The 117,942-nt window shown below is 41.1% G+C and overlaps 1 protein-coding gene across 1 annotated transcript; it reads right to left on the bottom strand.

Annotated features, from left to right (window-relative positions):
• Positions 1-4,096: 4,096 nt before the first annotated feature.
• Positions 4,097-74,448, bottom strand: STAC (SH3 and cysteine rich domain). The gene is made up of 11 exons (XM_026101359.2): positions 73,914-74,448; positions 49,713-49,989; positions 30,052-30,152; positions 27,636-27,717; positions 25,803-25,918; positions 21,501-21,582; positions 17,354-17,418; positions 16,256-16,344; positions 14,336-14,387; positions 14,072-14,209; positions 4,097-4,607 (listed from the first exon to the last, which is right to left on the bottom strand). The coding sequence occupies exons 1-11, from the start codon at positions 74,028-74,030 to the stop codon at positions 4,509-4,511; spliced, it is 1,218 nt and encodes a 405-aa protein (XP_025957144.2). The 5' UTR covers positions 74,031-74,448; the 3' UTR covers positions 4,097-4,508.
• Between the last annotated feature and the right edge of the window lie 43,494 nt (positions 74,449-117,942).

The raw sequence follows: 117,942 nt of genomic DNA, 5'->3' as shown, positions 1-117,942 counted from the left end.
ATTACTGTCATATTTGTATTTAAATGAAAAATATTTTATTTTGGAACCCATCCTTCTCCACCAGACAGTAAAGGAAATTTTATAAAATGAAAACAGGAAAGAAAAATATACCTCTTTTCTTGTCTCTAATAGTAAACACCATCAGAAACTTCAGAGACACAAACAGACACATGGTAGTCTGATGTGTGTGTTACATGTTTATCCAGAAAATAGGGCCTGGGATTCCTCTGCCCTGATATAGCAGAGGTCTCTGCTGACATCTAAATCTGACCCAGCTGTCCAAGGCTCCCATGATTGTTGATGTATGGAAAAGGCCCTTATAGGGCATAATGTAGCTTGTGCTAAAGCAGAAATCTTTAATAAGTCAGATGAACCACAGTACTGAAGTGCCCATTACTCTCTGTTTCCTGGGAAAGGGCAGGGAGGGAAATAGGGTTAATAGCTTCGTTGTACACATTTACAATTAGCTTAGATAAATTACATGGTAGATTTTTGGAGGAACATAACATTGACTAGCCTTTTCCAATATTATAGATGAACTTAGTCCCTGTTGCATTCTAGGATTCTTTATGTGGAGTTCAAATGAGTCAGGATTGATATCGTTAGCTGCAATTATCCAGTGGCCTTTAGGGAAAGAAAGAGGTAATATGAGTGCTCAATAAATGGGACATCTGCATATATTTAAAAGAAATGAGCTGGGTTCATTTTCTGAAGATACCCATATAGTGCCATTTTAGGCAATCTACATGGTCTCCAGTGGCTTCTTCAGAAGGTCACAGGTCTTCCAAACCTCCAGTGTCATTGCATGCCAGCCCTGTTCCGTGACGCCTCCAGTGTCCTAGGCTGTCTAAAATGGCACTAGGTGCTCTGTCATTTGAATCTCAGCCAATAATTACCGAGAAAAAGGCCTTTAAGTAATGCTAAAGAAACACAATGTTTATAAGGAATAATATAAGTTAATAAATAACTTTGTTCCCCTGTGTCAGTGAGCCCACAGGCTAACGGTGCACTGCAGCATCAGTCCCTGAAGGAAGTCACACAAGCAAAACAGTTGCTTGGGAAAAGATGTTATGCTTATACACTGAGATACTATGTTATTTATGGATGGGAGTAAATCATGATTCAGGCAGCTCATCCTCATCTTGTGTTGACCAACTCTCCTTAACGCTTGACTGTGTTCAACACATGAACATATTCTATAGCCAGTCTTATGCTGCAGTGAGATGTTGAAACAACAAACAGAATGGCTTAAAATACATTCTGGTTTGCTGGAAACAAATGTTTAAGATGGCTCCACCACAAAACTCAGCTCCAATTCTACACCTGCTGCATACGTTACAGGAGAACTATTTTAGAAACATTTGGCTAAAGACAGCAAAAGCGAGTGCTGTAGATTTTATATGAAAGTGCTCTGTAACATCTACTGCTGATGGTTCTAGTAAATGCTTTGAAGGTGGCTAACTGTAAAGGATAAAATGTCCAGTGCAAAGAAGCCAAGAAACATACACTTCTATTCTCCTTCCAACTGTTGCGTATTCTTTATTAAGCAGAATATTAAATTAAATGTGAACATCGTTTATCTTCCAAAATTCAATTTTTCTGAGCAAACGTCAGAGTCCAGTCGGTCTTCTGTCTGGCTTTTATCTGCTTGTTAATGCAATATCTGTTGTGAATCTCATATGGTAGGAAAAAAATGATGGGATACACATCTGGTTTCAGAGTAAGGCATCCAAAATTGATTTGAGAAAAATGACCTTAATTCAGCAAAGTCTTTCATCTTTAAGCATTCAAATAGCCAATGTATCACATGTTTAAGGTTAGAGTCACGTATGTGATTCTTGCTAAATTAGACATAAAATTACGTTTCCATATCAAACAACTGCAAAAACCCAGAAAAAAGACTAAACAAAAAACACAGAGAAAAAAATAACCATGAAAGCTTTGGTTCACAAGCAATGCTTGCTCAGATGTAATACAGTCCACATAGGGTTTGCTTCATTTTTTCTCAATCACTTTATTATTTATTGCTCAGTATCAAAAGGAATCAAACTGACATTGATTAAAGGCCATTGTGAGTTGTAGGTAATATTCATATCATTCTTTGAATAGTATGATGCACATTGTAGGGATAAATTGAAATCATAGAAGACTGAAATAGGAGGGAATCACAGTATGATGCAATCATGTAAACAGTAGCACATATGTATAGATTAATACAGAATTCCATTGTCCACAGGAAATGCCTGACAGGCCTGATCAAAAGTAGCAAATATTTTAGTTCTAACAAACACTTGAGTTTTTTCTTTGAACTGGTGAATATATATAAAAAATCTTATAAAGCAGGGTGGATTAACATGCCTCTGCTGCTTTTCCTCTTGATCTTTAAGGCTTATCAGAATCCTCTGTCCTCTCACTCAGTTTGCTGGCTACTTAGGAAAATAAGCTGAGCAAAAGTTCATTGTTTGCATTAAAAAAAGGGCCATTTATAAATTGCTGATATTCCCATAGATGAAGATATGAAATCAGATGCTTTTGATCAGCCAGGAGGACATCAATGATTGGTACAGATCGCATTCCTCACGAAGGACCAAGTTTCAGCAGTTGACACCCCTGCAACTTCCTCCTCTGCAATTAAATGATACATAAGAGCTGCAAAACGTGTCTTTGAGAGCTTGCAAACTGATTTGCTATATAGACCTCTCTGTCCAACTCTCTGACCATGTAGAGAGTTGCTTTGGCTTTCTTAAGGCTTTGCATAAGGTCAGCTATTCAAATAGGGCAACCCAGCTATGGACCTGGGCTATGCAACATAGATTCAAACTGTCTCATTGTATGGATGTAAAAGTATAAGCATTTCTTTAGAAATAGTGTCTATCTTGCAAAGGCCTCTACTAACCTGGCAGCATCTGAATTTCTCCTTGCAATATTGGGTTTTAGGACACCAATTTGAGGCCAGCTCCAGTAGTTAAGGACTGGGATTTGATCTCGAGCTGAGCAAATAGGCATGAATTCAGCAGGGATTTCTGGGATAGGACTTAAGCTCCATGTCATAATACATGATAAGCTGCTTAAGTGTATTTGGTCCAATTACATCCAATCAAATACTTGGCAATTAGGTTCCTTGTCTTTAAACATCATAAGGCCCCTGCCCTACAACAGGATTGGTGCTGGCTGACCTGTGTACTTTGGTCAAGCTCCACAGATCCCATGGGCTGCTCTCCAGGTACCAAAAGGTTTGTGTGCCCAAAATATATTTGAAGGTGGAGGCCTGCATGGGACAGACCATCGACAAGACAGACCTCCCTGTGCAGTCTCAATGGGATTGAGAGGACTGAGGGGAGGCTCATGGTGATACAAGCCAAGGAGGACCTCACATCAGCATATTTACTGCTGAATCTGCAAAACTTCTGTTTAGCAAATGAAGAAAAAGACTTTGGTGTGTCAACACAATGCTAAGATACCCAGTGCCTTTCAGTTGTGAATTCTGGATTTTGATAGTTACAGACTTCACTTCTATGAATAGTCTGTCCTTTCCTAGTGCTTTCAGTCTTTGGGGGGGATTAGTTAACCATCTGGTTTTTTTTATAAATAGGATCAATATATAAAATCTTTTAAGTGCAATAAACACAGAAAAATAGAAAACGTTTCAAGCCCGTGGCTCTCACAGGCCATTTTTCCCATTTCCTCTGGCGCCAGATAAAGGAACAGGGTACACAGAGGGACGTGTCCAAGCGGGCTTCTGAGTAGAAGATGGCTATTTCTGTGAGCAGCCATCACACCCAACTTATGCGAGGACCTTTTGTTTGCATACAGAGAAGACAAAGGACACAGACGTTCGCTACTCTTCTGTACGGTAGGGTGACACAGAAAGAGAAAGCTGCCGACTGCCAGGGCACAGTGCATGCCGCAGACTGACGTTAACACGGCATCTCCAAACTGCTGTGTTATAAGACTAAACACCAGGATTAAACGCTTTGGCTGGTCGGCTGATACTGGGGGGAAAACTGTAGGACTACAGCCGCACTTTACTACAAGCATTGGACTGTAGTACAAAGACAGTTTGAACAGTATTTCCCTCCCCTCCCCAACCCCCCCCCCCCAAAACATAATTCAAACAAGAAAGCAGTCCAACAGTTTTCTAAGACATGAGAACAGGACGTGAGTTTAGTCCTTCAGAACAGCTGTCTGTCTCCATCAGGGTTGTCATAGTCGTCTTGCACCGGGAATCAGTCCAGACTTTCTTTTCACCTCACCTTATTCTTATTACTTTTCAAGGGCCTCTCATTTTCCCCAGTGGTTTCTGACTATATTTTCTTTCAATCAATCCACTGTTCGTATTTCTTAGTGTTGCTGTGACAGTCTAAATGTCTTTTTCTTCTTGTAGTTGCAGTTTTCTCGCTGTTCCCTGAACATCTGCAAGACAGCCCATCTGGGTTGACACAGTGTGAGATGAGGCAGACAGGCATTGCCAACAAAGGGCTCCTACTGCAGCAAGCAGGCTGTTGAAATCAGATGTTTTCTAAGACATCTATGGGGACAAAGCCTTTCTTCTTCCCACTGTATACTTTGATGAAGCCATCTTGTTCCTTTTCAGAAGTCACACAGATCTGAATGCAAGGAAGGTATGACAATAATAAACTCTTTGCCACGATTGGGTGACACATTATTCCAGGCTATTTAGCAGGTGGGCCAGACGTCCTGCTAGTTACTCCCGTAAGCAGAACAATCCTTTTTAGGCTCTCACTGCTTTGATAAGAAACTCTAGCTCATTTATTTAGCGACAAACCTTTCCCCCACCTCCCCAAAGTGCCACATATGCATGAGACACATTAAAACCAGTAAGAACTTTGTTGTGGATCAAAGATTTTGAAGCTTGAATTATGACTTCGACCTGCTGTAACTACCATGGTTTAAGGTGGATGTCATTGTCTATGTGTGAGGGAGAAGTGGGTGATTCAGACCATGAGCTATCTGGCTCCCTTGACAGTCAGTGGTGAAAAGTAATTGTCATTCCAAGGTGAGTCACTTGTAGTGTCTGATCTGAACATGAGCATACTCTCTGCAGTGTGTTTAAGGAGCCCAGGCACTCCTCAGACAGACAGTAGGTTGTCTTATTCACTCATTCCTCTCACCAACAGATGCCCGTGCTGGTCTTGGGTGCCAAGTCTGAATACGCTGAGAACGTGTTTGCATAGCACCTACTCCAGATGGAGCCAATTACAGCCCAACCATATCATCTTTACAGTAATACAAATATTACGTCACAATAAAGGTCTGCATTTCCTAAAGACCTTGGTGATCTCCAGTAATGCCTTTTTAGGGCTCAGCTTGAGACACTTTTGGTAATGGCTGAGCACTTGTTGCCTGAATGCCTAGCAGCACAGGTGTTTCAGACTGGGCACTTGAGCACAGAGGCACTCAAGAGCTGCTTTCAAACATCTGTGCCAAGGAACTATGTATTTCCTCTTAATCAAGTAAAATTAAAAATTAAACAGAAAACCGATAGTCCTATTGAGACTAACTCACTGGTTTCTCGTGATGCAAGTGCCAGGCCCTTAATGTCCTCTGTTTGGACTAATGCTCAGAAAGGCTCCGTCTGATAGGTATTTGCAGTGTTTAATTATAGTATTTCAGGAGGTATGAAATGAACAAAAATGGCTCTAAAAATGTTCCCAACTAAATGCATTTCAGCAGGACTATTATTGATTTTACGGTGACACCTAAATGCCACATCTGCACTCTGGGCTGGTTTGTCCTCCTGCTGTTACACATGTAAAATTTACATGTGATACTGACACTGCCAGTAGGAAAGGAAAAGTCATAAGAAAGAGGTGAAGCTGCATCATATTTGCCACCAACAGTATTTTGAAATGCTCAGGTGCATCTCTATACTTGCAAACAAGGGTTTGGAAAGCAAATGGGCTCATTAGTTTTCTTACCTGAGCTACCTAGTTAGTACTAACTGAATTGGATCCCTGGGGTAGAATGACTGAGCACATCAATAATGCTGACATCCAACTAAAAAACATAATCTATTCTTGTTTGGGCTAAAGCACATGGAAAAAGTGGGAGAGGCATTTAATTTATGCCACTGAGTCAAGGTACTGTTGCAAAAAAGCCAAGCTATTTGTGGAACGAATCCCTAGCACAACAGCTGCCCCCCCTCCGGCCACGTCACCGCCAAAGCAAAGAGATGCGTAAAGCACACGTACACAGAAAGTTGTTTCTGACTATTGCTAGAGGTTGGTCTGTGGCTCAGAGAAACACTATGAAACCTTCAGTGATGTGAGAACAAGCCTGCAAAGAAGCACCAGACTAAGGATGACCAAGCATGGCAGAGAGTCCAAGAGTAGGAAAGAGCATCGTGGTTAAAAGACCCTCCTTGGTTGATCTGTGTGTGGGAAAATAAGCCTTTGCAACTTCTCTGTAAATGGACTTAGCTTTTCCAAAGGCACACCTGACTCCCTCTCTCTGCTCTCTTTCTAACTAAAGTCTGCAAGACATCTAGTTTTTTGCATGAGCAGAGGAAAAAAAACCCAAAATCTTCGGATGGGGCTCCTCAGCAGGTAGTCTGCACTGCTCACTAGCAACGCTGCCCCTCATACTTAGCCTGAGGCTTGGTGCTCAATGTGTTGCAAGAACAGAGTGATTTTCCCCAATGTCTTGTACAGTCAACAGCATGATTAGCTGGCAAAATAAAAAGCTGAACTTCCTGAACACTGCTTTTCTCCCTCCTTGGAGTGACAAAATGATGGCAGATTTGGCCTTTCAGAAGTTTTTTTGGTTCTGCCACTGGTCTGCTATTTGAGCTCTGCTGATGTCAGCGGGAACGCTCTGCTACAGTAATAGCTTTAGATCTTCATTGGGTATGAGGGGTACACAACCTTTCCGCAAGAATTTTGCTCATGCTACATACTAATACATAAATTGGAATTCTCCCAAATTCCAGCTGAAATGCTCTCACACTAATACACTAACCCTTGCATTCGCTGGCTCCCCGTTGGCAGAGCTTTTTCCACTCCCTCCCAAGGAAGGGAATGTACTGGGGGGGGGGGGGGGGGGCGGGGAATAGAGAGCATGGCCACAGGATGCCACACTTTGCTAATCCTGTGCCAATCAGGGATCCTCTGAGGCTGTGGCAGCTGCTGGAGATTTGTACAGCCCTGGAGAGGCTCCAAATGCTGCAGCTTCAGAAATGAGAGAACATGACATGGTCTTTAGCCACTTTTGTCCTCATCACCTTTTGTGAGCACTGCCCCGGAGCTCAGTTTGACCCAAGGATTTCCCCCACAAGTTGTAGCCTTGGGATCTGGCTCTTGGCTTTCTTAGGTGGGTGTAAACCAAGGGTAAGCCCAGGGATGTAAATAGTGGAACCCAGAGTTTTGGGCTTGGCCTGATGAAGCAGCTGCCACTGTGAACTAGCCCTGGTGACAGATGGCAAATGTGATGGCTGTGAAGGTACAAGGGTACTGCAGCTGCCAACAGGCACTAACAGCTTGCTGCAGCAAATTGGAAGCTGCTTAAAATGGCAACCACTCAGGCTGGCATGTTTTGGGGGAAGGCTGCTGGCCTGCCAACATAAATGAGCAGCAACTCCCCAGTGAATTTGGTAGCAACACAAATGGAGGAAGATTTTTTTTCTTCAAAAAACAAAAATAAAAAGGACCTTGTCTCAAGAGATTAGTAATGGGGTAAGCCATGGATTAAGCAACCATATCTCAGGCTGTTTCTGAGTCAAATGGCCTTCAGAAATAACTGAAAATGGGATGTAATATTAGAAAGTCATTTCCACATTCTTCCATCTCATTTTGATAGAAACCCTCCAACAAAAAACCCAAGTGTTGGATTCCTGACTGTTTTCTGAACTTATTAACATCTTCTGTTTTCAGGAGTTCATATCCATCAGGCAGCTCTGTGGCAGATGGGAAGATGAACAATTAGGAAATGATCCTTTAAGCTTCATGCTCACTAATACTCTCCTGTTCCTGTAAGTCTTGTGCTTTGAATTTGGGCTTAAATAGGAAATTCTCCTTGCCCAGGAGTAACTTTGAACTCTTGCTACTTTTTTTTGCTGCTGCCTTTTGCTCAGTCTTCTCTCCCCTGTATCTTTAATGTTTCTGTCAGCCACAGAGTGGTTCTGACCAAATAGGAATTTGGTTATGAGGACAAGGAATTTTCAAGAGATGTCCTGGAGCCTGCAGACGCTGAAAGCTCAAGTCTTCTATTTATCTGTAAGAATGACACAGCACAGTGGCACTGTGAGTTTCTGTATCTACTTCTGCCACTGCATTAAGGTCCTTGCCTTGGTGAGCTTTGTGGATGGAAATGGTAAGTAGTTCTGCTTTCATGCTCTGTCAATCATAGTGCCTGTGATCATGACAGGTTTTATATCAGCTGTTTCATTAGCTTTTGCACTGACAACACCAGCTTGTTTTACATGTGGCCCTTAGGGTTTTAAAGATGACCTGCACGAGACTGGATCAATAATGGGTTGCTCTCAGGTTCTGGGCTCTCCTAAATTTGTGTGCCAGAGCACCTCTGAATGAAGGGGGACAGATATCCCTGTTCACCAAACTGACATTAGTGGAAATCAGAGATAGCTGGAAAAAAAGCCCCTTTCTGCTTAAGCCTAGTTGTGGGATGCAGTATTTATTGCAGAGGAGCACATGAGGAACTGCAATATCACTTTCTGGGCTGGATTTGTGGCGTAAATGATTCAGTTTGGATGCGTAAGGCACTGTGATGCATCTGGTTTTCAAAGCCAGCTGAGACATGCTCTTAGAAGTCCAGCTCTTTTTGGACTATCTCAGGATGAAAAATGTGGGGACCTAAAGCCACAAAGCATCCAGACTAATCTGAAGAAGACCTGAGCCTGGTGGAGCCCCTGGGGCTGGTGACCCAGCTGCAACTCTGCCTTGTCGAGCTCAGTCTCCAGAGAGGCTGGGCTTGTGCTAAAGCCCATTCCTAGGATCTCCAGAGGTGGCTGTTTTTTGAGGGGTGCATTTGGGAGTTTCAGCATCAGTGGTGTTCAAGTCCAGCTTTGGGGGAGGATCAGAGCTGTACCTAGCTGCTAATGTACACGTGCCGAAAAGTCGCTCATTTTCAAATTCAGGTGAGGGGGTGTTGGGGCAGGAGCGAAGCGCATCCTCTAAGCTCCCGTGCTATGGGACAGCAAGGCTTAAAGCTCCACTTCGAAGGCTGTGATCGTTACAATAACAGTGGCCCATTTGCAGTCACTGCAGAAGCCAGTTGGAAGACTCCTTCTGTAGCAGAGCTAGTTTACATTAGTGACATTTGGAAAATATATGCATTGCAAACTGGATCTGTTGCATGGTCCTTTGTGTAAAATCAGAGTCCACTTTTGGAAGAAGCAGAGAGCTTCTGATTGCCAGCCTTGTAACAAATGTCATGGTTTAGGATTGTTTCTATTGCACAAGATCACTTGTGCAATTTAAAATCAGCTGTGTTGTTTAAACACAAAGGGCCCAACCCTGCAATGGTTTATATTAATGTGTCTATAGATGTCAGTGGGCCTGCAGTGAAGAGTGAAGGGGTTTTTTAGAGGTTATTTCCTTTAGTTTAAGTAGGATATGACGGGAGGAATAAAAACAGACATTCAAACAACAGATTATTATAACTTGCTTAAAAATAAGCACCATAAAAAATGTTAAAGGTATTTAAAAAGAGATGCTTTTCCAAACCTTGATGATACTTACATATACCTTTTCAAAATGGTGCCTTTGGTCAAATCGGAGTCTGTAGTCATGCAAAGAAGCATTTGTATAATGTGCGGTAATGAATTCAGGTAGGCTGGAGAAGAAGTTACAGGCTGCAGATAACTTTATATATCCAAGTGATGGTACAGTTATAGTTGGAAATTATGCAGTCAGCATTGTGTGTGAGATGGCTTAAAAAAAAGGGGAACACCAGCATAAATTGGCTGATTTTGGTTTCCCTCTTAAAAGTCTTGCTCTACAGGTATCAGGGGCTAAGTTTGCCTTCTCTCCTGCCGATTCCTGATTAAGCCTTGCGGTAACCAGTTACCTTCTGAATTGGCTTTGGGACCCACAAATCTGTCAGTGAACCCTAAACTGCAAAATGTTGATACCACCCAAGCAGAACACTTTTCCTGCCCTGGGCTGGGTTTTGTATTTCATAAAGAAATATTCAAGGGATCCTTTGTGAAGCCTAGCCTGTGCATATTGCATAAGATGTGTGAGCAAATTGTGTTGTTTTTCCCTCAGTCCTGCTCTCTCTCTCTGAGTATCGGCTTTGTATGAAGCTGAAACTTGAAATATTATTCACAGCGCTTGAAACTGCAAAGCAAACCCAGAGAAAGCCTCACCCACTGTGCTTCAAACTTTGAAAATGTCTCTGCTTGCCTAAAATGGCTCCTCTTAAGATACTTATGTGACTTTGTTGATGTCCATATACTGCACATATTGCATAAAAAATATCCACCCTTTTTTTTGCCTTTTGCCTTCAAGTGTAGCTGCCCAACCAGAGAACATTCATACAAGGCACAAACAAGAGAGAGACCTGCAGTATACACCATGGATGGTGTCAAGTAGTGTACTCAAAATTTGCACCACGGTCCTGGGTTAAGTTTTCCTGCTGGCATATCTTCCTCCCCCTCCTTTTTAGAAAAGACTCTGGACTCTTGTTAGACCCTGCAGATTTCAGCCTAGTGAATTAACAATATAAAATAGAGAGAATCTGCCCTACAACAGTAATAGGAACTTATTAGATCAGTTAAAGAGTTAAGTTCTTTTTCTATTGAGCTCTTTTAGCTAAAGTGAGGCCTGGCAGGAATTGGTAGCAATGAATAATCTCCCCTTCTTGCTAACCTGGAGGAAGCCGGTGCCTTGCATGTAGCACATACATTGCACTCACATTACTCTCCACGCTGTGCCCAGACACAGCCAAAACGGCTTGTTACATCCCACAGAAATCCCCAAATGGAATGAAAATGAAAAAAAAATCTATCAAACTTTTCCCAGGACCCCTATTCAAGTGATTGTTTTCTCTTTTCCTGCCCACCCTGTTTCTCAGGGAAAACAGCAGGGAAATTAAGGACAGAAAATAAGAGGAATGCTCAACAGAAAGAAGAAAGGAAATTTGACTCTGGAAATGTAAAATAATGTTTTAAAACCAAAAACTCCTGGCAACAATTAAAATGCGTCTCACAACAAAAGCTCTTGTTTTGTGGTGAAGGCAAAGGTGTTTGGCTAAAAACACAAAACGGAAGAGCAGCTACCCTTTCGTGCCGTTCAGGCAGCGAGTGCCGTGGCAGGCACACGGCTGGCAGCCTGGGCTGGGCATCCCTGTGCTCCTGGCCCCATGCTGCTGCTGCGCATTGGCCCATGCCGGCAGCCAGCTCCTGCTGTGGGCCATCATGAGGGGCTTGAACCCTGCCTGGGGGCACAGGGGCAAGCAGATGAGTGGCCATGGCCTCCCTGTGACTGTCCTGCCTAGAAATTATTCAAAGTAGTCCGGAAGTGCCTTGGCTGTCTGTTTTTTGCAAAACTTGTGTGAGGGTGGAGCTGGACCTGTTGGCTCTACTCCTTTCCTCTCTCCTCTCCGCACTCGCAGGTTTGATCTCAGCACTCTGGTTTATACCAAACATTAATTTCCTTTTCCTCTTCTGCAGTCTCTCCCAAGCAGTGCGAGAACTCAGCAACATTCACGCGCAGCCTCAGTGTTTGCGTGGGTCTGAGATGAAGAGGAATAAGTTTGCTTAAAAGTGAGGAAGAGGTAAACTGAAGAATGGCTTTGTGCCTTCGTTTACCTCCTGCCCTGAACAGAGACGGTGAAACGCTCCATAGCCAGCTCCACTGGGAGCCTGCTATGAAAGAAGGGCCATAGGATGTCCTCATGTTTCAATAGGGCTGACAGACCTGCCGCTTGCAAACTGTGGTCTTTTGGGGAACGAGACGGGAAAATTGGCTCTCACTGTTTGCAGCAGTAGTCGCATTCACTGACAGGATCTGACCTGCCCCCTGTTACAATGGGACTCAGACTGTGACCATTCCCTCGTGCTGGCTCACCCAGTTTCCACACTCCAGTTTCGCCAAGCTCTGTTCTTGTGCATAGCTTATACCAGAGCACGAACGGTGCACAAACCTCTTGTTCTGCTTTGGTAAAGTTTTTCCCTCTGTATGCACATATATAAACAACAAAAAGAGGTGCTGGTTAATGGCGTAATAGGGCTGTGGTGAAGAGTGTGCCTTGATTTGCTTCAGTGGGTAAAATTTTAAGTGCTTTATGTCATTCTAGCAACTTCAGGGCTGTCCAATGTACTATGTGCACAGTTAAAGTATATTCTGGTTGCTATATTGTTATGGCTTCCTTAAAGGGCTGGATATTCCCAAGGATCGTCAGCACACATACTTTTTTCTATGGCACAGGGCAGCAGCAAAAGGATGATTTAATGATACCCTCTGCCAGAGTGAAGTGCTACGTAAGTTCTCTCTTAAAAAAAAACCTATGGTGCTGAATTGAATGCCGATGCTGCCTTCTGCACTACCTTATTAAAATCAATGGTCTTCCAGGCGCTACAAGGCAAACACATCCTGGTGATGTGAAAGGAAAGGAAATGCCATTAGGGTGGAAGAAAATTAGACTTCATGAGTTTCAGTGGGAAAAAGACGCCTTTCTATTTCATCCAAGTTTTAGAGAAGCCAGACTATGCTCAGCCCTTCATCAGCCATCATGTTGTTTATATAAGCATATGCCACAAGCTTGACTGCCTTTTAATGCAGGTTTTGAGCCACATTTCTGCTCTCACTTTATCCCAGTGCAAGGCCCACAGAAATCCTTTAACAGCATCATCAGACTTGACACATGAAAGTATTAAAAGTCTGGTAAAACTTTTCTTAAAAATTACATTTAAAATCAGATCAAAACCACACCCCAAAATGGTGGCCATAGCTTTCACCTTGTGAAGCCATCTAATAACATTAAGTAGAAGGACTTGCTGGAAGTCCACCAGGGTGGATGGACCCTGCAAGGCTGCACTGTGGTTGGTGTACTGTAATTCACAGTGGCACTCTAGTTTAAAATAAAGTACAGCCCATGGAGAAAGCATGTAAGTGGCATCACAAACAGTTAATGATTACAGAAAGTTTACAACTGGTAAATGCGGGTTAAACATAACATTTACAAGTTTGTTCAGTGTTGTCTTAACTCTGCTTTTGCTGAAGTCAAAGCAATGAGCTTTGGCTACACTGAAGGTGAACTGAGGCTGATGCATTTGATAAATCCCTCCCTGAATGATTCTGAAATCTCTAGATTTTACTACTTCCTACAGATCAGGAGCAAGGACAGGGTGCAAGGGGCACCTAATAGGACCTGGCTCTCACCAGCTCCTGCTGCCAGTCTGAAAGGGGGGCTGGGAAGGAAGAAGATAAAGGAGGAGAGCTTGCTGAGGACTGATGGCAGGTAGCCGTGAGGAGGGGAAGTCTGAGGAGGGAATGAGGCATGCCTCATCTCCCCGAAACTGGAACCTGAATTCTCCATAATGGCTTTTCTATGGGTTGTTTCCCTGATTCTGTCTTCACTTTTCCTCTGTTACAGGTTATGCACAATCGCTGGAGCTTCCTCTTGAGTTTGACCTGCAAAGCTTATAGAATGTTTAGATATTTAGGTAAGGCAAGATCTGGGGAGACAGCTACTGTCTTTTATTAGATTAGCTCTAATAGAGGGAAGCAAAACAGACTATTTTTGTCACACAAGGTCTTTCTTTAAAACTGCATGTATGTCCTTCAAGCTGTCCCTCTGAAGTCAATATGCATAATATGTAAAGCTAAGCATCTTTATGAACGTCTGTGAGTCTAAAAATTCAGGCCGTGTGAGGCAAGCAGTATGTGTTTGCACAAGGCCACCACTGCTCCTAACTGGTTACTAGACACTATCATCATACAATTCATAAATCTTGAAGAAGAAATAAAATTGCAGTGAACAAGGTCTGCCTGTGCTCATCTTGCACAGCTTGCTTTCTGGCCATGTCAGTCAGACTCCTGGATGCTCAGGTCCTGTGGGAATCTGGTGCAGGGTAGGCTTGCTCACTTACTTGGTTCTCTTTCAGAGTTATCTGTCCCTGCTCCTTGCATCCGATGAACGTCCTGATACACCTGTAAATCTTTTCATCATGTTGTACTCTTTGAACAAAGTTAGCAGGAAAATATCCAGTTCTGTCTTCAATTTTCCCCTGTGGAGAAAATGCATGGGCAGAAGAATGATGTTAACACTAGTACCTTAAATACCAGTTCAGTACTGAAAAATAACATTCCTTTTCCTTTGAAAATGAGACATATATAAAATAAAGAACACATACTTTCCACCAGTCTTCGTTGGAGTCTTCCAGAAGAGTGATCATATCCCCTGGCCTGTAATTAATTGAAGAAAAATAGATTAAGATGACTCTTAATTGTTATGCTACATCACCATCCACATCTATATTCTAATAGGAAGGCAATCCTCCCTTGGTCATTTTATCTGAGCATTCACTACAGGTAGACTCAATGAGGCAACAAGGACATAAATCATACACAGTAATGTAGAAAGAGATTCTCTGTATATCAGCTGAAAATTAGCCAAGTTTTGCTCTCAGCTCTCAGTTACATAGATATAAAAGTTACTGAAGTCGAGGTGTTTGATTGCAAGCTTTTTCCCTTTGGGATTAATCAGGTATTGATACTAAGGCCTCTGCTGGTATTCCCCAAGTCTTGAATTTTTTCTTTATCCTGGTGCATTTTTTTACTAGTCCAAGTTATAATTCAGACTAGGAATAAAATCTGTGATGCTGAACTGATAAATAATACTTGTGAATTTGTCCATTTGTCCAAACTTGTGAGTTTTTGTCATTGTCTCCTGTTTGGAGCAGGATGTAAAGCACCGTACCAACATGTGGCTAGCTCAGAGCACACACAGTCTGTGTAGACGTGCCCACAGTGTGGCCCAATAAATTTCCCTTTCAGCCAGTCACATGTTCACTGCTACTCACTAATATTCCACTTTTATTCCCATTTCATCGAGCCTCTGTCAGTGAAACCTGGTTTCTGATCTTAGATAGTATGCTCAATCTTTTGCTTTCCTTTAGGGCTAGATCCTTACTATAAGACAACATCTCCTGTGAACTGGAATTTTTACTTCCTGTTTAATAAGAAACTGTTTAAAGTACAGTCCCTATTTGTTACAGGCATTACTCTGTTACTTGAAGACATTTCGTATTGTTGGGACACACCACTTTATCATCTGTATTTTCAAGCTGTGATTGCAGAAGGAAAGCAGCAGGAAAATAGTTTTATTTAACTGACAAATGCAATTAGTCAGCAGGGATATAATTTTGCTCAGGAATGTCTTTTTGACTTGAATGGGACATATTTACCTTTATAATGCGTGGTGCAGGGTTGTAATTGCTAAGTATCAGTATCCAGCTGACTGGCTCCAAAGTAGAGGTAGGAGAATAATTTGGCTGGGAATGCTAATAGCTAAACATGCTGAGCTGATTTTGTACAGGTAGTTGAGCAGTTGTGTGACCTCCTTCCCCCCATTGGTGGCACTTTATCAAGAATATTATGTAATTGCAATAACTCTGTGTTGCAGAAAGTATGTGACAGTCCATTTCCAAATGGATTCATCTAAGAAAGTTCTGTCTACTTGATTGAAACATATTTTTGTGGATAAGACCAATCTCTTTGATTTTATTAAAATTAATGGTGGACCCCTATTTATTCAGTTTTCCTTGCTTATGATGTGGGACTCAGTTTACAGTCGCAGAGGCAGCACAAGAGCTCCCAAACACATCTGGAGTACATGACAGACTGAAGAGTCCAACCTAGCGGGCCCTGGCAGAGCACACACAGAAGATATGAACCTGTCCAGGACACAGCTGGAGGTGGCGGCAGTGGGGACCTCTTTGCTTCAGTTGCCCAGCAGTTGTCATTGCTGCTGAGTGGAGAAACAACCACTCGGTCTTTTCTCTGATACTGTGGGATCTGAACCTGACTTTTCCACCTTGTGATGAGTTTTTGAAACATTTTACCTATTGTGCCCTTGATGAAAAGTTGGTCACTCGCTTTATATCTATGTGTCTACGAGAAGGTCTTTGTATCTATGACTTATGATTTATAAAAAACGTCTAGAAAAATATCAGAATGAAAAAAACCCCACCCACCATAAAACACTCATATACGGCTATACGATTCTTGGTTTGAATGGGTCAAATCAACCAATAAAAATGTTGGTGTTTTACCTCATCTCCAAGTCTTCATTTTCTTGTGGTACAAATTTGTACAAGGCAACATAGGTGTTCATTTGTAATGTGTTTTTATAAAATGGTCCCTTTAAGAAAAAAGATAAAGAGAAAATGTAAATATCTGTCCTGAACAGTGTTAGCAATGAGATATAACATATGATGCCACATCTGGAGCTTACTGAAATGTGGCAAACCCAAGAATTTGGTTCATTTTGTTACGGGCATAGGGACCAGGGCCTGATCTTCCAAGAGATGAGCTGGAACCTCATTGCTTTCACACCTTGGAAGACTGCAGCCCAGATACACTATGAGTCACTAAGGTAGTAAATGGCATCATTTAGAAATAAGATTCTTTGAACCCCAAGATCAAACTTCAGTCTTCTAAAGACAAAGAAATTGGCACAAGCTTGGTCTTTTGGGTGAGATCTTAAAGATGAATCTGCCTTTTGCTCTCTGTTAATGTCAGCATGGTACGAGCCCTATATTACTGACATTATATAATATGTCTATTACACAGTCGTCATTAAGGATGATATACAGCTATACAGCTGTATCTGCTCCAGAGAGGGAAAAATGTACTTTCTTAAACTCAAGGCTGTTTGCACTGTGCCTTCTACAGAGAAGACTGGTTACTCTCTCTCCTCCCCTTCTTCTTAATATTCACTCACACAGAGACCACTGGAAATCTGGAGCTGAAAAAGTACCTAAAACAAACCACAGATGATTTTCCAAATTATGTCAGATCTGTAGTATCTCTGTCACTGCAGTTCTATTGTAATGACATGGTCTTTCCACTGGATCTTTTGTGTTCACAGTGTCAATTTGTAATAAACAGATGAAAGAACATCAAAGTGACCATAATGGGTCTGGATCAATGTCTCAGTGAGCCATTGAATCCTGTATACTGTTTTCAGCCTTCGCCAATGGCCTAGAAATAGTATAAGAACTAGTAGTCAGGTATTGATCCTTCCCCAGAAGAGTTTCCCAGGAGTTCTACAATAATTTCACAGCTCAAGGACCTTTGCTATATATAAAAACAAGCCTTTTATATGCCTGCCCATTCCCACTGCATTGTCACTAAGATTTTGCCCATACCGGGGAATGTATACTTCTTGGTTCTTCTCCAAAGTGTTCTGTGCCATTTTCGGAGTATGTAAACACTGAAATAAAGCAGACACATGACATTTAAGCAGTAGTTTCACCTCAGCAGGATCACCTGCATTTTGTTAATCTCTTTCCTTTCCCCCTTACTTTCTTTCCATCCCTTGTTGTGCTCTCCTCTGAATGCTATTATATCCCCAAAACAAGCAGGTATCCCACTGAACTTGGAATATGGCACTAGACAATCCCTGTCCTGAAGAATAAAATAAATGGTTTTGGTCAGATGAAAATCCATAGATGAAATGACCAAGCTTGCACAGCACTGGGAATAAAACCTAGGTGCCCCAATTGCATTGCTATTGAAAGTCTAGCAGTCCTTTTCCATACTAAATGCTGTATTTTCATGTTTACGATCTGCAGGATTTCTGTTTAAAAGTAACTGCAAAACTTGGTAAACATACATGATCAACATGGGTGGAGGTTTGTCCCCCAAATCCCTTCTTCCCCCTCTTTGACCCTCTGTCTGTAATTTTTTGGTAGCCTGCTTTGCCCTCTCCAGTAACCTCTGCTTTGGATCATCCGAGATCTGTCCCAGCTACTGCACTGAATACTCTACCTCCACCTCGGCTTTTATAAAGGGTACCTGAAGTGTGGCTCACTGAGGACTTCTTTTCAACATTTAGTGCTTTTAAATGGGGATGGGATATCTGAGATACAGGCTTCTATGTGTGAAAATTTGGTACTAATTTACTAAATCAGAAACTCCACTAACTACTCAGGGAATAAGACAGCAGCCACAGTGGAGCAGGTTATCAGCATCCGAGAGTATCTGCTGTCTAACCAGTTACACTCTCCTAATTGCTTCATAAGCTAACTGATGCTTGTCCTCAGTTTCTTCCCAGAAACCCATGGTGGCTTTACTACATTGACTGAATTCCCCCTTCACTTTCTAAGAACTGCTTGGTGTTTTCTGCTTCTGGATAAAGTCTGAGTATGATTTTAATAGCTGGAGTGTTTGAGCAGCTAGAGCTATCAGTGTCTTCTCTCACTATTTACCTCTGCAGTTGTTTTGGACAGAAGCTGGATTTTGTGGTCTCTAGTAACAACTTGGAAATCTCCAAAGCCCTAATAAGAAGCTGACTGATTGTTCGAGTGTATTTTCCTTTTCTTTTCCTGTGATATAGTTTCATATATTCAGAGGAAAAAAAGGGGGTCGGGGAACTACCAAACTACTGAATTCCTCTCCACCTCTGCTCTTTCATTTTCACTTGCTCACCTGTCTTCCATGAACACACATTATTGTGGCTATTTTATATCATAAATGACAGCCAGGCAAATAGTTTTTGAAGTTTTCCTAGTTAGATAGTAAGACTCTTTGATAGTAGAGAGATTTGTACTTCGATGCTGAAAAATGTATTGCTCATGTAAAAGAGGGAAGATTTTGCCATTTTAGGCAGCCAGAGCATGCACAGGGAAGAGGAGGGTATAGTATGAAGTAACACACATCCATGAGCACACATAGGCTCTGATAAAATGTAAGACAATTCTGTAGTTGTAAAGTTCAAAGAGCTCTTAATACAAAGACATCATGTGATCTGATACCTGCTGAATTAAACCAGAAAATGACCTAGGTTGTGTCTAGGTGATTTGCCTGTGGGCTGAATCTGGCCCTTCAAATAGCAGTGAGCACCAGAGGGGAAGACCTTAAGAAAAAGACACTTTCCAGGATAGGGGTGTATATGTGTCTCATGACTGTATAAAGGGGTGTAAAATGCTGCTGGTCCAATCTGGCAGTGCTCAAGCTCAGCTTGAAACACCATGCATTGCTTCTTGGGTATAGGAAAGAAGGAGTTAGAGAGGCTAGTGAAAAAGTCCTCGTGAATGATGCCCTCAGTAACCATGAGCATTTTGGATGTGCAGAAAGTTATTCACCATAAGTGAAAGGAAACTTTTCGCTAGAGCAGCACATTTGGAGTAATTTCTAATTGGTGACAGAAATGCACAGCTGTATGCAGAGGACTTCTCACTAAACTGGGCTTTGCCAGGAGGGTTTTCCACATTTGACTCAAGGTGGCAAATGCCTGTTGAAAACAGGCTCATTCATGTCATTTAGAGTACATTTTGGCCTGCAGGACCTCTGTTACCGAAAGCAATCTGCAGCAATGAAGAAGTATAACTGGCTTAGAGGAGGCTGAGGGGGTGGAAATTAGGCAAGCCATCTTTGAGTTGTAAACTAAGCAGCTTTGCTACAGTATGTGTACCAGCGCCTGAATGAGAGCACGTTCCCTTGAAATTGCTGTCTTATATTTATAGGTGTGATTACACTGCCACACATGTGCTGAGTCCTTCCACCCTTTTGCATGCTATGTCTTTCTTGCTGTTTCCCTTTAAGCAAAGAGACTCAAGCATGCATTTTCCTAAAATCTTATTTGAAGGAGTCAGTTTTGTTGTGGAAAAAAATAAAAAAGAACTAGAACGGACCTGATTCATCAAGGTATTAGTGTGGCACTGCCTGCCAAAGAAGAGGTGGAAAACCGAAGAAAAAGGAGTGGTGAATCACCCTGTAACAACATTTTGAATTTGTTAAATTTTTAATCTCTGTTTAGCTCATGGTCTCTGGATATTACTAGGAGATGCATGAATCTGAAGGCCATAGAGCTATGTAGTTCATGTCTCCACACAACCGAAATCCATCTATTTTCATATTTGTTTGTCCTAGCAGTAGGAAAAAAAAATGTGGAAATTTTGACAGCCTGAAAAGGGTTTTACCATCGCCATGGCTTGTGCAAACAGTACAGGCAGTTTATTAAAAAACTACCAAGGGGAAATTTTTGGAGTGACTGATGCATAATTTATACCCTGAGCCTCTGAAGGATGGATTGTAAAAAAGCCAGTACTGATCAAAGGAATTGTTAATGTGTCGCGGAAGTTATTTGGAGGTTTGACACACACTGAGTTTTTAAACTAATCTCTTTGAGTAAGTTCCTTGAATGCCTTTCAGTGCATTCAGTAATGCAGATCTCACAGAAAAAAAGTTTCTTTGGGGTTCAGAAATGAAATTATTGAACGACAATGAGAAAAAGTTAGCTGAAAACTCAAACATGTCCAAATTAATCAGAGGTGGGCAGGACTGTACAATGTGAAGCAGATTGAAGTCTCGGCCTTTTAACCAGATCAGGTCAACTCACACTTTACAAATGGAAAAGCTAAACATATTGTCAGGAGAAGGCAGATAACACAGATGGGATGTTCACAAGATGACTGAACACGGTGAGAAGAAGTGATAGGGCCAGGAGGAAAGGGAGGGCATAAGAAGGAGGTGGCATAAAAGGGGAATGGACAACTGCAGCATACATCCCAGCTGAGAGCCAGCAAATCAGCCTCCATGTGCTGTTCAGGAAGGCACTGAGATGGTTTGGGCCTGAAGCTTTGGTGAGTGCTCCAGACTTCTTTTGTGCTTATTGCTTCCCTCACCATGACTGTATTTGAGACGAGGGTCATCAATACCATCTCTCAGTGGTTAAGATTTCATCACTTAGCTCTGGTCCTGAAATCCCATCATACCAATGCCATAAAAATATTACTGCAAAGCAGACAAAGGAATTGAGCTGTTAATATTACTGTGGCACACATTATAGCTGTACTGAGAGGCTGCAATTATGATCAAGATTCATTCTGCTGGATATTTTGCAGCCAAATGGTTATTATATGAATTAGTCCCTGTCCCAAAGAAATTATGGGACAAGTAGACAAGTGAGACATATGGCAAGAGAAAGGAAGTATTATTTTTGTTCCACTTCACCACTGTGGAACTGAAGCATGTTAAGTGGTTAGTCTTCACAAGTCATGCTTGTGAAGCAGAAAAGCTAGAGAACAGACTTGAGCCCTTGTCTAGTGTCAGGACACTGGACTGTCTGGACAAAACAAATTAAGAAAACCAGTGGCTTGGATCTCATCTGAAGGGCAAAGAGTGTTCCCCAGGTTCTTACACCAACTGCTAGCCCCAAATTCCCCCTGCCTTCTGTAACAAAAATACTGCTAAAACATGATCACGCCAGAAAAAACTCTGAACTAGATTGTACTCATGCCTAGCATGAGGCCAATACATCTGAAGGTGCTAGCCTGGCCTGGAGGCACTCACCACTGTTGCTCCGTTTCCTGTTGATGTCAAGGGTGCCTCCAGAGCTATCAGCTTCTTCAGGAACTTCTGCCAGGTCAGAAGTCTGTAGGGACAGAAAGAGAAAATAACATGGGATAAGCCAGAAGGTGAGGAAATGAAATAAAACTACATAAGAACCTTTAGGGGAATGCAGCATTTAGGTGCTTTCAGAGCAGAGCAGCAAGCAGTGAGAGACCAGAAACACCTCCAGACCAAGTTCCCAGTCCAGAGTGCAAAAGATTTCTGAAGAGTAAAGTGAAGTGAAAGTTAAGCACAAAGAGGATTACACTAAACAATGTGGTCATCTGTACAAAATAGAAGGGACTTGGGGAAATGTATAGATGCTGCATGTGCACTAGACAGCTGTCTAATGAGTTCACTAACCATTAGTTGAAACCATTGACTATTAATTTATTAACTCTGAATAAATTATTCAGTAAAATAACTCTAATATTTCCTTTAACACTCTGTGAAAAAAGGAGCTAGAGTGTGAAGGAGCTGGTGAAGTCAGTCTTGAAATATCTGCCCTCAATTTCTTTTTAAATAGTCGTCTGTCTGGTATAGTTAAGACAAATGAAATTCAAATAATTTTGTTATGATTACTATTATTTCTTATTTGTACCATATTAATGCCAACCATGATTAGGGACCCATTGTTTTAGAGGCCTAGGAAAACATGGAATGACATAATCCCAAGCCTCAGAAGTATACTCTGCATACGGCACCGGATTCCTCTGTTGGGTAGTTGGCTTCTTCACATATAGCCCGACAGGAACCAGGAGCTACTCCAAACAAGTCTGTCCGAACCTGACCTTAATGAGCTTCAATTTCTGAACACTTCGCCTGTGACTTTTTTGGGTAAAACATCTTTTAGAACCATAAAAAAAATCTTTAAACTCAAGAGTCAGATGATCTTTACAGTCTGAAAAACTCTAAGTCCTTGTATATGTCTAAGCTTTATTTATTTCTTGTTAACAAGATTTTAAGACACAGTGAAGTATTTAACTTAGTTATTCCATGACATCCTAGAATTATGCTGTATATACAGCTTTACTCACTGCTTTGCAGCTCTTTGCCTGCATTATGGGAAGAAAAGGCAAATCACAAACACTCACCACCTTTGTTCAGGGAGCACAAAATCTGGATTGCTTCACGGTTTTCTATACATTCTTTTCCTTTTACTAACGTTGATAACAAAGTTTTCTTTTTTTTTTAGAAAGCACTTTGAAATTTAAATGTCTTTCCTGACAAACTTATTTCCCTCATCTTGTACTTTTATAGAATAGCAATGGACTAAGAGGTTGGCAGTAGACTTATGCCACAGAAATCTTGTGATTATTTTGTTTCCCTCACTATTATCAGAGCCTTCTATTTTATTGCTCTGTTATGTCTTGTTTTTAGACTAAGCCTTTTGGACCAGGTCATACTTGTCTTGCATCTTGCATAAACAGGTCATTCTTGTATGAGAAGGCACTGCAGCAGAAATGCTACCAAGGAGACAGGGTAAAGCAGACCTTGGGATTCCTAGCTGATGGGTGGTGGGAAAAGAAAAGACTGACTTTGATGAAATAGTAGATCACAGCTATTTTTCAGCTATTTGCTGTGGCACAATCCTCAGTCTCCATAAAATAGCTTCATAATTGTTTATTAGCTTTGTACTTTGTTGGTATTATTGCATTTGGAAGTGCAATGACCATCTCTTCAGCATATGCCTGATCCAAAACCACCTGAAATAACCTCAGTTACCTTTAATAACTTTTCTGTCAGGCGCTGTATGACAAATAGTCTAACAGAAATGACAGACTTACAAAACTATGAGCTGATCCATCAGACACTAACAAGAACTGGTATCACATTTACATCACCTCAAGTGACTTGCTGTATAAATGTGGGTTGCAGAAGCACATTTCAAGGGAAGCAGTAGCTAGTAAAGTTGGAGCATATGGCTGCTTTCTTGTCTGAGAGATGCAGCATCCAGGCTGAAAAATCACAGTGGGTGCATCCACACTGCCCAGTTGTGTTAAAAATACCTTGGCTGGTTCAGAGCAACATCTTATCTCTACATGGTGCACGGACACAAGCTGCAATCCTGGAAGCTGCATGGCTGTAGGTGCAGAGCACAGCTCCTGAGCTAATCACCTATGCTTTTAATTAGCCTGACATCACATGCAGCTGAAGTAGCTACACTGCTCCCACCCAGGGCTAGCTTTTTGACAGCTCGGGCACCACCTGAGAGGTGCGGTAGGATCCCAGATGTCACTGGTGTCCCTGGTTTGGTCTCGATGGCAGATCCCAGAAGCACTCTCTGAGTCTCTGGGCTGGGGCATGGCCCAGCCAAAGAGATGTGCTGCTCTGTGTCAGCTCCCTGCTCCGGCCACCAGTCAGTTCCTGTTCCTGTGTCACATATCATGGTTGTGAAGCTCCATGGCACCATCATTTGGATCAGGGTTGTGTCTTCCCCTGGTTTTTATCCTTGTCTCAATGCACAGGCTTGCACTGGCAGAAGTTACAGTTTCACATATCTGTTTATTCAGTCCTCTAGTGTTTTCTATTTTCCATACACTGGCAAGTGTTACATTCTCTCTCAGTCTACATACCCTGGAGAAATTCCCATAATGAAATGGCATTCCTTCTTCTACACCCACACCCTACCTAGTTATGATCAACTCTCTAGGGCAAGCTGACACAGCGTTCGTGATTTCTACGCCTGAGTAGTCATTCATAATTCAACATAATGCTTTATTGATTTAGAAAGCAATAATTACATTTGTAGAACTTCTGTTTCAAAGTAAATTAAATAATTGAAAGAACGAACTGTAATCACTATGTGATAGGTGGTAGAGTCACTTTGGGTTTTTAAAAAAGAACAAAAATTACTAAGTTCTTTTTAAGGCAAAAAATAAGGCTGGATACAGGACATGTCCTGTAATAACTCCCTTGCAGATTTCACTTGGTCATTGTTTGAATTCGTATGTCTTCTTTTCCATCTGAGACAAACTAACATCTGTTTAGAGACCACCTGTACTATCTGAGGCCATACTTCAGCAATGTGAGAGAACATATGTTTTAAGTGCCAGTGAAACACTGTAGTGAACACAGATAGATTTTAGCTCAAGTTAAAATTAAACATATGAGTATTTGCTCTGAGGCCTGGAAACGAAGCCTCATAGCATCTCTGTGCCTGGAGTGAATTTCATTCTGAGATGAGTAGTGGAGCAGGAACTGCCACTCAGAGAGACTGTCAGATAACCTGGGTCTGATTTTCAGAAGGGACAATCAGCCTTTGTCTCCAGTGGATTCAGTTCTGATTTTATTTGTTTGAAGGATGTCTTGGAAAAACAAAGAGCTTCAAACGTAGGCTTAAGTGCCTGTTTATGCAAGTGAGAGGGTATGAGATGTTCTTTCAGTCCTGTGAATGAGCTGTTGACAGCGTGGGTCCCAATAGCATTGAAATGCTGATTTCCCTCTCACATGAATAGTTAAGCAGCATGGCTGAGTTAGGTATGGATTTAGCACAAACAGGTTTAAAGGATACTATCCCTTCCCTTGAAGAGATGCTTCTCCTTCATCTCCTGCCATGGTCTTGAGAAGAGTGACTTTCATGACAGGAGACAGCGAATGACAGGGACTGATGAGAAGGTGAGGATGCATCAAGCTAAGCACACAAACCCCCTTGTTGGGGGTTTGAGGTGAGAAGCCCATATCTGCAGTGTGTCCCTCACAAGCCTACGCTGGGCAAGGATGGAGGTACGAGTCCATTGCCCTGTTGCGGTAACAACAAATTCATTTTGGCTGGGCTTGTATAGCGGAGATGATTGTACTTGTAGATCTAGGCTCTGAGGACTCCAACCCATCCTTTACGCTAGTGTGTAGGGTTAAATGTCCACAGTTAACAGCAGAATGTGTTCACTCTGGCTGCAAGGCTTTTTGTTCAGAACAAAAGGTATAAGTGTTGCTTCAGAATTAGGTGTTTCACAGCTAAGTATCTGTGTTCCACTTTTACACAGATATTCAATATCAAGAATAACATTTAATTTTCAAATCCAAAAAAGAAGATTAATCAACTACTTACTCTGAATTTCTCTCTTTTTCTCAAGAGATACTTAAAACCTGAGCTTACAAAAATAAAGTCTTTGCTGGTCCCATTTTGTAAGCTGGAAATGAGATATTTCTTTTTGTTTAAGAGCTTGAAGTACAAATCGTGTAAACTTTGATATGAACTCCTGTGAATGGATATGTGTTGCTCCTCCACAAAAAAAAGGAAGGAAGATATGGGATACTTACAGAGTTCCTGTTGGGAGAATCAGACCCACTTCCAGAGCTGCTCTTCTTGGTTTTCTGAGCTAAGGAAGTCCCAAAGCGGAGAGTTTCATAGACAGGGTCAACCTTATTGCCGCAGGCTGCAACAAAAGGAGCAAAACATATTTTAATACATCAAAAACATTCCCTGCTATGTTCCTGCTCCACTTGTAGTAACATGCCTTTAGCAACATTTTGGGATGTATGTTGAGAAATATAAGGTGAGAGTTATACTGAGAAAAAGTACTTGATAAACTTAGAGGAAATGACTTTTGCTAGTGACTTTGCTGCCTCTCTGCTCCCATAAAAGTCATCCTTCCCTCATACAGGCTCTTCAGGTCTCTGCCCTTACCTCATCTCTCCCTTCTGCAATCCTCCTTCCCTAACTGCTGATGGTGCATACACTGACTTTAATTTGTGTTTAGTGCCCCTTCCTACAATTTACCTCTTGGATCACTCTCAACGCTGGATGCTTGGAGGGAAATACCTGCATTGTGCCTGGGCTTCACTGCGGTGTGAGTAGGCCATCACCTTTATGCCATCTACCTTCTCAGTGCTGTTACTCAGCTAATTCTGGGTAAGCAAGATGTCCTGGATCTTCCTAGAGAGGCACCAACATCACTACTCTTGGGCTATGTGGGATCTGGAGGCAGGTGTGAGAAAATACCTGTTTTGGGGAACGCACTCCAGATTGCTCAACTCAGGTCTAGGTGTAGCCAGAAAGGCCTCCACCACTGCTGATGTATTTATTTCTCCCTCCCATTCTCCTTCTTAGCTGGCCCTAAAGTCATTTCCCATTGCAGCTAAATGGGCATCTTTGATTAGCATGAATATATCTGGTTGAAACCCTCTTATATACACTGCGTTATCAGACCTCAGCTTCCTCTGGAGTATAAGATAGTTGCCGCCCTTAGAATACAGTAGGTTTGTAGTGCTGTGCAAAAAGAGAGAAATTTTGGCCAAAGTACTGAGAAAATACATTTTGAATTCTGAGCAGAGCAAAACACAGTTCATTTTCAGCCAGAGTCTGCTCAAAACGTTTTGATTTCTTATGATGAAAAGGACAGATGTTTTTCAGAAACAGAATCTTAGATGAATCCTATATAATTGACTTTTTTTTTTTAATTTCAGAAAATAACTGAGTAAATGTTCACAGACATGTCATTTTAAACCGACTGTTTAGCTTTGGCTATCATTTTTTGCACTGCCAGGCTTGCCTGGTCAGATTGCTGTCAGGGAAGAATATTTTCCAAAAAGAGCTCAACTTTTCCATTTCAAAATTTTTCTTTTCAGGAATTTGGTAAAGCACTGAAAAATCTGGTCTTTTAAATACTCGAACAATGTGCAGAAATGCTCAATAAGGAAATACAAAAGGAAAGCGAGAAGTGTGGGTGAAAAAGGATAGAAAGGTAGCAAAGTGCCCCAAGGGACCTCAGACCAATGGCCTGAACAGTCTCCTGCTGTTTTAACCTCCCTATCTCTCATCTGGTTCTTCCCAGCTCAGACCTTTACCTCAGTATGCCACTGTTTACTCCATTTTTAACTCCTACCTTGAGCTCAGGTCGTTATTATTATAAGCACGGGGATTGCTAATAGGTTATTTGCACGGGGCTTTGAATGAGACGCATGATAAACACACCCGCTCCTCTTCCAGCTTTGTATCTTTGAAACGGTCCTTTTCTGGGCTGGCAGAAGGACATCCAGTCACTGAAAGGAGCTGGAAGGCTGCTGCGGGAAAATGCCACGGCGGGGAGTCTGCCGCTGCTGTTGCATAGCACTGCCAAAGGGAGACTGAACGGAAAAGCAACCAAAACCTACCAATAGGCATCACTTCTTTGATGCAGCCAAACTGTTCGTGAATGAGTAGTGGCGAGCTGTAGTACCGTCGAAATCCCTTCGGCTGGAGGGAGAGAAAGTGGAAACATGTGAAGCGCGGCGTTGCCATCACCGAGCCACAGAAACAACCTCGGCTCTTCGGCTCGTGGCAGAACAGAAGCTATTTCTCGCGGTAAAGCGTGGCGAGGCTGGTAATTTACCTCCTGTTGTTGAGTCACTGTGGGGTGTGGAGAGCAGGGATTCATCTGTTTTTTCTGCTGGAAAAAAACTAATTTCCTATACTTATCTGGAAGGAGAAGGCGGGTCATTTTCAGGCCTTCTGTTACTTTTGCCTGGCACAAGTGCGTAGCTAAATAGTTGCAGCAGAAGTGCTGAATCACTAGAGTTTCTAGAAATGTCCACGTAATGTAAGACTTCTACATTATGCTAATGTAAGACTATACGAAGAGTGAATGTGCACTTGTTTGCATTCGCAGAGCATGCACCTGTCCTTTCCCCACGCTAACTGCAAATTCCCATGCTGCCACGGATGCATGTGTGAAACCCAAGAAACACAGAGTCTTTCTATAGAGTCTTCTAAAGTCCGCTGCTTACTGACTGCAGCTGCTGCTGCTTTTTGGTCTTGCAAGGGCAAAAACCTCCCCAGATCATCATCAGATGTCCCCTAAATCCCCTTTTATAGAGAAATGCACTGGAACAACTTAAGCTATACTATTAAAGAATAACATAATATGGCCAATCAAGATGCCTTATAGCACTCTAAGAACTGTTCTTAAAAGATTAAATATTTTCTGTTACTTCTTGATTTATTACCTCAGCTAACAAATATCTCAGTCAAAGGCTGAGCACCCAAAATGATGGTGCTAACACATAAATCTTCAGAAATGCCCTTTAAGCTATTAGGGATTCATGAATGTCCCCTCTGATTTCTAATACTCACCTACTGCACAGGCTGTGAGAACCGCTAGCCACTGGAAAAGCCTCATGAGGATGCGCTTGGTAGCAATATCCTACATCCAGTATACATTATAAAATCATATGGAACTAATTCTATTGCGAGTGAGCAGTAGTATGGATTGAGAAGAAATTAGAGGTTTGATAAATTTAGTTTTTGGAGGAATAAATCCTAGATTCCCCAGCCACACTTGTCCTAAAACAAACTAAATTCAGACACAACACGAGCCCATAAAACTCCCCTGACATTGCTGGGCTTCTTCCTGCTGTAAATCTGACCTCTTCTTTTCTGCTTTTGTGAATTAGTGACCACAAGAGCTGAGGCTGGACTCAAGCATCGTGTGAAACAATTCATGTGATTTAGTATTTGTCTTGTCCCAGACCTGCAGTGAGGTCATTCAGCTCTTTATAGACCAATTTCCCATACCAGAATGCCTCACACTAGGACTATGATGAAGGTTTAAATGCATAAAGTTTTGCCTCAGGTGTATAATCAACAATAATATTTACCAAATACACTTGGAGAGAAAAGGTCTTTCCAGAGGAGAGATGGATTTTCTAGCCCTTTTGAAGTGCATGCCTGCTTTTTTCATTATTGAACACAATATGGGTATTTCTTTTTAGCTCAGATTTGTCTTAGTTACCTTCACTTGGCATGTACTTGTAACAAAACTGAGAACATCTGAAAAGTGAATATATGCAACCAGTTTTCATGTTCCATATGGGCATTTTACCAAATTTTTCTCCAGAGGAAACTAAAGAACCATGTTTCTATAAAAACAGTCAGCAAACTGGGTTAGACCAGCCTCAGATGTAGTGTTCTGCCTTTACCAATATGACAATTTGATGCTCAGAAGGTGATGCAGGTACTAAGGGGCTGTCTGTGCATATGGGGGGCAGGTCTCCTCCAGACCCCTCCTACTGAGAGACTGCTTCAAACCCTGCTCTGTGTCTCCATGAAACATGCTTTGTTTTCTGATTAAGCTGAATTGTATTTTTTAAAAGCTTTAACAGTGGAAAAAACAGTAAAACATAATTTGAAGGATCTTTTTATTTGTTAAACTCCATTGAAATAGGTTGACTAATTTATAGCAGCATCTGTAGACATTTGCACTACAGAGACTACAGCAAGCACAGTTTAAATCACAGGAATTAATTCTGATATTTAGCTAAATTTAGATTATGCAACCATATATTCACATCCATAAAGCACAACAGATTTACATTGTAGCATGCTGCTCAGGTTCCTAAGTAGTAGCAATTGCCCAAATTTATAATAAGCCACCACCTGGCATTACTTTTCCCACCAAAGTGGCGTGACCTGGGTTTGGTTTTGTTAATGCACCAGCTAAATATGGGCCAGAAGGTCATGCACAGAAAGCAAGTGGCTGTGGTGTGGGCTGGTGCCCCCAGCCATGTGGGCTGCCCTGAGCCGCTCACTTACCAGCTTGCCCATGCAGCGCTGCTGTCCAATACTGTCGACGCACTTGTGATGGATGCTCATCTTGCAGGCCTTGCAGCGCAGCCCATGCTTCGCGTTTGTCCCTGTGAAATGCACGGAGACAATTTAATTAGGCAAAATCAATAGTTTCCATGCATTTAACGAATGACCTGAAAGAACCAATGGGGAGGTCAGTTGCAGCAGTGTAAATATTGACAATAGCTTTTATCTTGCCTGCTTTGTTTTATATGTGTACATACATGCATGTATTTTCTTTTCAGCCTCTCTATTTTAGGCACTTTTCCTCTATGCTCTTTCCCAGGCTAGTGCTGCCTTTGGATATATGTTGGATTATTCCCTGTTGGGTCACACTCCTACCAGTGCTGCCTCTGCTTCGTGAGCATCGGTTCACCGGGCCAAAGCCAGCTACTCATTTCCAGGGGCTTTGAGCTGAGTGGTGCAGGGCCCGCAGGAGGAGCCTCCAGCACTGGGGCTGCCCTGGGCAGGCAGCCCATCTGTACACCACCAGTTTTGGTGGCACCGGCAGCACGTGAGCACGCTGGTTGGCAGGGCCTGGCTCTGCTCAGATGCTCATGCACTTTCTGATCGTGGAGTCCTCCCCCAGCGTGGGGGCAGCAGGAAGGGCTCTGCGCGCCTGGTGAGCACCTGGTGTCTCCTGGAGTGGGGTGGCGAGGACACCCTGGGCCTGAAGAAGGCCTGTCCCACTCGGAGAGCAGTAGCTCTGCATTATCTTCAGCATAGACCTCCTCTTCAATGGCCGAGCAAGTCTCTTTGCTTCCAGGCAGGAACAGTCACTCTTATTCATGCACCCCGTAAGACTTCCTGAACTACTCAGCAGCATTTAGGCTGCAGCATCTTTCCCTCCCCCGCCCAGGACTGTAAAAGTGGAATGAGTAAACAACACGCCAGTTCATAATCATCTACTGCGAGAATGAGTACGGAACAAGGTAGGAAAAAAAAAAATCTCTTGACATTTTAAACTGGCCCTCATTACTCAGACATGATAGGAATATTAGTCAGAAGAATCCTGTGTCTGAAAGTGTTCATGCAGCTGTTGGCTATTTGAGTAGTCATGGCCATGTACACACTGCTGATTTAATTCAATGAACTGCTACTTTTGAAAGAAGCACTTCAGGGAAGGGGGCATCAAGTTGGTGACGAAATATGAGCATCGACAGTGCTGCTTTCAGGAGAAGAGGACCCTGAAGCAGCAACTTGCAAGGCAGGCAGGATCCTGAGATGGTCCCCATGAGCTGAGGGCCAGGTGTTTCACTTCTGCATCCCTTGTAAGGTAAGAAATCGGTGTCTTCCACTGCAACCAATGGGAGTGAATGGGGCTGGACTGGACATAGGAGAAAGTTTCATTCAACACAAGTAGTCAATGTCTGGCAAAGAGGCCATGCTCTGCTCTTTGACGGCTGACTGGAGAAGCTGAAGAGGCAGCTAATCCAGACACATTACATCTCCTGCGCTGAAGAGCCCCTCTCTTTCGGAGCGCTGCTTTCCCATCTCCCCCCTCCACAGGATGCTGGAACCCGCGGTGCGCCTTGCTCTTGCAGCTGATGGCTTGCTCACGAAGCAAGGCCCGGGGCTGTGAGGCACCTTGCCCAGTGCTGTGCCCCACTGCCTTGCCGTGGGCCCCCTGCATTGCAGGGTGCACCAAGCACTATGCAGCTGAGCTGGCATGCAGAGGCTCGCACATTGCCACTGGGGTACCCACAGGCATCCGGTCCCAAGCATCGGTTCTCCTAGCAAACAGAGGATTTGCTAGAAAAATATGTGCCTTTTTTTTCCTGTGCAGTTGCACTTGGCTTAGCGTGTTGTGAGTGTGAGGATTGTTTCAGTTATATATTGGTCCTTTCCAGTAACACATGCTCAAACCAATATTGACTTCTGCGGCTTGTGCTTATATTACTGAGGATGAAACGCTGAATCATCCTTCCTGGTGGTCAGTGACCAATACTGAAAGCAATGAGAAAACAGCATGTTGTCTACATTATTTTATTATAGCACAGTGTGGAATTAGAAATGAAAATTCCATAATATTGTGCCACAAATATTTAATGTCACTGTTTATCCTGGGTCTGATCCTCCTCTCAATTCTACTAGTCTGTGCTGGCAGAAATCTTACTTGCGTTATCAAGTTATTCCTGAGATGCAGCAGGAACGAAGGACAGTCAGTCCCACAGTCCTTTTTGCTGACTATTCCAGCCATTTTAATGTTGGCATTACAAGCTAGACATTGGTCTTTACATGTTATAAACATACGATCACAAAGGATACTCACTGGTCAATGTAACTGAACATCCAAATGAGGTGCAAAATAAATGCAAAGTATTTATGCTACCTTCAAAAATCAAGAAAAACAACTCCTTCAGAAAAGATGTCCATGATCATGTGAAAATGAGCTACAATCAACTTCAGAGAATAATCTACAGAAGAGCAACATTTTATATTTCTATTGCTGAATGCCATTAGTTACCTATGGGTAGATAAGTAGTAGTTTCAAAGAGAGGAGAGGTAATTCAGTCATGCACATGAGTCTATGAGAAGTCTTTGTATATCAAAATGAAATTGCTTTTAACTACCAAAAGCTTCAATCTCTAATTCATTGCCATTTCTAACTACTTGGTTTACTGTGTGACTAGGCAGCCTGGATATAATTTGCGTGCATCTCCCTACCTCCCTTTGTGGAATAACCAAAAAGCTTAAAGAAGAAGAGTTCATTCTGTATTCACACTTAACTACCATACCTCAGGCTCTAAAAATGGCATTTCTGCAGAACACTTTTTCTTTTTCCCCCAGGATAACTCTTTCTTCTCCAGTTTCTGATCTCCATCACATTAAATCAAACCTGCTCAGGAAATCATGGCTAAGCATTTCAAAACCATGTGCCAGAGGTTAGACAACTACACGTTGGTAACATGTCTGCCCAAAATGTCCCTGAAATTCAAAGACGAGGTACAGCCACAGATCACACTATGAGAAAGAACAGGGCCACATTTGTTACAGGCAAAAATGAGACTAAGGTTTGATCTGTTGAGTTGGTTTTTGGCCTCACATGTAAACAAGCTTGTTGGCTTTGCAGTTGCCTGAATGGGGCTGATTTTGGAAGGCTTCTCCGCAGCATGAAAGCGGGAAAAAGAAAACAGAACTTGGATCTTACATACAGATCTTTCATGTAGATCTGGAGTAGCCCCATGACTGTAATGGGGTCACACAGCTGTGCTACTATGACAGAAACATGTCATTATGTTTGAAGCAGTTGCACAGAATATAGGAATATTAGGAATACAGAATACAGGAACATCATTTGCAAATAAATTCCCCTGGAGAGCGTGAGAAGGCTAGGAATTCGGTGTGAATATATATTAAATAGAAGTACATAAATGTTGTTCATAGCTAAAAGTATAAATGCCAATAATAATGCTGATGCTAATAATAATAATGACACATTGGGCAGACTAGCTGAGGGGAATTTGAGTAGTTTCACTTATCTCCCATAGGGCACCAGGACTTGTTTGAAGTTGAAAGCCTCTCTGCCGTCTGCTTGTTCCCTCTGGGTTAATCTTTCTGCAGAGTGAAGGATGGGGAAGGGGAAAAACAGGGCAAAGGTGGAGACGGCTGCCACACTACCCGGAGGAGGCAGTGTTCCTGCAGGACTGGTGAAATCTGGAGTGATAAAACGTTCCCTGCGAGGACTCCTGGTGAACGCACTCCTCTAATTGCCTGCAGGCTTGGTCATCGCTCTCTGCTTCCTGCCTCCTAAATAGCTGACAGTCTGATTGCAGGCTACCATTTATTCCCATTAGCAGATATGCCTCTAAGCCAACCTTAAAGCACAGCTGGAAGCAACTGGTATAAAGTACTCACTAAAATGTCTTTGCCTACCAGAAACATGCCAGTCATTTCAATTTACGGTGCATCAGAAACAGAGGAACAGAGTCTTAGCAACGAAGCCAAACTTTGAGCACCCTAACTACTTTTTGCTCTGGTTTTCTTTCAGAGGAGGAGGAGACCAACAGCTTTGGTGGCATCTCTGTTATTACCTTAAAAAGTAAACATTCCTCCCCCCCCCCTTCTCGAAAGGCACTTATTAAGGTTACTGAATCAAATTGTTAAATATTGAGCATGCCAGAATGAAGGTTCTGCAATCGAATGATGTGACTGCTGCTATTTTTATGCTAGGCACTCTACTTCATTCAGCAAACAGGGTGGACAGTGTTCAATGAATGGGCAGCTCTGTTCAGTGCTTCTTTTTTAGCTTCACATTCAGTGTGTGTCCTCATGCATCACCTCCCAAGTATCGTATTAGTCTCGTTCCTAATACAGGATGATTAATAGCCTCATGGGCTTTCCTATGGGCCTGTTGTCATGGTCCCTTTATGCCTCGCAATATGAGCACATTTGACAGAACTTGGACGGCATGGCTCCCAGGTGAGGGAGTAATGGGCAAAACTGTCATGGGTGTCACTATTAGTGACAATTTGGCCCCGAAGCGGGTGTCTAAGTTGCAAAAATTACAAGCTGCCAAAATTGGGGTTTTTGAAAGGAAGATACTAGACACATTTAGCTGACTTGTAATGCCCATTAACATACCTGTCGATTTAGTCATGAAATTCATGTGCTTATAAAAACACACACATACATGCATGTACACATACGTGCTCTGCATCGTATCTGTTAATATACCTCGCAATGGATAAAGACTGGTATCGTTTTGCAAATGAAAAAAATAAAACTGCATAAGAAACAGTCCTATTTCATATGAGTGTTTTGCTGTCAACAAATGAGGGAATTTCACATCAGGATACCTGAGCAGCTCTTAAATAAACGTGCAAATTAGGTTCTGTCGCAGTCATTTTCTTCAGTTACCAGCTAACATGTTCAGACATCTGGCACTGGAAGGTCACAATGTTTTGAGAAACAGGTCGTATTTAATAATACCTTGCTAGAAATACTCTATGACTGGGTCAGCTCCCATTTGAATATCTAAAACAGGGCTAGGTCTTTCAGAACTGCCACAGAAAACTGAGTCTTAAACTGTTCTGATAATCTGACCCTAAATACTACAAGAGCACGCACTGCATCACTTTTGTAAATCTAAGCCTTTTTTGGAGGCAGCCTAAATGGGAACAAAACGCCTGAATATAGGTGAATGGGAAGATCTGCAGGAAGAAAGAGACAATGGAGACAGAAAGGGCAAAATTCGATTCCAGGTCTTAATATCTGTCTCTCTCATGAAAGTAACTTGGTAACTATTCCATATTTCAGGAAAATTACATTTATCCTAAGGAATGTAGATGAGAATTAGGTTTGTCACATGCTTGCAAAGGGAACCTTTATCATCCTCTTGGCCAGCATAATTTTGGCCATGACATTGTAGGCTGGTTCTTTATGCCTGCAGTTTGAAGATTAAAGATTGATAGCCAATGAAGGAGAACGACTTCTACAGCCTAGAGAAATTTGAAAGGAAACTGCAAATATTGGTAACAACATGACATTATGCTGACTGCATGAAGATAACTGTATTAGGCACTCATGTCGAAGTAAAAAAAAAAGGAAAAAGGGATAAAAAATTTGGATACTGCCATGGGAGAGTCAGGTCTATAACAGTGAACAAGAGAGAGAGTAAGAGAAGAGAGCGACGCAGATCAACTGCCACCTCCAGCTAATCCAGCTGTGACCCAACTGCTATTTTTTGTAGTTCCAGCTGAGAGGAACGTGCCAGTCAGAAATTGTTTTGATTTAAAGCTTTGATAAATAAGTACATTTAAAATTACATATTTTCCATAGAACTTCAACTTCTGCTGTGGGAGGTTGATAAAAATAATGACTGCCTTGCTCCTTTCTCCCCAAGCACATTTGGAATTGTCACAGGAAAGCTGTCTCTGTGCCAGAATATACGGGAAATGGAGAATTTTAAGAAAGCTGGGCCAGTACTGTAGCAGCAAGGGGTTTGGGATGTCACTTTAGAAGGAGAAAGAGAAGTCTCTCAACTGAGACTGGCTTCTCTGTATCCACCTTTTAGCCTTTGCCCAATCTCTCCCCCACAGTCTTCACATTTTTAATTAATTCTTTTTGCTTAAAAGCTCTGATGCTGAACGGATGAAGACTATTTTTAAAAATTCCTCTATGGCTACTTCCTGTCTGCTGCTGGCTGCTATTGGATAAATGCTCGTCCTCCTTCTCCCTCGGCTGTGCCCGAGCTGGGGACAAATCAGAGAATGGTATTTTCTACACAGGACATCCACCCCTCTAAAGTTAAAGAAAACATGAACCAGATTCCCCCAAACGTGATGTTAGTAACATATAGTGATTTTATCCTTAATTTTGTTCTTACTGTAAGAGCTTCCTTTGAAACGCTCAACTGATATTACTATACCTGTGACAGCACCAAATACCACCGTATGGTGCTACTGAAATTGCCTCAAACTCTCATTTTACCTACTCACCTGGCCCCTCAATTTGCTGCTCTTGTCCAGCCGCTTTGTGGTGTTAATTCTGCCGTCAGGCAGGCTCCTTCTTGCACAGCCCTTTCCCCAGCCCATCTCCTGCGGGCCTCGTCTGCCAGGTGAGCTGGGACCTCCTTTTCTCTCCCTTCCTTGACCTTCACTGGCTCTCCTCTCTCCCCCTCATGAACTGATCCCTTCATCCACCCCATACTCGACACCCTCTCACTTCATTTTCCTAACCGATGCCGGGATCCTGCCATCTGCCCCAGATGACGACACCTGGCTCCCCAGCTGGCCGTCACGCGAGCTGTAGATCAAAGCCCAATTCAAGATTTCCCAGCCAATTTAAATTGCTGACCACTGAAAGTCATTGCCATTCAAAGCCTGATTGATAGTTCAAGTTGATGGCTGCACAGTTATTAGATGAGTTGACTGATACATAAATATTCACCTCATGTAAAATTACCAGTATCATTAACAATCTTCCTAGTGTGTTTTCCACTGACAGACACAGAACTGAATGATTTGTTCAAAAAAGTAATAAAAAGGACATAATCGCTTTGTGGTCTGATGTGTATTGTTCCTAGCTAGCCCACATATAAATAGATTATGGCAGCTCTTGGCATCTCACTTGGCACAATTCAAAAGGCTCGATTCCCCTTTTTTTAAGAATATAAAATTACGCTTTACAGATAGCCCTCTTTTGACCCAACTAGATGGTCTACATTCATTTGAACATTGTCACAAAGGCACTCTATGCATGGATACCAGACTCAAAGAATGAAAGATTTCAAAACATATAAAGCAAAGTAGGCAAAAATCTTATTTAGGTGATTTTTCATGTACAATGGCAGCCTGGAATTGACTTTATAGTTTTTACTCCTTTAGTTGGTATTTTTTTACAGCTAAATCTGCCAATTCAAAATGTGCAGAGTTGTGGGGAGGCTGAAACACTAACTCCTCGGGAGAGGGGACACTGGCATGTCCAACAACATGTAGAAGCTAACACTCGAGCAGGAACCGCTACGTCTTGGCCCAAGCCACCAGTCCTGGACCCAGCACATCAGCTGGTTGGAGTGAGTGACCTGTTCACCCTGGGTCCATCTTGAGTCAGTCTAACCCAAAAGGGGGGTGGTGAGAAGCTTTGATTCATATGTCTGCATTTTGTAGAATAGAACTTGATATCCACCCACTACACCTCTCCTGTCAAGTTAATAAATTTTGGATTATATGTCACTGGTGTGGTTCTGTTCAAGTGGCCACCCCACCCAATTTCTTTGGGACAATATCCAATGTTGAAATAGCAAGAAAAGTTGCCATGTATGCAGGCAGGCTAGAAAACAGTGCATAAAATTAGAACTGACTTCCTAGTGACATAGTTTTCTTTAGAAACAGCATGCTGAGAAGAAACTGAGGCATTAATAGGAAGGTTTTTCTTCAAGGCTTGTTCCAGAGAAGAAAAATATCCCTGTTAAAATGAGGTCCTTTCTAATGTCATGATTTTAAATCATATATATTAGCAAAAGAGAATGCCTTTATTCCTGTTGCAGATCAGCTTTATAACTTCTTTACAAAGAATTCACAATGCTCCCAACCTTTTTATTCTGTGGTTCAAGAACAGTGAAACTTACTTAAAAGGCAAATAGGCCTTTCCTGTCTTCTTGCCCCAAAGTGATTTTCATTCTTAATGTCTGGTGATCAGAAGAGGGTGAAACTCACTGTCCTCTACTCGATAAATCAGCCACAAGACTTCTTTGGCAATGTACTTTTCAAATATTCAGCAGCTTTGCTATAAATGTCTGTCCCTGAAAGGAAATATCCACCTCCATATTTCTTAAAATATTGTCTTGTGTTTTTGATCATCTAAATGTTAGTTAAGATGCAGGAAGACCATGATAAATAAACTATGAGCTAAATGTATTATTGAAAGAAAAAGACCCTTGTCCTCCGAAAACCAAACACAATACATTGTATCTAACATTCTTTGCTCTAAACAAACTGAGGATGATATGTCAATAACAGCTACTATTCCAGACAATTGCTGGCACTACTGAACCTGTATTTGTGGGTCTTTGCACTGTGCTGTTTTGCCCAGATGGCAAACTTGCCTGTGGGGGCTGAGGCTGATTCCCTCCAGTGATGAAGAGGGTCCTGGAACTGCATAGACGAGGGGACATGGAAAGATTAAACCTAGCTTGGTGGCCCGAGGAAGGACAAGCAGGTATCAGTGGCTGGTCTTGGTCTGAATAATATTAGCACATATGTGTTTAGTAACTCTTCTTGAGACTAAGATGAGGAAAGTCAGATTTCAAACCGGGCCTATACATTTGCAAACATGATTTATTTGCACCTGTGTTCTTATAAGTGTCGAAATGAAGAGTCGTTCAGTTATGGCTTGTTTCTTTCTGTGTTTTGTGACACTTTGAAAAAGCAGCTGAATTTTCTAGGGCAACTTATCTGTGCAGAACCTGTGATCTTTTAAGGGCCTTGCATCAATATAGAGGAGGTGGAAAGCAGAAAACCAATATCCCAATAACGACTAAGCTGCAAAATGAAGAGCAGGGCTCTGGCCTTGCTGAAATGCAATGAAGAGTTACAGAACAGAAGAACAGTCTGCCCTCACTTGTGGCAGCAAAAGATTTTATATCCTCTCTGCTCTGCTAATGGCTCTTAACATTGCGTGTTGCTTACGGAGCTCCATTATCAATGGGCTTGAAATGAAAGGCTCTTACGTGCCAGAAGACTAGGACAATCTGACTATAAAAGGTTGTTTAGTTTAAAAAAACCTGATATGTAAACAGCCAATTGCTCTCTGGCCTTCTGCTGTTTCGAACTTACTGAGTTTTTGGCTCTTCTCAAGTGGCACAAATGCTCCCTCATCAAAGCAGCTTCTCGGTTGTGTACCTGGTCTTTGTTAGTGCAGACAGACTGCCAGTGCTTGCAGCACTGAAAAATGAGAAGCTGCTGCATAACTTACCATTGCCACTCTTCCCCTCCCTTCATTTTTTTGCCTCTTTCACAGTAGCTGGCGACAGAGCTGAAAAGTGCAGTGCCAGAGGATAACCACCTATATCTACGCTGAGTACTTAGCATGTGGTCGCACACAGGCTTCTGCTCTGAAGCCAGTTCTGCTCTTTGATGCACATGTAGCTGGGAAGGACATTGTCAGAAGTTGCAGGTGCCAGTGACAGCAGGATTTGGTCTGAACGGAGATGACTCAGGTTATCAAAGTAGCGAGAACTGGGCAGCCTCTGAAATACCAGGTTTGTGGGATCTGTTTTCAGAGAAATTATTCCTACAATTAGTGATAATGTTTTACTTCTGTAAAATCAAGGTGTTTCAATTTCTTTTCCATAGCAAATCTGAAATCAAAAATTGAAATATTAAATGGGGAAAAAGGTTCAAATGAAAACTTTTAACCCAAGCGCAACAATTGAAGATCCTGGAGATCAGGGAGATGAGTGGAGCTGAATGCCAGGGGATGCCCAGGGACTTTGGCTGGTGACACCAGAGACTGGTGACTGAGAGCAGCAGCAGAGGACAAACCATTGTGACTTTCTGCTCAGCCTTCCTGGACCAGCAGAAATGTGGTCAGACCTAAGGAACATAAGACTGTGGGGGAGTGAGCAAGCAAGTGTATGAGGTAACTAAGTAGGGTAAGAGCTCTAATCTCACTGGTTCTTAAACAAAACCCAGTGTCCAGATCACTGTGGGTTGGCATTCACTGTCTCACCTGTGACAGGTGCTCAGAATCATTTCTGGATTTTTTGGTTAAGAATTAACCTGAATTTTCCAGATGAGGCATTTTAAAAGAGCATCTGTGAGAAAGGCACCCAAATCCCATCAAAGTCCAAAGTCTTGAACTCTCTACTGCTCTTCAGAAAAATCTCTGTTTCAGCTAACAAAGAATTTGATGCTCTGGGAGAACACCACTACACATTTCAGTCTGCCAGAGCATGTCATCAGCTTGTTACAGAAAACACAACTGTTCATCAAAGGTTGTTGCTCATCTGCTGCTCTTCAAGAGGCACCATCCTGTATCCGCTCTTCTCATGACATTTGAGATGCATCGTACTCAGTGGTTGTTTGTCCCATCCAGAACTGAATAATGGAAAATTGACTTCCACACTTAGCTGGGTTGAGGGAAAAGGTCATAGCAAAATCTCTCAAGCATCTTGGTATAACCTCTCAGTTTTTACTAGCTGTAACAAACCCTGCACAGCAGACAAAAATCACATTGTGTACCTGTGAGCATATGAGCAGATGAACCCCTGAGGATGCCAATATTCTGCCTGTGTGCTTACATGGGAAGGTAAAGTATCGCTTACACAAATCCCTGTGCTTCAGAAAAGATGTAGGCCAGCACAGACTCTCTTCCAAGTGTCACAGCTCTTGGGATGTGAGCGACTGCTATGCTACTGAGAGGTGTGGCTAAAAAAACCAGGCAATATTTGCAGGTCAAATACAAGTTTCCTTATCAGTGTGACCAGTCCTCATCTGGAGAGATCTTCCTAAGCATTCAGTCTATAGTGTCTCTTCTGTGATTGCCAAGGAAGCCAACTGGGGAAATACTGGCCATGGCTTTGCAGTTCACACTGACTCAAGGGTTATACCAGCCATATCCCATTTCCTGTCTTGGCTGGGAAGGTGGAGTTGTGGGGATGAAGACATAGCAATCTTCTTTTTTTCTTCCATCTCTTCTATTAAGCAGTAATATTAAGCATTCTAGTAGTCAAAACAAAATATTTTTCAGGATACTGCCTGTATGTTATAGAGGAAACTATAATGTAATCACAATCTACAACCACACAGAGTGTCTTCAGAATTAGAAACCAGGGAGGGGATCAGTGTGAGTGGAGCATCCTTCAGCGTATAAGATAAACTTTCGTCAAAGAGGAAAGACGTTATAGATTGTGTGTACCTGGCAACCTAGACTTTACCTAGTTTAGCACTGATGATTGTTGAACTTGCATCTACTTGCATTCATATTATAAAAGCAGAAAAAGGCCAGTAGAGGTGATAAGTCTCAGCATGCAATCTCTGTGTGAGCCACAGGGACACTGCTCTGTAAGACATCCTTCTGCAACAAGTAGACAAGCAACTATGGCCAGTCATTTTACTGTATATGATGTCAATGTTCTGTTTTCTCACAAAAGTATTTCTACTAATTGCATCATTTTACAGCTTCTACAACTTGTAGTAAGGTGAAACTCCTAATAATTTTCTCTCTAGATGACACTTACATCAGCTATGTGGCAATATAATTATCCATATAACAGTGACACTTGGGTAGACAAAAACTCTATGTAGAAAAACTCTATGTTTTTACTAGAAGGCCATTTTCAAAGAAGATGCATTTAATTTGCTTATCTGGAAACACCTAATGACCCATCTGAGCTTGAAAAGTGTACCTTGTAGGACATTAAAAGAAAAAAAAACCCTTGAATTCTGCTTCATCTCAGATCAACAAAAAAGTTTAAGATTACCATTATATTCTTCTCTAGGGCTGGTCTTAGGAGCAATTGCTACTACTGAGTGGTCATGGGGACAGGAAAAGAACCTAAAACAAACATTATTTCAGTAATGGTGGTGTTTTTCAATGTCATTTTTAGTCAAAACCAACTTATCTAACATGACTTTGAAATACTCATTGTAGATGCACTGCCAAATTTTATTGTTTTCCTTCTAGTTAAGCAGCAAATGTTGGTCAACATCTTTAGAGGTTTTTTTCACTAGAGATTAACTGCAATTTAATATTAATCAAAATTTCCCCAAATTTGCAGTGATTTTGAAAAAAAATTATCTAGCAACAAATGTGAAACATGCTTGATGCTGTTCAAGGACAAATTAGAATTTAAAATATATTTCCACCCTCTTTTCTTGGCTAAGCAGTTCCTGATTATCCAATTTACTGATAATATTCTTGCCTCATCTCAGAGGAAGAAGCCATCCCAGAGGATAACCAGACTAAATGTTTGCTTTTTAATAATTACTTTAAAGTATGTTTAACTCCTTATTACCAAAGAAAAATATTAATTTCATGCAGGGATAATCTGTGGCCCTCTTAGATAATTTACAAATGTGGGGTTGCATGAATTGGATATTGTTTGTCATGGTTAGAAAAAACAGGAGAGGTACCAATGAAGCACATTGATATTATACATAGTGTGTGTTTTTCTACCTTTCTTTCTATCCATTCATCCACATTTTATGTATTATACTGTGCAAACTATCCAGTTCCTGGGAAGTTTACAAAGAGACCAGATGATATTGTCTATTCCTGACTAGTGCCTAACTAATACCAGGCTTAACTGTATACTATGCGGTTTGATTAATGTAGCACCTAACTTCACACTTCAAGAAGGCTCTTGCTTAGCTCTTGTATAGCTCCTGTTACAATGCTCCTTCCAATAGTGGAAAGTTCTATGCTTATTAACTCAGTTATATATAAGGGAGTTATTAACTCCAGAAAGAAACCCTAGGAAGAGCCAGGCTCAATTTCAAGCCAATATGTATGTTAAAATTATTATTTTGCATCAATTTTCCACAGTTGCATGTTGAAAAAATATAATGTTTATTTTCCCTAAGCTCTTGCACAACAAATCAGAAGAGGCTGAAGTAACTCTCGCTCACTCTGATTCTCAGACGTGCTAGAAGATTCAGGTGCCCAGATCCATTCAGTATCAGGTGGAGCGAGAACTTAAATCTCTTCCGGAAGTGCATTTACTGGGGGGAAGAGACAGGGTCTTTAGTCCATTTAATAACATATATGATGGCACCTGGTAGCAGTCACTGACAAAACTGTGAAACTGTCCTTTTCCCTCACAATCAAAACAAAATGAGGCTGGATTCAGCTGCTTTTGAAAACCTCTTTCCAAATGGAAATTTGTTGCCCTCTTGCATTAATAATAATAACATGAAATATTCATAGACACAGACACACTATATTACACCGTAGTACTCTACCAACTGAGAAACAGATCTGGGAAGGCTCAGCTGTGACTGCACAAGCCCACCCAAGGGGTGGTCACCAGCTCTCCTCTGCAAGCTGTTCCAGAGGGATCTCCTCCCCACCAGTGGCCTTCCCATTCTCTACAGGAGACAACTCCCTTGTTGCTGTGATGGCAACCCAGTTTTTTCCCCCCTGGGGCTGAGAGATGTCATAGGGACTGCAAGGAGGAGAGGGCAGGGATGACCACTGATTGAGTAACAGTGTTCATTATTTTTTCCTTTAGCCTGCAAGAAAACCCTGGGCAAATAAAATTGGATTCATTTTGAAGAGCTCTGGGGGAGACCTTCAAACTTCCATAGCCCAGGGAACAGCTTCAGTTACAGCTGTGCTGCCCCACAGGATTTCTACCTCATGTAGATGTCAGGCAGCGGTGACTAAACAGTGACTGTATCTCGTATTCTTGTCTACCTGGAAAAAGTCACATAAATGTAGGCTCTAGATCAAAAAAGAGTGTTTATTATTTGCTTACTTACTTAATGCAATGAGGAAGCAAGCTTAAAAAAATCAAGAATACTCTTTATGAGGGAGCCAACCAGGCTGGAGACAGAATGTACTGATGTCATAGTTTCTGTGAAGTTTGTTATATTTAATAAACAACCACATAAATTACAGTTATATAAACACTCCCTCAAATTATGGAGGTTTTCTATTACTTGCTGGTTGCAATCACTGATAGCCTGGGAGAAGAGGTACAGATGGAGTGACATGCGAAAATGAGGGACGATAACTCCAATCCAGATTTCTTTTTTTCATTCTAGCATTGGAAAAGCTAAGCCAGTTTACCCACTTTGCGCCTAGCTTTATGGAGAATGCTGCATTACAACTTTGGGGGTGAAGATAGCTGAAAGTTCTAATAACCGCAGCAGCATAATATGGCTGGAGTGTTAAATAAAGACAATATATGTACATATACATAAAATAAATACGAAGTGTTTCTAATAGACATGGTCGCAGAGAAGTATTTGTGACACTTTGAATTGGTTAGTGGAAACGCCTAAATTACTGCTAAATTGCTGAAAATAAAGTGGTAGGAATGGATCAATACTCAAAAGCTAGCATAGTTTCACCGCTTAAGTGCTGCTCATTAGTTGATTGGAAGTCAACTATGCTAGGGGACAATTATTGGTTTTACTTTTTTTGTTTGTTTGCTTTCCACAGGTTTCTCTGGCTGGAGCCTAGTTAGTTCTTTGAGAGAGGGTATCAGATTATTTACTTCTGGGGCTGCAAAGAGACTCTATATCCCAGCCAAAGGCTTAATTGCCCTGAGACCAACTATAAAAGCATATATCTCAGGTACCTAGGCCACAAGGATAGTCTGACTTTTCTAGTTCATGTTTTAAATTAAATTCAATGTCTACGTTGCCTGCTGACCATGGAAAACCATGACAACATGCAATTTTTGAAAGGTGAACAAACATCCATCCAAGGATAGATTACTTATATGCAATGTTTTAATGAAAAATATGCTCATCTTGTCCCTGCATTTATTTGTAGTCTTGCTGCTGCGGATAGTCCAAATATTACAAAATATCTGAAGATAGCGCAGTGATGGAATGAGCCAAAAGAACCTGTTTTGGACAATTATTGGTCATTCCAGACCACAGTTCTGTTCGGTCTGTCTGAAAGTTTATTGCATTGTAACATGCTTTTTCAGGCAGAGATACCCCAGCATATATCTCAATAAAACAGGTGCATCTCAGAGTTTAGGTTAAGCATGGAATGAAACCTTTAAATATACCTTACACATATATATACATATGTAATATGTATACATACACACACACAGAAATATACAGTGATGTTGTTATAAAAGAGTGACTATTTCCTTAAAACACTCTGAAGGACTGACTTTCATACCAGCTATTTTTAAAACCAAAGTGGCTTACTTTTTTGCTACACTACTTATACTTGACTTAGACAGGAATACATTAATTGCATGCAATATGCTTGGAATGCGTGGAAAATAAAATTTTTTCCACATGAGTCAGCACAGGAAATGAACTGCAAATGAGTAAAATGTTGAGAAGAAGTCTACAGATGGAGATATTTTTTTAAATACACAATGTTTTTTCAAGAGTAGAGTACTGACATCATCTTTTCTTCAAGAGTAAAGCACCACAGAGATGACTGATGACACACCAGAGACTAAAGAAGAGCAAAAACCAGCTTCTGATCGGCATACTTTAAGCCTCTAATCTGATGCAACATTAATTTAACAGTTTCTGTCTTTGCTGGTGCCAGACAGTTTTGTCTCCCCTTATCGGACATTGCCAAAGCTTTTACTGCATTCCTGCTAAAACACACAGAATTGTAGCTAATACCAAGTCAGAACACCTCTGAGCTTCATTTTCTTTTCACAGTGATATAAAGCAAACAATTCAGCTTCTTCTAAATGAATGATTTTGTGGTAAATTCCAGTAGATTCCTTGCACTGGTTAGATATTAAAAGAGTAATAAATAATAACAGAAATAGCAAATCAACTGGTTTCTAAGATTCGTATTGTGAGAGGATATTTGTGGGTGGAGTATATGGGGCTGCTCTTGTATTTAGGAATATATATAACAAACCATAGAGCTGAATCCTCAGTCCCAAACTGATCAACACTTGAAGCTCATAATGGCAGAAGAGAATACACTTCTTGAGCTCCCTTGAATCTAAAATACTTTCCCTTATTTCATTTGGCAGGAAATTACTGCTTCTATGGCAAACTGTCCTTCTGTTTAGTCCTTTTGTTTAGAGGTGGAGCTTTTTGTCCCAGTGTAGTGCAGTTAATAGGAACACTTGAACTCATGCCTTTAATGTGAGGCTTAAAACACACCATTAATACTTCATTTCAAAGCAAACAAACAGAGTTTCTTTTGAACATACTTCAATGCACTCTGAGACTCATGAAAAGCATTCGAATGAGTAAGTTTGCATTATACTGATCCTAGTAAACATCCTCCTCTGAATGCTGAGACCAATTACACGCATTTGACCTTTATCTTATGACTGTGCTTCTGTCATATGAACAAATAGGCACATGTGCTGCATCCCAAAGGCAAAATTTGGCTCATAGTGCCTAATGATCAAGGAGAGATGATGCACATATTTTTTGTAGGAAGATAATGTTTCATGCTCCTTTGCTTTAATTTTCCTGTCAGTGAAAAGAGCAGCGCAGGGAGCCTGCCGCCTGTGCTCGAAGTGGCCTGCTTGCTCCGAAGCTACAAAAACACTCTGACACACGAGCAAGACCGAAGCTCATACTGCACGCTTGTGTTATGCACTGCTCATCATGCTGCACTGCACCAAGCAGTGCCGCTCGGTTCCTAGATCAAAGAGCCATTTAAGGTGATCCTGGAATCCTCCTTGTGGCAAAACCGAAGCCATCTAAAGTCAAGCTGGGATTTTCCTGGACTCTTTCCCCCAGTCTTCAAAACATGTAACTAGCCTTTGCCTTTACTCTCATCAATAAAGAATTTAAAGCCATAGACTCATTACTCTCAAATGTCGTTGTCAGTGAAACATGCAAATAGAGGGAACAAACGGTGCTCCGTGTTGCAGGGATAAATTCGGAATCATTGGATAGAAGTGTATATTTTAAAGCTGCCTTTGGGAACAGGATTGACACAATTTCCTGAAAAGCTCTCTGTTTTGCTTCAACATACCCATGACCAACAGTTGCACAACTTATATGGATTAATTGAGCTGCAAACAGTAACATCCAGATCTCCCATGCTGTTTAAAATACAATACAGTGAAACCAGGCATGACCGTGGTGAGGATCAAAGAGAGAGGATTACTGGAATAGGGCAGACTCTTGTCTACGAGAATCAGGGCCTCTAGACTCGAAGGCATTATAAGGTAAAACTCTTAACATCTTTTCTGTGATATCTCCAAGAGCATGAGCCAGAGGAGGTGAGAGCAATTCACCTAACTCAGCCTGCTGCCTGACAAAGTAAGTTTCATTATCTTCCACTCAGAAAACATGAAAGGCTTCTCTCTCTAAAAAGAGCTAACATGCAGAACAGAAAAGGGAAATCCTGAGAGGAGAAAAGAGGAGAAAGTTCAGAAGGCAGGTGGGGTCACAGCTGATGTTTTGAAGCTTACAGCTATGCTTCAGGACTTTCCTATCCCAGGCAGGACACAGCAAAGGCAGGAGTGCACGTGTGTTTATGAAGCAGAGTTGCTCCGTGCAAAGTTTACTGCCAGTACTAATCTGTCTTGAGCAGCAGTGTTTTGGAACAGTAGTGCTGAGTCGTACAGATTTGTGATCATACTAATCTCCATACAGCTGCAAAGAAAAGCTGCCCAGAAATGTGAAGCATTTATATTTGCAGTATATATTTGTGAAACTAAGCTTTGATAGTACATCCATCCACATGAGAGAAAGAGACAAGTTCTGGATCTGCTTCCATACAAGAAGCTATTTCAACTAAGCACCTATCTTCCAGACTTCTCAATCTCTGGACTATAAACTTCCCTGATATTAATGCTTTATTCCTTCCTTTGACATTTTCTACCCCTTAAAGCAGATGGAATCTTAAAACACTGGAGAATAACACCAAAAATCCAGGGTCAAAACTCATCTATTTCCCTGAATTCAGTAGAACAGCAGTGCTGTGAGGATGAAATCAGGCCTCATGTTCTTAATACTTCAGTTTATGGATGCATTTATGATGTTTTACGTCAGATTTAACATTCTGTAGACCATTGCCTTTTTCAAAGAATAAGATTTCCATCACAGGGGGAGAACACTGAGTTGTCCCTTGTGGAAAAGGGTACCATTCCTTAAGAAAGGCTAAGCAATCATGTCAATGTCTTTCAGGAACTACCATACTGAAAGGCAGTAAATTCCATGCCAAGGGACAATAGCTTCTTACAATAAGCTAACAAAATTACAGACAATAGTTTGTACTCAGAGACTTGTATTACTACTTCTACATGAAGCTACACCAGTGTTTCACTCCACTGACTGCCTATGGGAACATAGAAACATAGAAATTCTATCACTTGCACACTTTTACACTGGTACAGTGGCATTGAATTTATTCTGCGATTTACTCTTATTTCTCTTCACTGTGACAACTAGATGATAAGCAGCAAGAAGATCAAATGATGTGCATAACAAGCCGGTTGCAAAGATGTGAATTTATAGGACCAGACTGCTGAATAACAGCTCCTGCATTGCCACTTCTGTCAGATGCTGCATGTTCTACACCTCTAGCCATCTACTGCCACTTCTTTCCTGACCACTTATTGCACAACACCACAGATAATCTGGTGGACTTTTGTAGGTCTTCTACACTGTGGTGAAAATTACCTTGCAAGCAGAGCGAGAAGTATGACAACAGGGGACTTTAATTCCACATTGCTCACTACAAAGACTATGTTAACAAGTTATTAGCTCTATTGTCTATGTCTCTCTGTCTGTCTGTCCGTCCACAGCAGTAACTTACATATCCACGGACAGTTTCAGACAGGAGAGGGGAAGATCTTTCAAAGATATAAAGCTTGTACAAGGTTTTGTGAGTGACAGGGATTGGGTAGAAGAGAGAGACCTAAATCAACAGTCCCAAGAAAGTCTGCAGGGTGAACTCAGCCATTATTTGTCCTGTTGACCTGGCGTGCCAAAATATGTGTCCTAGACAGCCCCCAGGTGCAGGAGTATCTTGGCGCCTACCAGGCAGCAGATGGTACTTCTTGCCCAGTTGTTACTCAAGCAGCACATGAGGAAGCTGGGGGAGGTGGATATAGTGACCATAATGAATGGGAACTGGAGGCACCACAGGGTTTGGGGGCAGTCATGAGGAACATGAGAGTCAGAATTACTGCAGTGGGAAAGAATAAGGACATCAGACCCAAATGCGAAAGAATGTTATCTGCTGTTTCTAGCCTAACATGCAACAATGCTCAGTGTGACTTGAATGAGAGCAGAATTTGACTCTAGCTGAAGCCTTCACTTGTGTTTTATGACCCATCTACAAGGGAAGGAATCTGTGAGCAAATGTGGAGCTTATACTGTCTGTGACACCAAAAAGCGCATGTCAAGAAGGTAGGCAGATGTGACACAAGTTCAGATTCCTTTTGCACTAAGGACTTTCAAGTACACATCTGAGATCACATAAGCTACAGAAAGGTCATTCAGCACATTCAAACACAGATGCACATAGAGAACTCAAAAATCGTTTCTTACCAACAATCATGTGATTGCAGACATCACAGAAGGTGGGTTTTTTGAAGATGTGCTCCTGGAAGATGTGAGCCTTGTTGTTATCTGGCAGCTGTTGGGCTCTTGTGGGGGAGGATGCCTGGCTCTCGGAGCTGGGAAGCTGGCCAGTGCTTGTGCTCACCTCCGGCATCAAGTCCACTTGCAGTTTCACATCGCTATTAGTCCTCTGGAAGAAATTGTCTGCACTTTTACTCCGCAAGCTTTTGGTCTTGAAGGAGAGGGATCGTTTCAGTTTCTGCAGCTGCAACAAATAAACCAATTACAATTATTTCCTTTCCCTCTTGAACAGCAAGACAAGGTTCCTGATTTTGGGGTGCACTGTTGATGCATGAACCCAGCTGACATTATCAGCACACTGGGAGGAGAGTGCCCACGGGCAGAGCAGGCACCAGCTGAACAATAATGTTGACTCTAGAGTTTAACTAGCAATTTCAGAGCAAAGAGAACAGAACACTATTAGAAAGTAAACCAATTTACATAGATTTTCTAACAGAAAATAAATCAGATAGCGGTAATGAATGCTCCTATTGCTATTTTCTTTCAGGTATGACAGTGAAGAGATACTGCAGAGAGTTGTACACACAGACACAGTAAAGAGTTGTACACACTGCAAAGAGTTGTACACAAAGCTGTACGTGTAGCAGAATATATCCCTTGTGTTCAAGCATGAGAGAAATTTAAGTATCATCCACCCTTGCCTGGTACTTAAGTAGCCCGTAAAGCCATTTCAAAAATAACTGTAAAATGGCATTACAAGAGGCACTAATATATCAGATAGATTTGATGTAGTGAACTGTCTTGAACTTGGCAGAAATGAAGACTGTGTGGAGCTTTGACTGAGAAATTCCTGCTTTATTTTTTAAAGGAAAAGAGGCTCCAGAGCTTTTGTAGTTAGTTAGCTATTGTAGTTAGTTAGCTATTAGTTAACCTAGTAACTAATACTAGTTAATACACACATTCACATATATTCTAGTGTATTGTGTTGTGTATTGTGTCGTCAGAATATTTAGCACAATACTGAATCATTAACTCAAATTTCTATTATGTCTCTTTACCTGTAAATTGTGTCTTGTACCTTATTAGAGCTCCTCTCATCCTTCCCCTGAAGACTTTTTTATTAGGCTGAGTGGGGTGCTAGGTAAGGGATAGGAGCTATCAGGATATTGACTACACAGATTTGCAGGCTACCACCTCGGAAGGCTCAGGAGTGCAGTCGGGGTGAAAGGAAAGCATTCTGGGAAAGCCAATTTGACGTCTACTTCATGCTTGCTGTCTCTGAAGTATATCTCCATCTCACCTTTCATGCAGTATTATTTCAACCACCGCAAAATGATTTCAATCCCTGCTATAATTCTCCCAGCAAATATGATGTAACAACTGAAATTTTCCATGCCACGCAGTCTGTCGGTGGTAACCAGCGGGAATGGTTTATATTAGAAACTGTTTATGTTAGAAACAATGATGATTGGGAATCATAATTCACACTAATATAAAAGGAAGGAGTTCATGTACTTTCCTAAAAAAGCATGGCACTGGCCTGTAACACTGATACAGTGGCCTCAGAGCGCTGTTCTCCCTCGTTTCTATTTCTGATCTGTCCATTTTCTTTACGATGAAGCCTAAAGCACTCTGTGAGACAGGAGCATCATGCCCTCCTGGCAGGGGGCCTCTTCCACCTTCCAACGCCCGCGGCTCCCCCAGCGGGAAGGAGACTCTCTTCGCTTGCATTTCACACGTGCGAACTCCCCGAGGCCAATAACTAGGCAGATATAACCTTGCCTGGGGTTAATGATATTTGGGTTTGCTATACTGTGGGTTTCTCTGTTCTCTGCTGGGGAAACCTCCCGTTCCCTGTGCTGCTCCTCGGCGGTGAGCGAGGAGGGACGGGTGCAAGCGAGGGGCTGGTCCCGCACCTGCTGCTCTCAACCACATGCGCTATCCCAGCACATGGGAAGAGCCCTGGGTTCAAACAGAGGAAATGCTCACCTGTTTGCCCAAACTCTCAGTCTCGGGGTGGGGGGAAGTGTAAACAAGAGACTACATGGTTAAACGTCAAGTGTGAGGCAAGAGCAGCTTCTGAGGCTCCTTCAGCTGAAGCCTAACTCTTGGATTCACTGAGCTGGAAAACCACCATACAACAGCACCAAAAAAAGGTGGGATCCTCCTTCTCCCACTTGGATGTTAAGGCACTGGCACCAAAAATCACTGAGTTTACTCAGAACTGAGATTATTTCATTTCCCCAGAGATGGCCAGGCACTCAGCAATAATTCACCCCTTGCTCCTGAAGTGGTTCTCATAGAAGTCAGACCTAATTAGTGTAGTGAAACACAGTGAATTACAGCACCACAAGGTGATGGAAATGGCATTCATTATTGATTTGCCATCCATTTCTACAGTGCCACATGAAGTTAATTAAATTTAAAAACACTGCTTCTGCCACAGGAAGAAGACAAAGCAGTACGATACAGAATTTGTTTTACCATGAAACAACTGTCTTGCTAGCTTGGCAATGCATACAGTATCTTTCAGGGAGCTCTATGTTTAGTAGTATTAGCCCATTCTCTTTTGCAGTGAAGGGATGTACCAGCAGCCCTTCCTCCGCTAGCAGAAGAGTCTGTAGTTTTCCAAAGAGTGCTAGTACAGCATCCAGGTGGTGCATGCCTGAATGTATGTACATGCACTAAGGTGAATGAACAATTTGTGTATATGCTCTGTGCATCGGCATCGATGATGTGGAGAGCAGGACACAGATATACAAGAACACATCCATGGACTTGGCAGGCGTCTTTGCACAAGCTAATAATCCCCTCCAAGACTCCTGAGCAATGTCCTGTGCTAATGTGGCTAAACCATTCCCAGACAAGGTGAGGACCCTTGTTGTTACCCACGAGTAAACTTCATAGTTGTAGGAATTCAGGCTGGAAGACATCTGCACAGTTTGTTTGCATTATGTACTTAACACACCAGCACAAGTGTATGGTCATTATATCCCAGGTAGGTTATATTTGTACAGAAGTGAGTATGCAAAAAATGCAAGCCATAGGCAATGCTTAATATTTTGCACAGCTAATTACGAACTTCTGCTCAGTACTTGCAAAATACCTGTAAAGAAGTATCTAAGCATCTCTCAGATCTGAATGTTTTATACCCATTTTGCACAAATGTATGTGAGAGGACATGGCAACAAAAATTTGGCACTACATTTTAAAATTTGATCCAACTTTCCTTCCTCATATTAGGTGGGCAGGAAAAACTGGCCCAGGAAAGAATTTGAAATATGGTACAGGTATATGATTTTTTTTACCCAGGAAAAGATGGCCCAAGCAAGGGTAAGGACAGCTGGTTGTACAAAGAATTTCAATTCTAAAAGCATAGAAGCTTAAGCTATCATTATGCTGCACTCAAGTAAGCATGACTTTCCTTCCTTAAAATATCATGATTTCCTTGTTGTGAAGTTAGCTATGGCCTGGCCCCAATCTTTTATTGGAAGATTGTAAACATCGTTAAACACAGACCTATAACATTTACCTGATTTGATTTTCCTTAAACCGATTTAATGCATTTGTGATGCCTTTGACTCCAAATAGAACTGCTGTAGGAGTCACCTGAGATAGAAATCAGCTTCCTCTGTCTCTACAGGGGCAAGTAGGCAAATTTTAGAATTCTTAATTTCTTTCTACAAAGTTAATCAGTCCACAGTTAAATCTCATTTAGAAATACTACTGAACTTTGGAAAAAGATGAGGCTAGGGTTGTTCTGCATTTGATGCTGCTTCATCACTTCAGTTTTGAAGGACCACATGCACTGAAAAATCATGTATTGGGTCTGAAAAAAACCCCAAAAGCAAGGTTTTAAGCCACACACTTGAAATACTTTTCCTAGGCCTTTCACATTTTCTTCTCTGCAAGGAAAGCTACAAATTAGCTTTAATTTAAATAATTAAAAAAATAAAGTGAGATTCACGCAAACACAAGAGTTTTTCTAGACTTGTGATAAAAACCACAAGACTTCACAACACTGGCCCTTCAGAAACATGAACCCTTGATTTCAAATCCAGGATGTTGTTGTGGTTTGAAATTAGAGTCGGGGAAAAAGTTTGTCTGTCCCTAGGTTAAAACATTTTATCAGTCACACAGACTCTCAGCGACTGCACATACTTACCCTGCAGGAAGGGCAGAGATAAGTGCAATAGCTAAACCTCAGAGCCTGATTAACCTTTTTTTCAGTATCATCCTGCACAATCTCACAGCGTTACTGAATGTCCACGCTTTAAGGGATCAGGATGCTCTGAAGAACCACAGCTTATCAGTGCCTCCTCTGTTCCTAATTCCCTTACACAGCAACTCTTAGCTGCTATAAACAGAAAACAGGAGGCAGCAGAAGGACAGCTAGTGAAATTCAGCCCTCCTGTTGCAGATACTGCTGCTTTTGATTTGAATGGGAATTGCACCTACCTTCACTAAGGCTTTATTTCACTTAAAAACTGGAAGCATATGAGCCTCTTCTACATTTTGGTTTAAGCAACACATGGAAGCTGGGAAGACGTCAGTGATTTGAGCTGTTTTCTAATTCCTGGCTTTGCAATTACAAAAAGAGAAAAAAAAAGAAAAGAAAATCTAATTTCCAGTTGCCCCCACTGCAAGGAATAATTTGTTCAGGCTCTTAACCGTTCCCCTGGTTCTTAGGACCTCTAGCTCCCTGGCCTTTCTGGCTCTATCTACACTAGCAGGCAGCACAGCTCATCAAGAGTGGATCCAGAGAATGACAAGGCTGGGGTTGAGGACCCAACATACTCACCATATGCATTTCAGGGCACAGAGTGGCTTGAGCTTTTATCATTGTAATGCACGACGTGCCCAGCTAGAGCACAACCAAGCCCCAGAGTAAGGCACCCCACAGTCTTTCAGGCTGCTCCACAACAAGCACCAAGGTGCAGTAAGCAGCTTGACTGGGGAGATCCACCTCGAAACCATGCTCCTGAGTCAAACCAAAGTGCCAATGTAGGCACGTCCAGTACCATCATTGTTTCTCTAGCGTAACTTCTCCATCACATTTTCTCACCATTCAAAGCTCAGGGCAAAGCCTCGCTGCCTCCAAGTCCTGTACACAAGTGCCTCATTCCCCAATCTGGTGCACCACAGCCTCCCTTATCAGTGGTCTCAGGGTGGATGGTGCCTAGCAGGAGGACAAACTGTTGTATTATATTATGTTCACTAAAACCATCAGCTTTACTGTTCAGAGCAACCCTTATGGACAGTGCCCAAATCGGCTTATTTCCTGGCACTCTTAGTCTTGTTCCCTCTCAGCCACATCTAAGCATCCTCACCAGCAGCAGAAGATGGCTCGGGGCACCCCTATGCAGCGTGAGGCCGACAAGGAGACTGGTCTCATATGTTTCCACTCTTAACTGTCTTCCATGAGAGAACAGCAAATGAACCAGGTTTATCAGCTGTCCCTTACTGACAGACCATATAACTAAGCCCTCAGTTTCAGACATCAGCTGTGTGACTGTGCTACTACGCGAGCAATAAAAAAATGTATATATTGCTTGCTCTTCTCTATCCCTTTCTTTACACTAGCATTAGCAATATCATTACACGGATTACAAGTAACGCAGGGTATTGGCAGAACTGGAATAAGCCATCATCAAACCCAGTTTGATTCCTGCAGTTTTTATAAAAAGTACTTCTTTTGTTTAGCTACACAGGCTAAAAATACAGCATCAACAGATTTCACTCTTCGCCGAGATAAACATCCACCCTCTATGAGGAATTATTTCTTCTTCCTTTCTGCTTCTTACTGTAAGTTTCCAAATTACTTGACTGCCACACTGTTATAATAGACCTTCAGTGCATAGGGCCAGAGAGTGCTGTATAGATTCACTAGAGAGTGTGTTGGGTACACCGTACATTACCAGAAGGGATGTAGACCAAAAGCCTTTCAAATAAGGGAAAGAATAAAACTGTTGACAAATAGAAGCTGTCCTGCTGAGTACAATCCGTTTTCTGGGTCAAAGAGCATTCAATTTGCATTAGCATCCCCTGGAACACACTTCACATGTTAACGAGGTTTGCTGAAGAACTGGATGTCACTGGGGTGTAAGCTGCAGCGCTGGGCTACAGCTTTGCTCTACTGATTATAAGCAAATGAGAAACCAGTTCAAAAAGAAATGCTCATTTTTTTGTGAGCCTAGAGGCTGATGATTTTCTTCTTAAATTTAAGAGATACAAAAGCAAGTGATTTCTGAGCACACACAAGTTATTTTTTTCTGGATTTGATTTCAGAAGGCACTGCCTTGGCATTTTAATGAGCAAAAATAAGATTATGATATCCCTAAAGCCAGTGTGCAATTTCATAAATAATATGGGTGTTTGCCTGATGATGAGAAAAGTACCATGTCTTATAGCATTAACAAGATAAATGGATATTGTAAACACTTAAGGGGTTCGTTTTGTTTATTAGCAAAGACTCCTTAAAATTTGTAAGCAAAGCAGATCCCTTTTTTACCTTCTCCTTTCCAAATAATGAATAGCACAAATACTCTACTAGTACAAATTTAATTAGCTAAACTGACTTCAATTGCCGCTGATTTATAAAGTCTGAGAATCTGGTCCTATCATGAATTTGTGTCTGCTCTATCCAGCTTCCTTGGAAGTTTTATCCTTCTAATCCATTACAGACAAAGAGGGAGTGTTCATCCTTGCTGAATCTGCTATGTATTATATTTGTGTATTTTCCCAAACAGATTGCATAGCTGGCATTAGAACAAATATGTTTGTTATTGCTGTAAAAAAAAAAAAAAAAAAAAACCCTGTCTGCTTGAATACTGTATTGGACTACTCAAAGGGGAGACTTTTCCCTAATACCTAATGATTAGGTTGTTAGTGATTTGTTGGGTACCTCCAGCTCTTGCTCCTCTGACTGCCATCATCTTGTTCACCATCCTGCCCCACATTGTTTTGAAAGCCCACTCACTGATCCTCCAATCTGTTTAGGTTATCAGCTTTTCCAGCCAGGGCTCTTGCTTTGATTTTGTTTCACACGTACAGTCCTAACTACAATAATACAACTCTGACTGGCATGTCAGGACTTAACAGCAAAAATCTCTGAAATCCTAAGAGATGCTCAGTTGTCACTGCGCCTAAAAATGTCACTGTGAATTACACATTCTCAGCCCTCTCCTGATGTACTACAGCTTTGGCAGTTGTGCGTATGCATATGTAATTGGCAGACCTCTAAATTGTCTAGAGATTTGGTCCGCACTTGTAGCCAAACAGTGTGCTTGCTTATCAAACTTCTCCATACTGTACAATTCTCTGCATACTTTGGTTTAAACCAAGCTGAAAAATTTATCTGGTTCTCAATAGGTCCTCCTGCAGTTGGTTAGGAAGTACCCCACAGTTTCAGGTACTTCTTTTTTTAATATTGAAAGGAACCAGGAGGGGCAAATGTGTGAGACGAATGTGAAATAGAGTGGTGAAATGTTTAAGGCCCAAAACCTTAATTCTCATGAATATTGAGAAGAACTCTGCCCTGTACTGCAAATTTTTTTATATATCCTGAAAATTCAGCATCAGATTTGACAGGATGAGGTTATGCCATCTAGGGAATGGCAGATTTGAAGAAACACAAAAAGTTTATGAACTTTTTATGTTTTTGAACAGTTTATGAACAGTTTTTATCAAATCTCAGCGAAATCTTTTTTTGGTCTCCATTGTATTCAGAACTGTATACTTCAAAAGACTTGCTGTCATTTAAACATTTTAAAACAGCTTGTAAAAAGGAGGAAACATACGCAAAATAAATATAACAATATTTGTATGTATGTCATACCCAGAAATTTTAAGGCTTTTTTTATCAAAAACCACACCAAAATCTTTTTTTTCCTGAAAACAGATACATTTAACACATTTAATTATTCAGCTAAAACTCTTGAACTTTCAATCTAAAAGCAGTTTTTGCCACTGTGTTTCTGAATAGTCTTCTTTCAGTTTATTCATCTATTTTTTCTTTTAACCAAGCTAAATTAAAACCAGTTATCTAGAAACAAAAGACTATTTCTATTCCTGAGCAACCTAGTCTCCATTAGAAAAGACGCAATTCATTGTAGCTCTTCAAACTTCCTAATAGGTTTGATTCAAGTTTAGTTTGGGGAAAATGTTTGTTGGAGAGTGGTCACTTTTTATTGTTATATATATATATATCGCTCAACCAAGGTTCGTGTTAAGCCTGCTTCTAGCAGAGAGGAAAAACACTGAATCTTTCTCCAGTTTGCAGCATTTCAAGCTAACTACTCACAAGAACATGTCTCAGGGAAGCTTTACTATAGTCTTCCCAATTTATCATTCAAATAATGAAGAATCAGATTAGTGGTCCCAAAGTAACATCCGCTGAGTTCACTGTGTTGGGCTCAGTGATTGCCAGTTCTTCCTCCTTTGTAAACACATGCATAAGTCAAAACACATTACGGATCAAACTCAGAAACATTCCGGCCACAGCCAAAGCTTGCTGCTTGTTGCCTGTTCTATAATTGGGCTGGAAAACATTTTGTCCCTTTGATCTCTTCTCCTGCCTCACCTAGCAAAAGAGGAGCTGCTGCTCTCAGGAGCAGAGGAAAAGACTGTAAATCCCATATGTTGCCCAATGGCTGTCCTAACATGGGTGCATCAACTGCAGGAGATCTTTTACAATTCAGGCTACAGAAGGTGCTTGCTGGAATAACCATCTGCAAACCTGTGTGGCTCTTCTCTCCTTACCCTGATGGATAATCAAACCTCCACGCTTTCCTCCTGAAACCAGCAGGAAAGCTGGTGAAGGAAGTAAGAGGAGGTTAGGAACAGCTCTTCTACTTTTTACATCCCCCTGTAACTTTGGGTTTTGGAATGGGTATGTGTTTACAACTTCTGGTTTGGTACTTCAGGTTTCACCTCAAGCATCTTGTTGCTAAGCAGCTGGTCATCTCCATGCTTTGTCCCCACTGAGATGATGCACACGATGTGGATGTCCCTTGACTTTTGACGTACAAGGAATTTGGACTGTTATCTCTGAGGTCTCTTCTGGTAATCCCGTATTTTGCTGCTCTGTTTGGGTAGCTCTTTTCTATTTTGGCTTCTAAATGGAACAGTGATTTCCCCTTTGGTAACTCTTGATTTAGTCATTTACTGAGCTTTGCTGCAGTGGAACTGGTATGACAAATTTTGGAGATTAAAAGGGTAGATTTTGGAGTAATGTAAATCCAGGCAGCCCTGCTTTGGTGAATGAAGCTCTGTCAGTATACACCTGCTGAGAATCTTAAATAATAATAATAATAGGGCCTAAGTTTAACTCCTTTTCCCTCTCATTAATAATCTGCAGTGAATGTGATTGCAAATGTAAGATTAATCATCTTTGATTGTATCTCATGTCTGTCCATCTATGAAGCATGCATCATTATTTTCCACTACTGTTCTTATGAGAAATTAAAGCTCAATATGGCCCAGTGAAAAAAGACATCCTTCTGCTAAAAAGCTCCACCTATGGCAATAATTTCCACTAATTTCTTTAATTTATGAGTTTTTCTGCCTTTTTTTTTAACAGAGATGTTTTGTAATACTTTAAATGGTAGTGTGTCTCTTGAAGCAAATATGGAAATACATCTGGCAGGGAGGCTGATACTAACCAAGGGCAAATTAACATCAGCACCAGATCCCACATACTGTATAATCACACTTGTATTGTCTTAAAACAGAAAGGAAGACTGAGATCCCATGGGAGCTGTTATAGTTAATATTCTGTCAATGTTTCCACTCCTCTTTCTGGGGTTCCAAACTTAGCCTGTTAAAATTGCTTCACAACGAAAGCGTAGAAGTGCTCAGCTCTACAACTAAGTTATTGTCACTGGGCCAAATCCTAAGGTCTTTGCTCATTGCTAACTCCTGCTGACTTCAGTGAGAATAATTCCTGAGTAAAGGCTTGCGGTTTGGCTGGATTGCTGTTTTGTTTATTTTGAAATAAAACATTTTTTTTTTTTTTACTATTTTACACTGTGCATTAAAAACAGAGGCCTCCTGCAGCATGAAGAGCCACCTGGCCATATTCTGCATGTTGTTATCTGACTGGCTTTATTCATCCCTGCCCAGTTCCCCCCTCTTTTTTTTTTAAACCGTATCTGTCAATCTCTTCTTCTCTACAACCAAATATAGATAGATCCAGGGGACACCTATTCCTCTGGCTTCTTTTGTCTCTCCCTAGTCACTTGTTTTTAAATTATGCTTGGTGTGACTTAATTCTGTCCAAACTTCTTCCTTAGCTACTGTGCCTTAACTCTGAGATTATTTTACCTCATTTTTTGATTAAAGAAAAAACAGAAGCACAATACCAGAACTTGGGTGCTACATGGGCTGTTGGCTTAAAAAAACTTCTGGACATGGATCTGAACGTTGCCTTATTTGATCGTACAGATTCCTGCACGCTCTTCTTTGCTGCCCGTCTGAAAACAGAGATCCAGATCCGAATTATACAACTCGTTCCCATTTCAGAGTTCTCTATGGGAATATGATGGTAGGTGCCTTTGAAAATATTCAATCAGGTGATTGATTCACCTGAATCAAAATATTCATCAGGTGTTCATCAGATCACTTCCTATTTTTTTTATTCTCAGCCCCCTTACCCTTTCTTCTTGTGCATACTTTTGCAATCTGGTGGCAAATTTTCTGCCTCCCATCTTCTTTTTATCGCTTCTGAAGACTGACACTGTCCAGCCCTGTAAATGCAGCTTCTTCCCCATGGCTCTGAGGGAGTCAGGGCATGCAGGCAGTGCGAGCGGCCAGCAGTGGCTGTGTCCGCTCTGACATGACCAGCCCAGCAGCACCCAAGCATCCTGGCATGCAGCCACCTTACTGCCCTGCTGCTGGGCTTCCCGGCCACACCTGGGAGGCCGCTGAGCTTCCTTCATCTCGTATTTCCAGTTCTGAAGTCCTACAGCAGTTTACAGATACATGACAAATGGTGTATCAATTAAAACTTTCCCAGTCTCGGTAACATCTTCCTCATGATTCATTCTGTATCCAGTTATAGTACCTGCCACTGTGGCAGAGATCTATTTATTTCCAGATTGAGTCCAGATCTGGCATGTTTTTCTGGTTAAAGCTCTTTTCAAAGTACAGATGATGGCATGTGTTTATCTTTCAATGCATCAACTCAAGTCACTTTCTAATTTTCAAAAAGTGCTTCCAAATAATTTGGAGGAAAACTACTCCTGTAACACCAATTTCCCAGGAACCTGTTACTAGTACAGAAAGTTTCCATTTTAGTGTCTCTTTTGTCTTATGGCTATTACAACTTAGTGACGCCCATCAAAAACTACATTTAGTGTCCTATATAAAGAATAATGCAACTATCCAAATGAAAAGTCTGTTTAACTTGATAATATTATCATGTATATGACATACAATTACTTGACACTTTCTAGAGGTGTTTAAAGGCATGACTACTGCATCAAGAAACTGACAATGTAAATACATAAATTTGGAGATATTAATTAGCAAGAGTTATTATGTAAGAGATTTGTCATGCATTTTTGACCCCTTCTACCTCATGCTAATCCATTTTCTTTGTATTTATTCTAAACCTCCAAGCTGCAAAACATCTTTAGCCAGCTATTGTTTCAAGATCAATCCTACCAAAGAAAAACATTTTATTTTTATCCTCAGCAGCTGGATAACTTTCCTCCTCAAATTACCACTGTCAAAGGTTCACAATTAAAATGATTGACTGCACTGCAAAAATGTGTTTTTAGACTGAGATAACTATACTAGCTTGGTGTAAAAAGATACAATATTGTATACAGACTACGATGAACAAAGAGATAGATAATTTAAGGCTATAACTCTTTTTGAAGCACTACAGATTCCTTTTTTCATATTAAAAGAGATTTTTTAAGTCCCTCAGAATCCTCTAAATTTAAGCTGTTGTTTAAGCCTGTTGTTTAAGCCTGCACAAAAAGAGCTAAACCTCCCCTCTGTGTAGATAATAAAAAAAAGGCCTGTAAGGTTTTCATAAGGTTGTGGTCACCTAACAAATGTGGCATATTCAGAATTCATAATTTTAGTGTAGAGAGAGAAAAGAACTGTTGGCATTGACATATGATACTAGTAGATACTAGTAGGAGTTGTTTTTATGATAGGAAATGGAGGGATATTGAACCAGTAAAACTCCGTGAAGCCTAGTCTGACAAAAATAATGGCAGTGACTTCAACAGGACCAGCATTTTGCAGCGGGGTGCATGGAGGGAGTCAGGCAGGCAGGAGAGCAGGGGAATGGAAGAAGGAAGCAGAGAGAAAAGTCAGGTCAGGACAGACCATACTGTGAGGATTATGGATATGAATCCTATGCAAAAGTGGTATTTCTACAAAGTGCCTTGGTCTAGTTTAGTCTACTGTCAGCGTAGATGCTGTTTTTGGTATCAGTGGCATGGCACTGATCTATAAGGAGTGTGCCAGACCACAGCAGAAATCATAGCCTGACCACTGCTGGACTGAACAGCAAGTGTAGGGTTAACTGCTGAGGTTTATATCAGTTTTCTCTTGTTGGCTGATTTTTTTATATGCAGTGGTGGCTACAAGTACAACTGTGCTGGAGAGTTGATATCTCGTGGAAAGGAGATTTTTCAGTGGCTCAGGAGCTGGTGGTAAAAACCAAATGATGTTGCCTCAGTTACTACTTCTGGAATATTGTATTTATTGCAGTGTGTCCCTTAGGGTGCCAGAAAAAAATTAGGTTAGTTTTCTCATTATGTTTAAAGAAGGTCTGACTTTTTTGTCCTGACGGAGTGGCTACTTCTTTTGGACAATATCTAGTCACAGCTGAGTTCTCCTCAGAGGTAGATCAGGTGGTTAAAATTTTTGTTTGAAGTCTGACTATCTTTTTCTGAATCTTTGTGAATAGCTTTTAATTTATCTACATTTGAGTAGGGTTCAAGTAAGTCTATTACACCTGCGTGCATTTATTTTAGCTTTGATAATCTCTAAATAATGATTTGTCCACAGCAGACCACAAAATACCGGACAACTCAGGCAAACTAAAATGCACCTTAAAGCATTCCCTTGTGAAGAAGGAACTGGGGCTTGGGTATAGGTAAAAGCAAAAGTGCAAACTTTGGAGTTTGCTTTCTTTGAAGAGTACTTATGGCAGGAGCAGCAGCATCCACATAGTGTTTATAAGCGGTCCCTCCCCCAGCAGAAGGACCACCATTCATTTTCCTAGTAGGCAACTTGAAGCTTCGCTGAGCTTTCCCCTGGAAGTTTTGCATGTAAAGACAATGCAAAGTTTGGCTCATTGTATCAGAGAGCCTGGTCCCGGATTACAGCATGTAGGTGAGAATAGGAACAGAGAGAAGAGATAGATAAACACTGGAAGGTAGAAAGCCAGTGAGTGAGCTAGCAAAAAAGTTCACTGTTCGTCTGGATCTTTTGGATGCCTATGAGAACGAAGTACGTTTGTCATTAGGACTAACTACAGGAGCTGGATCTAACTACTGTGAACCTGCCAAAGAGTCCTCTGTGCCCATACTTCATGGAGCTGGTGCACGATTCATCTTGTAGCTACAGTTTAATAGCAGCACTTCACATTTTGCAGCCTGGATAGGCTCACATTTTTCTCTCTTTTTGTCATAGGTGCATAACTTTCCATTATAGGGCTGGCTGGAAAACAGCAATTCCACTTAGTGAAAATTTTCAAAGTTTGAATGATTTTGTTCTGCATTGACATTAAAAAAAACAACTGCAGTCTTTCAAAATGTCTTTGAGGGGGCTGTGGGCAGAAGGGGGGAAAGTCAGACAGACTAATCTGCCAGGGAGCAAATGACTGGCTTGAGAAAGACACAGGTTCAAGACCTTGCTCTGACAGATTCACAGTGGTGTTCACCCTACTTAAATTCAGGCTCTTAACTTAGCTGTAGCTGCTTACTGTAGTCAATGGAAAAGATTGCTTCTCAGAGAGGCTAATTCAGAGCACATAAGGCAGGCTTTTGCTCTAAACCACCTTTGATAAAACAATCTCAATCTGTGTCCATTTATGACACAGGGAGGCTGAACTACTAACTGAACTGTCTCAAGTAGGTCTCTAATTGCAGGCCGGGCCATATGATTTAACTTATGATGTATTTTTCTCCTCATTTGACTGGTAATTTAGTCCAAAACCAGAGAAAGCTTCCTGACAAAAGCTTACATGATCAAGAAAACCGAACACTTCCACAAAAACATAGGTTTTGACAAATGAAAAAAAAAAGCACTTGACAAGCACACATTTCATCAAAATGTTTGTGACCAAAAATCTTTGGCAAACCATTACATTACCTTCCATTCATTTATGAATGTTTCTTTAATTAGATAATTTGAATTAAAAGAGTGTGTGTGGACATAAGTGAGAAATGAGCTGCCTGCACTTATAAATAAAATTTACTAAATACACTAAGGGGTGTTCTTATAATAAAAAAAAGTCTATGCTGGGTCCTTGAGTTGATTTATACCAGTTGAGAACTTAACAAAATGTGCATTTTAAAAATCAGCATGGACCTGAAAGTCTTAACAACTGTTTCCTTGATTTAACTGGACAGAAATCAGTGGCAGTCTGCTAAGTTTAACTTTTTGAATTTTGCCTAATATATTTTGTTGACTTGTGAGGACAGAGGTGCCTAGTCCAAGGCCATTTCTCATTCTGCGTATGAACAAAGACAAGTGAGTCTGGAGCAGGATTTTCAGTTCAGTTCCTAGACACTATTTTTTTGAGGATCATTACACCTCAGCATTTAAACTGGCTGGGTAAACATTGTCAAATCAGTAATAAATAAGTACATCTACATACATGATGTTTGAGGAGATGACTTATGTGCATTATGTCAGAATTCTGATTCTCTGGCAACAAAAGCTGGGGTACCCCCCTGAGCATGAGTAAATTTTGTAAAAGCTGAATGGAGTTAACTGTTGGAGTAATGGAGATGCAAGTCTGGCTCTAAGAGTCTATTCAGCAGCATTTTGCTATAACAACCTGTCAGGCTCATTTTGCTCTCTCACCTGAGCTCTGCCTACACAGCCTACATTTCTTTGTCTTACTCTGAAGAATGAGCTAAGAAAAAAATATCCTAAATGCTCAATTTAATAGTTTTGTGAATACTGGTTTATAGTATTTTGCTTCCTTCTGAATTAAACCTAATCACTGGTTACAGGAGGTCAGCTGCATTTTGCTTTTCTGTTCAGAACTGCAGATTGCTAAAATGATCTTTATTAGTAAGGCAATGCATGCATGGCATTTTAATAAAGCTTTTACATGGCACTCAGAAAATAAGCATTTTCTGTTTCAAGAAAAGAAAACCATTCAAGCTGTCACTGTTACTCACCTAAAGGACTCTGTCTGCAATTCCATATAGGACTTGCAGCCTCCTGCACCTGGGAAACACCTCTTCCTTGCAATTATTAATGCTCTGGCATTTTAAACAGTGTGACCATTTCAGCCCCTGCATTGTGACACTTCCATTGGACAGTGCTTAGCATACTACTGTCATCAGTTAAAAACAGATCAGCCAAGAAATACACTCATGAACAGGAAGACTTCTGTGAGTGCCTAGCATGTTTCTGCAAGAATAGACATAAGAACCTTGGTTTTTTAAATAATAAGATCTGCAAGTTATTTGTCATTTTTAACTGCTGAAGTCAAAGACATGTCTTTTTGACATTCATTGCAGGTATGTTTTAGAAGGTTTCTGAGTTAAATTCCCTGTCAAGGAGCATATACTGTATCAGTCATTCTCCTGAATTAAGGGGAGTTTCCTCGAGAAGATGCGTATGTCAAAGGAAAATCAATGTCAACTTATTTCGGTCATTCAGACAATGATTTATGAATTTCATTTTCACTGTTGGTCATCTCTGCCAATGAACATGCAAAGTTTGCTTATGCATCAGTTGGAATATAAACATTCACATGCCTGGAAAAGACAGTGCTCATTCAATGTCGGATGGCCGTTCACCTCTGTAACTGGAGGTTGAGCAGCACTGAATACAGAAGCCAAGAATATTCAACTCACACATCCCCATCTGGAAGATTAGTCCTCTGTCTGACAAACCTGAGGACAAACTCACCAAATATGAGTTCATGGAATCTTCTACCCTTCATGAGTATACAGCAAGGGCTTGGGTAGGCAAAAAAAGAAATGCTGGTCTGAAAAGGGCAGATCATGGAGAACAGTCTCAGATCAGGTGATTATGAGTTACTTCCATTTAAATCAAATTAAGCGTAAGGAAGAAAATGAACCTCTAACCAAAGTTTTGGATTTCAAGAGGTTAGCCTTTGATGTGCTAAATTCACTTGAAGAAATTCCAAGCCGTCAGCGCTCTCAGTTCCCTGACTATATATTTTAAGCCACATCACACTTTGGAGTGTGACACAGAGATGCTTGAGCTGGTGCCTGACTGAACTAACATGTGCACCAAGAACAGCATGAAGATATTAGCCCTGGTCTAGAAAGCAGCATAGCTGCGTAAGCAGGTCACTGCGTCTCAGCTAACAAGGGCTCTCAGCAAGTACTGAGTGCATGATGAACCTGCATGGCTGCTAGTTCTGGAGGAGGCTTGGCCTTTGCTACCCTTGAGCTATCAGATCGGAGACACGCTTGACTGACGAAGATAACTGAACAGAAACCGCCAGGTACTTGGATGCCCTTGGACATGTAGGAGGCATAGAATTTCTTGAAAGAAAGTATGTTAAAACTACCTGGAAACTGAAATAAAAATAAATAAAAAGATTTTGTTTAGATGTGTGCTCCTGGTAAGCTGCATGAATAGTTACCTAAAAAAAAGGATATTGGAAATAAGCAAAGAGTCCACAAAGAATGGTAGGGAGCGGAGGGAGAGAAAGGAAAAGAGAAAAAACCCCAAGCTGGTATGCAAAGAAAACTGGACCTTTCAGGCTGAGTTGCTTAGGTCTAACTACGCTAATTGCCAAGAAAAGCTAAGTGAGACCTTGCAACAGTACTTAAGAAAATATCAAAAGATTGATACAGGTTAGAAATAGGAAAAGAGGATACAGGCTGCGGTACACTAGGGATGTGATAATGGCTGGCTCAGAACCTAACAAACACCTCCTCTCATTTTCCTCAAAGAGCAATGATCCTGGGCACAAAATAATAGGAAAAATAAGAAAGAAGTTGCAGAAATGGAAGATATGATGTTAAAAAAGCAGTTCAGTGTACTTGTTGAGGTGAAAGGGAGAAAAGAAACCAGATAATCTCCATTGCAAAATCTTATTTTGAAAAGGAGAAAAGAGACCAGATAATTACCATTGCAAAATCTTACTTTCCAAGTCTAGGACCAAGTCTTCTTAATAAACTTTATCAAGCTAGAAATGATACACAGGAAAATAAACGTCTATGTTTCAAGGGGGAAAAGTGACCCTGCCAAGTACAAGGTTGTAGATCAGACTTCAGTACTGCTTGAAGGAAAGGGCAATTAAAAAAACATTAGTAAAAAGAAAATGGGATGCAATGTAACAAGAATTTACTAAAGATAAGTAATCCAAGACCAGCTATCTTGGAAAAGATGAACAATTTTCTAGACAAGGACCATTTTTTAGGTCAAAGGTAGCTTCTGTCTATTTGAATTTCATTAAAATTGTTCAGTATGGTACCAAATGGGAATGTATTACCTAAGACTGAGAAGATGAGGATTAGTGGAGAAGTTACAAGATGGGACAGACAGTGAGTTCAATGGAAGGTGGTTGCTGTTGAAAGAAGTACTAGGTTGAAGGAAGGTCGTTAGTGGTGTTCTTCAAAGAACAACACTGGACCAGCCTTAGGGCCAATCCTGTTTTCTGTATTTTTGTTACTGAAATTGGTGCAAAGATGAGGAGTGTCAGAAGGCCATTTCCTTCTGACACAAGGGTGGAGGCACTGTCAAAACCATGGAGGACCTGGGCTTGAGGGATGGAATCACAGAAATGTGACATTCAGCAGTACAAACACAAGCTACTGCACCTGAGACCTGATCCAGCCCACTCTGGATCAGGGCAGTCTAATCTATCCCATTTGCTGAGAATGACAGAGGAGAAATAGCATGGTGATGCCTGGTAGACCAGAGGGTGACTAGGAGACACTAATGGGATGCAGTAATGACCTTAAAAGAGCAAAAGGAGCAGGATTTCTGGAAAAAATACTGATGTACTAATGTTATTATACAAGACCTCATGTATAATATGGTGTGCAATTTTGGTCACCTATTTTCAAGAAAGATTATCCAAAATTGAAGCTGATGCACAGATCTATTATTAGAATGAAATGAAGAATGGAGAGTTTATCCTATGTCAGCCTAGCTTGTTTAGTCTAGGAAATCAAAGGTTGGGAAGATATATAAATGACTACTCCTACATGATGGAGATATACACCAAGACTAGAAAAGAGCTTTTTAAGCTAAAGTAACATTATCAAAAGTACAATGTCACATAAACTAGCCAGAAATAAAGTGAGACTCGAATTAGAGGCGGTGGAGTTGGGAGCGGTGTCCCTTAGCTGTCAGAGCATCCAGATGCTGGGAGAGCCTTTCAGAAGAAGCAATGGTAAAAAACTTTATGTTTTTTTTAATGTTCAACAGGATTACCGTATGAAAAAGAGTAGAGGATAACAGACCGTGATGGTAGGACTAGACTGTCTTCCAGCTTTGAAAACAGTTTGTTTTGTTTCACTGAAAATTTGCATTTTTTAGTAAATCTATTTTTACCACATAAGACTTGAGTCAAGTCATCTTTAGTTGTTGGAAGGTAATAGGCATGCTCTTCATTTTTGTTGGCAAGGTAGAAACTGTGGTTAGAAGAGAATGAACTGATCACATTTCTATTTTGCCTAAGAACTGATGTGCCTAAGAACTGATCTGATATACGCATCACAGAGAAAACAATATCAGAATATTTTAATCAGGATATAAGTAGGTAAGAGAGAAAAGTCAAAATAAACCTAAGTACAAGAAACAAGTGTGCTGAAGAAATTATTCATAGAGATAGAATATTACCTTCTTGCTTTCAATGAAATCTTCCTTTACATAATTTGTTCTAACACTTCATCAAAAAGTAGCACATAAATATACTTCTTCCCTTAGTCTTGCCTTCACAGCATGTACTCACCATTTTATGCAGCGGCATGTAACAAATCTTAAGAAAGAGAGCTGGTGTTTTCTTCCCCTTTCATAGGATTTGTTAGAGCTGTTTTGATATTCCCTTGAAGACAACTGCAGCAGTAGTTTGCATACTGGATATTTATCAGTAGTGTGGAGGGTGAAACACTAACTGTATGCCATGCTCCCTGCCTTTTTTAAATATTCATTGACCAGTAACCATCTATGAAGCCTCATAAAGTATTAACTCTTTAAGCAGGGAAGATCTCTGCTTAGCTCCATAGCACAAATCCTGCATGATTTAAATCCCATGAAATCCTATTAAAATCCAAAGAGTTTCAAGCTATTTACATTAGTTTAGTACCTAATATTAACACCTAGTTCTGAAACCTCACAGCAACAATATTGCTCTGTTGGACTAACAGGACAGGAGAAAGTAAGTTCAGTTTTCTGGGCTGATTTGGGGAGATACATAAACAAAGTCTACATCTTGAACTTAAGTGCTCAATCTTTTTTCTTGGCTTACTACTTTTCAGCAACTTCCACTTTATATACTACATACCAGGTCAAGCTAGTGCTTGAACAATTATGCTACATTTTCTGAATTGCCAGAACTGAATTTGAAGATAATTGGCTGCATTTACCTGAAAACTTGCCATTGGCTAGTCAGTGTACAAAAGTGTCAGACTGAGACAGACTCATTTATTTTGTGATATCCAAGTGCCATATTTATTTAGAGGTCTAGTTTCTCATTTTTTAGCTCTTCAGCCTACCTAACTGACTTAAGTGTAAGCAATTTGTTGAGCCAAAGAATTTGTGGTTCAGAGGAAAATTTTAAAGCTGTCACACCCAAATATACATGACTGCAATACATGACAATTATAACTGGACTTTATAGAAAGTAGATGGAAATGGGTGATGAGGTGAAAGAACACTTGGCCTTCACAGGTGTCCACTGGTATCTACAAACAAGTAACTTGCACATGACAGATTGCCTGCAATGCCACAGACTTGATACCCCAGTGTGTCTTCTGTGCTGTATGAGAGAGAACCTGACAGGCATTTAATACACTTGAAATGAAACAGTAATAGCTTGAAGATCAGCAGTGCTGGCCAACCCTGCTGATATTAACTGAAACATCACAGAGGCTCAGGCCCCTCTAAAACTTGAAAATGGGAACAGTATTTTCTATCGTGTTCACCTCTAGTGCCTATGAATGCCCCCAGCCACTATTCAAAGTACAGCAGTAGTGATTTGACTCACTGCTAGTGAAATCAGCAGATGGGCTCTTTCTTCTTCATATGGAAATGTCAGTTGAGTATAGCAAGGATAAAGCTAACAGGGTTACATGCCAATGATGCTGAATTGTAAAGAAATATTACCAGGTGTGGGAAGCTTTTCTTTAGATTCAACCATATGCCTCCAAATTTTATTTTTTATTAAATTCCAAGGCACTGTCACATAAGAGGCATCAGGAACAAGATCTGATTGCTGTTAGTAGATTTCTGTTATATTGCTAAGTTAGTGATTGTACAAGTGTGCAGTGTGTCTTTAATTGCTACCACCAGGAAGAAATTTCCCAGTAGGATTCATTAACTAATGACTTCCTCCCTTGCTGAGAAGAAAATCTACAAAATTCTTCCACAAACTAGCCATTTGCCTTCTTGGAAGACAGGCATGAAGGACTCATACCTATGGAAGCCATAATCACAAACATATGCACATAATAGAATTAGCAATTACATGTATTTATATGCTACTCTCATACATTTCTTCTCCTAATATAGCTTAAGTATCCACTCAAGTAGTAGATACGTGTTAAGTAAATGTTTTGGGGAGCCAATAAATTAATTTAAAAAATTAAATATTAGTTTTGCATCATTCCTGAATTTGTGCTGTGGAGTTTTTAGCACAGCAGCAGTATATATACTGCAACAGGAAGGTCCAGTTACAGTATTTGCTGCACTTTGGACACCTATTTGAAATCATATTAATGAGACAATACACCAGGAGTGTTGCATGTAAAGTGCCTGAGGACACACAGTCCAAAAGACACATTCACATTATGTGACATTATATATACCACACCATAAGGAACATGCAGGCAGGTTCTACAAATGCATTTGTGGCTTTCTGCTAGGGCCCAGGCAATGTGGCATGTTAGAAGTGCATTTGAATTTCTTCATTCTGAACAGTTGCACTGAAGTACTGGCATTGAGGTGCTCATGAGGGATAGTATGTGCATGAGGACCTGGTCATTGAACTTTCAGCATATGAGTTTGCTCACCTGTAAGCATGTTCCTGACCTGTAGGTAGAATGGTATGAGGCTTTGGTGTTCATTGTGAGTGAGAGCCATTACTGTGGAAGGGGTGTGTGACTAAAGCATGGGAGTCATGCTTTACAGTCTTCCAAATTTCAGCTACTTCTTAACAGTGTGACGTTCTGCCTCTCAAAATCACACTAGTCAGGAACTGCAGTGTCCTCCATGTCATCTTCTGGGTGCAGTCTGGAGTGTGCTAGCCTGGACACATTTCCTGGACTTTGGTACCTTTGGTACTGTAAGGGATTATATGCCACAGTTGTCCATGATTATACAGGACTGGAAGTAGGAGATCCATGCTACATTAGTTCTACATTAGTTCTTCAAAGTTTTCTTTCTGCTGAAATGCTTCCAGCGCATTTTGAAGGCTGCTACTATCCATGTTGTTTCTATTCCTATATTTGGAGTCGTAATAGGGTTTTGCCACAGAAACAAGTCATAGTAACTAGATACTGCATAAACTCTTCTGCAGTAACTGTGGTGGACACAGACTTGTTCCCCTACGAAATGGAGAGGTACCTGAAGAAAGTTGAGCCCTCTATGAATGACAGGATAGCTCCCTCCGCAGGGGCACCGCGAGATAAAAGCTTGCATGCAGGCCCGTGGCACACACTGACTTATGCATGTGTCAAAGCCTTTAGCTTCTGAAACACATCAATTCCCTTGGAAAAAATAGCACAAACAATAGCTTTATAAAATCACTGAGCATTCCTCCATCTCCCTGTTTGCAAGAAACAAATAACTAAGTGTAATCTCATTACCCTAGTGATCAGAAGCCTTTTTTGATTCTATCTATTGAAATGACAGTACAGCATGCTTTCTGATCATATTTGCAGTCCTAAAATGTAAATACACAGATTATATATTTACCGAAAATATCTGTATGCAAATAATGGCATCAACTGATCTGCACAGTCATAGCTTTTGCCTGTTCCCCTGCATCACTTCAAACACTCACAAGACTGGCAAAACTGATGATAATAACATTTGATTATAAACCAGTGAGTAATCTCTTTCTCTTTTGCTAGATGTGCCTAATTCCTACTGTCATCCTCATGAGTGCCTCAAATGTGCAAGCAGCCAAAAGGGATCTTGCATGCTGCACTTCGTTTTCTGTTATTTTAGGAGTCCTGTTGGCCAACGCATGCTGGGCACAGTGCTCTGTGAGCCGGTGGGGAAGTCCCTCAAGCACACCCTCACAGTCTGACGATAAGCATGGCACCTCAAGCACCGCAACCAGGTACTGGTCAGGGGGCGAGGGACACAGCAGAAGGAGCGCACAGCCTGCGTGGCCCCGGGGCACAGCCCAGCACACGTGAGAGGGTGGCATTGGCCATATGGCGGAGGCTCCACTCACTTCTGGGACCTCACCAGAGGGCTGGTCTTCCTGACGGCCAAATAACAACACAGCAACTCCAGAGAAGTGCTCTCTGTGGGGGATTTAGGGTACCAATGCACCAAACCCTTTTGGGATCTGAAGTTAAACAAATAACCCTTTTACTTGTCATTTCCCATTACCAAGGAGTAGTGTAGCAATGTCCCAGTAGTGCTGAATGTGTATAGTGAATAGTGGATGCTATTGATGCTGTGAGACCTCTTTTCTTTTAAAGAGGCTGTTTCACACAGGGAATACTTTAGCTCTCTTCCTTGGAGTATAGCATCTAAAAAAAGATCCCGAACCCCACGTCAGAACTCTACCCACACAGACAGATTATTGCAATTCACTCTACAGAAACCTCGTTATAACTCAGAATAACGTAGATTCTTCCTACATTAGACTCAGGCAGCCGATGCCTTTAAACTAAGGGCAACATGAACCACCTCTGTCAAGCAGCTGTTTAGCTCATATGGTAGTTCCTAAGGCACTGCCCAGATGTAAGCTTCTAGGGACAAGGACCTCCCTATTTTCACGTTTGCACAGCACATAGCATCACTAGGAATATGGTCCACAGGATGGGCTGTCAGAAGCTATCATGATATTGATATGTAAAAGTACCTTATCCAGGTAAGCTACAAAGCGCATTCATTCTGAAAGGTTACTTTTCTCCTTTTACCTCTCTCTCTTTTCCGAGTCACACACTGGCTGGCAGAAAAACTTTTCATATGTAAGTCAATTAAAAATTTAGAGGCCACACCATTTGAGCTGGATGTTGGCTTTCAACAAGGTAAATTGAACCACATTTAATAATTAATAAGTAAATAAGACGCTGGGGAAAAAAAATCCTTTCTTGAGTGGTGAACATAAGGATTCTTGTGCCAAAATTGTCACTAATATCCTGTTTCAAGTGCTGGCTTGTTAAACAGTGGAAGTTCACCGATCGGTCTGCCGAGGAGGCGAGGCAGGTGAAACACCCCGACCCCCTCAGACAAAATTCTCTTCTCTGAGCTGGTGATAGCTAAAAATAACAATTGAAATCAATCCCCTCCCTGACTCTCCCCTTCCCCTCCCACCCTCCATAATAAGGAGAAGAAAAGACAAACAAAAATCCCCAAACCCCAACATGTCAAAAGCCAGGTCTTTTCCCAGTTCAGACCCCTGAGCTGCCCAGGTGACCAGCAAGCGTTCAGGAGTATGACTGTCAGATTGGAGATGGCTTATAGCTGGCTATTTCAGACCCTGCCACAGGGCTCCAAATAAAAATCAAAGCAACACATCTCTTCTTAACGCAAAGAGAGAGGAGGAAACAAAAGAAAACCTTGTTCTCCAAATACCTTTGATTCCTGGCTGGTGGTTGATGCCGGAGAGGGGGGCTGCTCTGTGCTCTCCACTTCGTGCTCTTTCTCCACACTGTCCACGCTGACTTCAGTCGTGCTGCTCGGAGGAATCATTTTACCTCTGAAACACCGCTCCTATCAGGAAAAGACCTACAGACCTTTCTCCCTTTGCTCGATTTAACGTCCTCTCTCTTCTCTGCTCTTCTAGAGCAAATGAACTCTGATCATGCTGTTTCACTATATTTGCCAGACTGGAATTCTCTGGATTTTCTTTTTTTCCCTTCTCCTCCTCCTCCCCCTCTCCTTTTCCTCTCCCTCCTCCCTCCCTCCCCTCCTCCCCTATGCAATTCTGCTGCAAGGGGAGCAAGTTGCTGCTGGCGCGGTAGGTCGGTTGTGTGCCTGCCTCTGCCTTTTCCCCGGTCCTCCTTCCCTCCACGCGAAGCCCGGAGGCGCCAAGCGGAGTCGTGCCTGGCAGCCCCGCGGTCAGGTGGGAGTGAGCCCAAGCAGCAAGCCCGAGCCGCTCGCACGCACGCACGGGGCACCGGAGGGAGGAGTTGTATTCCTAATGCCTTGAATAGCTTTGTAGGAGCATGTGCTGTCATAGGAGTGAAAGAAAGTACTGCGCGCATGCACACACACACATGCACACGCAGAGGCATGCAGCGTGCATGAGGTTTGCAAGTGTTTTACCTTTTAATCAGGCTGAGGGCATCAGAGTTGGAAGTGAAGCTTTACATTCTCACACGTCTGATGTTTTCCCAAAGAACTCTAGAAACAGAGGAGAAATAGGAGCGTACCCTCACTTTGTGCCCAGTGAAGATTGTTACAAATCATAGCCACCCGATGTTTCGAAAGCACAAACGCCCCCCCAAACTCTTGCTAACAAGTGATACAAAACAGTTGCAGAGAAGTCACCTGCCACTCCACAGCCTTTTCCCTCTCCAAAGCACATCAAAGCGTGGGCAGGGGAGCACCACTTGGAGCAAGGAGCACGCATGCAACCAGGGTCCCCTGGAGCTGCACGAATCCTATACCTGCAGGTTGCCATAGTGATTGCACTCCATCAGGATTGCGCTCCATAAGGATCGCGCTCCATCAGGCAGCGAGGGAGCCGGAGTGGCCAGCGAGAAGGGCCTGCTGGCTCCGTCAAGCGCTGTGGCTGCTGCCGTGGTGCCAGTGAGGACACAGCGCCTGGTGATCGTGCCTGGGGCCATGGGATGACCAGGAGAAGGTCACTACAACTTTGCAGGCTGACTTGGCTCTCGCTTGAGTTTGCCACTGATTTAAATCCACTGCAAAGGTGCATGTCACCTCTCTTCCCTGCTGACTTAAGGCACACAGTGTGAACAGTTAAATGGATGCGCTCCTCACCAGACGTATGCTCTGCAGAGCGGGAGCCGCTCCATAAAGCTGGAGGAGATGCCTCTTTGCCTCTTGTTTAAAGGAAAACTAAAAAAGCAACCCAAACACAGGTTTCCAACAAGCTGTACTTATGTTCTGAAAAGTACAGAGAAAAATATTCTTGCTTTGTAGATGTATACTAGTATATATTTGTAGGTGATTTGCTGAGGTTTGAGCCAGGGGAGAGTTTTAGTAGCTCAGGATGGGGTACTAGGCTCTCTTCTGGCCCCATCCCTCAGAAACACAGTTGCTGCCTGTGGCTGCCTTGCAGGCCCCCTCCACCCCAAGTAATCCATGGGTGAAAGGGAAGGCAGGATTTCAAGAGGGTAGGAGTTGTACAGATGAAAGCCAGAGTAGAAATTGTCTTGCAGCCTCTGTATTCTTTGTAACTATGCAAAAGCCAGGAAAACACTCAGCTCTTTGAATCCCCAATGAATTTTCAAGATTGGCAGTTAGATGGGGAAGAAAAGCTTTTTTTTTTTTCTCTGAGATAGAGCATATAAGATACTGAAGTCTTTACCAGACAATAAACATGAAATGCTGCAATGCACAGGCACTTCAGAGCAAAAGTGCATCTTAGGCATCTGCCAACACAACCCTTTGTTTGGCCTGCAGTCACTAACACCATTACAGGGATCAAAACAAGAACACTGGTCGCTCATTGAAACAGCTTCAATGACAGCTGAGATTGAAGCAAGGAAATACAGAGCCGAGAGTGGTAGGTTTGGCAGGTGAGTGAAAGAATTGATTTCCAAGGGTTTGATTTTTAAAAGAGAGAAGAATCTTAGACAGTTCCCATCTGAGCGGGAGGAATTCCCAGCTGCAAATCTCACCTCTTCCACCTAGCAAGAGAAATTTAGGTGCTGCCGTAAAACCAGCCTGTTAGGAATGAGCAGGGACTGCTCAGACTCACAGTTTTGGGGAATTTAGGTAGCTATGGGCAACGGAAGTCTTGGTGGGGCCATAGTGCTTGAATGCTCCAGCCGGAGCAATGGTGTCCTTCTTGATGGTCCTGCCTAGCGCACCACGGCTGGGGGACAGGGCACTGGGTCTGCCTGCTGCAAGGACTATTCTGTGAGCCCAATAATGTGAGAAATATTCTTTTCCATTTCCCCAGGAGAGTTTTGAACCAGAGTCTTTTGTGGCAAAATGTTCAAACACATCTTCTAATGGTGAATTTATAGGTCACCTCTGAAATGGGGCTGAAGTGGCTGGTTAATAGTTAACGCTCTAAGTGTTGTAAAATCCGGCACACATTTTGTATGAAAAGCTCGTAACGTCATGACTGTGTAAGTGACTATCATACCACTCTCTACTCTTTTTTTTTTTTGTTTTACCAAATCAGTACCGACACCTGCTGCACCCCCTCTCTTCTCCAAATTACTCACTTGTCAACCATGACTGATTTGTCAGTTACTTGACAATCAGCCTGGGAAAGATGAGTCAAACCTAAAATCTTACCAAAAAAGAAAAAAAAGGGAAAGAAGCTGGATTTCTCATATTTTTATTTCCTTCCACAAGAGTTGGTATTGAAAATCAAATATTCAGTATAACAAAACAGACCGACAAAATTAGATGAACCTACATTTCCCTATCTCTCCCACGCGTCACTCTTGAGAAGCTGGACTTGTGATTAGTGCCGATCAGCCTCTAAGTGAAGGTACTTGGCGGAAATGCGAGCACTGCAGCACAGCGCTAAACGAGAGGAAATTGAACAGATTCGCTAGCAAAGAGATGAGTGTAGATTTCTGGAGTGGGGAAAGGGAATTTGGATGAATAAAACATGAGACCAGATTCTCAGCCCCCAGCTGAAGTTGTTTAAACATATAAAAGTGCTCTGTTGCTGCCTGGAGTTGTGGCCAAGAATTGCCCTGCAGGGTGATGCAGAGAGTCTAAGTCCATGGGTCCAAGGTGGCGACTGGCAGTGCAGAGTGCCTCTCTGAGCTGAGGTTGAAGTTCTTCTTCAGTGACTGCTGCAGCCCCGAGGCTGCTGCAGATTGAGCCTGGGGTGCCTCACTGCTCCAGGAGGATGTCAGTAAGCTGCCTCCTCAGCTGCACTGAAGCTTAAATGGCTACAGCCAGCAGACCTGGCCCAGCGGTCCTTGGGATGCCCATTGGGGCTGGAGGCAGCCATGCTGCGGATAAGGCAGGAGTTGCTCCGATCAGGACGAGAGTGTCGCGGCCCAAAAGGAGTCGTTTAGGATGACCTCCCTCCCCTTGGGACCAATGACCAAGTTCGTGATGCCCTTGGACTGAATTAAGGTGAAACGACATCAGCCAACCAGTTTCATGATTTATTAACACAAAGATAAGGCATGTGGTCAAATAGGATAATTCAATGGCGGTTACTTCAACTAGCTAGACAAGTCCCGTGCCACACATTTCGAATAGATCTTACCAACATTCAACAAAAGAGAGAGAAAAAGAGAGAAAGAGAGAGAGAGAGAAAAAAAGATATCACCACCCGTGGATCCAGTGATGTCCCGTTGGTCCTCTTCCTTTGGGAGTCTCGGTGGTGGGTGGGTCCTCTTCACCCTGGGTGTAAATTTTAGCGACGCGTGTGCAGTAATTACAACTCAAGCAGGGTCCGACCCTAGGTTCCCGCTGAGAAGTTCGGAGCCAAATGAAGGCAATGACACGCGTGCAGTAGTTACAGCTCAAGCTGGGTGCCTCTGATGAGGGACCCCAAACAAAGAAATCCCTCGGCAATTATAGCTTTTTCAAATTAAGTTTCCCACCCCTCACGTGGTAGTTCAGACCAATAGTAATATTTGGGTCCGGGGTCTCCTGCTCCTTACTGGGTCTCATCACTGTCCCTAGGTAGGCCGTTTACTGTTGCCGTTTCTGCTGACAGGTGTGTCTCCATTCTTGGGTCCAGCCATCATCTCTCCAGGTCCTGACAAAGAGGTGGTAACTCCAGCAATTAGCACTGTTTCAGCAGTGCACAGGAATGCAAATTGCTGGCAACTCCCTTATCATTCCCGCCTGCACCAGCTCTGGGGCCCTTTCTCACTGAATTAGGGAGTGCGGCCTAAGGCTTCAGCAAATTTAGCTACCCATGCCAAGCAAGTTTTATAGAAGTTGTGCTAAATGGCAATAATTTACAGTCTAGATCCCAAAGTCTCTGCCCAGTCGTGGTCTGGTTCAGTGCAGGCTCGGTGTGTCCTGAATGGTCGTAGGGAGACCATCTCGGGGGTCGCAGCAGCTTAGTCTTGTTTCCGCTGGGGACAGATGGCTTGTTCAGGGTTATGGTTTGCTTGCACCTTATGTACCAAGAAATGTTTAAGGCAAAAGTTCACTCAGAACTGCAACAGAGAGGCAGACGCCACCTTAGGTAGTGCTGGGGAAGGGGGCATGATAAGGCACTGCTAATTCTCCCCTGCTTCCCTCCCCAGCTCTGCCACTGCTTTTATGCAGCAAAGCGAAAGTAAAACACCCCCACTAACTTAATCTAGTCTTCATGGGGCACCACCATCAGCAAAGACAGGACAACAAGGGCTGTTGCTAGTAATCAGTGTGCAAAAGCTCCTGGTACTATGAATATACACTCTGATTATTAATGCAAATTAAATCCATATTGCCAAGTCTTACCTGCTGTAGAGCTCCACAGTGACAAGATGAAGCTGGTGTAGGTGTTTTGGCCCATGCGACGTTCCTTCACCTTTGTTTTCCTGTGCTGATAGTCGTTTTGCAATATCTGAACACCTTTCTGCAAAAGAGGTAGATGAGCACAACTAGATTCCACCAAGAGTAAAGATATGAAATTAGCACTTATGAAAAAGATGTTATTCCTGTTTAGACCCCCATGTGTTTACTAGAGGAAAATAAGAAGCATAAAGGAGTGGGGGGGCCATAGGTGTCATTTTTTACTACTTGATGCATGAACCATCTTGTACTCCTGAGCAAACAAGGTATATGGGAACATATAAGATGGTGTTACTCACAAACAACAGTGCTTTAAATCACTATGTACATCTCTTCAGAAAGGCACAAAGCAGTAAGGAATCAGGTCAGCTGTCACCAAAGCAAGGCCCTCAGAGGAAAGATGAATGAAGTCCACCGAAAGTCCAGCTTCCAAGAAGATGCAAATTGAGTGCCACAGAAAGCCATCAAACACAGAAAAAAGGTTATAGTTCTGGTACCTGTAGTGCAACTTTATCAGCTCCTCTTCAAGTCCCTCAGTCCTGTTCTGTGAGCGTTCCAGGTGAGAAATAATAGGTTGATTTCTTAATCAATCTGATTCTGTCTTTCTGGAAACTGGCAGCAGGATTCCCTTCCAGTGCCATTTGGCACAGGAATTCTATTTTCAGCATGGTGCATTTAGCCAGACATACTGGTGGACCTTTTTACCAGGCTGTGCTCTCAAATATTAGCTAGTGTCCACAGTTGGCTACTAGACTGAAAAGATCAGACGTTGCTTTAGTGGAGTATCTGCCTGCGTTTACAAGTAGCAGGCTTGTAGGTGCTTCTCAGCCAGCAAAGGTTGTACCCACAGAGAAAACAATATTTGAATAGCATCAAGTAGCTTTTTTTTTCTTTTTTTTTTTTTTAATAGTTACGCACCCCTGCTTTACTTTCAGTGCTGTCTTGGCAGTTCATCAAGCAGCTAACAGAATTACAACCCCCTCCTGGATTTTGCTTATCAAAATGCCATCTAAGGGCTACAATCACTAGCTCATCAGGCTGGAAGCAGAAGCCAGTCAATGCTCTGAAAGCATTCCCAGTGCTATTGGGATAACAGTGCTTTGCATTTTGACTAAAATCATCTCAAAGTACTTTGCAGAGTTAAAGCAATAAGCCTCCCACTGCTGCAGGGAGTTATTATACTGTATCAAAAGAGTAACAGTGGAGGAAGCCAGACCAACAGATTTGTGTTTGAACTTAAGCAAGGAGAAAAATGGAACCTCTGCGTGAGTATTAATTTCAAAACCATCTTTCTCTCCTTCTGCAGCAATGCTACAAGGAGTGATGCAGAGATCACGCTGCATCTTGGCAACTTGAATCTATCTTGCAAAGACATCACCATGAGATTGAAACACCGCGACCCAGACATCTAGTTCAGGAAAGCGAAGAATGCTGCATCCTCTTGTGACAGCAGAAAATGTCTGAGAAGGGGAGAAGAGGATATAATTATAAAAAATGGAATTTAGCCAAGATCTAGCAAGTAATATGTTCAGTCTTACAGAAAGCATAGCAATACCTTTAAATAACCAGCGACAGTCCCGACCTGATTTTACATCTCTGCTAGCAATGTGGTTCCTTCTCACTTTTTATAGGAACGTGATATAAAAAGAAGAAGCCTGTGGAATCACTAGCACCGTTTCCTGAAACTCACAGATGCTCCTAGAAATTCCTGTAGCCATTCACAGGTTCAGTCCAGTATGACTGCAGTGCAAATGCCCCAACCCGGTTCAGTCAGTTGCTGTGGTGGAGATCTAGCCATGCAAGAACAACATACTATATTCTTCAGGGTATCCATATCCCAGATGTTTAAGGCGATGTCAAAATTATGATAATTAACACAATCTCTTCCACTTTTGCCAGGACTCCTCTTTAACCGCACTCCTGCTCTCTTAGAGAAGGGGGCCATTAAGACTTTTCCTGAGAGCTCTCAGTACAACCCAGAAGTCTCAGATACTCATACAGTCTTGGCCAGCTCTGTCCACCTCTTTTCCTCAGCCTTTTCCAGAGAGGAGGAGAAAAAAAGCCTCACACAGGGTGACCGCCCTGGATCCTGGGCTTTTTTTTCCCAATGGCTTTCCATAGAAGGGAGCTTTTAATCTTGTCTTTCTTTCCTAGACCTTCCCCTGACCTGAATTCTCCCTTAAATTCCTTTGTCTACTTGTTAGCCTTCCCAGGCATGCGAGCTGGGTGTTAGAGCTTGCAGGGCTTTACTGGATTTGTCTCAAGTTCCTGCTTTCTCTGTTCAGTGTGATATTGAGTACTGTATCGTAATGGGCTATTTCTTAGCTAATGTCAGTGCAAATGCATTGAGAGCGATGTTTTGCTTAGACTGTAAATAGAATCTAAAATAAGACTTGACAAACATTCCCAGCATAGCTGGTGGTGAACACAGGGATATATATATATATGCATGTTTTTCCTACAGATATCTTATGGCTATGCACCAATTTAAAAAGGCTGTGCATGCACAGCATTACCTGTCTTAGGTAGTTATAGCATGCCTGTCACTGTAGCATTTAGGCACAGACATGCATGCTGAATGCAAAATGAACCTCACTGCCTACTGCAAGCCTGTAACAGTTGTGCTATCATATCATATCATATTCTGCTTTGGAAGTGTCCTGAGCTTTGTCAGGAAAGAGGAGGTATTCTGCACTGGGTGGTAGGACTCAGTTACACACGACAAGTACCTTTTGATCCTACAGGATGAAAGGCATCATAGAAATATCAGAAATTATCATTATCATGATTAACATTCCACTCTATCAGATTAGTGCATGTGTCAAACGGAATAGCAGTGTGTCTGATGAGGGTTGCCCACCATCGTGTAAGTTATTATAATGATCTATTACAGATCTCAAACAAGAATAAAGAAAATAAATGTTCAGCTTCTTATAAATCTGGTGGGAAGGGAATCTTACAACCCAAATATTCATTTTGTTCCTTGAATCTTGGTAAGATGCAAAATTTGAAAGACAATACTGATGGAAGATGGGTTGTCATCTCTCTGTGTAGTCACCAGTTTAAAACTAAAATTGGAAGTAAAGCTTCAACACAGTAAAAGGAAAGATAGACCTTAAAAACACAGCAAGAAGTTATCTGTAACGATGTATGTTATTTTATTTTAAAGCAATAAGAAGTCTTCAAGTCCAGTGCAAAATGATCATAGAAAGATAAGTTTGTCTTCTTGGTAAAGACAAGACTATCAAATATAATCAATACCTATATACAATGACTCAGAGAGGGCAATTTACACAGAAGAAAATCAGGGCTCACTATTAAGCCTAGAAGCAGTGATAAACCCACTAAGTATTCTAGTCGAAAACCTTTCCAACCAGATTTCTCCACAAGAATATCATAAATTTTTTAAAGTGCTCTAGTGCATAGAATTGCTTTATTTTGTTGCTTGAAGCAACAGGAAAAAATGTGATTGCTTGCTTCCATTTGAAATCGTAACATAGAGCATTTTGGAGTCACTGCTTCTTTTGATAAGTACATATGAGTGGCACCGATTATTCAAAGGAGTCAAGCTCAGCTGCAAGAGCAAACTATTTCACTAGCAGAGACAGTCAAGATTTTTGAAGTACAAATGTCAGAAAAGAACAGAAATAAAAGAAAAAAGAGGGAAAGTTGTCCAAAGTATAAATACCTTTACCTTCCACATTCCTAACTATCTGCATTCTTTAGTGGATTAACAAAAAAATCAGTTAAATTTTCCTTATGTTGGCTAGTCATACTGCCTGCAGGAACACCACTCCATCATTGTAATTCTGATGTCTCAAAGTGTTTGAAGTGTTCAAACAGAGAAGGATGGCGCACAGGACCCCATGAAGAGCTGAACCTCACCTGTTTCCATGGAGTGGGTTATCTCAGATTCAAATGCCTTGTAACTTAGCTCAATGGTTTCCAACCTGGAGTGTGCCGGGTACTGAAGTAAGTTGCATTCAAATGATTGAAATTGATCAAATTGATTTTAATAAGGTAATTCAGACACTTTAAGTTACACATTTATGATTTAGCAAATACACCTCTGAGTGATTTTAAAATTCCCATTTCATTTTCTAGCCCACATAACTTCTGTGTCGTATTATTTTACTAGACAATCTAGAAAGAGAAGGCTATTGAGCAATGAGCATCAATCTGAAATCTGGAGGAAAAGCAAGTTATTCCAAATTCCTAGGAAGGGCTAATGTTTGGGATGCTGTAACTTAGCCAAAAGCAGAACCAACAGAACTGAGCATTGGTGGTTGGACTTGCATAAAATTCAGGGGACCTGAAAAAAAAGAAAGTAGCAGTTTATGGCAGAAGGGACAGCCATGATCTCATGATGGAAGGGACCATTTCCAACTGGGGCATCCCTTGGGGATCCCAGCTACCTGGAGATCCAGCTGACTTGGTAGTCTACATGATGAAATTATCCAAGAGGTGAAGACATTAGGAAGGTATAATTTTGGTCATAAAAATTTTTGATTCGTGAGAAAATATCAAAGGAAAATATTAGCTGAAATATTGCAAGCTGCAATACAACAGATGTGATTCTTCTTCCAAGGGACTGTGACCAGGCCTCAGATTTGCACTCCTGCAAACACAGCAAGTTTAAATCTAAATTGTGAGTTCTTCAGGCTAAGTATTGTCCTTCTATTTTGTGATTGTAGAGCATCTACCAGCTAGCTTTGCTTTCTGCCTGGTCATACTCAGGTATTAGAGTAAAACAAATGAATAATCATTTAAAAAATATGGATGTGTCTCTACTCAGTCCCAGCAGCATTGTAAGTCTAACTTGTGCAAAGATGTTGTGTTCAAAGATTTTATCATCAAAATTTTCCCTTCATTTCCCTCCCTCCCCATACCCCCTATTCTGTTACGATAAACGAAGTTCTGCTTTTCTGCACGGATTATTAGAAGCTGGAGGAAGAAGTACAAAGACATTTTAAAAAATGACAAATAAACCCACAATGGTATTTTTAAGACTGAAATCTTAAACAAAGATGTCAAAGTAAAGGAGCAGACGCTAAACAGTAGTTTTTATATATATGTTCATATGGTGCATAAAGGACTTGGCACAGTAATGACTTCATATATTATAACTGTGTTGAGTGATAGACAATAATAGGCAGTAATGCTCAAGCAAGGTGGGGAAAAGATTACTGCAGTAAAAACTCCATATCTCAAAAGAAATACTGTAGAGAATGATCTGATTTAGAAAAACTAGCCGCTGTGTATTTCTGTGACCTCCTAATGAGAGCTTTGTGTAGCAAATCTGTTTTTATCTTCCACACAGAAAAGCAAAGAATGAGCACAACTGTGAATGATATGTTTTAACTGCAGATAGTTGGTAAAGGTTTTGCTTTTTTTTGGTTTTTTTTTTTAATCCCATTGCAGCCAATGGATTTATGAGGACACTTACAATACATCTTAAAAGTCATTCCTCCATGTTCTGAAATATACCATTCTCAAATCATCATGGGTGGGATTTTCAATAATGCTTCATGGGCTTTCTCTTCCACAGCTGAGAAAGCTGTCTTCCTTTGACCTGGACAGAACAGTTGGACCATAACCAAGCACTTAGCTGAAAATCATAACACCACTTCCTCAGAAGAATTCTAGGTCTATTTTCATTGTTATTGTTATTATTATTATTATTAAGCATTAAACACCTACTAATTACTCCTGCACCCCATGCTCAGGAACAAAACTAGAAGTAATGTGTCTGGCTTCGCTTACCTTGCATCCATATTTTTACTCTTCAGAAGGACATGACTGAAAGCTTTATTCCCCCTGAATCAGAACTTATTCTGATCTAAATGTAAGAAGTAAGCTGTAAGTAGCATAAAATACACAGTAACATAGAGCTGTGAACATTATTTTCAGACTTTTATTGTTAGATATTTGCTTAATAGCTGGTAAATAGACTATTAAAAAAGACCTGGGGCCTATTTTCCAAAAGACGTGAATGGTACCAGGGCCCTGAACGTTGGTTAACCAAAGACAGATCAGGCTAATTTTTAGTTGAAGAGTACATGTCTCCCTCCCACCCAGGGAGGAACCTTTTAAGAGTCACAGTAAAAGCTTCTCTGCCAGCTCTAAATACACAGATGTGCCTATGGGTAGGAATACAATGTGAAGAAAAACATCTTCCCTGAACAATACAGCTGTGCACATGAAGTCTCAGTCTTATTCTTCTATTGACAAAGGGAACTCATTCACATTCAGCTACCAAAGCACTGAATATTTTGAAAGAGGGCTATCTTAAAGGAGAATCTTGAGGGCACAGGCAAAATCCTGGCCTGCTGAAATCTCTAAGGGATCCCTGGATTTCATCCCCACAAGCAGATACAGGGGGTCCCAGTTAGGGAAGGGTGGTGATATCTGTGGCAATAAAATACTTCTGAAAACAAGGCCATAACGGTTATCTGGCAGAGAGATCAGACAGTGCTATTATAGTCAGCATGGAAACCATTTTCCCTGTTAATTATATGCAGCTAATGTCAGAGAGCTAATTATCCAAGAAAAAATTAAAATCCCTAAAAGAGCACAGAATTTAAAAAATGGAATACAGCCAAACTTCCCTTTAGTTTTCACTCATGATAATGTTAGCCTGAGAGATCCAATTTTGACTATGTTTTAACTTTTTTTTCCCAGTGGCATGAACAAAAGCAAAAAAGCAACCAGAGGTATATTACTTTCAAATGTTTATCTCCTTCCAGCACTTTCTGCACCATTTGACTACTGAATTACCCCAGTTATCTCTCTCTTTCTGCCACTGTGAGAGACAGATCCCTGGATGCATACAAAATTACTTGGTAAAGTACAGTTTTGCACCATTATTTATTTCACCTCTGAAGAGGCCACTCACAAACTCCAAGAGTCATGAAGAATACCAATAACTACTCAGTTAACTAATTAATCTCCTTAGTTGCTGTAGATATATAAAGGAGTTAGGTGAAATTCCTTCCTGAGAACAAAATAGTTTTCTCTACGTACACATAGAGACAAAGGTGAATGGAAGAGGACAGAAAATTCTGTGAAAAGTCCAGGTATTGGCTGCGGCAAAGACAGAGGTTTTCAGATGGTTTAAACAGACATAGCTCAACTGATTTTAGGGAGCTTTGTTAATTCACACGACTAGATTTAGAAGCATGAAGCAGTATTAGAAAGCAAGGAAGCTGGACACAAGAAGTTTCTTCTGAAGATATTTGTGGAAGTTTCACTTTGATAGTTCTTATAAGTTTTTTAGATCAAGCCTCTCTTCTCAGCTTGCAACTCTTCTACTGCTAGAGGGTATAATATGAGCTGAAGGCAAATTTACAGAAGAATGTGCCAACAGGAGGAGTAAGTATTAACTTGGCATTACAGAAACCATATTAATTCTATCTACTGGGACCACGGAAGAGACACAAATTAATGGAATCATTGCTCTCATTTTGTAAGAGTCTACCCACGAGGGAGCAACTCGACAAAATATCAGTTACTATTTTAAACGACAAAGCTGAACCAATTCATCTTAGCTGTCAAACATCCCCACTCAGAAGGGACAGTTCCTGTTTTTAGCACACACTTTCTTGTTTTCTGTATTTTTCTTTGCAGTTTGGCTCACACAGATGTGTGACTATTCCAATGCATTGCAGCATGGTTTAAAGGCTATGTCCCTATTTCAGCCTCAGGGGTTCCTATTAATATCCTTCAAATGTTATATGTTAGTTCAGGAAATGAGGATTTTTTGCTCTAATTAATCACTTTAGTTATCACCTCATACTCCACTATCACTCCTGGACATGTCAGTGATTTATATACTCCCCACAGGGCTGGCTTTAATATTTGAGGACTAATCTAACAAAGAGTTTATCAGAACTCTCCAGCAAATTTAGCCATGTATTTTTTTACTCTAAGAATGCCGCTACACTTGAATCTATATTAGGAGTTATTGGCAGATGTAGAGAAACAGTGGTTGTCTGGATAAATGGTGGTGTTACCATTTGGATAGGTTTTCCCAACGTGGAGAATGGGAGTTGTTCTGAGAGCACTGCTGGTGTCTTGGCCTTTATTAAAGACTCATTGAAGGCTTAGTAGGGAATCATCAGGAATAAGACTTCTTGAGAGACAGGTCTTAATGGATCAGAGCATGCCCTTTTGAGCTGTGGCCAAAGGATCTTATTTTCTTCCCCAGGCGAAAGGTGAGACCATGGAGTTATAGGGAGGGTTGTCTGCACAAAACCTGTGTGCCCGTGTTCACACTGTGTGAATTCAGAAACAGGCTGCAGGAAAGCTTCAGGAAATGTTGGGGGAGAAAGCTAGGGTTTGGTCACCGATCTGCCGTCTCCTCAGGTGGATTTTTCTACTGAGATGAGAGGAACAACTGCTCCCTATTTATTGGAAATGAACATCTATCCTCTGTAGACTTGGAGGCTTTCTCCTGGCTTGTTGTCAGCATGAAGGCTGGTCATTAAAACCAAAGAGGAATAATGCTTTGTTTACTCCTTGAAATTCTAAATCAACAAAAAAAGAGTATCCTACCGATGACTGTTAAGCCTTTCCTTAGCCCAGCTTTTCAGTTGTAATGCCTTAGTTGCATCTGCATTAAGACATTAGGCAATATAGTCTGAAGGCTAAAACCTATACCTACTTATTGAACAATCAAACATATCTCATAATTCCTTCATTCCCAGACCAGTGTAAACTTCTCTCTTCCACCCACATTCTACCTTGGCCTTTCACTGGATTCATCATGCATAATTTCTCTGGTCTCTTCAGACAAATTTCTCCAGTGTTTATCATTTATAACATGGCCAAAGCCTTTCAAACCTGTGAGTCATTGGACCTTGATCAAGCAATGTGAGCTCATGGAAAGAGAACACAAAGCAGCATGCTTGTGGAAATGCTTTGCTTTCTTATCTACTGTGTGCCTCGAGTAAGCTTTTTTTCCTAGGCAACTACTCACGAGCAATGGTCTTTCTATAAAAGGAGGGAATTTACTGGGTATACAGTGTTTAAATGAGCTTTTCCTTCTGGATGCAAAATTTTTCTTGGATGTCAGCTGTATAAACCAATGCTCATTTGAAATGGAAAATGGATGAAATGTTGCACAGTGCTGGCGCTGTATCAGCTCAATGTCTTCTGAAATGGTACCATTACACTGGGATTTTTCTTTTATCATTCAACATTCTCCTCTTGTACCCTTATTAATGCCTAAAAACTCAGATCTTGATAAGGAATGTAGCTTTGGGTTCAGTTTTGCTGGGTCAGATACACTGGTGGTAGAATTCAGAGCTGTGCTTTGGAAGCTAATGGCAGCACCCTAAATTGGCACACCAAAATATCTGATTATGAAATGCTCTCACATGAAATCAGATGAAACTGCAAAAGGCACCAGTGATTCTGATGTTAATCTTTCAGCTGGTTCATATATTTAAGAGGGCTGCAATTTCTGTGAGCTGTGATGCACCTGGCCTCAACCATGAGTACACAATGAAAATGGAGCACGGTAGAGAAGCCAGTGGTTTTAGGTTTCCAGACACTTAGAACCATTTTCCTTACCAGAGTCAACAAAAACAGAAGATTTGCCCATACTACATTCAACATTATTACAGCATTCCTGTGATTGCTTAAGTCAAAATCAATGGATTATTTAAAAATTGCAATGTAAAAGCTACACTGTTTTTCTAGTACAGTGCCCCCAAGCTTAGCAGAGTGTTCAAAATCCAAATACACATAAATGCTGCAAATGTTTTTCTGAGCTTAACACACTGTACTAATTGTTTTGATTATAAGAGTTACAGCCAACAGAGAATTAGCTCCTGGACCACCACTATGGAATGAATAAATCTCACGAATCTAAACATATCAAAGTCTGGGATTTAAAAGACAAACCTACATCTGAATTCTGCCTCACACCATGCAATCCCTTCCTTTCTCCTACTTCCTTCTTGATATTGCAGCCCATTAATCAGACCGCTTGTCCCAGTCAGAACCCCATCCCACCCCTGGCTCTAGCCCAGTATAATTCACCAAGCGTAGCCTGCTTGCTAGTTTTCATGCTGACGCTACAAAATCTGTGTCTTATGCCGCACTGGAAGCTGCATTTCTAAAGCCAATGGTCTTGAACAAATCCCTGAAAGGTCTCAGTCCCTGGAAGGAAATCACATGGGATTATTGACGTTCGAAAGGGCTGCAAGAACCAGGGCCTAAAACAGCATCTGCTGTAGCCTCATTCAGTCTCTGAAACAAGCACAGTCCTCTCAGGGCTTTTGTTTATACTTTTACAATGCAGATTCAAAGCAATTTGCAGTGGCCAAACTAGCATTGAATGAGAAGCCAGATTAATCACCCAGCACTAATCTCAACGCACCCATCACTGCTGTTTGAGAGTCTTTCTGAGTCCTTAAACCACAACCCCACAGCCATTTTTTTCTCTTGTCACAGCCACAATTTAAACCCAACACCTCAGAGTATTAGTGGCCTAGCTCTCCCACAGCATGTCAGCAGGACTTTATTATTATTATTATTATTATTATTATTATTATTATTATTATTATTTTACTTTTTCCACATTACATGGGCAACACGTGCCCTCTTCTACCTGGCAGAGCAGCTGGCGAGGGGCCTCAATGAAGGTTCGTTGAGTGCAGTGCAGCAGCAGTTGAATTCAAGACGCAGAGCAAAGCACATCTCTCACTCAGCACGCCTCGCGTTGGCTGAGCGGTGAGCCTAATCAACCCAATTAGGCAGACGTGATTAGGAGCCACTGTCCTTGCTAGAATCACCCAGCCACGCACAGAGCTGGCATCAGGGACCAGTCATTTATTGGGAAAGGCTCTGCAAGAAGCGAAACATCAGCACTGCAATTACCCCCGAATGATACCCAGGTGCAGAGCCTTGTGTATTTGTGTGTGTGGCACTGGGGAATTTTTAGGCTGTTATGAAACTGTGCTCCACTAGCTAGGCTTTCCAAGAAAGAAGGAGAAAGTGAAGGATGAAATAAATTCTTGCAGAATCAATTGAAAAATGTCACAACTGTGAAATGTTGAAGAAAACTCCAAAAAAGGCAACTACATTGCTGCAGCTTTATGAGGCTCTTTCTGCTTCAACACAGAAAGTCCGAGTTGATCGAAACTTCATATTTTAAAAAGTTGAAATAAAAGACAGAATTTCTTTTCATGCTGTCATATCGTCATGCTTTTTTTGGAATAATTATGGTTTCTAGTCCTTATGATTATGACTGTAATTTAGAAAACATTAATTGGAACACTATGCAGAGTAGAAGTATCTGTAGTCTCTTTCTGAAACAATAGCTTGAGTGGATATGAATTACTTCATCCACTTTAGCATATATTAACTCTGAAGACTAATAAAAACAACACAGCTTTACTGTTTCACTGCTATTCATTCTACTTGAAATATCTAGGTAACGTGCATATCTCGAAAATTTATATTATCTGCCAAGTGACAAAAAGCCATGACTCTTTTATGTAATCAGCTATGATCAGGTAACTGTTAGTCTTTTTTACTGGACTTCAGTAAAACCAAAAAATTTTTTTAAAGCTAAAACTAGCGAATTCTTAGTTTGGAGAAGCAGTTCCTTTCATGCTTGGGTTTGTAAAGTTTTTGACTGCATTTGCCTTGTGTCATGATGCTACCTCTCCCTCTACATCTTGCCTGAGACTCCAAGGACACAGAAAACTGATTGTCATCTCTCTGCAAAATAGGTATATAACCTTAAGTAACATTTAAGCAGAGCCTTAAACAGTCTTTAAGCTGATTCAGGATCTGGTTATCCTGCTTACAAGTTGTACCTTAGACAAAATCCAGAAATCCACTTTTGCGTTTGTGCGTTTTTTTCTCCTCTTCACTGAAAGAGGGAACCACTGTGAAAGAATTTCTTTTCTCCCCTCTCTTGTTCTCCTTACATCTCAGCAATGTTGTTGGGATTTTTTTCCTCCTTTACACATACTTTCAGATGCAGCTCTAGAAAGTAGTTCCCTGTTTCTAAATGTGTGTCACAGGCACAATAAGCCCGTAGGAGACCAAGGCAATGGGATTCCAAAGACCCCCTGCTGACTCCAATTAAAATGAGGGCCAGAAAGCAATTACTCCATGAATGTATATATATCTACAACCACCCGGGAGGGGTGGCATTAATAAAGAGCTTTAATGCTGTTGCCTAATTAGAAGGAGGAGAGCTAAGGTTAGCTTTTTTGCTCATCTCAGTGATTCAAAGCATGACAAAGGGGAGTGAAAAATAGTACTTTTAAGGTAAGGGAAGTTTCACTTTCAAGCTCCTGGCAATTATGCTTTCATCTGATGACTGCGTGAGTGATGGAAAGAAAAGGAAACAGCTCTAAGAAGCCAAAGCCTAAAAAAGAGCATCACAGATTTGGGAAAGATGAATCCTCTTCAAGAAAAATGAAACTCATCACTTTACATATTTCTTTTGAACCCTGCTGCCACCCCATTACACACACACACTACTCTTTATGCCCCGCACTTGGGCAAACACGAACTCGAAACGTGTCTCTTTAGGCTCTGGATGCTCTCCAAGTTTGTTAGGGCTTTTGCTCCTTTCATCACAAAGTGGTGAGAAGTTCAGGTGCTGGAATGCCTCTGTTAGTGCAGTCTGGATCAGGCTGAACAGATTCAAAAGGGCCTGTTGTCCTCCTCCTGATGATCAGGTCTCCTGGCTTGCACTCGCAGAGCAAACTTGCCTGGCAGCCTGGCAGCGAGGGCTGGCTCCAGTCTCCAGCTCCTCCTCCTTGGACACTGGAACCTCTATGAAAAGCCACAACCTGACCCTATCTCCCAGAGGTCAGAGCAGAGCTGGGGATGAACTGCTGGGCAGCATCCACCCCTACTACAGGGTTTGCTGGGGCATGTCCTCCAAGGACACCGTGCTGCATCGTCAGCTGAATTAAACTGTCCTTTCCCACACAGCATGAGTAGACCTGCTCCAGTTTACATAGGCAGTTGTATCGCATCACATTCAATTTGACTGGAAGGAGAACCGGAAGCTGGCATAATGCAATTATCCTCACTAGCATAGACAGGAAACTCCACTTTTGTGGCAAAAGATATGAGACTATGTATGCCTGTTGTTCATCAGGACACTTGTGTTAAATGTTATTAATCTGGCAGCGTGTCCAGAGGCAGAGCATACCCTACAGCTACGCCGGATCATTGGGTTAGTGGTGACTTTGAGGAAGAAGCATGGCCAGTGAATCATCTCTTTCTGTATCAGCCAGGGTTTCCAGCAACTCATAACCAGCCTTACCCTCATTGGATTATTAGAATTTATGAGGCCATGGCCCTATGGAGTATATGTGCTGTCTAGACAGAGGGATGCAATAGGTTCATATTGGACTAACTGGCACTGTATGCCATTTATTAACAAAATAACCTCTTCCCATGTGCTAATTATTTACTTTGCTACTGGAAAATATGCCACAGTAATATCAACATAGAGCAGCCAGCACATAACATTTACACTGAACTTGAGTCATTTCAAGTACTGTTGTAACATTTAAGAATGGGAATCTTAGAGATGACTACTACTCTCATTTATTTAGAGTATGACCGGAACAAGTTCAATTGTTCTGAGATGTTTGAGTCTACTTGCATATGGTCAGTGTTAAAGACAGTAAAAGTAAGTGTTTATACATATACAAGCTATACATCTTCCTCTTTCACTTCACAATTAAAACAGGCAATTGTTTTCATCTGCCAGAAAGAAAGAATGTACATATCGCAGCGGAATGGTACAAGTCTCTCTCCCTAGGGCGAACTGGCAATGATATTGTAAAGACAGTCCAGAAAGATATATGTTTAAGTGCTGTGGTGTCTCTACATTGCCAAAAAAAGAGAAAAACAACCTCAGCTACTCTTCTGACATCTTGGAGCTGCAGACATTTCCTCCCTGCAAGCAGCCCATTCAGGGGGACAGCTAACAAAAGCAATCCTTGTATTTTGGGTTATGCAGCAACTGTTCCTTCAGTCTTGCTCTCATGTGGGGTAGCAGGATGCTTAAAGAGGTCTGGACAAGTGACAGGGCTGTCTTCCCTTTCCACCACCCACACAGGAAGGGCAAGATACAGGACTGGGAGAACACTTCTAATGGAGAGAGTGAGATTGCACTCCCACGGTGTGCCAGGAGCTTTGCACAAGGGTTCTGGCTCAAAAGCCACCATTCAGCTCTGTGTGTCATGGGCCCCTAAGCAGAGCTGCCAGAGGCATGCCAGGATCCCAGCTGGTATTGAGAGCTCTCATATTAACTTCAGCGGAGGCTCAGCATGTTCCCCTTGCACTGCCCTGCTGGGCACTCTGGCCAAAATATCTATAGCAATAGTTTTGGTTAAAAGCAAGTATAGAAGAAAATAAAGACAACAGAATTAGAAAAAGAAAAAAAAAGTGGACCCTTCAGAAATCAAAAAGATGCATGAATTTACAGAAGATGGGTACATTACATGATGAACCTATTTCTCCCAGCATAACAGTACCATGGGTATGAATTTTATTGACATGACCCTCAGACATTTTGTTCAGGAAGAGGTAAGGATTTAATTACTCCTCTGGGCTTTCCAGACATGCAGACTGCCTGTTGCAGCATTAAGTCCAGCTGGACTATCCAACACCCAGAGGTCTGGACAAACAGCCCTTCTACAGGTATAAGGCACAGGTGTGGCACGTGCAGGCAGAATCTGGATTTTTTGAATGGGAGGCACTTGCCACTAAACAACTGTGTATAGCCTACATGTCCCTCTAATAGACTAAAGTATAGTCACAGATAGAAATACACGTTCATTCACTGCAGAATCAGCCTCCATATGAATAGTATATATGATATATCCAGTATGCATTCACTCTGCATGAATTTATATGAATGTATATCCAGATAATAACCTGGGAGCACTAAGCCAGGACATGGTGCTCATCCACTATGAAAAAGTAAAGAATGATAGTGCTGAGCAGATGATGCCTTTCTACATTAGACAATGAGATGTGGAGAATTTTATGATAAAATGGTAATGCTGCATCTATTCAGTGTGTATCTGCACCCTGAGATTGCTTTATTTCTAGTCTATCTGGCTTATTTTAGCTTGAGGCAAATGTTTCACTACAGTTCTGACTCCATTTTGAAATGCTTGCCTGCTGTGCTGTTCTCACTGCTTAATAATTCTCTCTTGAGTATCCACTTCTTAGAGAGTTTCTGTGAGGATGCCTCTACAGAAAGTTTCCTGAAATAATGGCTGTTAATGCCAGCTATGAGAACTGAGGGCAGGATTCCTGAGTGTGCCAGTGCCTACAATGAAACAGAAAAAAGTCTCTAATTGGGCATGGGAGAAGAACTGATCCTTGATAGAGGGAGCTCTAGGAAGACCCCCAAAAAAGTAAAAAAGTAGAAAGTTTCAAATTTCTCTCTTCATATTATGAAAAAGGGTCTAAAATGGTACTTAGTTTCAGTGTCGCAGTCTCCTGATCTGATTTTCAGCACTATCTCTATATTTTCTCTTCCCCCAGTCCTCACTCCTTCCCAGCTGCATGAAGAACATTTTACTGGCTTGATGGAGACTCCTTTTTTAACGCCATCACTTTGTTGGAACAATACATTTCCTCAATACAAAACTGTAACTTTTCCCATCTGTAGGTGAAGAGTCGAGGTGCCACCATGTTGATTTCCATTTCAGGGTTGGCATCATACCCATGCAATGATGCACGAGCAATGGAAGAGCTGAGTCCATGAAGGAAATCTGGGATCAAGGGGACTTTCTCAGGGGATGCTCCACAATTACCGTGGACAGTGGTGCATTATGCTTGGAAATAAGTGGGCCAACAATCCCAAATGTGGGCCAATTTCCAGCCAACATCAGCACTTGTTCTTTCCCCATCCTATGGCCTGGTGCCAGCCACTCTCTGGCCTGTGATCCCAGGTACAACTACACTCCTGCACCTTGGATAGCTATGCCTAGGCCTTGACCTCCTGCTAAGAAGTTAGAGATCTGTGCTACTGTGTATGTCAAAATCACTATTTTTGTGTTCCCTGAGCACCAGCTATGGTTCAGTCCAAGCAGAATATTCAGAGAAAAAAAGGGAGTTTGAAGACAAAATAAAAAGACAGGAGGAGGAGGAGGAGGGTGACTTTGCTACAAGACTGTGGTTTGTTGCCCATTAGTATCAACAGGCACTGACTTCTCTATGAACATGGTAGTCTTATAGTAGAATAACAAGGCCTGAAAAATACCATACATGCCAACTGTGCCTTGAGGTATCTACTAGTAAAACATGTTATCACAAACGACTGCAGCCTCAAGGAAACCAGAAACCCAATCGATCAAACAAAGCCATCCAGATACACAACTCTCCAGGGAAACTAAAAGTGAAAATGCACTGACTTGGACATTTTCAGATTGCAAAACAGGTTTGATTTAAATTCTGAAAAATAAAATATAGAAAACCTTGGCAGCAAAAGTATATAAACTTCCTGTGCTACCAGAATGCATAAGACTCTTGAAATTCTCTACTAGTGATAGGAAGAACTGTATTTTCAACAAGTATATTGGACAAGCAGCCGAAGAGAATTTGCAGTCCCATTTCCAGGAGTTAGTATCTGCAAATATGAGAGGATTTTTCAAATGATCTCTTCCCCCTACTGAGATAAAGAACATATTTTTGTTCGTGTGTTTGTTTTCAAGCCCAGATGACATTCAACATCTTCCTGTAGCATTTCTGGGGAAATTTTAAGAAGTACCTACACAATCCAACATCCTGAGCTCTTTTGAAAACTGAGTCTCTTTGCTTGGTGCCTAAGTGCTTATTGCAATTTAAGTCAGTTTGGAAAATCAGGCCCAGAACATGAGGAACACCTCACTTCTGCTCAGATTAGATTCTCGAAGGCAAATTGGTGAAGAACAACTGAGTAAAATAGACAAGAGATATAAGTACTTTTAAAACTGATCAATATCTCATTGAACCAAAAAAAGAAAAAGAAAAGCTGTGATAGAAACCGTTTTTTTAACAAGTGGCTGTTTCTCTGACCCTTGATGGTATCTGTAGGCATGACACAGTTCTTTGAGCTCAGCCCCAGTCAGGCAGACAGAACTTCTCCTTAAACCCTGCTCACGCGGAAGGCGACAGAGCTGTAATTTTGCCAGCAGATTAGCAGGGTCCTGTTTGGGCAAAGAGGGAACAGTGTGTGTCAATGAACACCGTAACTGTTAAACCTTTCTATAGCTGCTTTCCAACAGCAGAGTAAGACCTGTCTGGACTGGAGCCTGCTGATTTGTGTGAGAGGGAAGGGAGGCAAGGCTTAGGCGGCAGCAGTCACTGCTGCAGGTATGGGCCACATAAAGAAGGTGAACAGCTGTCAGATGACATAAAGGACACAAGTGCCTCCATGAAGAAAGGAGCATTGAGGTGCCCAGTGCTGTCCTTGGATCACACATGGACATCTGCTGGAGACATCTGGATAGCTGAGCAATTGCATGGGGGAGATGCATGCTGTTCATACCAGCTCTCACGGGCAGCATGACAGGGGAAAGGGGCACTTAAAATACCTCTGTGGACTCCCAGTGTACCAGGTGATGTGCTTGCATGACAGTCCCCAGGCTTTCACAGCAGGCAGACACTTGGGGCATTCCCTTGAGTTTGCTGCTTGGGATGTCTTTACAGGACTATATAGACACAGTCACTACCATTAAATGTCAAAAAGCTTTTCACTTCTACAGCTTCACAGCCAGAAGGATAAACAGCAAGTTCACACATAAGCTCCTGTAGTGTTTTATACCATTTTGTACTAGCATGAATTCATGTCTGTTTTTGTATTTTTAAGCTGATAGTTAATTTCTGACTAGATTGACAAAGAAATTGTATGACGAATTCCTGTTACCATAGTTTTTTTTTTTTTCCCCTCTTTATTAAGGTAGACAAAAACATAAGAAGAAGATGAAGGAAACAGACTTGCTGTTATAGCAAATTTTATGCCACTTCAGAATCAACATGGTTTGAACAATTTTCCAAAATAGCATTTCTTTTCACTAGGAATGAGATAATACACATGGAAGAAATAATTTGAAGTCCTGGCCAAACAGATGCTAACACTTTATGTTCCTCTCTACAGGTGGGCTTTTTGCTTAAATGAAAGAATTTCTTAAGGGGTTGGAAGAATCTCAAAAGGTTGGAATCTCAGGAACCAGTTAGAGCTGGATGAAGTAGCCTGAATACTTCTCTGAGCTCATATGTCTGAATATCTTGCAGCTTTTTCCAGCAAACTTTGACAAGTCTTTTTTTGTGCCTCGTAAAACAGGTCATCTCATGAGTTTCTCAGACTCATCCTTCAAGTCCCAGACATAAAAGCAAGAAAGTCAGCTTTCCCTCCGCTATTTTACAATTCTGTGTGAAGGCAAAAGTCCAAAACTGTAGGAATAATTAATGGATGTCTCAAAACCTTTAAGTCATTTTTCAGTGTGCGACAGGGAAAGATGGAATGGCACAAATAATTGACTGACTGGGGCTAGTGACCAAAATGATAAACTAAACAGCAACAAACAAAGTCTAAATTGGATGAGGTATTCTGAATTGTAGTATTTCCTCCCCCAACTTCTCACTAGAATTAAAAAAAACCAAAAATATTATTTGGCATTTAAAAAAGTGCTTTTGTGCTGATATTGGGTATCTTTTTTTCCAGATTTTAATTTTGATTATCAGAATCTAAAACGTGGATTTGAAAAGTGAAAGCCGAAAGGTTTCACTCTGGAAATGCTTCATGGAATATAAAAGATAATGTTACTATAAGATCCTCAATTTTCCTAATGCAAATTTTCTTGGAATATAAAAGATAATGTTACTATAAAATCCTCAATTTTCCTAATGCAAATTTTCTTCTGAACTTACTTCAAGCTGGGAAATTGTTTATGTTAATCCAGAAATTGATTTTTCAGCTAATAAACTATGCAGCTGAAAACTGTTGCCTAAATCTAACATTACATCCAATTTTGTCAAACCAGTTCAGCTATCCTTAACCTCATTTCATAAGTGGCTTGCCAGGTTTCTTGACATTTACTCAAAAACTACCATCAGATATGCCATTCAAACAAATAGCAATTGCACATTCTACTAAATCATATATATTGCAGTAACTACACATTTACATAAACTGTATTAAAAGCTTCAGTCCTTACTGGTTGCACATTCCCAAGAGTTTACTAGCACACACTAACAGGTATTAACACACTGGGTCCTCAGGTCCCCATGTCATGCCATATATGAAAAGCATGTAATCACTGAAAAAAAACACTTTTCCATGCATAGTAATGTATTTATAAAATGTGCTTACAGACAAATACCCCTACTTAACATTCTGTGTGCTTTGGAAATTGTGGAGGTGCCATTTTGGGGCACATCTGACATGGATTTTGAGAAGGTGTACAGAACACCAGAACAGAAAAAAATCCACCCCTACAGAATTATGATGCTGGAAATGACCCCAAAACTATCTATATGTAACAGTGCACTAAGAAGGTAGTTGGTTATTAAAAGAGTTTGGAACAAGGTAGATAGTCACACTAAGGCTGGGAGGAGTTGAAAAAGCATTAGGAAGACAAAACGAAGAATTAATGTGTAAGCATGTTTTTTTTTTTTTTGGCGATCTATGAAAATGGGATAAAAGGGATTATAAAACCCAAGGATATATCCTGGCTCTGTGCTTTGTGGCTGGTACACCATGATGTGTTCCTCCTGAGAAAACCGGACACATATATAAACTGAAAATTAGTAAGGATGACATTTCGCTGCCTCTACCTGCAGTTCACTGATGAAGCTGAAGAACAGTAGTGTGTACTAGAAATTCAAAATGTCTGCCATTGCCTTAGGGCCTATTGAGCTTCTGTGGGATGAATCATAGCAATTTCTGTAGCCAGGAGAGCTATTTTGTTATATTTTTCCCATTTGCAAATGTCAACAGTCTCATTAAAACTGACATACCGGGTTGTGGCTGATTTTACCGACTCATGGAGCTAGCACAAGCGAACCTTCCTTTGGATATGCGATTTTGCATTTGCCTTTATTAGGGCAAATCATATTCTGCAACTATGCCAGGCAAAGCTAACAGGTGACACTGTGTTAAACAGTGCCTGAAATACGTATCCAAGTCACAGCTGGTAGTGCTGTTACCAATTGCATTTACTGGGAATTAAAGAGGTCTGGAATATCTGAACACTTCCTGGGACACGTGAGTGTCCCCTCTTTGCTCGGCTAAACAGGGGGCTGGAGAGGAGGCTGAAGATCTGCGTCCCTAAGAGTAGGACAGGGCAGCTTTCAGTTCACTGCCCCGAACCACAGACAACAGCTTATGAGACTTGATGAGGAGTCAGTCAGAGGCAGCTGTTGTCCTCACCCTCCGCATTTGGTTTGGAGTTTTCACAGTATTATAATCCCATTTTTACAAGCTGTGGGTTTGCAGCTTTTTAGTCATAAATTTAATTGCAGCTGATTGGGGCTATTGTTGTCCCCTGGTAGCATGTCTCAGTGATTCAGAGGTCTGAAATGATGCATTTAAAAACTCACGGATGTTCACAAATGATTATTTTTGGAAAGGGCCAAAACACCCAACCATTGCAATAGCATCCTGAGGAGTCACTTGTACGAAGGTGCAGGAGATGACTGGCTGAGCGATCGTGGGCAGCCGAACCCACAGCTCAGAGCAAGCCAGTGTAAGGAAATGTTCCTATGTGAATGTCCATAAAGTGTATGCTAATAAGAAACCTGGACAAGACAATAAACAGAAGAGTGCTATGACTCATTAGGGCCATGAAATTATTTTCTTCACCATCTCAACATTTCCCCTTTAGCTAGTCATCATTATTTTTGTATTTTATGGTCAAAATAATAATAACAAAACAAAACATGTAGAGAACAGACACAGTTTTTTTTGGGGGGGGAGGATTTTTAAATGAGCTTCCCTCTAGGTAAATAATTCTCTTTAACTGTTCCCTAACTAGCACATCACATCAAACCCACTAGCAATCCACACTGTTGACTTTGGAAAAAAACCCTAGCAATAGAAAGGGAATAAAACTTTTATTTGCAAGGCATATGATTTGATAACCCTCCCCGAGTGCAGTGGATCGGTGCAGTGGGGTATGTCCAACGCACCATCACCCCACTTGGCCCCAGGCAGACAAATCCTGAACTTAATGGGAAGAACAAGAGTGTGTTGCCTGATGCCCCCTGCTATGAACAAATGAATGGGGACAGCAGTAAGGGTTGGAGCAGTCCTGGTTTCTCTTTCTTGTCAACAGAGGAAAAACAGCTGTTGGCAGCATGAAAGGCAGGACCACTAAAGAGTGTGAAGTAACTGCCCTCTCTGCAGACTAACAGGGAAATTCTTACACCCATCACTTTTGATTTTATGGCCATCTGTACAGCTTTCCCTGGGTAAGAAATGGTGCAAAGTCACAGTACCTCTACCTTCTAGACTGGCAGCTGTGCAAACTTTGCAATCACAAGGCCAAGGCCTCTCCATAAAACTCAGTCAAGCAACCTACCTAAAGTTTGCTCTAACATTGAGTATGACACCAAAAACATCCACAGAGTTGAAGAAGGCAGCACAAAGGAAGAAAACTTCGTGCAGACTGATTCTGGCTCTGAGTAAGAAGGGGAGGAAAATAACAGCTATTTGCTCCATGCTTCCTGGTATGACCAATTAAGTGGGGAGAAAAGTTAGGGAAAAGGCCTAAAATGCTCTGGAACACAACCTGGCTTTCTCTATTAAATACAATTTTTGAGGGGACTGGTGTTTCTTTGCATTCAGTTTCTGCAGCTAATCCTTTGAATGCTGAGTCCCAGAAAAAGAAGCATAATCTCACCACCTCGTTTTCTAGACATATCTACCTTTTATTTAGGAAATCCAGTCTCGCAAGTCAAGGCACATCCTTCTGCCTGTGTTAAGAGCTGCTATCAGTGAATAACAAGACCTTCAGAAAAGGCTAGTTCCTTTCTTTCTTTCTGGCAAGGGTCAGGACTCTTTTGATATTACATAAATGGTGATTTTATGCTCACTGTAATCACTGTTCTCTCACACTGAGTTTAGGAGTTTGTGACGGTTGTGCAGTCTGTCCACCCTCTATATTTAGATTCATAAAACTAACATCCTTTGCTCAGAAAATATCACACACTTTCACTGTCAGATCTGTCCTTTTGTCCTCCAAGGATTTCGCAACTCTGCAATGGTACAAACAAGAAAGAAAGGCTTCATTTTCCCCTATATTTAGTTTCACAGGACAACATCAGAGTCTGAGCTCTCTATTTTTCCCGGAGAATTATGGCTCACCGTAGGCAGCTCAAATGGTTTGCCCCTGATCCCACTGGAAGCTTTGCTACTGTACATGAAAAGCAGTTTAATTTGTTACACCTAAGTCTGATCTGATAGGAATTACCATTAGGATACCACAACAACGTTCCCTCTACTCCATCATCTTGTTTCCACCACCAGCCAGTGGTTTGATATAAAGGCAGGCAAAAGGTACAGTCTGCCCTTTGCAAAATGTCTTTCTGAAGTGTTAGACTTTAGACCTTTTATGACAGTCAAATTTTATTTAATGCAACTGAGTGTTCTTTTTATCAACACAGGTGGAAAACCAATACTATTTTCAATACTATTTTGCAGTGATGAGGTTATATTTTCACGGTGGAAAAGAATGCAGTATCACTCCCTATTATTGGTTTCCCAGGGTGCATACATGCTTGATGAAAGCCCAGATCAAAATCTAAGAGAATATCAGACAGAGTCAAAAGAGAGTACAGATAATTAGTTGCAACACTGATTTTCTTGTTTTTAAGTACCAGTTTGGTGACTGTATATTTTTCATCAGACTGGCTGCTTAGCATATGACAAAGCACAGAATACGTTATCTGTACAGAGGAAACAAAGGCAATCACAAAAAGTAGAAGGCAGACACTCTCAGTTACAATCTACCTGTAGGTAGCTACATGCTGGGCCTGGGAGAGAAAACTTATTTTATAAAAAAGGTAAAACACAGAGCAAGACAATGAGGGAAAAGAGATATTTAACCCAAGAGACACCCAGTAAAATCAGGTATAGGATAATATCTGGTATTATCCTGATAGGATAATATATGTGCAAAACAGAGAGATGTACTTGTTGTATAAAGGATCTTAATCAAATGAGAAGGTTATTTTTGGATGACTTCTATGCATAATTTAAGTACATAGCCTATTTTTACACATGCACATGGCTGGAAAAGTATCTGCAGAGAAATGAGCATGTGTTTTCTGTTCATCGTGTACTTTACAGGGAGATGCTTTCACGGGGCTCTTGCAGCTCCAATATTTAATGGGAAAGGTATCTGTTAACCACTCAAGACTGCATCTGACTAGTGAGTTTTCTGTCATTTGGAAGAGGTGTGCTAGAGCTCAGCGAATATTCACACATAGCAAATCTAGATGCCCAGACCGTATGATGCTCGGATTTCCTAGGTATGGCTCCATAAAGTAACATTACTATTTTAAATGGATGAGCGCTCACAGGACAAAAGGCAAAGCTGGACAGTGAAGGTGAAGCATTGAAGAATTGTATGTAATATGTAGAGGAAAATGTTTCTGGGAAAACTAGAAGTAGCACATTAAAGTTACAAAATTACAACTTTACCAAATCCAAACACAAATTTCAATCCATTCCCACTGGTTCCTATGCCCAGTTGTGGCCTTTTAAATACTCTCCAAAAGAGCAGGAACCTTTCTGCACATCTGGAAGGTGACAATCCCAACCCCCAGAGGGATATATCCAGATGGTTTTATCCTTTAAGGTGGGAAGAGCTGCATTTTCAGTTGGTGCATTTGCCAAGAACATTCTAATTTACTGGGTCTTTTTATTAAAAAAAATCCCCTCACCTGTAGTAATTGAAAAGTCACAAAACATGTATATGGGGGCAATACTTTAGGCATTGAATGTGCCTTAGTAATTAGCAATGAAGAATAATCACTAAACAAAAATGTACCTTTTACTTTGATAATTCTGGCTCCATGAATAGCAGTAGGGAAACAAGAATTTCTACAGAAGACCAGTCTAAAAAAATGAGCTGCATTTATTTGGTATTTTTCATGGTCCTTGATCTGAAATACAGGCAAACAAAAAAGAGTTATAATAAAAGTAACAAAATACAAATCGGTAATTGCTTTGTTAACACCTCAACCGACAAGTTCTGATTTCCTGCAGGTCTGCATCTGGGGTGCGAGAACCTGTGTCTATGTGACTAACATGGAGTGAAGTCACAGCCTCAGCCCGGGGGACCCAGGTTTGGTGTACTTTGCCTGCTCAGCTTGCGCGCACAAAAAGTTGCAGGCTTCTGATAAGTCTGGTCAAGATTTGCTAATGGTATCAAAGTTATTGGGTATCAAGGAAGGGGAGGAAATCAATAACCAGATGGTGGAATCATAAAAGCTTTGTTGCTCTAGAAATGCAGCAAAAACTGGAAAATTAGTGCCTTCTGCCATCCAACGGGAGGAGCACTAACTTTAACATTATTGAGGGTATGTTCATCCTCTGGACCAAACTGACAGGAGAGAGGAGTCTGTTACAGCTCCAAATAAGGAAGAAAAAGGAGTATTGCAGACCATTACAGATCTTAGTTCAATTCCTGCTGGCTTAGCCAAGATGGCAGTTGTCACACTACCATAAATTATGCAAAAAGATATCTTAGGAGCAGTTCTGGTACCTTCCTCTACTACCTCATTCTTAACTCTCTATTCAGGAAGTGACAAGAATCTGTCAAGTGAGCATTAGTTGAGAAAATAGGGCAGAAACTGCAGGATTAGGCAAATGGAAAAGAGGAGAGTGTGGTTTTGTCATCTGAGAAGGAGAATTAGGGAGAGGGTAGCTCAGAACAACAGCAGCACAGATCAATGTCTTGTGGTACACGTAGACTTCACTATGAACTCTAATGGAAGTGCTTCTTCAAAACAGCCTAACATAAGAAGAGAAAACTTGTTTTTCTAGAATCCCACAAATATGAATGAGGAAAAAACCCTTAATATTTTAAAATATTTTAGTGCCTCTCTATGCCTTTATAGGTGTTAAAATAGCAAATCCCTAAGTGCCTAACCATGCAGCAACATTGTCTGAGTATTCCTGACTCCTTGCAAAATTATTTGGTACAATCGCAATTAAAATGCAAATCATTAAACTGTAATTATATAAATTTCTTTCCATATTTTGCCCTGTGCTTTCATGCAGGAAGCTGTAAACAAATATTTATAAAACATACTGTTTCTGTAATTAAGTAGATGCCAGTGTTAGTAGAGAGAGGGCTGGATGGGTTTACATCTTCACAGAGCCTCTACCAATTTGAGGCTGAATTTGTCATCGTTTTTTCCTAGTTCTCAAGCAGCTCTGAAAGTACTGGAAAATAAGAAAAAGGCTCTTTTCCCCCCTAAGCCCAATGGTGTAAACACCAAAGATTTGATTTGTTCTGATACCCATCAAGACTTCCAGTCAAAGCTTTAAACTAAACCTAATCCCCAGCCCTTTGTGTGCTTTATCTTCAGTATGGAACCTGGTTTTAGTTGTTTTGGCACTGTCAAAACCTTGGAAATTTATTTTGTTGCTTAGGGGATTGAAAGCCAGCCCAGCAGGTGCCCTCTGAACCATCACCTCCCCACAGTAGCTGCTGCACAGCGTTGCTGTGCTCTGGTAGAGAGTTTCTAAACTGAAGTTTAGTCTTGTTGGAAGAGAGGAGATTCTTGCAATCCAAAATGATCGCGCCCCCCTCCCCCCCCCCCACTGTACCAAAGGCAAAAAGGAGCAGCTGGACTTGTGCTGCAATGGAGATGTCCCAAACCTATGTTTTTCCTACAAAATGAAGGTTAAAAGTACAGCAGTGCTTTAGGCTCATAGGAGGTTTCTTGCATGTTGTGCAATAATCTTTAAATGGAATCAGATCATGCTCAATAATATATTAGCTACTTGAAGGCAATAGATTAGGCTAATCATCTTGTTGGCATCTCAGACTAATCATACCATCCCAGTCTTCATTGTCTTTGAAACATATCAGAGAAAATATTGCTTAACAAGAAAGTCAATGAATGAAAAATAGTTGAATGAAAATCACCCATGATAAAAATGCCCACTTAAAATATCCATGTGGACAGAGTTTTCTGCCCTCTGTAACAACATTGCATACAAAAAAGATGAGGATGACTGCCTTAAAATATTAAGTACACATCTGCATATAACATCGTGAGGGTGTGAAGGAACACATTTGGCCCTGTTTTAGGAAGGAGACAAGCTAGGGCTAGAAACTTACAGATGAACTGTGGTAGCCACTTTCCAGGGCTGAGAGCCCAACCTGGCTGAATTTTAACTCTATATTTGAGGAACACCATGCCATTCTCTGTCGTCTCTTCCCTTGGTGTAGTTTCCATGCAAAGGAAAGCTGGGCACATGGGTCACAGCTGGCTGGATTGGCCTGGACTGCAGAGCACACCACTGAGGGCACCAGCCCCTCGCTAGCCATGCACCCACGACGTCTGCTAACCACTAATCCCCCCTTTTCTGTAACATGTTCACCACAAAACCCTGCCTCAATATAGCTGAGCTACAGTTGGAGAAATATGCTATGCAAATGAAATGAGAAATCGCTTTGATATTCCCTTTACATGGGCTCTCTTAAATGCAGAGGTCTCATTTTCTCAGTTTCAGAAAACCTGTCACTTTGCCTTTTGCTTCTGAGGCACAATGTTAGAACATGTCCACAAGTGAGAGCTAAGAAGAGTACACAACAACTAGTTTTTTCTTCTTTGTAGTCTTGTTTTCCTTAAGACAACAACAACAAAAAAAGAAAAAAAAAAAGAAAGAAAGAAACAAAACAGTTTGACTGACATACTTGTGGTTTGTTCTTCTCTATCAGCCACAAACAATGTCGTAATGAGTTCATTTTAGTTCATTCCCGTTTTAGGGGTATTATGAGTTGTAGCACTATCTATCTCTGCACTTGAGATAGAACACACCTTCTGAATCTGGCAAAGCCTCCACAAATAACAAAAATTTCTTTTAATGTGTCCATTATGTTTTATATTTAGATTTCTTAATTAGAACCAGTGGGGAATTTTCTAATGGAATAACTTCTTGTTGGAAAGTGTAGTTTTGAAAAAAATCAAAAGTTTTTCAATAAAAAAGTAATTTTTATGGAGAAAATGGAACACGTTGTTCGTGTCCATTCAACACAGAATATTTCAATTTATTCACTTCATCTGAAAGCATTGACTATATATTGGTTTGATAAAGCATTGTACTGAAATGTCCTATCACTGCATAGAATAGAGAAAATGAGTTCAGAGCCTCATTTTTCTCCACGTGTTGCATTCCCTAGAAGTGTAATTCTTGAGGGACAATACTCTTCCTTCTGTAGCAAAGATGGCACAAGATGTTCCAGCCATCTGCCTGTTCCTGTCCTCTACTTCCCATACCATCGTGTGGGAGACCATGCTCTAACCTAGAACACTGGACTTAGCCAGCAAATCACCAGCTTGGGAATATCAGCTTTCATACTGATATAAAGCAATTTTAATAATTCCCAAACCCCAGGTTTCATCAAAGAAAGCTAATTTTTTTCAATGTTTTATTCACAGTGAAATATACTTAGACACATAAGGTAGTATCGGATCAGTTTGGAACATTTCAGTGAAAGAAGCATAAAAAAAAAAGTAACTCCCCCTACCTGCCCCCCCCCCTTTTTTTCTAATCAATGAACCAAAATAAACATGAATTTGAAAAAAAGCTGGTCTAGTCAAAGCCACAATTTTGGGTGTAAAAAGGGTCTTGAGAAAAAAATATTGCCCTTCTCTACTCCAGCCACTATTTAATGACCAGTGCACATGGCTGACACATCCACTCCTGAGCACAGATGCTGATAATCTACCAGAAGTGAAAGATGGAGATGGAAAGCACTTGCCAGGCTCAGTGACAGGGGTTAAATTCCTACCTTTCACAGTATTGCAAGATGTTCGCCTTATAGAGGAAGAAGTTGAGTTTCCAGCTGGAGAGGACAGAAAATTATGGTTCCAGCCCCAACTCTCTTCAGTACCTTGGTATAAAGGACTGAGCTTGATAAATAAACTTTTGCATTCATAAGCTTAAAGCACTCATCAGGTTATGACATCATGTGTCCCTAGGCATGAAAAGAAAATTTTAGAGAGGACTGACTGTATTGCATTAGGAGAACTAATTACCAATGGTACAATCTAATTAAGATAGGGCATTTAGGACACAGGATCCCAAAGCTAGAATTGCTAGGGGACTGTAAGTAAAACCCTGAACAATGAGTTTCTAGTGTATGGTATCATATCTCTTCTATATCTCACGTTAAGGCAACGCTGTTCTCCAACAACGCTCTTGAGCAATCATTTCCCTGCATGTGGTCTCATATACTACATAATTTCATTATATAACATAATACTTCTAGAATATATGTATTAAGCAAAATATATGGGTTTCCATTTCTATATCCTGAGGACCTGTGTCCTTCTATTAAAGGTAACATAAATCAGCCATGAGCATGGATATAGTATAGTCTCTACAAAGCTACCATAAGGATATAAATAAAGATACTTTGCAATTACTCGTTAATAGCCTACATATAACTACCTCAATGTATCTTGGAAAAGATTTCAGAAATGAGCAATTTTGCATGCCTGATCTGCAACACTTCAGAATGAGCTTGATCATTCAGATTTTTCCTAAACCAACTCCCCTCAATAGTCTCCAGCTGGGCACCCAAATCATCAGAAATCTTGCCCTTCATAAAGACCCATGAATCGAGATTGCACTGCAGATGAATGAAACAAGCAGGCATTTAAACCCCCTACTACTTTCTTCTTTTCCCTAAAGGGGAGAAAATGGCGAGAAGACATGAAATGACTTGCCCAAAATCTCAAAGACAGTTTCTAGAAACAGAAGTTTGTGTCTGATCTCTAGACTATGACTTTAGGCATGGGACTGTCCCTTCTGATAGCCTCAATATAGAGAAGAATAGTGTGCAATGCTTATAACCAATTTCTGCTCTATCTATAAATAAATGACTTATAAATAAATAATTAAGACATGTAATTCCTCTTAAAGACTCAAGCAAGTCATGACCTAAACATACCTGTTGTGGCTAGTCATTCATAATGTACTTCAGAGTTTAGGCTGACAAAAGAAATGCAGCCAGAATTGTGAAAATAGTTATCTAAACTATTCATAAAGCAGTTACTGAACAAAGCAATAGGAGAGGAGGCATACCCGTACTTCCAGGGTTGGTTGGTTGATTTTACTGGTCCTTAGGGATAGATTTAATGCAAGGATTTCAGATCATTTGGACTGGAACTTGTTGAGCACAAAACAGAGGTGGGGTTGAAAAAAATGGATTCTTCCAGCTTCCCTCCCCCCCCCCCCCCCCCAATCAAAGGTCTTTAATGCAAATTTGGGGCAAAGAGTTCTAGGGAAGATTTGAAGTTGGCCTATTCTGTGGCAGGGTCAGTCTCTAGTCAAGTAGAGAATCACTGAGCTGTCAACAATTCTCCTATTGCCTTCACATCTGTTGACAGAGGAGATCTGGGTCATTCCAGAGAATCTGGCTCATATGATTAAACACCCCCCCACCCCGATATAGGAACTAAAGGAAAAAAAAAGCCTGTGGAGACCTGTTTTAATATTTAAACATGCCTATAGTTAGATATAAACAACTATTATAAATCACATACTTAAACTGTCACACTGAAATACAAGTCAGAATGCAGAGGTTACTTAAATAATGGTGCACACTAATAGAAAAACCAAAATTATTTCAGGCTTATTCCATCAATCTAGAATGAACCCTACCAGTCAGTGAGAACATTCTAAATAGTCAATTTTTTTAAGGTAATTGTCCTAATGTAACTGATATATTCCCCAGACTCGGTCCTGATATACTGTTGCTCTCTAGGGTCATGTGCAGTGCTTCATGTAACTACTTTAATTGTCTTTCAAACTCTTACTGCCTGCAGTAAATGCCACTCTTCAAAACTGCAGTTCATTCTTGCATGTAAACACATTGTATGCACTGGAGAAATTACATTGAGTGAGCTCTGACTCTGTGTATTTGTATACTGCAGCTCATTATGCCTTCTGTGGAAATGTGGAATACAAATGACTTTTTGCATGATAATGAAAATTTGCTGAAGTGCTAAGTCTACCGAGATATGAGACTTATCGTCAAGATGACCTTGCAGAAATCTACATTTCTTGCCACTTTTCTAAAGCACGCTGAACTGAAAATTTTGAGTGTAGGCGACACAGTCTGTTTTCAGAAGTGAACAAATTAAACTGAAAACAAAGTTTTAGTATAGGATATACCAATGTATTATGCTTCCAATTAAGCATACCTGGAGTAACAGACTGTTAGAAATGAAATTCCTGCTGTGGGAACAAAGCCAAAGAAATCACGATTAGCGAGGTCTGCAATTCGAAAAACCTTATCCCTTGCCCCGGGAAGCACAGTCTTACCATGATCCTCGTCAGAATACCAATAGAAGTCCTCCCTAAAACTCTTGCTCTGGTGATTATAAAAAGACCAAACTAGTGGCCATTCCTCTCCTGCCTCCCACATGCGCACACCTAAACATAAGCATTAGGCCTCAGATATGCTAAATCCATTCATTATCATATAAGTATCTCCTTGCACCCCATGTCTGTTTTCATCTATCTTGCAGTTATATCCTAAGTTCTGGGAAAAAAGTTAGTTTTTTCATGTCTCTATAGCATAGAGTATAAGGTGAACTCACTTCATGCCGTAAGTATGGTCCTAGCCATAAGTAATACCCTTTAAACATGAAATTTCTTACCACAAGTAACATACCGCCAACAACCACAGACAACTTTTTACTCAGCACTTAAAAAAAAAATTGAAATCCGAGACATTCCATGTGTTTCACAACTACTCAGCTGCATCACGTATAACGAAAAACTTTTAAAAGGAAAAAGTGAAAATGTATGCATGTCATAGAAACAGTTACAGAGCAATGTGAGATTATACTAATAGGCGGTGTGGACACTTCTTTGAGATGCTGATATGTGAACAGAAAGACAGCCAGGCACTTTCTCTCAGTTAAAGAATTTCTGTTTTAATTTCAATATTGAAGTGAAACACATGCAATTTGATGAACTGTTTATCATACTTTGCAAAATTGACCATCTAACTCTAAAACACTTTAGCAGACATAATTGGAGATGAATTTCTTCAAGGGTTTAGCATTCATTTAATTGCCAGAAAAAGTGGCAAGCTTTTCAGAGGAGGTAGATACTGAATGAATTTGAAAATATGGCCATTATTTATAGACCTAAACAAAAGCTTCAGTCTTTTGCAAACCTTGCTCTGCACAATTACAAAAAAATAAAATAAGAAGCTTGATAACAAGTAGATCATTCTTCAGCTAATCATGTACATCTGGAAAAGGGGTTCTTTGTTCTCTGCTGAAACTCAATAGTTTTGGTGTAAAGCAGGCCCAAATGGCAAATTCTCTAAACCCAAAGATTTGGTACAGTGTTAACTTCAGCTAATCCAGCGTCTGCTTCTCTGGATATAAAATGAGGATATTACTAGGAGAACAGTGGAAAAATCATCAAATACACAGTCAGGACATAAAAATTATCCTTCCTAAATGGTTGTTGCTGTCCACAAAGATGCCACAACCTTGTTACAACATTGTTAAAAGGACCAAGCAGAAGGCAAAGTGAAACAGAGAAGAATGTTTTCTTTAAAATAAATACTTCCAATAATTAGCTAAAGTGGCTAGGAAAATAAGTAAGAAGTACAAAGCAACCATAAAAATGATAAACCTCTATTTCTATGAGCTGGAAAGTCTCCTTAAAGCTGTTATAAGACTGCAGAGAAATGATGAAGCCATTGATAGGAACTTTAAAGAATTTTTCATTTCTATGGAGAGCCAATTTAGAAGCGAAACTATACAAATCCTTTGCTTAGTAACTGTATTACTCCTGTAAATTAAGGGAAGCGTAGGAGCAATTAAAGGGCCAGATATTTAATTACAGTCCTCTTCACAGATGAATATAGCAGCAGTGAGGGACTGAATGCTTTCCCTCCAGCTACAAGATTTCTCCCACAAGGGTTGCTGGAGCTGCAGTGTTGTGAAGGAAGGAAACCAGCATGCAGCAGGGCCAGAGGAGATGAGATATAAGAGACAGAAGTGAGACCTGGAAAAGCATAAAGGGAAGGAGATTTCAGAAGAGCTCAGCCCAGAGAAATACCCAAGGAAATGCATGTCTCTCTGAATTTCCTGGAAGTTGGTCTTGTACTCCCTAGGAGTACCTCTACACAAGGACCAGCTCGTTATATGATAATCATCTGTGGCTCTTCTTCTATATTGGTGCTTGATAACAAACTTTGTAGCTACAGCTTATAGCACAAAGGCTACAGCATGTTCAAGCTACATAAATGGTAAAAAAGATTGAACAAGTTTGCTTGAAACTTCCCAGTTCCAACTTAAAAATACCAATGTTTCCCCATCTAAACATAGCAGTGTGGCGGCCATCAAAACATACCAGCAATTAATTCAGTATGTAACAAAAAGGCCCAAAAGGCATTGAACAGTGCTAATTGTCTGTATATATTGGGTGCCAGCAGGAAATGAAACAATTTGAAGAAAGGATGTGATTTGAATTGGCAGACAGTGAATGAATAGTAGTAGACATAAACATTTTGTTTGTCAAGTATTTGCCATGTCATTCATTATCCTAATTAATGTCATCCAAACCACCTACATCATCCACAGGGGATATTCCAGCCTCTTTCTGGAAAACTGCTTTTTGCCCAGTGCTAGTTATCAGTTGTGCTAAAAATCTTGGATTTATGAAAGGAAATAGATCAGGATAAAGAACGACAGCAAATCACCAATTTTGTGGGGGATTTTTTGTTTTTGTTTTTCTTGTTGCATTCACTGTAACAAAAGCCTGTGAAGAAAACTGCAAGTTCTTCAAGGAAGTTAGATCATAACTCCCCCCAACACATATACACACATGCGCATATGCTTTCCTGCTAACATTTCACAACTCAACACTAGGAAGTGGTTGCATACCTACCAGAATACTTAAGGATAATATTACTCTGTTAGGAAGTATTCATTTGCATTTTGAAAACTTGAAGTATGAAATTGCCTTTATGGTCTACTTTGTATTTTAGCAACAAACAGATGAAGCAACAGCTGTCTTGATCAAATAGAATAAGGAAGAAACTACACTTCCTTGAAATCATCTCAAAATGAGCAACTTTAATCCATCTACATGCGCTTTTTCCTTTCTCCCAGTGAAGGAAGATGGACAAATATTCAAACCTTTGACTGACAGTTGTTCGATGTGTAGGTTCAAAGAATTGAATTTTCATCCTGCACAAAAATCTTTGTACTATACTATCTGTTGCCTTATGCATTTACTCCTTAAAACCAAGTTTTTAAGAGCATTTGAGTGACAAGATAAAACATGAGAAACAGAGATGTCCTAATGTTAATTTTAAGGCTACCTTTCTCATTCAAGTCGTTCAGAAGCCTCACAGTGGACAGTTAAATTCTAATCTAAATCTCATAGGAAACACTCAAAAGATGGTCGTTGCCTTTAATTGGTCTTGGATCAGAGCAGTCTACGGAAACTACCTGAACTTTCAACCCTTGACCTTATTTTCCTCTTTACTTCCCAGGGATTACTCCACCTTACATATTACAGCAAATGCAATGTCTTCCAGCATCTAGCATGAAGAGGCACATGCTTTGCAGCAGGGACTACTGAAACAAAAGTGGTAGTTCTTCACCACTGGTTTGATTTATTTTCACAAGCAGGAAAGTTGAAGAAAGGATTTAGTGACTCTCCAGAGTATCCTTAGAGCCAGCAGCAGAGATCAAAATGTTCCAGTCCTCCACTGCAACTGCTACCCAAACACAGTGTAAACGCATGGCAAAATTACAATGAGCGCAGAGCTGCTCTGGGTTACAATGACAAAGGAAGCCTTGGATGAGTGTCAGCAGTTTGCTGAGTTCAAGAGACCTTCTGACCTGGTATCAAAGTCCACGTTCACCACTTTATGCTACCAGTTTAAGCAGAGGATTTTAAATAGCATATTGTATGTTTATCTAATGCTTTTCATCATAAAGGATGTCAAAATGTTGTGAAAAAGATACTGAGAGTAGTCTAGATAAAAGTGTCTCAAAAAACATTTCTGAATTAAAACTCCTCGTAGGGCAAAACAGCTTCTTTCAGTTATAGGTGCTATCATTTTAGTCCTGCCAAAGAGGTTTAAAACTCTGGTGAAAGCCACAGTCACACAATTCCTTGTATTCAGCATGAGTGCTGGTACCTCAATGCTACTGATGTGCCTCTGGATGTAGGGGAGCGTTTGTCTTGCACTGGGTACGTTCCTCTCGAGCTATTTTGCATCTGCAACAGAGATGAAGCTTTTACATCTTATTAATTGTAAAGCAGCAAGAATCCTTAATGAGATAAAAGCAGTGTTTCTCAGAGGGCAGAGCTGTTTAATCTTCAGAAGATGACTCTAATTGCATGGCAGTCCTTTATTAGGGCTGAGTTTTGTCACTGAATCAGGAAATGGATCGTTGGAGTGTCTAGCACGAGACTGCATGCTGTGGCCTTCTCATTCGTATAGTAAAAAAAATAGGCCCATTGTGTTTTTACTATCATTTCTTTCTCCATTAATTGATCAACTGGCCACAGAATGGTCTGGAAACTGAAAATAATAACTATTAGCAAAACCCAAATAAACAAAGGTCATAATAGTAATAATTAGTTGAAGTAACAAGCTTTTCTCAAAGAGTGTTACCATTAAAGCCAGTGCAGCCAGGCTCAGCTTCTGTAAACAACCCCTAAATAAAATGAGGCCACTTGGACTGCTGTTGTTCTTTTCTAATCCTTTAATAAAGCTCCAAAATCTTTTCCAGTTTTCACCTTGTATTCCTGACAAAACTCAACTCTTGGAGAACTATCATAAGCCACAACAGCCATCATAGATAGAAAGGTAGTAAAAAGCAGGTAAAAAAGTGGAACATGTATGCTGGTTAGATTTTTAAAATTCAAAGGTAGGGTACTGTTTTGGAAGAAGTCTGCAGCATTGTAGAAACAGCTGGAGGGGAAATCACCGGGAATGCTAACCCAGAGCTGCCCTGCTTTTCCTGCTGGGGCCTGTATCAGGCTTCAGGGTGCAGAGAAATTCCACACCTCTACTGCAGCACAGCGATCATTTGGCACTATGCATCTACAGCATGAATTAATACAGCCTAGAAGCAGTCCTGACTCCTTTGGGAGCCAGAGCTGGCCTGGAGGTTGGAGACTGAGAATAACTTTCCAAAACTTCCCTCTCCTACTCCTCTCTTCTTAAGCCAGGGAAGGAGCAGCACTAACATCTATGCAGCCTTTTGCTATGGATGATGCTTGTAATTCATCAGTACCAAGATATTAAAGGAGGAATGCTGCAAAGAGGAGATAATATAAGGCCTCCCACATTTCCAGCCTGTGGAACAAAAAGAAAGCATCAAACCACACATGAGCAGAACTCAGAGCTTTCTGCATCTAACTAGGGAGAGGAAAATAAAGTAAGAGAATGAGGTCTAAAGTTAAAGACATTGCAACCCTGACCTGCAATAGAGCCCTCCTTTCTATTTTTTTTCCTTGTCCTTCATCTAAAACTAGCACAAGAAGCCAGCAGTAAAACTATTAAGGGATTATTTCTGATTTTCAGACTTCAGAAGCTTTTTTCGTAAGAAATATCATGGAGGTTGGGAGAGAGTAATGGAAAGAGATTTTTAACAATTAACAGAAATATTAGTAAGCGCACACAATTGTCAGATCTCTGCTGATATCACTCTGGATGCTGGTGCACAAACGAGATGTTTTGTCAAATAAGGTGCTATATACTGCAAACTCAAGTTACCAAATAAAAATAGCAAAGATATTTTCAGTTCCATCCACAGCACTGGGAGCTGGAGATGGGTGGATAGTGGAGGTGGAAAGGAATATTTGTGGAGTGGAAAAAATTCAGAACTATTTGGGGCTGGGAAAAGAGTAGGAGAGATTTATATAAAAGGTTCCCAGAAACTGCTGTAAAGAAGCAAAAGCAGTGAATCTGGCCTGGTCTGTGTGCAGCTTTTATGATGTCTGACAGTCCATACATATAACGCTGTGTATGCCGTGTACCATATTCCATCGGTAGTTTCAGTACTACAACCCTAGTGTGATCATGCTTATATTGCAACAAATGTACTGTAGGCCTTTGTGCATACACCCTATTTGGTCAAAGTCAGCCTAGTTAGGCTAAAAAATGTAATTAGTAGTCTTTGATAACCTGACAGACTTGCATGGGAAAGAGCCTGGGAAGCAAGTACATGAAGAGCTCAGCTAGCAAGTCTGAGGTGCATAACTAGCAGCTATGGATTCTGCCAGCAAAAAGGATGCAAACAAGCAGCCTGGTCTTTGATCAGGGAAAAAATCTTAGTTACTAGGGTTCATCTATGTTGGGATAATCAGGAAAGTTCATCTGAAATATTTTTTTAATGTGGATTGGCCAAGTAGCCTTAAAACTCACAAGTGAACACTTGCTGAGAATAGGAGTAGCCTGCATTCAGCCTCCCTTAGGAAGGAAATAAAATCATACAATCTTCAGCCAATTGGTTCACCAAGGAGGAGTCCACAAAAAGCTGTAATACAATTCAGGTAGATTAGAGCTATATGCTATCTGAATTCTCAGTAATAGAAATTGGCAAGCCTTTGAAAACCAATCCTGAAATTGTTTTTGAGTCTTTACCCTCTGGTCCTTGAGGACATTTCACTGAAGTTTGTTTAAAAAAAGAAAAGAAAAAACCGCCCAAAAAGTAGATCTACCGTATTGTCCAGGTTTACCTCCATCCCACTCTACTTCATACAGAGGGGTTTAGTAGCATTTTGTATTCACTTCCCACAAGTTCAAAGAATCTCACAAGCTGAAAGAAATATTGAAAACATTCAAAATATTGTGTAGAGTCCTCTGAAAGGACAAAAAAATATTATAGTGCCATTGCTACTGATGTTTAACTGAACAAAAGAAAATCTAACACATCCTCTTTCGTCTACTCGAAAACAACCAAATTGCAAAACCCCAGCCAAAAAACCCCCTGCGAGAAGAGATGCTTTCTCAGACAGATATCTATACATATGGGCTCTCCATCCTAACAGTTTAAGAACAATTTCCCCTTTTGAAATGCACATCTAGGACAAAATAACATTGTATGCTGAATTATTACAAATTCTGAGCAAAAAGATTTTCCTACACTTGATACTCATAAATTTGGTGAGGTGAATCTTTGTATCAAACAATCTGTTTTCAGGAGTACTGTGCTCAAAGCAGCCAAATATGCCAATGTAGAGTTTAAAATGTCTTGATTATAAACAATGCATACACATTGCAAGGGATTTTAGCCATTAGCAAAAGATCTCTGACCTATCTTGATCCAGTAATGCACTGTTTGAGATGTTACTCAGGAACTCAAAGTTTTACTTAGCAGTGAGGTAAGACTTTCTGTGTCCATGACCGTCCCAGTGACAGGTCTAATTCAACATGTAATTCCTTCAGTGTTCTACAGCTTCTGGCCAGCTAAGGCTGTATGAACTCCACAGTCAACCCACCAAGCAAGTGAGGACATCTTAGCTGGGACTGAAAGAATAGGAGATAGTCAGTGACTGAAAAGCCTTTGACTTTTCTTTCCTCCTTCACGTCCCAACAATGTTACATCAGCCCTTTGTATCTTCTCATTTCCTCAATTTGAAGCAGTAAAAGTATCACCTTCTTGTCTGCTGATGTCCCATGTACACCTGCACTCTCACACTTGCCCCTTGCTACACCTCTGACACATACCTCCAGGTACCTCCAGGTCCCATTTATACACATATACTTGATCGCTTCCTCCTCAGTCACCATCAGTATTAGGCCTTCCCTGAAGACTTCAGACACACAACAGAGTTCCTGCGAGGCTGAAGCTAATACTTTTGGCATCCTATTTGCTAGAGGATGAGACTGCGATCCTGAACAGCTGCTGTGCCCAAGTACTAGCTGCCTGTGGGCAAGACTGATTCCCCTAAAGACAAAAGAGCAGAAAGTAGGCCCTCTTCCCTTTATCTTCCTTCCACACCTCTGTGGAATATAATTGTGTCCACAGCACCATTCATATCTGGTAGCAATGACTAAAAGGAAAGACGGGTGGTTCCAAAACAAGGTTGGTGCAACAATAATAATTTCAGAGCAAAGCAGGTTTAAGCAGAGCATCAGGCAACAACCTTTTATCTGTATCTCTTTTTCATGCTCTGTTCTCTGGTTATTCAACAAAATCAACTTGCTATAGTAACCAGGCTGAACACCCCTCTCTTTTATCTGTTGCTTCTCTTTGGCTTCCCGAACAAAGCCCTCCAAGACGGCTGCCCTGTCACTCTATAGAGACTTTCTGTAGGACACACTGCAACACTTTGTTCAAGGACTGTGTAACATTACTCTGCCTTTTTTAAGGCTGCATGAAGACAGCTGTCACTGGCTGTATTAAATGAACCAGTGACTCATACTACATTCTTGATATTGAAAAAGGTGTGGGTAGTATTTCATAGCTCTCCAAAAGCTATGATTTCATATTATGTTTAAATAAAGAAAGGCAATGACTTTAGAACATATAAACTCCAGATGATAGATGATGTACCACATATTAAAGATCTTTGGCAATATTTTACGTGGTTGTGTCATCACCAGTTAGCATGGGGATCACAAGCAGAAGTTCAGATGAACTTTCAGAAGAAAAAGTGTATGTTACAGGAAAAGAAAGTAAGGAACCGGAAACATAAAGCAGTGACTCCATGAGTCAGATTTTCTGCAGTAGGGTAGGAATCCTTCCCTCC

Source organism: Dromaius novaehollandiae, chromosome 2 (genome assembly GCF_036370855.1).
Source record: "Dromaius novaehollandiae isolate bDroNov1 chromosome 2, bDroNov1.hap1, whole genome shotgun sequence".
Taxonomy (NCBI): domain Eukaryota; kingdom Metazoa; phylum Chordata; class Aves; order Casuariiformes; family Dromaiidae; genus Dromaius; species Dromaius novaehollandiae.
This window is presented reverse-complemented; position numbering and strand designations above follow the sequence as displayed.

What these genes read in the sequence shown, in the direction of transcription:
- STAC (XM_026101359.2), bottom strand. Translation starts at nt 74,030, where the DNA reads ATGATTCCTCCGAGCAGCACGACTGAAGTCAGCGTGGACAGTGTGGAG. An exon ending in CTGCAATCACATGATTGTTG is followed by an intron (nt 30,153 to 49,712) that starts GTAAGAAACGAT and finishes TGCATTTCACAG; the next exon opens with GGACAAACGCGAAGCATGGG. An exon ending in CAAAGAAGTGATGCCTATTG is followed by an intron (nt 25,919 to 27,635) that starts GTAGGTTTTGGT and finishes CTTTTGTTGCAG; the next exon opens with CCTGCGGCAATAAGGTTGAC.